The sequence below is a fragment of the Phyllopteryx taeniolatus genome, chromosome 6 (genome assembly GCF_024500385.1).
Source record: "Phyllopteryx taeniolatus isolate TA_2022b chromosome 6, UOR_Ptae_1.2, whole genome shotgun sequence".
Lineage (NCBI taxonomy): Eukaryota > Metazoa > Chordata > Actinopteri > Syngnathiformes > Syngnathidae > Phyllopteryx > Phyllopteryx taeniolatus.
The window spans coordinates 16,242,010-16,368,342 of record NC_084507.1 but is presented as its reverse complement, the minus strand read 5'-3'; the positions used below and the strand labels follow the sequence as shown (position 1 = coordinate 16,368,342).

The 126,333-nt window shown below is 42.0% G+C and overlaps 3 protein-coding genes and 1 long non-coding RNA gene across 7 annotated transcripts; 3 read left to right on the top strand and 1 right to left on the bottom strand.

The window, feature by feature from the left end:
* The first annotated feature begins 5,127 nt into the window (after positions 1–5,127).
* On the top strand, positions 5,128–56,327 carry atp1a3b (ATPase Na+/K+ transporting subunit alpha 3b). 2 transcript variants are annotated; one of them, XM_061777951.1, is made up of 22 exons: positions 5,128–5,627; positions 36,432–36,518; positions 36,994–37,053; positions 38,038–38,241; positions 38,316–38,429; positions 38,515–38,649; positions 38,739–38,856; positions 41,553–41,821; positions 43,047–43,245; positions 44,480–44,724; positions 44,807–44,999; positions 46,955–47,130; positions 47,213–47,349; positions 47,424–47,574; positions 49,518–49,686; positions 49,755–49,909; positions 52,777–52,900; positions 52,992–53,137; positions 53,764–53,894; positions 53,979–54,080; positions 54,321–54,412; positions 55,217–56,327. In XM_061777951.1, the coding sequence occupies exons 1-22, from the start codon at positions 5,622–5,624 to the stop codon at positions 55,243–55,245; spliced, it is 3,042 nt and encodes a 1,013-aa protein (XP_061633935.1). In that variant the 5' UTR covers positions 5,128–5,621; the 3' UTR covers positions 55,246–56,327. The 2 variants fall into 2 exon arrangements, with proteins under 2 accessions (XP_061633935.1, XP_061633934.1); XM_061777950.1 differs by having other exon boundaries at positions 36,393–36,518.
* Positions 56,328–58,849: 2,522 nt separating this feature from the next.
* On the top strand, positions 58,850–62,259 carry LOC133479125 (uncharacterized). The gene is made up of 3 exons (XR_009788840.1): positions 58,850–59,280; positions 59,403–59,514; positions 61,715–62,259. It is a non-coding gene; the product is annotated as an uncharacterized LOC133479125 (long non-coding RNA).
* On the bottom strand, positions 60,357–64,566 carry rabac1 (Rab acceptor 1 (prenylated)). The gene is made up of 6 exons (XM_061775660.1): positions 64,433–64,566; positions 63,855–63,994; positions 63,242–63,454; positions 62,848–62,945; positions 61,725–61,826; positions 60,357–61,641 (listed from the first exon to the last, which is right to left on the bottom strand). Exons 2-6 carry the CDS (start codon positions 63,971–63,973, stop codon positions 61,553–61,555), a joined length of 621 nt encoding a protein of 206 aa, XP_061631644.1. The 5' UTR covers positions 63,974–63,994; positions 64,433–64,566; the 3' UTR covers positions 60,357–61,552.
* A 401-nt stretch (positions 64,567–64,967) lies between these two features.
* On the top strand, positions 64,968–92,108 carry dedd1 (death effector domain-containing 1). 3 transcript variants are annotated; one of them, XM_061775658.1, is made up of 7 exons: positions 64,968–65,071; positions 65,392–65,429; positions 70,797–71,291; positions 72,643–72,771; positions 75,371–75,496; positions 87,311–87,400; positions 89,297–92,108. In XM_061775658.1, the coding sequence occupies exons 3-7, from the start codon at positions 70,832–70,834 to the stop codon at positions 89,692–89,694; spliced, it is 1,203 nt and encodes a 400-aa protein (XP_061631642.1). In that variant the 5' UTR covers positions 64,968–65,071; positions 65,392–65,429; positions 70,797–70,831; the 3' UTR covers positions 89,695–92,108. The 3 variants fall into 3 exon arrangements, with proteins under 3 accessions (XP_061631642.1, XP_061631641.1, XP_061631643.1); XM_061775657.1 differs by having other exon boundaries at positions 64,995–65,267; XM_061775659.1 differs by lacking the exon at positions 87,311–87,400 and having other exon boundaries at positions 64,999–65,267.
* The last annotated feature ends 34,225 nt before the right edge of the window (positions 92,109–126,333 follow it).

Genomic DNA, 126,333 nt, shown 5'->3' with positions numbered 1-126,333 from the left:
ATTTTTTCAACAACAATGAGTGAAAATAGTCATCTTAGATACATTTAAGTAAGCCTGTTTTGTTAGAAAGGTTAAGAAGTTGTTTTCCTTTATGAAGTATTTTAGTCTGGTCCAGCCAGGGTTGGCGTGAGCACAGGCTTTGATTTGATTTCTGGGGCTAGCACGGAATTCTATCAGTTTAATCAATGTTAGCATAATAAATTAAAGATTTTTTAGCGTGTTGAATTAGTGATTGAACTTGATTTTGTGGTGGTGTGTGTTGGTAGTGCGCAATGGTATATATGATAAGGTATCCCAACTAACTTGAACGATGCGATGTTTGATAACTCAAGCAAGATGGCATTTCCTGTAAAGTAGTGATTCTGGAGATGCGAGGATTCCACCTGACAGCGATGACAGTATGGTGTATTTTTTTCAAGAATCTTTAGCTAATTTAGAATGTTTTTTGTTGTTTTAACAAAATACATAAAAGTAGAACAAAGCTAGTGAGTGCTTAAACAATAACATGTGACATGAAACGTGATTTTGTTTGTACATTTACTATATAACTTGATGCAAGAGGGCAAATATTTTGTGTGCAGCAATTTGTCTGTTGGTAATGCCAAGTTATCCATACGGGTATGGTATATACTGTACCAGGGGTATTAAACTATAGGTACTCTGAAGTGATGAGCATACCACAGCGTCAAAATAGGAAACAGCAACCCCACCCCCTACCCCATTCTTCAATTTCTGACTCAGCAGAATAAGCCTCAGACATGGTCATCAGACTTCTGTTGCCGTGGTGACCAAGAATTGGGGGATTTTTTTTTTTCCCCCTCCCACAACTCTTACTCCTCCAGAAAGCATGCGAAGAAATTGATGCAACGAGATGGGATGGATGATGGATGAGGTTATGAAAGGATAGGCAGCGGCAGCTATTTTGCAACGAGATTGGAAATGAGTCCATTAGCGGCAAGTCCCCTTTAAGCATGTCAAACCACAGCAGCGTGTTAGCGCGTCGCTCTGGGGCCTTGTGTGAGAACAGGCTCTGCTTTTCCCTTGGAAATTAGCAGTGCATGGTTGGAGTCTCTATGCACTGCTGTCTCTTCCCCCCCTCACTTGGGAAAGAAACGCAGCGGGGAGGAAACGTGACTCATGGTTGCTGCATAAGGGGCGCCTTCTGCTGATACTGTGGCACGGTTACATAAAATGACGTTCATATCAAATTCGGCACGCTTGGTTGGCGTTTTTTGTTTTTCTCTTTGCATGCGTCAACTTGCGAGATGCAAAATAAGGTGTGCCCAAAAGCTACCTTTGCTGTTGAGCTCTCCTGACAGCATGGGTGGTGAAGATTTGATCGAGGATTTGATCCTATTGTTGGGAAAAAGGACGTTTCATAGGGCAGCATGGTGCTCTAGTACAATGTTTCCCAACTTTATTCAGCCAAGGTACAGTGGCTATAAGTCTACACACCCCCGTTCAAACACCAGCAGAGAACAAGCTAAATCATTGCAGAAACCTTTTCAACCATTAGTATGAACTGTAACCTGTACAACTCAATTTAACGAAATATGTTCAAGAGGGAAGGTAAAAATCGAAGTGGGAAAGGAAAAATTAGATAACGTGGGTGCAGAAGTGTGCACATGCTCATAACTAGGATGTGGCTGTGTTCAGAATTAACAAATCACATTCAAACTCGTGTTAAATGAGAGTCAGCAGACATCTGCCACCATTTAAAGTGTCTCTTGATTACCCCCAAATGTAGTTCAGCTAGACCTTAGCAGGGAGGCGGAGGAGTGTGATCCCCATGTAGTTGGAACACACTCTCCAGTCCCCATTCTTAAAAAGGGGGACCACCACCCCTGTCTGCCAATCCAGAGGCACTGTCCGCGATGTCGATGCGATATTGCAGAGGCGTGTCAACCAGGACAGCCCCACAACATCCAAAGCCTTTAGGAAAGTCGGGTGAATCTCATCCACCTTGCCACCGAGGAGCTTTTTAACCACCTCCGTGACCTCAACCCTAGAGATAGGAGAGCCCGCCTCAGAGACCCCAGACTCTGCTTCCGCATGGGAAGGCGTGTCGGTGGAATTGAGGAGGTCTTCGAAGTATTCTCCCCACCGATTCGCAACTTCCCGAGTCGAGGTCAGCAGCGCGGTGCACTGCTTCCCCCTCCTGAGACACCGGATGGTGTACCAGAATTTACTCAAAGCTGTCCGGAAGTCGTTCTCCATGACCTCACTGAACTCCTCCCATGCCCGTGTTTTTCCCTCAGCGACCACCAAAGCTGCATTCCGCTTGGCCAGCCAGTACCCATCAGCTGCCTCAGGAGAGTCCCACAGGCCAAAAATGCCCGATAGGACTCCTTCCTTAGCTTGATGGCATCCCTTACCGCTGGTGCCCACAAATATGTTCAGGGGATTGGCACCACGACAGGCACCGACCACCTTACAGCCACAGCTCCGGTCGGCCGCCTCAGCTATGGAGGCGTGGAACATGGTCACCTCGGGCTCAATGTCCCCCGCCTCCCCCAGGATGTGAGTGAAATTCTGCCGGAGGTGGGAGTTGAAACTCCATTTGACAAGGGATTCTGCCTGACGTTCCCAGCAGACCCTCACAATACGTTTGGGCCTGCCTGGTCGGACCGGCATCTTCCCCCACCATCGGAGCTAACACACCACCAGGTGGCTATTAGTTGCACGTATGGACAACCTTATGCTTGAACATGGTGTTCATTATGGACAATCCAATAACAGAACACCACTCGCGTCCTCCCAATCACACCCTTCCAGGTTTCACTGTCATTGTCCAGGTACCCATTGAAGTACCCCAGCAGAACAATGGGGTCCCCAGTGGTAGCACTCTTAAGCACCCCCTCCAAGGACTCCAAAAAGGGAGGCTTCTCTGAACTGCTGTTTGTTGCATAGGCACAAAAAACAGTCAGGACCCGTCCCCCCCACCCGAAGGCGGAGGGAGGCTACCATCTCGTCCACTGGGGTGAACCCCTATGTACAGGCGCCGAGACGGTTGGCAATATGTATACCCACAGCTGCTGGGCGCCTCTCACCGTGGGCAACTCCAGAGTGGAAGTGTTCAGCCCCTCTCGAGAGGACTAATACCAGAGCCCAAGCTGTGTGTGGAGGCGAGCCCGACTATATCTAGTTGGAACTTTTCAAAGTCACACACCAGCTCGGGCTCTTTCCCTGCCAGAGAGGTGACATTCCACGTTCCTACAGCCAGGTTCTGTAGCGGGGGATTGGCTCGCCAAGGTCCCTACCTTCGGCCACCACCCAGCTCACACTGCACCCGACCCCTACGGCCCCTCCCACAGGTGGTGAGCCCATAGGAAGTGGTACCCAAGTTACCCTTTTGGGCTGTGCCCGGCCAGGCCCCATGGGTGCCGGCCCGGCCACCAGGTGCTCGCCTTTGAGTTCCACCTCCAGGCCTGGTTCCACAGGGTGACCCGCGTCCGGGCAAGGGAAACTGATGTCCATTTATGTTAATCATCATAAGGATTAATTTGAGCCGTGCTTTGTCTGGTCCCTCACGTAGGTCCTGTTTGCCATCAGTGACCCTGCCAGAGGGATAAAGCCCAAGACAGATTTAGCTCCTAGGATCACTGGGACACACAAACCCCTCCACCACGATAAGGTGACGGCTCAAGGAGGGGCCATTTAACATCAGTTTGAATCTGATTGGTTAATTCTGAACACAGCTACATCCCCCTTATAAGAGGGTGTGCACACACTTGTGTAACCACATTATCTCAGTTTTTGTTTTTAACTTTCACTCTAAAATATTTTATGCAACAATTTACGGTACAGTCTATCATATTTGCATTTGGTTATATGTCCATGTACCACATGTACCACACAGGATAGTATATCAACTGTTGCCTCAACAAGTGAAAACATTGTTATTGTCTTTAAAGACTCACCTTTTTCCCCCAACACTCTGGGCTGTATTGAATCTGCTTGCTTGCCTTTGGCCCAGCAATATATGGGATGGTGTGTCCATTAACTTACTTGCAGGAGACAGGGCCGCCCTCTTTAACCAACTAATTTCAGCGACGCAACAAATAGGGTATGTCAGACATACTATTAAAACACCTGGGACCTGTTTTAAATTATAAATAAAATGCATATGTATCCTTGAATGTCCTTGAGGCAAATCAAAGCTTCCAAGCACTATAGATAGTAACCTAACGAGGTTAACAAGATGTACAACGTTAACAATATTTTAAATTGATAAAAGTACATTTTTTTAAGCTTGGAGTAGACAGCGGTCTGTCTGTTGATGTTTTTAAGGGACTCGAGGCGACGACGCGGATCATTTCGAGTCTTCGATGACGCTAACCGGCATGTTTTTGGGAGGAAGCAGGAGTACCTGCAGAAAACCCACAGAAGCATGGGGAGAACGTGTGAACTTGACACAGGGAGGTCAGAGCACAGATTTGAACTCTCAGCCTCAGAACCTTTGGGCAGATGTGCTAACCGCTGCCGCCGTAGAGATTGCTTAACAAAAATATGAAGGTTAACAAAAAATAAAATGTCCCATCGTTGCATCGTATTCGATTTCATGAATGTATGACGTTATAAAAAGTGGATTGTAGGAAATAGGTTCCTACACTACAGCAATGAATAATTTATACGTAAATGCTGACTCTGCATAGTGAGGCTCTCCTGCTGCTGCTAAAGTGCACTGATGCATCCGTAACGCGCGCGCGCGCGCACGCACGCACACACACGGGCTTAGTGTCTCACCGGTTGACACATGGACATGCCAAATAGAACACAATTGCTGCTTGTCATGCAACAAGAGAAGAAAAACTTAAAAGCTCAACAACTGCAAGTAACCTTTTCTCGTCATGTTTCTACTTAAAACCTTGCGCTGTCTACAAATAGCGGTTCGGCTAGCTGGCCGCTGAATTCTGCAGTAAAGCGGGAGGGGCCAAGCTCGCCCCCAATTCGACGGCGCAAAGACAACGTTGACGCCCATTGGTGGTCAGCGAAAAGACGCTCAGTGTCTCGATTGGACAGCAGACCGAGCACTGGAAAAAAGTGCGTTGCTCATTGGCGACGGTGGTGGTGATGGGTGGGAGGTATGTAAATTAACAAGCCGACTTTTTAGCCATTCGCTCAGGGCGGCGCTTCTTTCACAGGCGGAGTGGTGCGGCGCGAGAGGGGTACTCCGGCAAGCTATTACCGCTGTTACCGGGTCGCGGAGGGATACCAGCGCCCAACAGGGGAGTGGTGGGGCTCGCGAGTTAGTGACGCCGGTCCTTTCAGGCGAGTGTTACATCCCCGCGTGATGCTCCGCTTGAGACCGCGACGTTTCTTTTAAAACAAGGCACGCAAACCGCGACTGGCGTGGTCGTAGACGGTTTTTTTTTCTCGCCAAGCTTAATTCGCGTGAACCAGTTACGGAAGGGCAACCTTTTCGGTGACGCATTCACCTTAAGCCTCTATTGCATTCCCCCTTGAAGACGTGTCGTACCACCATTTTATCTATCTACCCTCCTCCTCCCCTCCCCCCTCTTCCTGTTCACCACAAGACGTTGTAACGCCGTTCCATCTGAGAGGGCACACCTCTCAAACCGTGCATCACCTGCGAAGAGGACAAGAGTGACTGCGCCAACATGGGGGTAAGCATTCGTCAGTCCGCTAACACCCAGACCCCCCTCCCCCCCCCCCTCCGCCCCCAACCCGTATTAACGCTCACCAGAAACGGCCTGAGAAGCGAGGGATAGTCTGCCACACCACCTCCAGACATAAAACCGGGAGGTGGTGAGGAGTGTGTGTGTGTGTGTGTCTGTGTCTGTGTGTGCGTGCGTGCGTGTGTGTGGAGGGGCTTAGAAGTCCAAAAGAAACGCGATGTCATTTCATTTTTTCCCTGAGTGGAAGTCCTACGTATGGCTGAGTGACATTGACTGTAATGCGGAACTCCCTCCAGCCACACTGCGACAAAAGCAATCGAAGCCACCATGATGCTTTCATTCTCATCTTTGCGATTTTCACTCGAGCTTTGTTCCCCTCAAATGGCGGTTTACGGTGTTACTATTATGATTAGCTTTTGCCGACTCACACACACACAAACGGGCGGTTACCATTTAAATGATGGAAAGTGTTGCTCAAAGTCCCAAAGAAGACTAGGGCCCAGTGTCCTCTGTGTGTCTCATCACAGGCCTCACTTTTGCCAGTAACCTTGCCAGCCATTTTAGGTTAGCTTAACAGGGGGGATAGGGTGGGGGAACATGTTTCAGCCATGTTTTTACCCCTTATTTCAAGTAAAAAGAGTGGTGTTAGGAGTACTAGAGGACATGAAAGGCTTTATCGCCATGACCTCCATCTTGTACCCCTTTTTTCCATGCCACCCACACACCCATCACTCAGTCCTGCCCTCCACCCACCCACCTCCTTCTCAAGCCCCACACCGAGCTCACTCAAACCCCATGCTGTTTCATCCCCCGGCACCCCTCGGTGACCCATGCGTCATAATGCGGTTACTGGGAATAAGCGCCTCACCAGCTTATTTCCCCTTTAATTTGTGACATAACAGAGATGTGCTAATCGCCAGAAGTGAATATATTTACCCCCACTACATGCACACATAGTGAGGATTTAAAAAAAAAAAAAAAAAGATGGGTACTGTTAGGCTCGTGTGATTTGCTGAGAAAAACACCACAGGCAAAAAAAAATCAGCCACGGCGTATGTAAATAAACTCAGATGCGAACTATTGCGCAATGTGTGCGTGTGTGTGTGTGTGTGTGGGTGTGTGTGCACCACTGCATCAATTCGGGATGCAGTGCAATGGCGTGACGCTGCACACCAGAAGAGGACAGGCGTCATTGCAGTGACAGCAGGCAGTCGACGGGTCCCCCCCTTGCACGTTGCAGTGTCCCTGCAGAGGGAGGTGATGGGCCGCTGCGTCAAACGGGGGGTTCGTGGGTTTAAAACCGGCTCCTTGTTGGAGTAAAATCCGGTCAAGCAAGGGATAGATGTAGTGGGGAAGAAACAATGGACATTATAGATTAGATTATAGATTAAACATTTAATAGACATTATAGAGGGGAGTATGCATTTCCCCGCATTGGGTGGTGTGGATTTGTGTCATTGGCGAATGTGGTGCGCCAGCTGTCCTTTTCCCAAGGCCATAGGGGGCACATCGCATGCAACGTGCGTTCTGCGTCAAAGCGGGGGCGGGGCCTCGCTTGTGGAAATTCCCAGCACAGAGCCGCGATAGGCCGGAGCGTTCATTTAAGCACGTGTCAAAAAAAAAAAGAAGGGTCAATTCTGCTTTTTTTTCACCGCTGCATGCTGGGAGTGCTTTTCACCTTCACATATCTGACATGGATGTTCGAAGGAGGGCGGTGGGATGGATGGCGAGAGAGGAAGGACACAAGTGCAGGTGTAGCGAGAGGGATTTATACGAGTTGGCTGGGGAGGGGCTGCCCTGCTGTATATCCTGTTACAGGATAATGACCCTTGTGCTCACATTACTATGGCTTTTGTTTCCTCATCGCAGTGCATTGTGGGGGCTGGGTAATCAGGGAGGACAGATGGGATGGGGAAGGGGGTCAGGTGGATGATCTTCATAGGGTTTGGTCTCTGGATGAGGCAGAAATTGTGGATTTAAGTGATGAAGGTAGAAGTGGTGGTATTGCAGCCTTTGACAGAAGGTCATAATGGCTTCAAAAGAATGTTGAGCCCCTCAGCCCCCAGTGAAGAGCGCCACCATGTGCGTTCGTGGAAGTGGGTGCTCGTTTAAGAGATGGATGCGTGCAGCCTCTGCAGAGGCCCATCCCTCGCTTTGGTGCAGAGTGGTGCACGTCCCTCCCTACTGCACCTGCCGCACTGGACCAAACCGATAGGCCAGTGCTGTTCAATTAAAACCTAAATAAAGAGCTTATACAATCTAAAATAAAGCATCCTCAAGTGGCTGAAAATAAGAAAAATACATCCAGTAACCACAGTGAGCAGCATAAATGAGTACGCTACAACAGATTCGTTAGAAAACCTTGAATTTCCTTTCAGAATCAATATTTTATATGGCGCACTGTACTACTAAACTAAATACACCCACGCACAAGAGCCATTGGTTGCAAATGAGAGTTAAGTACAGACCAAAGCTACAGTTTAAATTACAAAACCGTTAGGCACAATTACAGGTGTATGAGTTCATGCCAAGACCTTTACAGGGGTCTACGGTTTACTCCAGAGTTGTAGTACTGTACTGCTGAACTAAATACTCCCACACATGCAAATGAGAGTTGTCAATGTGCGCACACAAAGATATTTGTCATTTAAGACCATGTCTTTTGAGCAAAATTTGGAAGTACAATCGCTAGATGGTGGCAGCGAATACAACTTGTATCACAACAAGCAGTCAAAAGAAAAGCTTCAAGCTGTTTGTCATGTCTAGTTGAAGTTTACTGTCAAACTAAACCTAAAACCAAGAAATTACATGTTGTGTTTAAAACAACAACATAATTTTGCCTTAAAGTCCAGTCCCTAACATCCACTAGCTTAATGCTAACACACAATGCAAAATGCCATAGATGGGCGATCAAATTGCATCATGTTATAAAAATTTAAGTAACAGCTATTTGAACACAAACACTGCAGGAACACATGTAGCAGACAATATAACAATACTCACAGGCATATATTATTTATCCTAAGGAGAAAACGACTTCTGCAGCTTACTAAGTCACATAGTTGTGAAAGTCTTCTTCATTTGTATCTGTTTGTGTAATACTGCTCCCTGGTGGCTAAGCAGCAGACACTAGCAGAGCACAATGTGGCGCTAGACCAGACAAATGGCATTTCCTTTCATTGCAATGGGGAACGCTGATTTGAGATACAAGTGTTTTGAGTTATGTGTGTGGTCAGAACAACTAAACTTGTAAGTCAAGGTACCATTGACACACAAAAGCTACAATTTAGACTGCAAAATTTTCAGTCACAAGAATTTTCACTACTGATGAGTGACTTTATGCTGCACACTGTATACTCTTGTCAATGGAAACAGTGTAAACATTTTGTCAAACTACATTTGTATATACATTACTACATTACTACTACATTTATATCCAATATTTTATATATAAACAACCTGTCCCAAAGCATGTTAGGTGTGAATTTGAGTGTGAATGGTTGTCTATATGTGGCTTGCAATTGGCTGACCAGTCCAAGTTGGTGTACTTGCCCAAAGTCAGCTGGAATAGGCTCCAGATCACCAGCAACCCTAATGAAGACAAGTGCTATAGAAAATGTATGGATGGATAAATAATTTAACCTATATTATTGTTTGCTATTTTACTGTTTTAAAATGTACCATTATCTCAAGGCTTGCCTGGTATGCACCCACATACTCCACTCTCAAAGATGCTCTGAAAAAAACATTGTATTGGCTGTCAAATGTCATGTGGGAGTAGTAACAATACATGAGATTGGTTTACTACTGTACCGCAATGACTGGTAAAGCTGGCAGACAGTATGGGTGGGTTAAAATATAATAAGACTACTGTCAATCCACGTGGGTTAATTTATAAGAATTTATAATCTCATATGCTGTAAATCTGTCCAGGAAGTCTTCAGGGTTTAGATCTGGACCAGAGTCTGCCAATTCATGACTTCTGCAATTTGAGAATGGTCACACAGCTAAGACTACATCCAGGTTCTTTGGACCCTGTGGCATGGCGGTTAGTTAAAGTCAAGGCCCCGTTGTCTCCAAGCCTCTTGAGGGTCTCTGGTCAAACAATATCGCTGCACTTTAGGGCACTGTCCTCTACTGAAAGACAGTCAGCAAAAATAAATACTGCTAGTTTCCATGCTAACAGTGCTCTGTGATAGTTTATGTAATGCTAATTAAATGTAAAGGTCAGCGCTGTCTTGTTTCGCTTTGTAAAGCTTTACTTTACCGTGAGGCATGGAAACAGTGGCTACCTCGAGAACGTGTTAGTAAACCTACGTTGCGTGACAACAAGGACATGACTGATTTGAGGTGTTGGCCTGGAGATGTTTGCATGCTGAATGTTTGAATGTGTTTGAAGACAAGGTGTGTCACAAAGCCTCCCCAAGCGACTAAGGCTTAGCCTATGGAAAGCCATTTGAGCATTTGTTTCTATATCTTTGATATTCATCTTAAGGTCTAGGTACTATTGCGCTCTTTGTCATCACTATAAAGACAATTCAGCACACTTGTAGAACGACTAGGGCACACTAGTAGAACCACTTTCTTTGACTAATAAATTTCTTTTTTACTACAGCCTTTCACTACGTATCACATTTTTGGACAAGAGTAGGACAGCGTTGGCATACTAGCAGGACAACTATATAGGCAGGCATTTTGGTAGTTCTAGTGTAAGATTGCATGCTATACCGGTAGCCGACTAGAAAATTACCGCAATACTTGGCCGTCAAAAACACACTTTTTTTAGTACCTGTAACTCAGTTTGACGGATTGGAACCAATTCAGGAAAATTCATCCATTCATCCATCCATTTTCATTACCGCTTATCCTCACTAGGGTCGCGGGCTGCTGGAGCCCATCCCATCTATCTTCGGGCGGGAGGCGAGGTACACCCTGAACCAGTCGCCAGCCAATCACAGGGCACATAGAAACAAACAACCATTCACACTTACATTCACACCTACGGGCAATTTAGAGTCTTCAATCAACCTACCACGCATGTTTTTGAGATGTGGGAGGAAACTGGAGTGGCCAGAGAAAACCCACCCAGGCACGGGGAGAACATGCAAACTCCACACAGGCGGGGCCGGGTTTTGAACTCCGGTCCCCAGAACTGTGAGGCAGATGTGCTAACCAGTCGCCCACCACGAAAATTCAGTACAGGAAAAAAGTGCTTGCTTCATCCTGTTTGTCTATCAGTTGCAGTGGCCTACAAATTACAAAAATATTAATAAATATAGACTGTCAGTCAAGTTTTGAAACACTTTCTCATGCTACTGAATGCAGAAGTGTCCACAAACTTTTGAGGGGTAATGCACTTTTACTTACCTTTTCGATGAACACTTAGGCCTACTACGCTAATATATTTTAATGTTGGTCATAATAGTGGTACTTGGAGAGCTACAGTGGGTACGGAAAGTATTCACACCCCCTTAAAATTGTCACTCTTTGTGATAATGCAGCCATTTGCTAAAATCATTTAAGTTAATTTCCTGCGGGTTTTCATGTGTCTTGCACTGAGAAGAGGCTTCCGTCGGGCCACTTTGCCACAAAGCCCCAACTGGTGGAGGGCTGCAGTGATGGTTGACTTTCTAGAACTTTCTCCTATCTCTCGACTGCATCTCTGGAGCTCAGCCACAGTGATCTTTGGGTTCTTCTTTACCTCTCTCGCCAAGGCTCTTCTCCCCCGATTGCTCAGTTTGGCCAGACGGCCTGCTCTAGGAAGGGTTCTGGTCGTCCCAAACGTCTTCTATTTAAGGATTATGGAGGCCACTATCCTCTTAGGAACCTTAAGTGCAGCAGAATGTTTTTGTAACCTTGGCCTCAGATCTTTGCTTTGCCACAATTCTGTCTCTGAGCTCTTCAGGTAGTTCCTTTGACCTCATAATTCTCATTTGCTCTGACATCCACTGTGAGCTGTAAGGTCTTATATAGACAGGTGTCTGGCTTTCTTAATCAAGTCCAATCAGTATAATCAAACACAGCTGGACTCCAATGAAGGTGTAGAACCATCTCAAGGATGATCAGAAGAAATGGACAGATGGATGGAAGAAATGTTTGGTATATGATCTCTTTTGACTTGAGTAACGTAACAATAAGATACAACTTTCGGTAATAATTTCCAGACATATATTTTTACAAAACAAAATTTCAACATAGGCCGCCATTGTATTTTCGTCACAGTGCATTCTGGGTAGTGACGCCTGGAGTTTTTAGCAGTAGCCACAAGAGCAGCCCCTGGCAGCGATGAACGATGTTCAGCCATTTCAGTTCGAGCCAGATTGTGATCAGGGAAATGAGGAGAGTGAGGAAGACACAAGAAATGAGGATGAAGATGACGGGTGTGAAGAAACTCGAGTTGTTTATATTCAGTGGTGTATTTGTAGTTACTGCTAAAATGGGCTGATCAAGGTACGTGGCCAGCGCCTCCTGTCTTTTGCGTCTTTTTGCTTGGCTTTCGCTTGTCACTTGCGGCCATTTAGGCTCCTTATGAGGAAAGAATAAAAAGAAAAAAAAATGCGCAGTATGGCATTTTTAACGGTTTCCGCTGACGATAAAACTTGTTCGCAAGTGGTTAGCTTAGCTCTGTAGAGAGCAGCAAGGAACAATTTTACAACAGCCATTCTACGTCATCATTCCCAGAATTCTTTGCGCACGCTAAAACATGGCAGTGACTGTGTCTAAACAAAATTGTTTTTTTACTTACATAAATAAATTATAAATATATACCACTGTATTTCCGTAGTAGAGATCAGTAGTTGTAAAATTAAATGTAAGTGGAACTCGAACGACTCGTGACTCGTACAAATCGGACTTCGACCAAAAAAATCTGAGTAAAAAATGCGTCCAAGTTCGACCAGATTCTCACAGCCCGAACACCCTAGCAAAGCCAAACGCACGTTGAATGGGTAGCCGAGTCAAGCCGAGCGATGCCAAACGCACCCGGGACGGTAGCCGAGACGAGCCACTGCCCATTTCGAGTCAGACAGTCATAGCGTGAACACTCTCATCACATTTGCGAGTGCTTCTCAAGATTATTTTTTTGTTTTTCCAGTACAATTTTCTTAGCCATGGGCCCAAAGAAAGACAGCAGTGCTACCAACAGTAAATAAAAAAGGAAAGTGGTGCGAACCACAGTGGATTTTAGGAAGGAGATCATCGCTAATTATGAAAATGGTGTGCGTGTTACGGATCTTGCTAACCAGTATCGTATGGCTAAGTCGACAATTTCGACTATCCTAAAGAATAAAGATGCAATCAAGGCATCTAGTGTTGCCAAAGGAGTGACTAGCATTACAAAGCATTTTTCTCAAAGAGAAAGAGAAAGCTACTTCAGAGAGAGATCCGGTTGAAGTAAAGAGACAGAGAAGGGAAAAAAGCCCAGGAGGAGAATTACCCAGTCAAATCATGGAGGGTGGCTCCCCTTCTCAAGAATAACCCTTCCTCCTTCCCTCCCTCCACATCCATCCACTTATGCCATCACACCGCAACCAAAAACGTAAATGATACACATTTCAGTTGATTTAAATTTTACAATTATTATGTTTACGATTAATATGCATTTTTTATTGTTTAAATACAGGGTGTACATGTTTTTACATAAATAGGAATTAAAATAGGAATTTACTGTATTTGGAGGTTGGGAACGGATTAAACTCATTTACATTATTTCCTATGGGAAAAAAGGTTCCGGAGGTCGAAAATATCGGACTTCGAACACGTCACAAGAACGAATTATGTTTGAATTCCGAGGTTCCACTGTATTTGTCATTTCAATTGGAGCTCACTTTAAATATATGAGTGTCACAGCAAACGGTGACTACTTACGGCTGTTTCATAGTTCAGTTTTTCTTTTTTAATAAATCTGCAAAACTTTCAACAATTCTTTTTTTTTTTTCTGTCAATATGGGGTGCTGTGTGTACGTTAATGATAAAAAAAAAAAGAACTTAATGATTTTAGCAAATGGCTGCTTAGCACATCTGCCTCACAGTTCTGGGTACAGGGTTTCAGATTCTGGCTCCGCCTGTGGAGTTTGTATGTTCTCCCTGTACCTGGGTGGGTTTTCTCCGGGCACACAGATTTCCTTCCACATCCCCAAAAAATATGCGTGGTAGGTTGAGTGAAGACTAGGATATTTTCCACTTTCTTACTGTCACTTTCTTACTGAGGCTATTAAGAATTGTCCAAACAGTAAGTCAGAGAGGGGGAAAAAAAATAAATACGTGCTGGTTTTCGTTAGGGTTGGGAATCTCTGGCACGTGGCCGATTCGATACATATCTAGATACACAGGTAACGATTCGATTGAAAAACAATATCTTTACTGGCGGAACGATTCAATTCAGTATGGGATCAATATGATTCTCGATTCGATTCGGTGCAGAGAAAATGTGATAGTTAACATTTACACATGTGCTAATCATAAAGAACCTTGACTTGACTTAACCCAATTCTATAAAATAGCATTTGTCGAACCTTATTTTCAAACATGTACAGTAAAAGACCACTTAACCCTGAGCATTGTTGCTGTATGGCACTGTAAAAAAAAAAGTGTGTATATATATATATATATATATATACACACACACACACACACACACACACACACACACACACACACACACACATACATACATACATACATACAGACACGGCATGGTGGACGACTGGTTAGAGCGTCAGCCTCACAGTTCTGAGGACCGGGGTTCAATCCCCGGCCCCGCCTGTGTGGAGTTTGCATGTTCTCCCCGTGCCTGTGTGGGTTTTTTCCGGGCACTCCGGTTTCCTCCCACATCCCAAAAACATGCATTCATTGAAGACTCTAGGCCCGTAGGTGTGACTGTGCGTGCGAATGGTTGTTTGTTTGTATGTGCCCGGCGATTGGCTGGCAACCAGTTCAGAGTGTACCCCGCCTCCTGCCCGATGATAGCTGGGATAGGCTCCAGCACGCCCGCGACCCTAGTGAGGAGAAGCGGCTCAGAAAATGGATGGATATATATATATATATAATTATTATTATTTATTTTTTTTACTACTGAAAAGCTATTTGATGTTGAAATACAACCCCAATTCCAATGAAGTTCGGACGTTGTGTTAAATATAAATACAAACGGAATACAATGATTTGCAAATCATGTTCAACCTATATTTAATTGAATACATTACAAAGACAAGATATTTAATGTTCAAACTGAGAAACTTAATTGTTTTTAGCAAATAATCATGAACTAGAATTTGATGGCTGCAACACGTTCCAAAAAAGATGGGACGTCATGCGTGACATGGGCAAATCTTCAGCTAAGTGATTATCTAAAAGGCAGCAATTTGCTTTTTCTTTGATTTTTATGCCGCCGCAAAAGGCAAATAGGGAAAGTGTAACAATAAACAACAGGAAATAAAATGTAGGAAAAGGTCTTAATGCCAAATACAATATGGGTGATAGAATTAATTAAATTCAATTAATCTAAGAGGAGGGAGACGTGCTAACAACTAGGCTACCTTGCTGTCCAATGCACTTGATTAACTATCAACGAGACAAATTAATTTTACTAGAAAATGCCACACGTTCCTATCCTATCCTAATTACGAATTTGTTAGTGACTGTATAACGGTATTGAAAATGTGTGTTTGTTTGTCCACGTAAAAGTGGGCTAATCCAGTGTATCACTAATCCCAACCGCTAAACCCGCCGCCCCTTCGAGCCCCCCCACTATGTCCCAGAGGGCATGCTCTCCTGCTGCAAGGAACAGCAGATGGCCCGATACCCTTGCAAGGTCACACATCTCTGCACGCATGCAATGACATCACACACGAATGCACGCATACACAGACGCACACACGCACACACACAGAAACTAACAGGATCACCAGATGGAGAAATTCTCTTACACACAGGGCTCTTCACTATCTTTTCCACTAGTAGCACTGGTGCGACCAGCACACGATTTGGTAGCACTGGTGCGACCAGCACACGATTTGGTCGCACCATTTTTTTGAGGAGGTAGAGCATGACCATGGCATGCCACAGTTTCGATTTACAGTGACTCGAGATATGATACTTGCAAAATGTTACTGTGAGCAAGAAGTTTGTCTGTTACTCCTTGTAGCAGACAAACGTCTTCAATTCTTCAATTAAATTTGAAAACAAAACAAAATAGCAAAGACTTTACTTTTATTTGATCATTTGTTCGACTCAGAGGGGCCTGTTTTTATAATGAGGGTTCCTAACTGTCGTAATGAAATTAATGAAATTTACCAAGACTGACGTTTCTTACATACAGGGTACTTAAAAGGTTTGCTTAATCTCGTCAGTGTGTGACATATACATATACAACCACCTGATCTGTAAGTGGCTACACTTTGAGTCATGTAGGTGAAAAAGGTGGCAAATGTGGTCAAAGAGGAATAACAGGTAAAATGGGTTATTTCCCCAAACAGAAGAGGGTTTGGGATGATACTCAATTACTAAAATATTTGATAGCTGCAGTTCCCCCATTACGTTGTCGTATTTTTGTTGTTTTCTAAAACCCTTGCTTCAGGTCCCTGTGCGATTAATCTGCAAAAAAATTGCTCCTCAAAATTAGAAAGTTGCTCCTCAAATGAAAAAATGATTAGCAAAACTGCTCCTTAGAGAAAAAGAAAAATATTTCGAGCCTTGACTACCTCAGTTGAGAAGGCAGATGACTGTGTGGAATTAGATGTCGATTAATCAAAGAATCGTGGAGCACACAACATGGCTAAAGCAAGCTGAGGAACATACAGTAGTATCTAAATACAGACGACGTGACGCCAGCAATGGAAAGTTATTAGTCTCACCCGCATCTCCTGGGCAGGATTATTCTGCTCCATATGACACAGAGTTCGAAAAAGGAGTTATTCAATGAAATGTTCCCATCCTGTTAAAAACACAGTTGTACCTTTACTTGTGAGTGCCCCAATTTAGTATTTACTTGAAGGTAGAAGCCTTCACTTGGTAGATTATTTTAAAAATTTCTTTATTTTTTGCTTTGTGTTGCGAGCCAAAATTTGTGGGACAAGCAAGCATTAGATACGCCCGAGTGAAGTAAGAAAACCAATGGCACAATTAAGGTAACTATAATGCCCTCACATGTGGACAAGGAGAGCCATAGTCGCAGAAGCACATTCAGCCATATACTGAATGGGACAAAGAGTCAAACACAAAATGGGAACTTTCGCAAAAAGCTGCTGTAGGCCACAACTCACACTAGACACTTTGGTAAACAGCCCTTGTATATCGCCAACATGCTCGATTGGCATGTTGTGTTTACCAAACCTGTTCCAATGAGTTGCTTCTTTTCACAACCCCTCAAGCTTATACCAATCTTGGTTTACCTGCTTTTAGTGTTAGTGCCCCTATGTCCTGGAATTCCCTGCAATGTTCTATGAAATTGTCTTCCCTCCCCTCCCTTAGGCATTTTGTCTGCTCTCTGTATTTTATGATTTAGCTAATGTCTTTCGTTTGCTGTCCTAGTTTTTGCTGTTATTGTTTGTTTGCTCATCGTTACTGTAAAAGAAGGCAACCTCAGTGTCCCACAAGCTTAAATACAAGTGATTGATTGATTGAAATGCAACCATCCAAAACACAAATACTACATTACATAGCGTAATTACACTTAATAAAACAAATTTATTTCTTTACATTCTCTTTTATTATGTTTTATTTTGTTTCTATACAATACAGTGCTATTTTCCTTTCCTCAAAAACGTAGCAAACAAATTGTGATGTTTTTTGAGGGACTGGAACGGATTAGTGGCATTTTAATTCATTTCATTGGGGAAAATTGATTTGATAAATGAGTAAATTGAGTTACGACCTTGGTCACTAAACAAACTAAATTTGTAAGTCCGCTGTAATATAAAACAATATTGTAAATTTTCACTCCAATCCAAGGTAGTCAAAGCCCCTATTCTCATTGTGATTAAAGAGAACAAGCGTGCAGTGTGCATGTCACTTGGTCAGTGCATATTGATTTAATTCAAGTAGAAACAAACAAACCACACATAACCACAAACACACGCAAGTGAGGTGCTGTTCCCTTCTCTCCACAGTTACTGTACGTCCTCACTGAGATTCTACATGAAAAGCATCATTCTGTGCACTTCCTGTTTCAGGCATGTTATGCCGCAAAGTTAAAAGTGGAACGAATGCAGTTGTGATGATGATCTCTGTTGATGTCGCTCTTGCGTGCAGTGTAGTGTAGTGAAGTCACTGCCTTGTCTCGGCACATTTCACACAACAGATTTAAAAGTGACGTCTTATCTTTGTCTCTCTTTTGCTCTCTGTGTGTTGCTTTCGCTTTCTGCCGCAATGCGTGCTGCTGCCGCCACAGTCAGTATAGGCGTCACAATGACTCACATCAACTCAAAAATATGCCTCATACAAGCAGGGAATGCAGAATGCAGAATTATTACTTTTCCCGTATCCCATCAGAGGACCCTCGTAGCCGTGGCATCGGTCGCCATGGCTACTCTCACAAAATGTCAGCCTGTGCAAACCGAGCAACAGCAAGACCTGCAGCACTGACTTATTGGTATTTCAAGCCAGTTTTTCAAGTCAACAGGTAATGGGGTTGTGAGTAATTAGCTTAAGGTACCCAGAGAGGCACATGGAGCCATTGCCCTATGTCAGAGCTGTGTGTCTGTCCATATATCTGTTTTCTCTGCAGGACCCTCTGTAATCCCAGGCACAGGTCTCTGTTTCCTCTTTGGAACAACACAGAGCCTCATTACATTATTCAGAGACGTGCACAGCACCTGGACACACACATAGAATTTGATGTCATTCAAAAATACAGTAATACTTTGATTTACGGTGCCTGTACTTGAGCTTTTCGAGGTACGAGCCATCGCTTGGTCAATCTTTTGCTTTGTGTTGCCAGCCAAACTTTGAGTCAAGAGTAGGGTTGCACGATATTGTAAAAAAAAAAATATATATACATTGCCATTTTTTTTAAACCTGCGATATATATTGCAATGTGAAATAATACAGGGTCAGTGTTGGGAAACTTAATTTTCTACACAAACAAGTTCAAAGTTCAGTTCATCGTTCCAAAAATGACCCTGTTCTATTCATAGTTCATTATTCAAAATTTTGAACTAGGTTCACCAGTCCAAAAACAAACTAGTGCTTTTTTTAATTTATTTTTTTTTAACTACATGTTGCTGATGCGTTATTACCCTCAAAATTTCTTCATTGTTGCCGCTCATTCAGTCCACACTAGTAGCCAGCTGCAGCTTTCACGCTACAATCTCAAAAATATGAGGAAAAAGTTGTCCTCGCAGCTCTGGCTGACAATATCAATAAAATAATTTGTCTCTTGTTATATTACAAAACAAAATAAAGGGCGTCTGCCTCACAGTTCTGAGGACAGGGGTTCAATCCCCGGCCCCGCCTGTGTGGAGTTTGAATGTTCTCCCCGTGCCTGCATGGGTTTTCTCCGGGCACTCCGGTTTCCTCCGACATCCCAAAAACATGCATGGTAGGTTAATTAAAGACTCTAAATTGCCCGTAGGTGTGAATGTGAGTGCGAATGGTTGTTTTGTTTATATGTGCCCTGCGATTGCCTGGCAACCAGTTCAGGGTACACTGGCTCAAGCACTCCCGCGACCCTTGTGAGGATAAGCGGCTCAGATAATGGATGGTGGAGGGATGTTATGATAGCCTTTTCTTTATGCTTTGTGTTGAAATGGGGTAGTCTTAGGGAGGGTCATGCCCACCACACACCGAATGATAAGGCCAAACGCGACTGAACTGTTGCATAGTGTGCAGTGTTCTGCAACTAGTTTTCATGAGCGGCTGACCGTTGGCCACTAGTTTTCGTATCACAGGTGTAACAGCTTTATTAATTCGTAAATCTAACAGCTAGGGCTGTCACGATAAAATCTAAATAGAATCGATTATCCTATAGAGATTTCGTCGAGTACTCGAGTAATCGCCCCTCTCCCCCCCCCCAATTTTTTTTTTTTTAAAACTTAAATTCAAAAATATATATATTTTAGCTTCCATTTTATTCTTGTTTATGAGGGCTGGGTTTCTATCATTAACCCCCCCCCCCAAAATAAAAAAAAAACAAAAACTTAAATTCCAAAATGTATTTATTTTTTTTAACTACAAGCTTCCATTTTATTCTTGTTTATGAGGGCTGGACTACTATCATTAAACTGCATATATTGGGATTGAGGGTATGGTATAAACTTTGTGCAAAATTTGAGACAACAAAATCAGCCTTTGCTAAACAGTTAGTATTTGCGATTAACATTAGCCCGCTAGTGATTACTATTTTAGGTTATATTAAAAAAAATAATAATAATTCCGCTAACTACCATTCAGATCACTCATACATCATGTTATATGTACGTTGCATATGTATTAGTGTATTCGTCTTTTTTGGCAATGCTTTTCCACTGCCCCAGCAGTGCGTCCGTCTGCAACAAATGCCCGTGGGGCAAACATGGACACTGGCCATATGGCTCCGGGCTACACTAATCGGTTCTGGGTGGCGCAAATATGCTTTTATTAATACTTTTTATTGCACCGAGGCAAAAATTTTTGCGTCAACCATTTTTTGTGGTTGACTTAGCTGAGTTAGCCAATTTTATTTCACAGGCCAAGTAATGGCTAATCAAAAATGCCATGTTGTATAACATGAGCTTTCACAACAAAATTTGCATTCCGGGTATGAAGCAGGATCCAGCTGGCCACTGCCAAGCCATACCTGTATACACAATATCCACCTCTTGATATACCACTATCACGTCGCAAAATAATATTTAAAACAGCACTTGTCATGGGTGTGTGTTCCGGTTTTTGTCTTCCCCCTGTTTCATACACACCTGCTCCTGAGAGCATCTTCACCACCTGTGCCTCATTCACCCTAATTACCCCTTGCATTTAACCTCGTGTCTCATTCTTTCTCGTCGCCAGTTCGTTGTACTTTGTCGTCGCGTTCCAGCATTCCTTTTTTCCACGTAAAAGACTCACAGTAAGACTAGACCCTGTTCCGATTATCGACCTCGCCTTTTTGCCTCACGTTTTTGGATACTGTTGCCTTTTTTTGGATTGCCTGCCTGTCTACCGACCTGTCTTTTTGGAACTGTCCATTTGTTTTGGAGTCGTGCATTTTTGGGTCCTATCCTCTGTTCCGTTCATGACAGAACAAACTGGCCATTACATGGACCCAGCAGACTCAGACCTGGTGCGCAAAGCCCTTAAAGCGCAGGGTCAACGCCTCTCGAAGCAGGATGAGCAGCTTGCTGCCCTCCACCTTCATCTAGAGGGACTATCAGAACATCAGGACAATATGATGAGACAGGTGGCCTCACAGTTTTAAGTTCTTATGAAAATGATTCAAAAGAAGGAACCAGTTGGCACAACACCCGATACCGCCACGGTACCAACATTTCCATGTGAAGCAGTTACCATGCAGCCACCTCCGCTGCTGTCTGCCCACAGCTCTCTCGACCGGAGAGGTTTTCTGGAGATTCTGGGAACATTAAGATGTTCATCACTCAGTGCGAACTCCACTTTGAGCTGCAAGCAGCTGCCTTCCCCACCGAGCGGGCAAAGATTGCTTTTTTCATTTCCCACCTGACTGGTCGTGCGGAGGCGTGGGGTACTGCTGAATGGAGCCGCAATTCCGCTGGGTGTCATTCGTGGGCTTTTTTCGTAAAGACTATGGAGCAATTTTTTCAGTTTTCTACACCAGATCGTGAGGCAGCTCGCTCCCTTGTCACCTTACAACAAGGCAAGCGCAGGGTGTCAGATTACGCGATTGAGTTTCGCATTCTAGCACCTGAGAGTCAGTGGAATAACAGGGCACTGCTCAATGCATTTTTTTCAAGGACTATCCCCCGCCGTCAAAGATCATTTGGTCCCGCTAGACCTGCCGACCGACTTGGACACTATCATCGCTCTCGCCGTAAACATCGACGAGGCTTTTGGATTGCGAGCTGGACGGAGTTCGGCGCAGGGCTGCGTCACCGCGCACTTGGAGGACGAGCCTCGGTGACCAGCCAAACCAAGGCAGATTGCCTGTTTCCGGTCTCAATCCACTGGCTAGCGTCACCAAGGATGAACCCATGCAACTGGACAGGTTCCGTCTCTCCCCTGTGGAACGTCAACACCGGCTGAGGGAAAGGCGGTGCTTCTACTGCGGGCAGTTAGGTCATTCTGTGAGCAACTGTCACGTCAAAGTTGCCGGTGCCGGTAACAAGGGCACGGGAGAGGTGAGTCTGAATTTCATTAAGGAAGACCCTGCCCGGGTTCTTCCTAAAGTGACACTATGCTCTCCTGATCATGAAATTCATACATCTGTATTAATTGACTCTGGATCTGACGCAAACGTACTCAACTCCCTCCTCGTTAGACGTATGCACCTTAGAACCTTTCAAATAAAACACCTATGCTGCAGATGGCAGTTTTATGGGCAAGATCACTCACCGCACCAAAACACTCACATTGACATTTCCTGATTCTCACTCGGAACGCATTAGTTTTAATGGTTTTGACGCCATGAATCATGACCTTATTTTAGGGAACCAATGGTTGAATTTACATAACCCCCACATTGACTGGTCCTCTGGGCAGGTTATGTCATGGGGCAGCAATTGCGCCCAGAACCGTTTCAAGCCTCCATGTGATGTTCAGGGCTATGTTTCAAATGACAATCCACAGACCCTATCTGGGGATCCTGACTTATCTCAAGTGCCCACCCGTTACCAGGACATTAAAGATGTTTTTTCCAAGTCCAAGGCCAAATCCCTTCCACCCCACAGACCTTATGACTGTCCCGTTGACTTGCTGCCTGGAACCACACCCCCACGAGGGAGGTTATTCTCTCTTTCAGGACCGGAACACTACAGGCTATGAAGGAGTATGTGGATGAATCACTGGCAGCCGGGATTTCTCGGCCATATTCATCCCCTGCGTGAGCCGGATTTTTCTTTGTGGACAAGAAGGACAAGACTCTGCGACCCTGTATCGATTACCGGGGTCTCAACGACATAATGGTGAAAAACAGGTACCCTCTTCCTCTCATCTCCACCGCCTTTGAGTTCCTGGAGGGAGCCAAGGTTTTCACCAAACTAGACTTAAGAAATGCATATCATCTGGTCAGGATAAGGGAGGGGGATGAATGGAAAACAGCATTTAACACACCAGCGGGACATTACGAGTATTTGGTGATGCCTTTTGGACTAACTAACGCTCCAGCTGTGTTCCAGAACTTTGTCAATGATGTCCTGCGTGACATGTTGAATGTGTATGTTTTTGTATATTTGGACGATATTTTGATTTTCGCCCCGGATGAGGAGACTCACATCATTCATGTCCGCTCTGTGTTGTAGCAGTTACTGCGGAATGAACTATATGTCAAGGCTGAGAAATGTGAGTTCCACAAGGCGTCCGTTTCTTTTCTGGGGTTCGTGCTGGCTGCAGTTGAAATCACATTGGACCCTTGCAAAGTTGATGCCGTGACTAATTGGCCCACTCCCACGTCACGCAAAGACGTACAAAGGTTCTTAGGGTTTTCTAATTTCTACAGAAAGTTCATTAGAAATTTCAGTTCTATAGCCTCGCCTTTGCATGATCTTACCTCGCCACACAGACCTTTCGTATGGAACCCGCTTTGTCAGGCAACTTTTCAGAAACTTAAATCAAGCTTTACCTCCGCTCCCATCCTCACTTTGCCAGATCTCAAACAGCAGTTTGTGGTAGAAGTTGATGCTTCTGATGCCGGTATAGGAGCAGTGCTCTCCCAGAAATCTCTCAAGGATGGTAAATTACATCCTTGTGCTTATCTCTCCAAAAAAACTGACCCCAGCCGAGAGAAATTATGATATTGGTGACCGTGAGCTGCTGGCAGTCAAGGTGGCCTTGGTGAGACGCTGCAGGAGGACCTGGGAGCGAGCCCGCCGGATCCTGCTGCGCCAGGGACAGTCCTATAAAACCGCTGCTGACCGTCGGAGAACACCGGCCCCGAACTACAAAGTGGGTCAGCGAGTTTGGCTCTCCACCAAGCATATTCCACTCCGGGTGGATTCCCAGAAGCTCGCTCCCAGGTTCGTTAGGCCCTTCCCCATCACAAAGATCATCAACCCTGTCACCGTGAAGCTTAGGCTCCCAAGGTCGATGCGGGTCCACCCTGCTTTTCACGTCAGCCTGCTCAAGCCAGCCTGGGAGTTCCTTCTGGTCCTGCCGTCTGGGGCCGGCCGTTAAGGGGGGGGGGTACTGTCATGGGTGTGTGTTCCGGTTTTTGTCTTCCCCCTGTTTCATACACACCTGCTCCTGAGAGCATCTTCACCACCTCTGCCTCGTTCACCCTAATTACCCCTTGCATTTAACCTCGTGTCCCATTCTTTCTTTTCGCCAGTTCGTTGTACCTTGTCGTCGCGTTCCAGCATTCGTTGTTTCCACGTCAAAGACTCACAGTAAGACTAGACCCTGTTACGATTATCAACCTCGCCTTTTTGCCTCACGTTTTTGGATACTGTTGCCTTTTTTTTGGATTGCCTGTCTGTGTACCGACATCTGCCCGTATATTAAACCTCTCTTTTTGGAACTGTCCATTTGTTTTGGAGTCGTGCATTTTTGGGTCTTATCCTCTGTTCCGTTCATGACAGAACTACAACTAGGCATGGCATTACAGAGAGACAGAGGCCTTTTGCATACTTGTGGACAAATACTATAATTAGTAAAGAAAGAAACGTAGTTAAACCTTTAAAGGTTTAACCTGTTTCTTAAAGTTTAAATTGTTGTCAATGAAGCCATCCTGTAAGAAGCTAAATGGTCTGGTGAATGGGTCAAATAGAAAACATTACAGTGCAATCAAAAAAATCTGATATGAATGAATAAAGGTAATCTGATATGAATGAATAAAGGTCACATATTTAAAGCCATATGAAGAGACTACGATGGCGGCACAGGTTTAATTGTTCAGACGTCATGTGATAATTTTCGATTAAATGCCGATGGCCTGGCGACATTGGCAATTGGCAAACACTCTCCATGCAACATCGTAGCCATGGAACTTTTTATGTTCCATAAAAACATACTCCTCACTGTAAACCGCATACACTCCTTGAAGTCTCGGCGCCCTTTGCACAATGGTCATTGCACCGGACTATTGCAATATTAGTCATTCGAACTGCTCTAAGTGCTAGAGGACTCTGCATCTTTTTGCACAATTGTCAAAAAAAATAATAATAATAATTTTTAAAACATTTACCGGCATTACCAGATAACTAGCAACCCTTTACTGCTCAGTGACTGGTTTTCTTTCTGTCTCCAAAGTGTTCTCTGTAAATTGACTGTCTGTTGTCGTACTAGAACGGCTCCAACTACCGGAGACAAATTCCTTGTGTGTTTTTGGACATACTTGGAAAATAAAGATGATTCTAATTCTGATTCTGATGTCGGGCCACACCGGTGGGCCGTTTTTGTGCTGTTGTGTGCTTCGATTACAGCAACACCAATCTCTAGACTTATAGTATAGAAGTTCACAATCATTATTAATCTAATAACATGAAAAAAATCTCACCATCAATCCATCCAGCCAACCATTTTCTGAGCCGCTTATCCTCACAAGGGTCACGGGAGTGCTGGAGCCTATCCCAGCTATCTTCGGGCAGGAGGCGGGGTACACCCTGAACTGGTTGCCAGCCAATCGCAGGGCACATATAAACAAACAACCATTCACACTCACATTCATACCTTCAGGCAATTTAGAGTCTTCAATTAACCTACCATGCATGTTTTTGGGAAGTGGGAGGAAACCAGAGTGCCCGGAGAAAACCCACGCAGGCACGGGGAGAACATGCAAACTAGCTAGCTAGTTGTTGCCGATGTGTACGTGGCCAATAAAATTTGAAACAAGCCAGCCAGAAACAAACCAGCCAGCGACAGCATTGTCCTCACAATATCCAGTTTGTTTTTAAAAGTCCGCCTTGAAAATGAATTTTTAATCATGTCCGACATTCTTCCTCTTTCACTCAGTCACCTGCATTAATTATGAATTCCACTTGAGTAGCTCTGATCATCTAATCAGAGGATGGAAAAATGCTGAGATGACTCTGACCTTTCGCAAAGGCAGTGAGTGGTGAATCTGAAATCTGATTGGTTAAAAAAAGAACCAGCCATTACTATTGTGTGTATGTGACATGGGTTAGCATTTACAGCATTGAAGGCCCTAGGCAGATTAAATTGATATGGCAACACATAGAATCTGAAATCTGATTGAACCAAAAAAAAAAAAGTAACCCACAAACGACTGGACATACATTGGAAAGATATTACAGTCACAGGACTCAACATTAGGTACACATTTTTCTGTGATGCCCATTTCAGTCGCATTCAGCCAAGTCACTACGTGTGCGTGTCTGGTGGGCCTTAGTTTAATGGGGAATTTACTCATCTGATTTTAAATGTGCAAATCAGGGAATATGATCATGATCTGAGGTGGTCCGCACTGATCAAACAGTTGACCGACTCCATTCGTGGCAGTTCTGCGAATATCTGCTCAAAACTAAATGAAAAGAGTGACGAGTGGAGTAGCTGTGGTTATAAACACTTACGGAGTAAAACGTGTTTTCACTCGTTGTATAGCTGAGTTGACTGAACTTGGTGCAGAATATCGCGATTCACATGGTATTGGGGTTAGATTTAGGTTTTGGGTTGGAGTTAGGGTTAGGAGTGCCATTTAGGCCTGGTACACACAAGTCTTACGAGTTAGCTGGGTGTGTTTTGTGGGCAGAGAGTCTGGTATGCTTCTGCCTGCGGCCGTCAATGCTGGAGTCCCAAGCGCACACCTGATCACAGGAAGCCACAGTCACTCTCATGTTCTCTTCACACTGTCAAAACAATATCATACACACACACACACACACAGAGTGGAGGGTGACTCCTCACAAAACAACTCATTCTCATGCCATGCACACACACGCATACCATACGTGCATTATGCAATCATTTGGAGTGGGGTCAGTGCAGGTCAGAGGCTGACACAGAGCTAGTGGACAAAGATTGCGGTCACTATCTAATTAGAAGCCGTGGGGGGATAACAAACCACCCACCCACAGTGCCACCTGCTTTGTTTCACTCTTTATCTGGCCCGACTTCTCACCTCCCACTAATGTCTCCTATTGCATGTGTGTTCTCCTGTCTGTCACCAGCCAGCCTCACATTCCACTCACTCTACTATAGCTACTATGTCACACACTTGACTGTAGATGCATCTACCAACTCAAGGTACCATATTTGGCAATTGCAGTGGAACCTCCAGCTCAACCTTTTCTAAGTTGTTGAGTGAATTAATTTGGTCCTCAAACCTCACCATTATAAAACCTTTATTTACTTACTGTACAGTAGCGTGGGGCGATTCATTGAAATTTAATCGTGATTTCAATTTTGACTTCTCATCATAAAAATATTATAATCGAAGAAAAAAACTGTGATTAATGTGCCGAACGGCGCATTCATTATGCATTCATGTTGGGCCAATCTTTGTCAAAGATCTGTTTTCTACTGTATGTCATTCTAATTATATTATCAAAGGAACTATCTATAATTTATCCATTTAGCTGGCAGTCATCTGTAAGGTGTCAGGCAGTAGTTGAACCTTTATCGCACCTGAATAAAAGGTAAAAAGGTCATTCATCCACTTTTTGATTACGTGATAACAGATCTGTATACAAACAAACCAAAAAGATGCAGGTACCTTTCCATTGCATCACTCTGCTCTCCTACCTCCCAAGCAAGGCCTGTCTGGTCTTGCTGAACTCAGAGGTTTGTTCAGGACAGTAATATGTCTCAGGTTTTTTCTGTGCTTTTTTCAAGTGTGCTTGCATATACGTCACACTGCTCTCTCTTCACTTGACATACTCCAACAAAGGATTTGCTTGTTTGGGTCGAGCAACACTTATCGCCAATCGTTTTTTACTTCAAATGTCAACTAAACTAGAAAGACAGGTCTTGTATGTATAGACTAGATTTTACACGAGTGTCCTCACACAGTTTAGCCGGTGAAGCAAGAGGCTAATATTTGTCATGCGTCTAATTCAGCAGGTGTGTGTGTTTTGCCGTGGTTTTGGACGGGGGCCTCAACTATTGTGTCTTTGCATATTACAAGTCTGGATCAGTGTAGAGAAAAAGAGCTAGTTAATACATGCACAACTCATTTGTGGTTAGCCAATTTGCTTTGTAGTTTTATAGGTGTTTTATAGGCACTTATTCCATTCCATGACGCTGGTCTAGCTTAGATTTGGTCGACGTTTAGAACTGCAAATCAATTTTATTTGGAATAAAGTGGTCCCAAATTGTCTGAAAAGAAACATCCATCCATCCATTTTCTGTCCCGCTTATCGTCACTAGGGTCGCGGGTGTGCTGGAGCCTATCCCAGCTATCTTCGGGCGAGAGGCGGGGTAATTTGTATTAACAAACAACCATTCACACTCACATTCACATTTTTTCACAATTGAAAATAGTTATAGGTGTCTTGATAAAACGTCTGACATTCCTCGGTCAAAATACACGAAGGAGTGAGACGTACAGCACACATTTTATCCATTTGTCACACTCCTGTTTAAATCATGCCATTTTGGGGTGTGGGGGGGGTGCAGTTCTGTCTCATGCAAATGCCGAGTATAGCTTACCATGACAACCGAAGCGGAGCTATGGCATGTGACGAAGCGAGCGGCTTCGTGACTTTGTCACTGTATTTATTTAGTAAAAATGTATTTATTTAGTAAGTCAGCCAAAAATCGGGATACTGTCACCTATGAAATGGCAGAACCGCGACACACCCCTTTCAACTCCCAGGCCTCTATGTTTGTAAACTGCACGTGTGCCAGAGCGCAAATGGTGGCTATTTTCATTTTCGTGCAAGCACAAGGCTTGCTGGTGTATTTGCCAATTTGGCAGACGGGCCTGCACCAACATGGGCATACCGACGCAATGAGGGTGTGTCCTTTTACTTCCGCCTGCCTGGTGCATGTAACAGTGTTGGTGACTGAGGTAGTGCTGTCACTATCTTTTTAGAATCAATAGATAATAAAATCGCCCCCCCCCCCCCCCCCCCCCCCCCCCCCCAAAAAAAAATATATATATATATTTTAATTCTTATTTAAGAGGAATGGACCTCAATCCTTTAACTGCATATGTTGGGACTGAGTGTATGTGTATGTAGAAGAGGGAAAATCGATCAGAGCTATTGCACAAACATTGGGCAAAGCCAATACAACAATTTGGAATGTCCTGAAAACGAAACTATCGGTGTACTGAGCAACAGACATTGAACAAGTCGGCCAAAGGTATCAGTAGCAGTTGATGACAGAAACATTGTGAGAGCTTTGAAGAAACACTCAAAGACAACAGTCAGTAACCTCACTGCCAACCGCCACAGGACAGGGCTGAAGGACTTCAAGAGAAGAAATATACAGGTCATATCACAAGATGCAAACCGAAAAAGAATTGGAAGGCCAGATTGGATTTTGCAAAGAAGCACAGAGATGAGCCACAAAAGTTTTGGAACAAAGTTTTATGGTGTGATGAGACCAAGATGAAAGTATGGAGAAAGAAAGGATCTTCTGATGATCCAAAACACACAAGCTCATCTGTGAAGCATGGTGGAGGTAATGTCATCGCTTGGGCTGGAATGGCTGCTTCTGGAACAGACTCACTAGTCTTTATTGATGATGTAATTCATGATGGTAGCAGCAGAATGACTTCTGAATTCTACAAAACTATTTTGTCTGGCAATTTACAGAAAAATGCATCCAAACCAATTGGGAGAAGCTTCATCATGCCACAAGACAATGACTCAAAACACACTGCCAACAAAACAAAGGGCTTCATAAGGGGGGAAAAGTGGAAGGTCCTAGACTGGCCAAGTCAATCACCGGACCTTAAGACAATAGAGCATGCATTTTACCTCCTGAAGAGGAGACTGAAGGGAGAAACCCCCAGAAACAAACAAACAACTGAAAGAGGCTGCAGTAAAAGCCTGGAAAAGCATTTCAAATAAAGAATGCAACAGTCTGGTGAAGTCAATGGGTCGCAGGCTTGATGCAGTTATAGCAAGTAAGGGTTATGCCACCAAATATTAAATGTTATTCACGTTAAGTTAATTTAATGTCTGTTCCAATACTTTTGCTCACTTGAAAAGTGGGTGGTTTCAAACAAAAGGTCCTCTGTCCTGAGTTGTTTAACACATCTAGATGTAAATACCTTGAAATAAAAGCTGGAATTCTGAACCTTTGCCTCATATTCATCTTTTGATCTGAAACCCAAATGTCTTCAGTATACAACAAAAACAAAGGAATTGACCTTGCCATTCCAATACTTTGTCACCACGTAGGCACCTCTACAGCCATGGACATTAATGTACTTGCAAATTCACGCAACGTCATGACCGCCCCTACATGGCCGCCACGTAGGCACGAGATTCGAGCTGCTATTATTTTGTTAATTGTTAGCCAGAGCTGCAAGGAATGCAAAGTTATCAATGTCCTTTCACCATCGTTCCTGTCACGCTGTGTTTTGTGTTTTTGTTTCCACATTAAGGACAAAAATCCTGTTTTTCTTTTAATTCTTCATTTAGAAAAAGAAAAAAAAAGACCAAGCAACAAGTTTTTCCTCATGTTTTTTAAATTGTATGGTGAAAGCTACAGCTGGCTACTTGTGTGGGCCGAATGGGTGGCAACAATGGGGAATGAAATACCAGTATTTTGAGGAATAGCCTCGTAGTAGTGGCAATTTACCAAGTGCATCACCTTATTATCACATTAATGAAGTTGAAGGATCGCAGATCATGGTGGTCTCGACGGAAAATGCAGAGTCCGGCCAGCCTGAGACAGAGACAAAACCAAAACATTTGGAATTTAAGTCCAAGACAAGACCAAGTGTCACGGTTGGTTTTTGGAGGCGAGGAAGGCACAAACGTGGAGGACCCAAGTGCAGGGAAGCAGGGAGGCAAGGCAGGAGTCTCAAATAATTATATTTACTTTCCAAAAAAAAGGGCAAACAAGGAACATGGATAAAGCAAACTAAACAAAGTCCCACAACAGATAACCAAAGTAACAAAGAAACACTTGAATAAACCTAAAACTGGAAACAAAACATGACTGGTAACTAAGACGTGGGACAGACAGAGACAATGACATACCATAACTACAATGAAACAACAAGAACTGAAAGAAACCGGGAAACTAAATACAAACAGATTGACGAGACAACGAGGAGTACCTGGACAAGATACGAGTGGCTGGAGAGAGCAGACTGGTCTAGGTAGAAGGTTGACGAGAACAGGTGGACACAATAACTAAATGAGCACACGACAGGAACAACATGGAACTAAACTAAACACAACCCAAACCAAAACACAGACCATGACACCAAGACCTTCAAAATGTGGTCTAGAGGCCAAGACCATTTTCAAAGTGTTATAACACTAGGTTGAACTTTGATACAGTACCACTGTCTCCAACTTCCGAACTCTTGACCTCATCCTCTGCTCACAAAACCAAAGATTATTGCTGTCAGTGCATGGCACACTTTGAGTAATCAGTCTGTATTGATTGGCCACCAAATGGCGGCTCCAGTCTCAACAAAATACCTCCCTTTCGATGAGGGACCTTTCCATCGACACAGTGCCTTGGTCACACCAATGATAGGCCTTACACATAGCGCAAGATGATAAAGTGCAGCACCGTAAAAAAACACCTTTTATTAATAGGCCGCTCACATCTACTTCAGCAACAGAAGTGAGGGAAGGAGCAAATGAAGCGGCACTGCAGCAAAGCTGGCGGAAAGTGTACTTGTGATGTCTTTGTGTTTGTTGTGTGAGTTAAACTAATTTACGCTGATGAAAGATCCACATGTTCCAATGTGTCCAGGCTGGCCTATTTGATCACAAGTGATCAAACACTTCAGACCTCAAGTGCATGCTTAATGTACCAGGGTGTTGTCTGTGATGATACTACTGTCTGATTAATGCCACTGTCTTTCTCACAGTCTAATAGACACTCATTGTGTAAAGTTGGGTACACACTAGGGCTGAAACCAATGATTATTTTAATAATCAATTAATCTGTGAATGGGCGGCACATTGGATGACTGGTTACCACAACTGCCTCACAGTTTTGAGGACCCAGGTTTAAATCTGACCTACCCTGTGTGGAGTTTAACGCATGTTCTCCCCGTGCCTGCGTGGGTTTTCTCCGAGCACTCCGGTTTCCTCCCACATCCCAAAAACATGCGTGGTAGGTTGATTGAAGACTCTAAATTGCCTGTAGGTGTGTGAATAGTTGTTTGTTTGTGTGTGCCCTGCAATTGCTTGGCGACCAGTTCAGGGTTTACCCCGCCTCTCGCAGAAAAATAGCTGGGATGGGCTCCGGCACGCCCGCGACCCTATTGAGGAAAAGCGGTACAGAAAATGGATGGATGGATGGATGTTCTGATTTCTTTGTTCCGGTCAGAACCGAGCTGCAGCATTCTGAAGGAGCTGCGGCTGTTTAATGCTCTTTTTGGGGAGTCCAGTCAGAAGACCATTACAGTAGTCAAGTCTATTTGAGATAAAAGCATGGATGAGCTTCTGCTGGTCTGCTTGCCACATCCAAGCCTTCACTCTGGATTTGTTCTTCAGATGGTAGAAGGCTGTTTTAGTAATTGATTTGATATGACTGTTGAAAGCCAGATCGCAATCTTATCAGAACACCAAGGTTTCGGACTTGGTCTTTGGTTTTTAAAGAGACTGACTCCAGGTATTTACTAAAAGCAATCCTCTTTTATTTACTGCCCAAAACAATTATCTCAGTTTTGTTGTGGTTTAATTGAAGAAAGTTTAGGCTCATCCAGTTATTTTTTGTTTTAGACGGTGACATAACACCTCAATTGAACTGTAGTCATCTGCAGACACTGCTAGATATAACTGTGTGTCATCTGCATAGCTGTGACAGTCAACATTAAGGTTCTAAAGAATTTGACCCAAGGATAGCATATAGGGCTGAACAGGAGGGGTCCCATAACTGATCCTTGATGGACCCCATAAGTCATTGCCATTCGATGAGATTGAACACTTCCAATGGTTATGAAATTTCTCCTTTCCTCCCGGGTAGGACCTGAACCATTTAAGGACTGTTCCATTTAGTCCTACTCACGTTTCCAACCTGTTCAGCAGTATATTATGATCTACTGTACTCAAAGCCACACTGAGATCTAGGGTCACACTGAGGTCAGTATTCAACCTTACATTATTTAGCACTTTGTCAGACTGTGACTGTGACGTTTGACTGTCATGAGTTTGGAAATCTGATTCAAATGTGTCAAAAAGTCTATTTAAGTTCAAGAAATTGCTTTGTTGATTAAAAATACCTTTCTCGACAATCTTGGCTATGAAAGGGAGATTTGAGATGGGTCTATAGCTTGCCAACATGGATGCATCCAACGTTAATTTTTTAGAAGAGGCTTAATGGCAGCTACTTTAAGCTTTAGGAAACTCGCCTGACTGAAGTGAGCAATTGATTATTTGCTAGCACACACTTTGCAATACTTTTGAAAAAGTCAGATGGTATTGAGTCAAGACAGTTTGTTGATGGTTTCAGCTGCTGAACTGTTTTCTCTACAGTTTTTGGTCAACTGTATCAATTTCTGACATGGTAATAGTTTTCCCAAGGTGACTTCAGATGTAACATAATTTTATAATTTTGCTGATTTCGGCTGATATTTAACCGGAAGGATTGTATTTTTTCACTCATGTAACAAGAAAATTCATTGCAATTATCTGCTGTTAGGAGAAGAAATTGTCTAAATTGCCCATAGGTGTGAGTGTGAATGGTTGTTTGTCTTTATGTGCCCTGCGATTGGCTGGCGACCATTTTAGGGTTTACCCCACCTCTCGACCAGAGTCAGCTGGGATGGGCTCCAGCACACCCACAGCCCAAGTGAGGATAAGCAGTATGGAAAATGGATGGATGTATAATCTGTCGATTTTTATTTTTTATTTATTTATTTTATTATTAATTTTTTTTTATCAATGAATCAGATTTAAAAAAACATTTTGGCTTAAATTTTGAGGATTTTGACAGTTTTAAGTTAAACAATGTCTCTAAACAATCAGTTATCAAACATTATTATCGATTAATTTGATAATCGATTAGTTGTCAATTAATCGATTAATCATTGCACCTCGAGTACACACACATACATTAACCCTAACCCTAAACCCATCCTAATAGACTTTTAAAATGTGAGCGACCACACAAAATGCAAGGACAAAAGTGCACTTAATCTCCACCATCACAGTGCCCAAAGCGCTTTACAAAGCCTAACATTCACCCACACATTCATACACCAATGGGCGACTGGTGCCATGCAAGGCGCTGCGGGGAGCAAACTAGGGTTCAATGTCTTGCCCAAGGACGGATCGACATGCAGACAGTCGTAGCCGGGATTCGAACGAGTTACACTTCGGTCACTGGACGACCTGCTCTACCTACTGATCCACAGCCTACCGTACTCGTTGAACATGCATGTGCCTTTAAGAGGGCCAAGTGAACTGGCGTGTGACATCGGCAAGAGTGTCTGGGCAAGAGCTGTGGCGGACAGCAGCTTCTGAATATAGTCTTTACTGTTCACCCGGCGTTCAAACAATAAACGGTTGAAAAGTGCATCGGCGACTGGTTCTCCTTTCCCACTTGCTAGGACATTCCAGTAAGTATACTGTAATAAAACAAAAAAGATGAAAACTTATCGCTTAATAAACAGGGATGTGCCGATACTGTGCGACTGTACTCAGTACCATACTCAGTATCCATGCAAATGATACATTAAGGCACAGGTGTCAAACTCAAGGCACAGGGGCAAGATCCGGCATTTTTTTGTTTTTTTTTTCATACTTCGTTTCTTGCAATATTAATTTGCTAAATTGATCTGTTCTTTTCATTTAAAAAAATCTGTAGACTATCAAAATTGCAATTTGTTTTCACTTTTTACAGGCATTAAATTATTTTTCACCAAAACCCTTCTTAACATAAATTTAACAGTTGTATCCTTAAATACTTGGTTGTCGCTATTTTCCATGACTTCTGTTCAAATTCAATCTGTTGTTAAAAAAAAGAAACCTCTATCCATCCATTTTCTGTACCGCTTATCCTCACTAGGGTCGCGAGTGTCCTGGCTCCTATCTCACGAAATTCACAATTTCAAGGCGTAATGGCATTATCAAGTATCTATACTTAATTACTCCAATGTTAGTACTTGTACTCGGTCTGTAATATGTGGTATCGGTGCATGTGCATCTTCAATGCTCACATGGGCAATGACAGTGAGACGTGGAAGGGCGTCATTGGGAGGAACGGCCCCCCCCCGATAAGAACCCGAGTGGTGTTCTGTTATTGGACTTCTGTGCTCATCACGGATTGTCCATAACGAACACCATGTTCAAGCATAAGGGTGTCCACGTGTGCACTTTGCACCAGGACACCCTAGGTCGCAGTTCGATGATCGACTTTGTGGTTGTGTCATCGGACAGGTGGTGGTCCCCCTTTTTAAGAAAGGGGACCGGAGGTTGTGTTCCAACTACAGGGGGATCACACTCCTCAGCCTCCCTGGTAAGGTCTATTCAGGGGTGCTGGAGATGAGGGTCAGTCGGGAAGTCGAATCTCAGATTCAGGAGGAGCAGTGTGGTTTTCGTCCTGGCCGTGGAACAGTGGACCAGCTCTACACCCTCGGCAGGGTCTTCGAGGGTGCATGGGAGTTCGCCCAACCGGTCTACATGTGTTTTGTGGACTTGGAGAAGGCGTTCGACCGTGTCCCTGGGGGAGTCCTGTGGGGGGTGCTTCAGGAGTATGGGGTACCGAAATCCCTGATACGGGCTGTTCGGTCCCTGTACAACCGGTGTCAGAGTTTGGTCCGCATTGCCGGCAGTAAGTCGGCATCTGCATTAAAAACGTGGTATAGCGGGGGAACACTAGAAAAAGAAATAGAAGAAGCTCGGCCAAGTATTAGCTTATGTGGTAACTAGATTGCAGTTGCAAACTCTTCTCATTGTCATTCCTATTGTGGTGAGTGACCTGTGATGGTGAATATTGAACAAGTTTAACATTTATGATTGTCGGCCCTGATTGTTTTCCAAGCAGATTGGAGAGGAAATCATCAGGATAATCTTTCAGAGACATCTTAGAATGGAGCAGATTGCTGACTTTGATCACAAGGGAGGGAAAATGTTCACTCTGACTTTAGAAAGCTGCTTCTCAAGGCCTTACAACGGTACATTATGCGCTAGGGATGGGCAGTAAACTAAATTTAATTTCAAATGAATTCAATTTAGATACGTTAGTGATATATATTGAGTAGAATAATGCTGCCTGGATGAGCTCAACTTCCCTTAGGGTTAGGGGTTAGGGTTGTCCTTGTTCAGACAGCAAAGTTGCTGAAACTAAATCAACAGTGCAGCCAAATAGTCCCTTCCATTTCGGCTCATTTGCTTCAAGACACCGTTAATCAACAATAAATTCACTACAAAGGATCATTATGCCCATCTCTATCTATTATGTACTGATGTCGTCAACTCTCCAAACATACCCTTCTATGAGTGATAATATGATCCCACCCACTCCCCGCCCCCAAGACCAAAGGGACACAAGCTGCTATTTTGTACACCTCTAGTTGTAAGGCATGCATAAAACATATGTGTATGTCTGTAGTATGGCCGGTCAGACAGTTACCGCGTTGCCACCACACAGGACAAAGATGACCGATCCCCCAAGAAGAAGAAAGGGGGGGCGACGGGAACCAAGGACATGGATGACCTGAAGAAGGAAGTGCCCATTGTGAGTAATAAAACCTGTTCCTACTAAACTTTCTTTCTTCTGTCCTCAAAGTTAATTAAGTCTGTCACGTCCAACATTGACACTGTGGGAAGAGAATGAAAGTCTTAGTCATACACATTGGGGAAAAAAACAGTATTTCTTTGCTGGTAAGACTTGCTATCGGGAAGTCGCCACTTTGATGCCGCATCGCAGACTCACCTGGCTGCCATGATACGCTTTGTTTCTCAGGTGAACTGCATGCATGGAGTCCATATCTATCTTGAACAAGTCCAAGGGCTTCCTTAAGAGTCCCTGGTTGGAATCAAGAGCAATTCCCTATGTTAATATAGAGGGGAAAAAACATATATACACACACACATATCATAGTTTTCTTTGCATGCACAACCTTTAGGCAAGACAGTTTAAACCTGTGCATGTGTTATCATTTTACTATTTTTTTTTATTTTTTATTTAATTTTTCAATTTTTTTTTTCAGACAGAACACAAGATGTCCGTAGAGGAGGTATGCAGGAAATTCCAGACGGATATTGTCCAGGTAAATTATTTTTGTCACACTTGTCCACTAGATAACGTCATGGTACTTCAGTTTCACAATGATAAATTGTGCAAAACAGTTCCCTTGAGGTTATATTTATTTAAGAATTGCATCTAGGCAATTAGTTAGCCTAAGCGCAAAATTGCCTAATTCATTTTTAAACGTTTTCTGAAAACAAGAAGCAGCACAACAAATTCAGCAAACAGGAAGAGTCAAGCTGCCTCGATTCAACCTTTGTGGATTATCGTGACCTGGAAGACTGAGAAGCTACACAGACATAAAGAAAAAACTATTTTTAGCAACCACATTGGTATTTGTTTATTGTTATCATGACAGTAAGTTAAAATGACTTCGGCAATTATTCATTTAGTCCTTTATTTACTGTAATAAACTCAAAGAAGCGAAAAATGTTACCATTATAATTTTTTTTCCATCAAGAAGAGAGTGCAGTGCACAAGGTTTTCTTAGTGACGTAGCAGCTGCCTCGTGATCCCAAAAATACAGTCAGTGAAAGTGAATGCTCAATGTCGGCTCACTATTTGGCGAGTTTAAGCACAAGGGGGGCATATTGTCAAGTGGTAAGCCTGACAAAAAAGGGAAAAGCAGTCGAGCTAAATGTTGGCTCATTATTTTAGTAGTAATCAGAAATTACTTGGAACCCGTTCCCTTGTGCTTGAACTGTGATGAACAAATAGTGAGCTGACATGACTTTAGAGCAGCAAAAAAAGTTATTTACAGCATTCACCACATTAAAACATTATAAACTGCTAATACACGGCTTAATAATACTTACTTTAATGTAAGGCTTGATTAACTGTCTCCAAGTCATTAATTATTGCCAAATAGTTAGCCAACATAGCAGCTTGTTCTGGTACATTTTCATTACAGTACACATAGTCGAAAGAACCATACCCAATCATTGATGTAAAAAGCAATACTATGCAATATAACTTAGGCTGTCTTTTTGGCTGTGAACCCCTCCAGGGGCTGACCAATGCCAAGGCAGCAGAGTTTCTGCTCAGGGATGGCCCCAACGCACTCACCCCGCCTCCTACCACCCCAGAGTGGGTCAAGTTCTGTCGCCAACTCTTCGGCGGTTTCTCCATCCTGTTGTGGATCGGCGCCATCCTCTGCTTCCTAGCCTACGCCATCCAGGCCGCCACCGAAGACGACCCCGCCGGAGACAACGTGAGTTGCGCGTTACATGACATCTACTGTCTCTCATCTCCTCATAGCCTAACATCTGTGATTTGTTTGTGTAGTTGTACCTAGGTATCGTGCTCACAGCCGTCGTCGTCATTACCGGTTGCTTCTCGTATTTCCAAGAAGCCAAGAGCTCCAAAATCATGGAGTCTTTCAAGAACATGGTGCCCCAGGTAATGTCCCACAAGTCATTATTGTAGTTGTTATTTTTTGTCTTAACGAGAGATTCATAATGTATTTTTCAACTATTCATTACAGCAAGCACTGGTGATCCGAGAGGGCGAGAAGGTACAGATTAATGCAGAAGAAGTGGTGGGCGGAGATCTGATCGAAGTGAAGGGAGGAGACAGGATCCCCGCCGACATCCGAGTGGTATCAGCACATGGCTGCAAGGTAGAGACACACAGCTTTTGGACTGCAGCGATGTCGTAAAACAAGACTGAACAAACTCAGAATGTTCTTTACCTCTTTCACCTAAACAGGTGGATAACTCCTCCCTAACAGGCGAATCAGAGCCTCAGAGCAGGTCACCCGACTGTACCCATGACAACCCCTTGGAGACCCGAAATGTGGCCTTCTTCTCCACCAACTGCGTGGAAGGTTTGTTGGTGGTTGTCAATCATGTTACGTAGCATACTTTTTCAAAAAACGGATACCAGGGTCCTGTTTTTGCCCATTTAACAGTTCAGCTTAGAGAATTGCATGGCGGGGTGCATCAAATGCTGTCACTAGCCACATAGGGCACAAAGGCCATGGGTTCCTCACCTCTGTTCTAAAATGAGACTTTGTACTTGTATTCTGTGAATAAATGTAGTTACTTGTTTACTTAGACCAGAGAGGGGCTGGTCTAACTTTTGCTAACAGATTTGCCAGGTCAATTATAGATGAGGTGAAAAACAAAAACATTTTAAATGTGCTTGTAAAATTATTTCTTTTAATAATAAAATAATAATTAATGCACATTTTAATGTATTTCTGATTACTTGGATTATAATTATAATCAAATATAATTGATATCATTATAATTGACCAATTATTTAACAAAATATAAACCAATGGTTTATTTTACCATTGTTTTCCATTTTATGTAAAATAGATTGTTTTAATAATAAGATAATTCAAGGTCAATTTTAATTTGATTATTTCAAATGTATTTATAGTTATTTTTTTAAATTAAGAAATACAATTATTTATTTTATGAGCATATGTATGTTTTATTATTTACAATTTAACTGTCAAATAATCTAATGAGATAAAGTGACTCGAAAATAACCTGGCGACACTGACTGCTTTTGTAAACTAGCTCCTCGTTTGCAAAAATCGTTCTGCACAATAGTGACATTGGTGACATAAGAGTGTAAATGAAATCTCCAAAACATCAACTTCAGCTTTCATGACCCTGACTCCATCTGTCTCTAAGGTATATCTCAGGCAGATAAAGTGGTATTGGTGTTGTAGTATCAGAGCATTTTTCCGAGTACAAGTGCTGACGTACAGCATGGACACCAGTACCGATACTGGTATCAGTATCGCTGCATCCCTACCCTATCGGAAGCAACAGTGAACACCAGCATTATATATATTCGTAGATAAAAACAAAAAAATGGAAACATACAGTTTATGAAATAGTTTTTCACCAAGTAAGTGAGTGAGTGTGTGTCCTCTGCCTGCTCACCTGCATTTACTGTAGCAGTGGGGATGGAGTTTCTGAACCGATTGCTCCCGATAGGGGTCAATCTGTACCACAAGGCGAAAGCTGTAACTCGCTGTAAAGTAGCCTTTAAATGATCAGGATTTTTGGGGCCGATCAGCGAGTTTAAAAAAACGATCACCGATCCGATCACAAGATGGAGCAATGTGTCTATTTAAAAGACTTTTTCATTTACTGCATATACTTGTGTACTGTATACTAAGTATCTTCTCTAGTCCAGTGATTCCCAACCAGTGTGCCGTGGCACATTAGTCTGCCATGACCAATCTTCAGGTGTGCCGTAGGAAATTATAACATTTTACTTAACTGCTCAAAAAATTATTCATTTACAAGAAATAATATATCTTTGTTCCTCTATTTATGCCAGTGAGGCATAGTGACAGACAGAACAAATAAATGCTCTTCTATTAGATGGCAGGAAGTATATACAGTAATTAAAGTGTATCTACTTTTTGTGACATTTTTGTTTATTGGTGTGCCGTGAGATTTTCCAATTGTGAAATATGTGCCTTCGCTCCATAAAGGTTGGAAATTACTGCTCAAGTCAGGTCATGTATTCTGATCAGACTGGTCAAACCAACATTACAACATGACAGATATAATGGAAGCTAACTTACTGTAGTTGAATTACTTTATTAGAATTAAATTACTTCACACACCCCGAAAACTTTAGAGCATGATTCAACAGAACGCCAGCATCTTTACGCACAACTGTTAGTGCTAGCACTAGCTTGTAAGGCTACATAACGTTATGTTGCCTGCTTGCGAGCGGTATCGTATTAAAAGTACGTGAACATACCTCAAGCAAGCCTTAAATGAATGTAATCTCCCAAGCACCGGTGACCACCGGCACATGTTTTTCCCCATTTTGTTTTTATCATACATGCGTCGCAATGTCGTCACCAGGGTAACGAGTGTATCCGGTTGCGTTTGAGTTGACAAGATAAAGCCCAGTGATCGTAAAAGATGGGACGTGGTGGTATCGGAATACAAGATTTTATTGCAGTAGTCTGACATAGTGCAATCGTGAAAGACCAAATTTGTCTTGTAGTCTGATCCACGTATTACATGTTGTCTGTCTCAGACGTGTTGTCGTCCCACACCGCCGACATGTTTTTTTAAAAAATCACTTGGTTGTCAGATATTTACAGTACTACGTCAAAAGACAAAGCTAAACATAAACTAGCTTTTGCATTCAAATATACTGTACACGATGGCGACGTGGAGTAAATGTCTTTTGCGGAGCCGATCAATGACATCATTGATCAGATCGGCGAATTATGTCATAAAAACTGATCAGCATAAAATGCTAATTATCTGCCGATACCGATCAGGCTGATCAGATCGGTTTAAAGTCTACTGTAAAGGTGATGGATGCTGTCAGAAAGGATGGCCTTGGTCTTCTGACATTGCATTCTGCTCTATTCCTGTCATATTACTGCACATATTTACTATTTTAAAACAGGTTTATTTGGCTTTATGCTGGTATGGCCATACCAACAAATCAAGCACAAAGTTAAAACGGGCTTGTAAACGTAAGACTTACGTATAATAACCGTGTACTCTGCTCCTCTGCCAAAACCAGGCACAGCGCGTGGCATCGTTATCTGCACTGGAGACCGCACAGTCATGGGTCGCATCGCTACCCTGACCTCCGGCCTGGAGACGGGCAAGACCCCCATCGCCAAGGAGATTGAGCACTTCATCCAAATCATTACCGGCGTGGCCGTCTTCTTGGGTGTCACCTTCTTCGTCCTGGCCCTCATCCTGGGCTACTCTTGGCTGGAGGCTGTCATCTTCCTCATCGGTATCATTGTCGCCAACGTGCCTGAAGGCCTGCTGGCCACTGTCACTGTGAGTGCATTTAAGTCTGCTTTGATATGCATAAGAGACCATTTTAACTAGGGTTGGACATCGTTTGAATTTGAGCGATTCTGGTCCTGATTCCGGTTCTTCATTTTCATTCCAAACGATTCTAGATTCAGATTCTTTTCGGGGGCTGGGTCAAAAAAGTTTGCATGGATTAAAGGGTGTCCAAATTATGAACATCTGTTTTCTTAGCACCCTGCAGCATAGACTAAAATAAACATTTGACTTGGGGTTCTTTATAACCAGTATCGATATCAAACCTATGAACTAAAAGTCACTGTGTGTGGAAAAGTTAACTATAGCGTTGTTAAAATAGTTAATTGCGACTGTTCTATCACATCAAATGGATTATGTGTGTAAATTTTAACATGACTTCCTGTTTTAAGCATGTAGCCTTTTTTTTTTTTTTTTTTGACGGGTAAGCACCATAACTCAGCATTTTGGCATGAAAAGTAACTTCACATGACACCGGTGAATTTTGAAAACAAAAGTAAACCTAGATGGCAAGAAAAAGAGTAATGAATGGAACGAAATACTATAAAACGTTGATTCCTTTACCTACCCACCGATGAGGCACAAGGTTAGTGTTTGTGATACTGTGTGACAACGTTTATGTGAATTTTGTCCCAAATCATTGTGATGTAAAGTTGCTACTTTGACCTTTGGTGACGTTTTAGCTCAATGTTAAGCTTATTTTTTCTGTCATCGGCTCTTAACGTTGGTTTGAAAACTAAAATAAACGCTAAAAAACATCAGTGCAAAAGTGCAACCCACCGTTTAAATTAGCTGCCTCAATGCTGGCAGACGTATTTTATTGTTTCACTCACCCAATTTGACTTGACTGAAGTTCCGCGTGGTGCAGGCTTAGGCTCTGAGCAGGAGGGAGCGCATCAGACTTCTACACATGGTGAAAGCCTCCTTTGCACAATATAATCTTATTCCAAGCGTAGCACTGAGGCGATTTGTCATTTATTTTAACAAAGTTAAGGCACACTATTGTTCGCTGCCGCCGTTAGGCACAAGCACTTCTTCGTGCGCGTTCTTCTTTGTTGGTTTTCACGACTTTCTTCTTCGGAGTCGGCGGACTGTAGGCATTGAAACTGAATTTTTAAATTTTAATGATTCCGGGAGAACTGGAACGTTAGTCCCGGTTCCAATAGGTTTTTGATTCTCGATGCCCAAACCTAATTTTAAAATGCTATGTGTCCAGGTCTGTCTGACCCTGACTGCCAAGCGGATGGCGAAGAAGAACTGCCTGGTGAAGAACTTGGAGGCTGTGGAGACACTAGGATCCACCTCCACCATCTGCTCCGACAAGACAGGCACACTGACCCAGAACAGGATGACCGTGGCTCATATGTGGTTCGACAACCAGATCCATGAGGCTGACACCACAGAGGACCAGTCTGGTGAGTGAGGAGACTGTGGTTACAGATGCAAATGTGCAATTACGCTGGTCAACTTTAAACCCGGCAACTTTAAACCTGGCTGGCAACCAGTTCCGGGTGGACCCCGCCTCCTGCCTGCAGTTAGCTGGGATATGCTTCAGCATACATATGACCCTAGTGAGGATCAACAGTGTAGAAAATGGATGGATGGAAACTTTCAATCCAAAATTTCCCATTGGGATCAATTATATCTGGAATAACTCATTCCAGTGTCTACTGACACAAAATCAACTCTACAGACAATGTGTAAAGTAGCATTTAACGATTATTAATTGTCATAAAAGTACAGTAAATTTAAAAATCTACACACTCCTGGCTAGTCAAACATCTGAACTTTATTTGGGGTTAATCAGAGGTAGAAATGGTGGCAGTTGTGTGCTGACTCCCACTAACATGAGTTTGAATTTGAGTGGTTAATTCCTAACACACTTGTGCCATTACATTATCTCAGTTGTTTACTTTTACTTCCCCTCAAAAATATATTTCATTTTTTTCTCGGGTTGTACAGGTTATAGGTCACGTTAATTGTAAAAAAAAAAGTTTTGGAATTAGTTATCTTGTTCTTTTTGTTTTAAATTACAAAAACATGGCATTTGATCAGGGGTGTGCAGACTTTTCAGTGTTCCGGTATAAGGATACTTTACAATTTTGTTAAAAAAACAGTTCTCATTTTAAACATTAACTGTCACAAGTGTTAAATGAAATCAATTACTGATGTACTCTAAAATTTTGAAACTGTCCCCCCCAAAAAATAAATCCAACCAATTTATATGAGGTATTTATGTATTGGACTTTATTCAAGATTGTGGTAAGTTAAAAATGAAATCTATATTTTTTTTTAGTCAAAGCAACTGTCCGGACAAAAAGGTTTTAACAATTTTTTTTTATAAAAAAAAAGCGTTTTGTCTACTTTTGATTCCTAGGTGACTTGTTTTTTTTTGCTGCTTTTTGGTGTTAGAATTAATTCATTTTTTTTTTATTTATTATTCCAAGCATCAGAAAGTCAATACACTTTAAAAATATATTAATATTTTAAAAAATCATACATCCATCCATTTTCTATAGCACTTTCTTTATCCCAGGTGACTTTTCGCGAGAGGCGGGGGACACCCTGAACTGGTTGCTAGCGAATCTCAGGGCACATATAACAAAAACCATTCTCACTCACGTAGTAATTTCTTTTCTCTCCCTCCAGGCGCGTCATTTGACAAAAGCTCAGTGACATGGCAATCACTGGCCCGCGTCGCCGCTCTGTGCAACCGTGCTCAGTTCAAGGCGGGACAGGACTCTGTGGCCATCCTCAAGCGCGACGTGGCAGGCGACGCCTCCGAGTCGGCCCTGCTCAAGTGCATCGAGCTGTCCTGCGGCTCGGTCAGGATGATGCGGGAGAGGAACAAGAAGGTGGCCGAGATCCCCTTCAACTCCACCAACAAATACCAAGTAAGTCATGACTAAAGACAGTAGGTCCACACTTAAAAGTAAGCCTCTCATCAAAACGGTCCCTTCTGTTATTGTGGTTTAGCTCTCCGTGCACGAGACGGAGGACCCCAACGACAACCGCTATTTGCTGGTGATGAAGGGAGCCCCCGAGAGGATCCTGGATCGCTGCTCCACCATCCTGATGCAGGGTAAAGAGCAGCCCATGGATGAGGAGATGAAAGAGGCCTTCCAAAACGCCTACATGGAGCTGGGAGGACTGGGAGAGAGAGTGTTGGGTAAGGATGTAGACCGGGAATGATGCTTCACTGTTTATTTCATCCACTCATAGTCAGATAAAGATAACGTTAACCATATTTGTGATCCTCTCGCACGGCCTTGTTTTGAGCTATATACATTTTCTAAAAAGGCATAAAAATGTTTTCCAATGATCTATCGTATAGATTGTGGTAATCGAGTAACATTTGGTGAAGATATGTCCGTTTAAAGATCGGAAGTGGAGTTTCCGCGTTAGCCAAGCAACAACGTTTTGTTTACACTACGAGGGACTGTATTACCGCCTCTTGCTGGTTCATACGTGTAATGACATACATTTGAATTCAATCCACAGCTGCAGAGAACCCCAAGCTTTCTATTGATAGCAGACATGATGTGGTTTTCCTTGTTTTGCGCACGGCAGCAGCCGATGCATGTCGTTGATTTCTTGTCGTTGTCAGTCTTTTCTCATGGAGATTTCGCTGTACCCTCTCAATAAAAGCATTTCCCCCCCCCGAGGCATTAAGGCAAAAAATTTGCATGAATTCCAACTGGGGAGTGAACTTTACTTATTTTTCTGGTGTTTGAATCACATCTGAAAATCGATCTTTTTCACGTAGTCAATACTTTATGGCATATATGTCAAACTCGGGCCCGGGGGCCAAATTTGGCACACGATGTAATTATATTTAGCCCGCAAGACCATATCAAATGTGTATTAGAGTTGGCCCGCCAGTTTATAGCACATGCGCCACTAATATTACAAATCCCAGAATGCTTTGCTAGTGTGTTGGCCCATCAGTCTAGACCGGCGAGCGCCCCTTCCGTTTCTGTTGCAGTCGTTAGCAACTATGCTACCAGTCTCCTCGAGCAAATGTATACTTCCCAAAAATGGCCAAACGAAAGATGGAAAACGGTTAACTTCCAAGACAGGTGGGAGGCAGATTGTCTGTTCACTAAAGTAAAGGACAGACCTGTTTGTCATGTGCAGAGCAATGTGGCTGTAACAAAGACTATAACATAATTGAATTCATGTTTTTTTTAATGCCCTTTATCAACTCCTAGGTAGGGACTGTTAATAGTTTGAAGTTAGCATTTTTATTGAAGGACAATCCTATTGTTTTGGATTGTTTTGTTGTTGGCCTTTGAAAAAAGATTTACATCAAAAAGTTGGAGATAGATATATAGAAGATGGAGAGACAAGAATTCATGTTATCTATTTAAATACAAATACCACTGATGTCTTTTATCGCAAATTTGATTTCTCGTGTTTATAATATTAAAGTTTGTTTATTCCAGATTCACTGTTGAAGCAAAATTTAAGTTTGTTGTCATATGATAAACTTTAATGCTACATTTCTGGAGAGAAGGGAAACATGCACATCGCAGTGATTTTTCATTAAAATTGAGTTTGGCCCGGGACGTTGTCCCAATTATTTATTTTGGCCCACCGTGAATTGGAGTTTGACACCCCTGCTTTATGGGCTCTAGCTCAAAACACGGCTGTGCAACTTCCGATCGGTTGGGAAGTAGTTTTGTGATGTCCAGGAACCTTTGGGGTAGGGTCTGTGGCGCTGAACATATCTGATTGGAACCTCATCACTGTAATTACAGTAACTACAAGTACAAAGACTGGAAATCTAGTTTACTTTATGACATTTTCCTCTCGTTCAAAAGACAGCAGTTTAATGAGAACTTACCTTACCGATGAAACATTTAGGGGAAAGCGTTCCCCCACAAATTGCAAAAATCTGCATTTTGTGGCCACCTGAACCAAAGTTTTATAATTGTCTGGAAATGCCACAAGATGGCAGCAAAGCACTTCTTTTTTTGTTGGGCAGGACTTGGGACTGACTGCAGTAAATGAGTTCATAATCATTTGCATTATGCAGCATTTTAACAGTCTTTTTGTAAGTAAATTCCTCAGAAATCTATTTATACAGTTTTTAATGACTGTACCATTCTCTTTACCCTGCAGGTTTTTGCCACGTAATGTTGCCAGAGGACCAGTACCCAAAGGGCTTCGCCTTCGACACGGATGACGTCAACTTCCAGACGGACAACCTTTGCTTCGTTGGCCTCATGTCCATGATTGACCCTCCCCGCGCAGCTGTGCCTGACGCCGTGGGCAAGTGTCGATCTGCCGGGATCAAGGTAGAGCCTCTTCAGAACAACCAGACTCTCCTTCCTCGGTCACACAAGTTGCTTGATAGCATCTTGCTCTTTATTATTTTAGGTCATTATGGTCACTGGAGATCATCCAATCACAGCCAAGGCCATCGCCAAGGGAGTGGGCATCATCTCTGAAGGCAACGAGACGGTGGAGGACATCGCCGCTCGTCTCAACATCCCCGTCAGCCAAGTCAACCCCAGGTAAGTCTCTCCTTTGCAAACACTCCATTAAGGTATTTGAAAGACCCTTAACACTGCTTCTCTCTTTTTGTTAGGGATGCCAAGGCTTGCGTTATCCATGGCACTGACCTGAAGGATCTCTCTCAAGATCAGATGGACGACATCTTGAGGAACCACACTGAGATTGTCTTTGCCAGAACCTCCCCTCAGCAGAAACTGATCATTGTAGAGGGCTGCCAGAGACAGGTATATTTTATTGCACATGCATATTTCATTTGCACAATGCACAGGTGGTAAAACAACAAACAACAAAAACGAAAGAGTTATATAGTCTCAGTGCCACTTTTCGTTCTCATGATTCTTATAGTAGAGTCTTTCTACAGCAGCAGCGGGAGCTTCAATTTCTTAAAATAAAATGTAATTTTTCTCCATGGTAAGCAGGAGTTATCGGCACTCCTTAAAATCAAAATTGCGTCGTTCATGCGCCATTGGTGCGCACTAAGCCATTTAATCCCTCTTTCGGAAATAAATAATACTATATCAAATTGCGCCCCTGTCCAAAAATGGATAAATGATGTAATCTGGTAGAAAACGACAACAAAAAATGTGTTGAGTCTGTAATGAAATACATTTTACCCAAATTCTATGATTCAAAACAGTAAATGACAAGGAATTTAAAAATGTAGTTCCAATGGGTTTCAAAAGGATACATTTTATAGAAACAGTTTATTAATACATATATTTAAAGAGCTGAAGTTGGAAATTACAAAATCAGACAGAAATCCCCACCGTTGGGAATGAAACTTCATATGCATTAACAAAAGCTTAAAAGGTTCAAGAAAAGGAAACAAAGTCGACACAAATGGCCAGCTGTAGAGTCCAGAGGGTTAATTAATCACTGCCGTTGACAGCTGTTGAATTCAAATATCCATGTTAACATGGAGGCCTGGCGATGAATGAGTTAATTAATTATAGGGTTATGTGATAAATCTTGCCCACTCGACATCCATTGCAGCCTGTTCATCCAGGAAGGGGGATCCCTCCGTCTGTGGTCCCTTCTCAAGTATTCTTCTTTTTTTTCTCCAAATAGGGTTTTGAATTTTTCCTTGCCCGATTGATGGGTTTAGATCAGGGGATGTCCTTGATCTTTGTCAACTGTAGGCAGCTTGAGAATCCATCCATCCATTTTCTGAACCGCTTATCTCACTACGGTCGCAGGTGTGGTGGCGCCTATCCCAGCTGCCTTCGGGCGAGAGGCGGGGTACACCCTGAACTGGTCGCCAGCCAATCGCAGGGCACATAAACAAACAACCATTCGCACTCACATTCACACCTTTGGGCAATTTAAAGTCTTCAATTAACCTACCGTGCATGTTTTGGGAATGTGGAGGGCAAACAGAGTACTCTGAGAAAACCCACACTGGCTGGGAAGAATATGCAAACTCCACACAGGAAGGCTGGATTTCAACCCAGGACCTCAAAACTGTGAGGCGGAAGTGATAACCAGTCGGTCATTGTGCCGCTCCACCTTAGAGAATACCTTGTGATTAACAGCCTAAATAAATTTGACTGGCGGCACGGTGCACAACTGGTTAGCATATCTGCCTCACAGTTCTGAGGACTGTGGTTCAAATCCCAGCCCCGCCTGTGTGGAGTTTGCATGTTCTCCCCGTGCCTGCGTGGGTTTTCTCCGGATACTCCGGTTTCCTCCCACAGCCCAGAAACATGCATGGTAGATTGGTTGAAGACTCTATATTCCCCGTAGGTGTGAATGTGAGTGCGAATGGTTGTTTGTTTGCATGTGCCCTGCGATTGGCTGGCAACCATTTCAACCTCCTGCCCTATGATAGCTGGGATAAGCTCCAGCACGCCCGCGACCCTAGTGAGGAGAAGCGGCTCAGAAAATGGATGGATGGATGGTGTGAATGTGAGTGCGAATGGTTGTTTGTTTACATGTGGCCTGCGATTGGCTGCCGACCAGTTCAGGGTGTACCCCACCTCTCACGCGAAGATAGCTGGGATAGGCTCCAACATGCCTGCGACCCTTGTGAGGAGAAGTGGTACAGAAAATGGATGGATGGATCAATTTGACTTGATCTGACTTCCTGCAGTACCTTAAAAGGCCAACAGATGGCGCTAGTGGCCTATTGAATAAGCCCTCCTCACTACATCTCTCTGTGCTCTCCCAGGGTGCCATTGTGGCTGTGACAGGCGACGGCGTGAACGACTCTCCTGCCCTGAAGAAGGCCGACATCGGCGTCGCCATGGGAATCTCCGGCTCAGACGTGTCCAAACAAGCCGCAGACATGATCTTGCTGGATGACAACTTCGCCTCCATCGTCACTGGAGTGGAAGAAGGTGTCCGTCAGAATTCAGCATCAGTCATTTCCTCATGTACTTAATTATTGCTACTATTACATTTTCAGGTCGCTTGATCTTTGATAACCTGAAGAAGTCCATCGCCTACACGTTGACCAGCAACATTCCAGAGATCACGCCCTTCCTCCTGTTCATCATCGTCAACATCCCCCTGCCACTGGGCACCATCACCATCCTTTGCATTGACCTGGGAACTGACATGGTGAGCACCCACTGCCTTTTACCACAAATGAACTAGACTTTACACCAATCTGATCGGCTTGATCAGTATCAGCCAATAATTAGCATTTTATGCTGATCGGCTTTAATGTCATAATTCGCCGATGATCAGCTCCGCAAAAGACATTTGCTACCCGTCGGCATCGTGTACAGTATATTTTACTCCAAAAGCTAGTTTATATTTAGCCTTGTCCTGTGTCTTTTGATGTACTACTGTAAATATCTGACCGCCAATAAATATATATTTATTAAAATAACGTCGGCGGTGTGGGACAGACAACATATAATTCCTGGATCAGACTTCAAGACAAATTGGGTCTTTCACATTTGCACATTCAATTAATACTTTTTGTACTGTATATACTATAGTTTATTTAGCTTTTATATTGCTGTTATTATTTGTAGCACCATGGGCCCTTGAGTACCGTAATTTCATATAATTTCATGCTACGCATACTGAAGAATTGACAATAAGAAGTACCTTGTCAGACTACTGCAATAAAATCTTGTATTACGATACCACCGCATACCGTCTTTTACGATCACTGGGCTTTATCTTGTCAAGTCAAACGCGATACACTCGTTACCATGGCGGCGACGACAACAACAATGGATCGCGTCGTGTATAATATAAGAACAAAATGGGGGGGAAACGTGTGCTGGTGGTCACCGCTGCTCGGGAGAGGACTTTAATTTCAAGGAATGCTTGAGGTATGTTCACGTACTTTTAATACAATACCGCTCGCAAGCAGGCAACAAAAATTATGTAGCCTAGCGAGCTAGTGCTAGCACTAACGGTTGTACGTAAACATGCCGTCGTTATGTCGAATTATGCTCTAAAGTTTCGGTGTGTATGTGTGAAGTGATTTTATTACAATAAAGTAATTTAATTACAGTAAGTTAGCACCCATTATTTCTGTCATGTGGTAATGTTGGTTTGACCTGAATAGAGAATACTTTTGAAGATACTCAGTATACAGTACACAAGTATATACAGTAAATGAATGAGTCATTTCAATAGACACATTGCGCCGTCTTTTGATCGGTTATCGTTTTTTTAAACTCGCTGATCGGCACCAAAAATCCTGATCGTGTAAAGCCTAAATTGAACTTCCATTAGGACTTTCAAAATGGAATTTCCCATTGACATCAATTAGATTTGGATGAATTAGTGCCAGAGTTTGAAGGTACTGTAAGTACACTTCATCTAACCATAATGCCATCTACCCATCCATTTTCTGTACCGCTTATCTTATTAGGGTCGCGTGTGACCTGGAGCCTATCCCAGCTGACTTTGGGTGAGAGGCGGGGTACACACTGAAGTGGTTGCCAGCAAATCACGGGGCACATATGGACAAACAACCATTCACATTCACATTTACACCTACTGACATTTTAGTCTTCAATTAACCTAACATGTATGTTTTTGGAATGTGGGAAGAAGCCGGAGTACCCAGAGAAAACCCCAAATGCCATAATGATAAAAACGTTCCGAACAATATCTAAAATTCCAAATACGTTTCAACAAAGAAATTCAAAAATTTTAACAAGAAAATGCAATGACTGGGGAAAAAATATTAAATGAAACATATAGGGCTATAGCTAACGATTGCTGTCGATAATTCTTTTTTTGATTGAGGGATGAATCGGCGAAAAACCATTTTTTAAGTTCTATCCTTTTATTCAAAAATAGGACAATATTTCAAATTGATTGACTGTGTACAAAATGCACAAACAAAAAGTGATTATGATTCAGTTACCGGTTTGGTGGATAACATTTCAGAAAATAGGAAAAAATGTTGATCAGTGTTTTCCAAAGTAAAAGCAGATGTTTGCAAATGTAAAAGCAGATGTTTGCAAATGTCTTATTTTGATTGAGCGCAAAGATAATCAGTCTGCTTTCATGGAGGACTACAAAAATCTGGGAATATTTATTGTTGAGAGGCTGAAATTCCGAGGATTTGGACTATTTTGAGTTAAACAAGTTCTCTAAACGATTAATCAATTACCACAATAGTTGTCGTTTAATTAATTGTTGCACCTCTAGAAAAAAGGCAAAATGATTTGATGACAAATATGAAATGAAAATATGTAACTTAAAAAAAAATCACGGTTCAGTACCTTGGTTTTAAGGTTTTTGTTTGGTTTTCATTCTGTACAGTAAGAGAACATAATGCAAAACACTGCTGAAGTTTTGCTTATAAAGGAAGAGAGAGAATGACTTTGTAAATGAAACATGAACAACTCAAATGATTTCTTTTTAGGGAAGTGCAACTTCAATAACAGTTTGTCTTTTGTTTGTTTACCGACTAGGCATGGTGCTAGAACGCAAGTCAGTGTCCCTTACCTGTGAGAACAAAATAAATATAAATAAAATAAAATGAAATAAAAATAATAAATAAAATAAAATAAAAATACTTCTTTCAAAGTCAAAGAGAAAGCAAGACACACAACGAGAGTGAATCTTGATGTTCATCCCACTTCCAATTGATTCTCGATACTTGATGCCCAACCCTACACGTGGAAATGAAAAAACTGATTCATAATATTGTTGAAATGACGACAATTGTTAAGAAATTTCAGATTGCTCATATGATTTGCAACAAGAATTGCAATAAGATACTGATGAATAAATGTGGGAATTTCAAAATGTACCTAACCCTAACCCTCATTATTTGCACCCAAAAAATTAAACATTTGGAATTGTTGTTATTTATAATTTATTAGGCCAATTATACTGGTCTGTCCCACTTCAGATCCAATTGGTGTGAATGTGGCCCATCAACTAAAATGTATGTATTTCCGAACTAATTACCTACTCTGTCAGGCTAACTGCTAATGTGCTCCCAGGTGCCCGCTATCTCGCTGGCCTACGAAGCGGCGGAGAGCGACATCATGAAGCGTCAGCCCAGGAACCCATTCAGGGACAAGTTGGTGAATGAGCGCCTCATCAGCATCGCCTACGGACAAATTGGTGGGTCGAGCCCCTTTCGCACGCATTTAGCAGGTTCTCTGTGTGAAAGAGTGAGCATGAGCGCGCCTTGTTTTGTTTGTGTTTTCCTCAGGTATGATCCAGGCCCTGGGCGGCTTCTTCGCCTACTTTGTCATCTTGGCAGAAAATGGCTTCCTGCCCAGTCGACTGGTGGGCATTCGCCTGGACTGGGACGACCGCGCCTGCAACGACTTAGAGGACAGCTACGGACAACAATGGGTACAAAGTCTTCTTGAGAAGTAAACGTGGCACCATATGAACATTTCATATCAGCATTATGAACAAATTGCCAAAATAAATACATCAGGGATTTGTTTAAAGGACTGTCACAAGTACATTAGGTACACTTGCACAATCGATTGAGGGCCAGTGCAATAATGCTTTAAGAAATTACACACCAAATATCGGACTGAAATGCAATATTAGAATTAAAAAAATACACCAACACTGAGAGGGGCACGGTGGACGACATCTGTCTCACAGTACTGAGGACCCGGGTTCAAATGTGACCTGGAGCCTATCCCAGCTGACTTTGGGCGAGAGGCGGGGTACACCCTGAACTGGTCGGTAGCAAATCGCAGGCCATATACAAACAAACAACCATTCACACCTATGGGCAATTTAGAGTCTTCAATTAATCTAGCATGCATGTTTTCTATAATGAAAACAATACGGCCGTCACCTGGGCCATGTTTGTTAGCGTTGCAGTGTTTGGTCCTCTTCTTTTTCCTTTGTCGTCTTCCTCCATGTAGCACGTAAAGTGTTCCATCCATGCTCTTATGTGAACGTGTCAGGTGTGTGGACGTGGTGGCTTTTGCTGACTCGCTTCCCGCGTTTGCCCTCAGACGTACGAGCAGAGGAAGATTGTGGAGTTCACGTGCCACACGGCCTTCTTCGTCAGTATCGTGGTGGTGCAGTGGGCCGACGTTATCATCTGCAAGACCAGACGCAACTCCGTCTTCCAGCAGGGCATGAAGTCAGTAGACTACAGTAGAGTACAGTACGCCTGTACATGGTGGGTTCCTCTTTAAAACTGTCCTCTCACCATTGATCCCACCAGGAACAAGATCTTGATCTTTGGCCTGTTTGAAGAGACGGCCCTGGCTGCCTTCCTGTCCTACTGCCCGGGCATGGATGTGGCCCTCAGGATGTATCCTCTCAAGTGAGAGTTTGCTATTCTCTTTCCTCACCAGTCAGCCACTGAGATCACTTGAGCCACTAATGACTAGAGCGAAGCTATAAAACTTGAAGTCACTCTCCTGCAAAATGACAACAATGCAGTTAGAAGTTCTCAGTGGCTCAATTGGCTCAACCTTTACAAGGTGGACATGACGTGTGGCTTACTTTATGACTCGGCTGTTGCCATGTAAATGATAAGCTTGTGTATGTGTGTTGTGTGCAGGCCTTCCTGGTGGTTCTGCGCATTCCCTTACAGTTTCCTCATCTTCGTTTATGATGAAATTCGAAAGCTCCTCATCCGCCGGAACCCTGGAGGTCAGTTTTATTTTACAGTATAATCAGGTTACATTTGAAACTTTATTTTGTGTAGTGTACTTTTAACTTACTATTTATTTTTTTACCATTTATAAAATATATTTTTTAATGTTGTTTTCATGTGTATTTCACTTTTTCATTTTTGGGATGTCATGTACTTTTGTAGTCAATTTCATTTTATAAATGTATTTTTTTACATTGAAAAAAAATATCTTTTATATTACTTGTATTTTGATAATTATTTTTAATTCATATTTTACTCATGTTATTAAATGTTTTAGTCTATATTTCATTTTTTTTTCATAGTTTAATTTTCTACTTAAATTTGTACTTACATTTTTCACTTTATTTTTATTCTATTTGTATTTATTTTGATTTTATTTTGACTTAGTTTTTTTACTGTTTTTTATTTTACTTCTTTGAAAGAAGTCTTTCACCATTTTTTTTATTTAATTTTTAATTTATTTGTATTGTTTTAGTTGTTTATGACATTTTTTTTTTTTTAAATTTTGTATAATTGGTACTTATTGTATTTATAGATTTTTGATTGTTTTTATTTTAATTTCCATTTTGTTTTTTCGCCTATTATTCTATTCTTTTAATTTCAATAGTTAAGTCACTTTAAAAAAATATATATATATAATTTTGATACTAAATTATTCACTCATTTTTCCATTTATTGTTTACTTTATTTTTTAGTGTAATTTATTTATTTTTTTATTTTTTTTTTTTTTATTTGATTGTGAGTCGAGCCAGCTGGTGGAGAAATAACAGCAAAACATGTCCTTGTTTCCTGTCGTGCAGGTTGGGTGGAGAAGGAGACGTATTATTGATCGTCGGAGAGCATCTTGTTGCTCATCACCCTCGCCCCTCTCCCCCTTCCAAACCCCCTCCCCCTCCCCTTCATCCCTCATCTTCTTCAATTTACCGTCCCTCCTACTCCCCCCTTTGCCTCCCGCTCCCCCATTCAAGACAAAAAAAGAAACGCTTCGAAGCAATTTTCATCCCAACTGCCCCAAAGATTCAAAACAGCAAAATCACCTTTACAACTTTCTACATCCACTCCCTCCCCCACACTCTCTCCCTCTCCCCCCTTCACCGTTTCTTCCCATATGATAGTCTTTGCATGTGTTCTTTCACTGCTGTGTACATAAACCCGTATAATAATAATAATATCTACCAAACGGCAGCTGCATATTGTCTTATGTAGATTCCAAGGAGCCGACTCGGCTGAAAAAGGGCCACCCTGCTGCCCCCACCCAAACCTCACCCGCCCTTTCCCCATCCCCTCCATCCCCCCCTCACACACACAAATAGCCATCACACTGACTGACTCCCACCTGCACCACAGTGTTGTTGTTGTCTTTCTTTCTTTTAAGATGTCAGGTCGGGGGACTGATTTACAGATTTTTTGGGGATTTTTTTTTTTTTAACGGTGGTGTGGGGGGCACACCAAGGCATCCCACATCCCCCCTCTGGTATCTCTCCCCCCAACTGTTTTGTCTCGTTTGTGTACACTGTGTGACAGCATTGTTGTTATTACTGACACCCCCCCTTACATCAACAATCTTTCTGTGTGCTCTAGGAACTCTATATAATTCTATACTGAATTTAAAATGACACCCATACAATAAGGGAAAAAATATATATATAAGAAGAAAAGAAGCCGTTTTTTCCCAGTTCTTTTGGGCCCCGTTCTGTTTCAAAATGGACACCACTCGAGTAAGTGTGTGGGCTTCATGATGTGTGAGGATGATGATGGTCCACGTGTGTGTGCATGTATGCGTCTCAGGCTGGCGGCTTCAAGGTTGACGTTCAAGACAATTAAGAGAATACAAACAAAGTGTACTAGTAAGAACGCGTGTCAAATAAAGGAAAGCAACACCAATAAAACATCTAGAAACATTTAATACAACCTCCTCCTGACTGCGGCTCTTTCTTTGTCATTTTATATTTGTACCATCCATCCATCCATCCATTTTCTGAGCCGCTTCTCCTCAGTAGGGTCGCGGGCGTGCTGGAGCCTATCCCAGCTGTCATCGGGCAGGAGGCGGGGTACACCCTGAACTGGTTGCCAGCCAATCGCAGGGCACATACAAACAAACAACCATTCGCACTCACAGTCCCACCTTCGGGCAATTTAGAGTCCCCAATTCATGCATGTTTTTGGGATGTGGGAGCAAACCGGAGTACCCGGAGAAAACGGAGAACATGCAAACTCCACACAGGCGGGGCCGGGGATTGAACCCCAGTCCTCAGAACTGTGAGGCTGACGCTCGAACCAGTCGGCCACGGTGCCGACTTTATATTTTTACATTTAAAAAAAAGTATTATTTAATAAGGAACTATTGACTAGTGAATGGGAGAAGTCACACGGCTCTGCTATTTACAAAAATAACTTTTTATGTTTGTGTTGAACTAATAAAATTGTGTTGAACTGGTTGTCATAAAATAATGTAATATAAAAATGTGCATTTCAGTTATTATTCAAGGAAAGATGCTGATATATAAAATGTTTTTTGTTAAATAACTCAACTGGTTCTACACTGGTTTACAAAATAAACTACAATATTATTCAAAATTATATTAAAACAATATTTGATATGTATTAACAAATTTAAAAAACAATTGTAAATATAAAGAAATTATTTGATATCAATATCCTCAACCCAATCTATGACATTTATAAAGTATGCAGTATTTCATAATGCACTTTAAAAATATTAACTAAATTATTTGAGAATAAACACATTTACAGTATTTAATAATACATTTTAAGATGCACTTAAATGCACTTTTTATGAATTTATCAATCAATTGTAACAAATATTTTTGTGAACATGAACACAGCCTAATAAAAAATGATCTTTTTATGTAACCTGGTGTTATACCACCGTTGACCTTAGTAATTTTTACAGTAGCTGCTATTAGCGCTGCATGCTGGCAGTGACCTCAATTCAACTCACTTCCCAATAAGCAGCACTTTGGCAAATTGTGAACAATTTAAATAAAAAGAGGCTTCAAGCTAATATTGACCAGTTAAAGTTAACGATCAAACTAAACATAAAACAAAGGAATTTTGCATTGTGTATTTAAAAACGCCACATATCTTGGCCTTAAAGCCCGCTAGCATAATGCTAACCCATGTGTTAAATTGAGTGGCATGAGACAGCTTGAAGGCTCTTTTATGAAGAATTGTTCACTATTTGCCAAATTGCTGCTTGTTGGGAAGTAGGCTGAGTTCACATAGAGTGCTCCTCTCTCCAAATTTTGCAGGCAAGTCACAGTAAAAAATAAAAAAATAAAATAGGTCAAACGGCAGCTCATAATACACAAACAAATTATGAGCTGTCATGAAACCAATTCAAAAGTCACGCTACCAATGTAGATGAAATCATGCCAATGTCGACTGTGACGTTTCAAGCCCTTTTTGAAAGATGTGACGAGGATGGGCTGCCATCGAGTGTGACTTCCAACACTGGATCGTGCATCACGTTTGCGTTTGGCCTAGCATAATTGAGCAAAGGCTCACATGATTCAAATCAACCCTACCGCTAATCCCACTGACGTTTAAAGATGAGAACATTTGACAAGCATCCAAACACCCCTTGTGTCTCACTGCAGTGCGACTACACTCACCCCCACACGCCCCACCTGCCTCTCCCCCTCCCACACCATCCACCACACTCCATTTAATAGAATATCGATCGCTCGCCTTTGCTGCAGTGTACAAACCAGTGTGTGTGTGACACACACACACGGAGGGAGGGGGGCGGGGCCTTCAAGGTCATCACCATGGTAACCTGAGCGAGTTGGTCCTCTGAAAGCACGGGTCACTCGGGTCGTAAGACGGGTGGTGGTTGTGGCACATTTGGAGTCAAGAGCTATAGATGGAAGATATGAGAAAATATCCCTTTCCCACTGCAAACATGGAGAAAATGACAACTAGAGAAGAAGAGAAAACAAAACTCACATACCACCGCAACACATCATTTTTGCTATAGAAAATTCCACTTCATTATTGTGGTGTGGCGTATTATCCAGAGGCTGTTTCGGACATTCATTAGGTGCGTGTTTGTGTAAAATTTCAAGTTAATCACACATTACTGTGCTTTGGTAGTCAGTGGTTCTAGGTGGACATCTATGGATGCGAGGTATTTTTTTGTACAGCACATAGACTGGCATGACTCCACGTGCGTGTGTGTGTGTTGTGGGTTGGACGGGGGAGTGGGTAGAAAATAAATGACAGAAGAAAACACGAGGTCCTAGTTGCTAGGATAACTACAACATTCTGGAGAAATCGTGAATGTTTGCCATCATTCTTGTCATGGAAAATAAATTATGATTTTTTATTTTTTATTTTTTTTTAAATCATCAGGCAGCTAAGCATGGTTGAACTGCGTTTCTTTTTAAAGGCGAACCTGTGTGAGAAATTTCATGTCCATCAGACTTTGGAAATGGGATGTCAAACTTTTGGCCCTTAATATGCCCCTATATGCCAGATTGCTTAGAAAAGTAATAGCACACTCCATGTCATCAGGGTTGAAGTTTCACTCAATTTTCATGTTTATGTACTGTATGTTAGTGATGGTTTGAACATAACTGGTGCGTCAGCACTGTGCCGAGTGCACAAGCGTGAAACCCCGTATTGGTGCGTGTATCGCTTTAAGAAAACATTTACAAAAATCATGTGACCAATACAGGAAGCGTGTCGGTTGGAAGTGCCGCGCCAAACTGTGTTTGTAAGGAAACAAACTGTGTCGACACGTTGCTGATTTGTTGGATGGAGTTTTGCTTGCCCTCACCTTGTTCCACTGACTTCATGGATCAGTCCAAGAAGAAATTTGGATCTTTTGACGCCAAATAAGGTAAATCTTTTTCCCCTTTGGGCATTGTTTACTGTTAGTTTTTTAATTAAATATGTTTGTACTCTTTTCTAGTAAGAGCTTTGAATTGTTTTCAGATAAATGAACTTTTTCTTTAATTGTAGGTGACGTGTCAGCTCTGCTCCACAAAGCTATCTTACACTTCATCAATGCTGAGGCATTATAGAGCTCGGCATGGCGATGAAGAATTGGCAGATACTCGTGTGAGTACCCCAGGTATGTTGAAATTATCACACAAAAATGTACTTTTCAAAAATAGTTTATTACACCCAAAAGGCTTTGTGTGCCTCTGTAATATTGTTTGTAAAAATTAGTCCTTAAAAAAAAAAAAAAAACATTTCCTTTTGGCTTGCAGTTCCTAACAAGCAAGCAGTGGATGAGGCCATGGTCTTCAAAGACTGTCAGCCACTCACTATTGTTAAAAATGAGGGATTCAGGGAGCTCCTGAAATTTAGCAACTCGCACTTAAATTTGTATGATCACCATCTTCATCTGTACCCTGTGAAAGAGTTTTTTCTAAGGCAGGGGAACTGGTGTCGAAGAGGAGAAATCGCCTTGGAGCAAAGACACTTCAAAGACTTTTTGTTCCTCAATAAAAATGAATCAATTTTTAGTCTTTTATTTTGTATGATTGATCACTTAAATTAACAAATTTCCATACATTAAAATTGTTCACTGAATTTTATCTGACAAATTTGCTATATTTTAGATACCAACTCATTTTAGCATTTACACAAACAAGGTTTTAAGCAAATTTTAAACTCTTCTCAAAAACAACTCAGCAGTAGTATTGTAAGTAAATGAGTAATTATACAATGATGAGATTATATGTTAAGTAAAGGACTAGCGATTAAATATTTCACAGGCTGATGTTGGGTTTGCAGCATGTAAACTTTTCCATCTTATTTTCATTTATTTTACCTGCAATGATTTTAGAACCACTGCAGGGGTCGCTATTCAGTGACCAACACAGTGTCGACACACTCCTTGAGCTATAATCATCCCATCACTACTGTATGTAGTGGTTCAGGAAGAGAACAGGAAAATCCACAATAATCTGAGAAGAAAAAAAATCTTTATATATATTTTTTTTTTTGGTCATATTGCCAGAACTTTATGACAAAGCTGAATTGACCCAAGAAAAATATCAAATGTTGAATATGTAACACAGTATTGGGATGATTACTTTGGAAATGTAGTTGGTTACAATTACAAGTTATCCTGTTGAAAATGTGATAGCAGTGTAACAATTTCAATTACTTTCTCAAAGTAATAACGAATTACACTCGATTAGAATGATTACTTTTCTTAAGTTTGAATGAATGCGGAAAGAGGACTCTTGGATTTGTCCTCTAAAAAAGTGGATTAAAACCAGAGATCCTTATTTTCAAATTAGTCATATATTTGTTCTTTACACAAATAATAAACTGATAAGAAAAGATGATGAAAAGCAAATCAATGATAAAATATGTTTGTTGCATTATCTGCACAGCATGTGGAAAACATGATACTATGTTGATCTAATGACAAATGTGCACAATTAAGATAGCGCTTCATATGACAACCAAAAAAAGCGATGGCATTACTGTTCCACAAAAAAGTCAAAAAATGGACTTTGGTCTTTTAACTATATATTGTGAGTCTAATCTGATGTAACCTTTTCAAAATTTCAGATAAACTAATAGATTGCACCACAAGGTAGTGCGTCGAGGTCATATTTCATAAACAATGTTGTGTTTGAGACTACAGCAATGGCACATGACCAGAACGGGGCCAATCACAAGCGTCAGCTTTAGAAAGAGGAAGTTAAATCCAAGCTTGTGCAGCAAATGTAACTCAAATTGTTATAAGAGAAATTTCAAAAAGCAATTATAATTGACACATTTTCTGCCAGTAATGTAATGCATTACAATGACATAAATTTTGTAATTAAATGTCACTTTGTTACAAGTTATTCATTACCCAACACTGATAACATGACAGCATATAGCCCAAATGGTTTAGAATTGCACAAGCTCAACGAGAATAGCAAAAAAATGATTGTGCAGGATCAATATAGAATTGAATGTGGTCAAAGCTTTTAAATTGCACTTTTGTAGGTTTCAGAGTTGAATCAATACAATACAATAACATAAGAGGCGTCAGTGTATAAAATAAGTCAAATTTGCCATTCCGTGATCATGTGCTTGAATACACCACATTATTTCAATTATACATCTGTAACAGGTACGTATTGCAAGCAAGTTAGTGTGTATCACACAGGCTCCATGAGCAGCTCCTCCATGTCAGAGCTTTCCAGTTCTCGGAATGCGGCGTGACTGCCAATCACGAACAAAGTCGCTCCTAAGTGGGGGAGAAAGAAAACGGATAGATTATATTTGCTATATTACTGTACTATATTTATTTTTCAATATAGGTTGACTCACCCAGAACCCAAAAGACGGCGGCTCCTGCTCCAGCCAACCAGAAGATGGGTAAGGAGATGGCTCCAGCCAGACTCATCTGGTGTGGCATAGTCAGCTCCTTGCCTGTAAAAAAATAAAATACTAAAGATTCAACGCAAAATAGTACAAAAAAATATGCATATACAGTGGTGCCTTGATTTATGAGTTTAATGCATTCTGTGACCACTCTCGAAACTCAAAATTTATTACAAATCCTCTTCCCCTACTGAAATTAATGCAAATAGCATTAATCTGTTCCAGCCCCCCAAAAACACCAAACAAATTTTTTTGCAATGTGTTTAATAATAATGAAAATGGCAACCTACAGTATTGTACTTTACAGTACATAATTCAAAAGAATGTAAAGAATAAACTAGTTTGTGCATCATGATAATTCAGTGGGCATTGTGCTGATCCTTCTGGTGGCAATATAATACTTGCATAGGCATAAACCAAAAAAGACTGAAGCTTAGTAAACTGCAGAGGAGGAATAAATGTATGCCTGTGAGTGTTGTTATATTGTCTGTCTACATTTTGTTTGCATAATAGCCAAAGTAATTTTTAACCGTCGATTATGCAAGTCATTTTTAACTTACTACCACAATATCAATTGAAGAAAAAAAACTATGTGCTTGCTAAAAATCGTGTTTTTTTTCTTTGTCTGTAAATTTTCAGTCATCCAGGTCACAACAATTGATTAATTCTTAAGATTGAGTCAAGGCAATTGGACTCTTCTTGATTATTTCATTTCTTGTAGTTTTGTTTTTCTTGTTGTCCAAAAACGATTTCAAATGACCTTTTTATTATTATGCTTTTCGGCTAATGGCGTGTTAGCATTTAGCTAATGGACTTTTGGTAGACAAAGTTGTTTTTTTGCTAAATACACAACATGTTATGCTCTTTGTTGTATGTTTTATTTTACACTAAACTTCAAGTGGCAGTGGCAATTTTTGAAGAATGTGCCTAACTGCTGCTTGTGGTGAAATTAGCTGCCGCCATCTCGCGCTCATAACTCACATTATTGTTCGCAACTCAAGACAACAACAAAAAATAACGTCAGCCGAGGTACCACAGTACATCATAAGCAGATGCAATGTGTACTTACCAAGGATCATCAGCTTGGACTCCAGTGATTTAAGGTGGATGATGTAGAAGGCACCGACGAACACAGCCAAAGCAATCAGTAACATCGGCGAGCTGATTCTAAAGACAAATGAAAGAATAAATGATAACCACCACCACCTTGCACAACAGAAATAAACACAACAAAATTACATTTAAAAAGTTAAGACCAAGCTCAGTCGCAGATGGGATAATAGAAATAAACTGAACGACTGGAAGTGACCCAGAGTCAAAAAAAAAAGTACATGGCATGAATAGGCCTACTGAAATGAATGAGATTGTTCCTCCTCGTTATTCATGATTTCCGTCACCTGTTTGCACAATAGAAATAAAAGGCAGGCCGAGAAAATTACGCGTGCCGTTATTACAGCGCTTACATGCAGTAGAGGATGAGTCCGAGGAAGATGAAGGTGTAGTTGCTGTTGTACGTGTCCATGTTCTTCACCACACGCTGGCACATCTCGCCGAAGTTGCGCGGTTTGGAGAACTTGCGCTGGTCGGCGAAACTGGCCCACGGCCGGATGGACGCGCGCCGCCGGTCCAGCCACTCTTTGGCCACGCTGGCTGAAAAGCCTTTGGGGAAGCCCAGCCTGGAACGCGGGACATTATGGAACATTTATTTTGGTGTACAAATACTGTGATACCTTGTCTTTCGAATTGAAATCGTTCCACGACGAAGCTCGTGAGTCAACATACTTGTATATCAAATCAATTTTCCTCATTGATCTGTTGCAGCACCCGAAAACCAGTGCCATTTTTAATAAAGAAAATTAGCACTGTCTTGTATAAAATCTTATCATTTTTAGGGTTACTTTGGAGTGGAAGTCATGAAAAAAAAAATGTGGCACACTTTTGCGAGCCGCAAAAAAAAAAAAAAAAAAAAAAAAAAAAAAAGGATCACGCAAGGCCAAACGGGGATTCTTTGAGATTGACACTTATGCAGTACAATTAATAATCAAGCATTTAAGGTGATGATAATATATGTCTTACTTGGCGAGGATTGCAGCTGTACCGCCCGTGCCCGTCGGATGAGCATCCTCAGCACCGAAAACATCCCCAGCTTTGCTCTCCATGTCCACCTGACAGTTCTCACCCTTTGGAACTTGCATCTAACAAGTCTTATTTAAGGCCTAAAAGGAGGAATGAGTAACAAGAGACAAGATCTGCATCCCAAAAAAAAAAAGTGACTTTGCAAAGATGGTAATGCTCAGTTTGACGCTGTCTGAAAATGTAAGTTTCGGGTCAGCATATTGTCAAATTGTGCTTGCAGTTGGCGAAGAGTGGCACAAGCGGATTTCTTTTTTTTCCTCCAATATGAGTCAACCACGGGCGAGGCAACACCGACACGTCACAAATCAACATTTAAAGTCACAATACAGTCGTCAAATGACTGCACGGTACGCGTTTCGAACACTTGTAGCATTACTAAGCTAGCTCCGTTGGTTTAAATACGGCTATGGCTCATGAGACGACAGCGCCACACGCGTCAATTTCGCTAGAGTTTCACCCTAAAAAAATAGACCAAAAGCGTGCTTTAAATGAGTTATTTATCACAAAAGAACACTTACACAATCGAAGTGGTCCGTGCTGCCTCCGGGTGTTGACGGAAGTGACGCGTGTTTTTTTTTTTCCACATGCAAGTTGGCAAACCTCTCAACACAACCACCGTTAATACCAGATCTGAGATCAGCTAGTATGGTGTTACTTCCGCTTAATTGCGATAATGCGGCGATAATAAAATATGACACCAGACCGGCAATATAGAAAAGCTGAAACAATGCTTTTCAAATCACCGACCTGAAATCAGTTATGGCGTTTTTCTTTGGATTTACTGTAAGGGAGACATGAAATAAAACTCATCTTCGTCTCATCTTAAGCATAGTTCAAATAACCGACTTGAGATCAGCTGTTTGTTAGACCCTCATTTTTGTACTTTGACAAGACGATGAATAAAAATCTGATACCAGATCAGCAACATTGTTGCGAGGTCTCTGAGCACGCCTCTCCGGCGGAAAAAACCTATTTCAATAACCGACCCGAGATCAGCTACCGCTTCCTCTCCCCGCCTTAACTGTTGGGAGACAGTGAAAAAAAAGCTGACACTAAACCAGCGAATAGATGCGACGGGTCTCACGATAACTCGAGCTGTGATTGGCCAGTTTCTTAACGTTAGTGTTCGTCCAGGAAGTTGGCAGGCATATAACCAGGTTGGTTAGTTGTTTTGCTCCACTGTCTACGTAAATATCGCCTTTTAAACGTAATGGCAGTTTAATGTATACAGCTCCGTGAGCCATAAACCTTTAACTTATCGCATCAAGCTCCTTCTAATGAAGTCGCGTTCAGCGCGACGCTAGCTTTCACCAGTATCATTATCCCGTGCAAGTGGAACTCAAGCTACGCTCTGTAAGCATAACATTGAGATATGTACTCGATAAATGTTGAGTTGTTAGTCATTTCTGGTGTACGAGTGAGAAAACGTACGACAGTCAAAAATTTATTCATGTGAATGTTTTTGTGTCACTCACAGGTGACATTTGGTGTCATTTGTCAACGCTGGGAATTCCGGTAAGGTGTATTTTTGTTACTTTTTAAAATTTTATTTTATGACTTTTTTTTTTTTTTTTAAGCATTGGCTGATGTCGCAATTTTTGCTAGTCGGTTTACTACCGCTCTCTGCAGACCATGACTTGTTCTGCAAGATGCTACGACAACAAATATCAGGAAACAGCTTTGCTATATTTGGGGTTAATCAGACACTTTAAATGGTGGCAGGTGTGTACTGACTACTGACAATCTAATGTGATTGGTTAATTCTGAACTCAGCCGCATCTATAGTTGTAAGAGGGTGCAAGCATTATCTCAGTTGTTTATTTTAGCTTCCCCGTCCAAAATATTTATTTTTTTCAATTGAGTTGTACAGTTAATTCTTTTAGGAAGTTAAACCGCTGATCAGATGGTGGTGGCTAGCTGCTCAACCTAAGGTACAGCTACATACCCAGCTAGAGATTGATAAGCTTTTTGCGATATACAGTAATTCCATGCGTATTCGCAGGTCAATATTCACAAATTCCCCTATTGACGTTTTTTTTTTCCCCCTTCTCTGTGGAATCTTTTACTAGCTCAGGGATCTCGTTTGATGTGCATCCCGCATCCCTGATGCACAAAAATAATGAGCGACGCAAAAAGTTTTGCGAATGAGCGTCCGCTGACACACAACATTGCTTATCTATGTGTGTGCAAGGCTCCAATTAAGCAGTCTCGCATCGCAGTTTGCAGGTCACAATTTGCATTTTGCGCATCAATAAAACATATTAGAGCAAAACTGCAAATCGGGTTTACTGCGGAGAGGGTTGCGAAGACGGAAGCAGGCAGTGGCGTATGTGACACAACGTGCTTATGTCACCGACGCGTGTACACGGAAGTGAAGCATTCGATTGATGTGCGGGCAGACAGTGGTTGTAAAATGCGACGCTGAATTGAGAAGAGAGAGAGGAAAAAGGCAAAAGGCGAAAAAGTGTGGCACCATTTCATAGTGAAATGCAAGGCGAGCACCCATTCGTTCTAACACAGACCTTTCTCTCTGCCCATTATGACGCCGTCACCCGGGAGACAGAAGTTAACATGACGCAAATAAATGAGCTTAACGTTAGTCTACTTTACTAACATATCGATAATGCTGCGGGATGCGGAGTGTCTCTTTTAATTATGAGTACTAACGAAAGTGTGGCTTTTTTTTTTTTCTTTGGTCTGTCACCTTTTTTTTTTTTGGCTTCATTTACTGTATATACTTGTGTACTCTATACTGAGTATCTTCAAAAATATTCTCTCGTCAGGTCAAACCAACATTACAACGTGACAGAAATAATGGGTGCTAACTTACTCTAATTAAATTACTTTATTGTAATTAAATTACTTCACACACACCGAAACCTTCGAACCTGTTTACGTACAACCATTGGTGCTTGCAAGGCTTGCGAGGCTACATAACGTTTTGTTGGCTGCTTGTGAGTATTAAGAGTACGTGAACATACCTCAAGCAGTCCTTGAACGAACGTCTTCTCCCGCGCACCGGTGACCACCACCACCACCACACGTTTTCCCCCATTTGTTCTTTTTTGACCAACACGATACACACACACGATCCATTGTTGTTATCGTAGCCGTGGTAACGAATGTATCCAGTCGAGTTTGATTTGACAAAGCCCAGTGATCGTAAATAACTTCAAAAGACACGTGACAAGGCTTAAAACAAACTAGCTTTTGCATTCAAATGTACTCTATACAACGGTGACGCGGAGTAAATGTCTTTTGCGGCGCCGATGATCGGATCGACAAATTGTGACATTAAAGCCAATCAGCATAAAATGCTAATTATTGGCCCTTACCGATCAAGCCGATCAGATCGGTGTAAAGTCTAATAAAACATGAAGAACAGTAGGGCAGATTTATCGTTTCATAAATACAATGGACGCGACTTTTTTTTCCGTACTTGATAAATTTTCATTGTTGCAGTAACACCCGGCGCACCGCTCACGACACAGCGAGCCGGTGGCCCAACAGCTTTTTCTTTGTAGATGCAAACAACTGGGACATTTTAGGGAAAGTTAACTAGCCGTAAGTATTCAGACCCTTTGCTCAGTATTGAGTAGAAGCTTTTGAGCTATAATAAAGCCATGAGTCTTTTTGGGAATGATGCAACAAGTTTTTCACACCTGGATTTGGGGATCATCTGTCATTCCTCCTTGCAGATCCTCTCCAGTTCTGTCAGGTTGGATGGTGAACGTTGGTGGGCAGCCATTTTCAGGTCTTTCGAGAGATGCTCAATTGGGTTTTAGTCAGGGCTCTTACTGGGCCATTCAAGAACAGTCATGGAGTTGAAACTTTAACATTTAATTTCTATCTTGGTCTCATCAGACCAGCGAATCATATTTTCCACCATCTTGGAGTCCTTCTGGTTTTTTTTTTTTAGCAAACTCCATGCGGGCTTTCATGTCTTGCCCTGAGGAGACGCTTCCGTCGAGCTACTCTGCCATAAAGCCCCGACAGGTGGAGGGCTGCATTGATGGTTGACTTTCTAGAACTTTCTCCAATCTCCTGACTGCATCTCTGGAGCTCAGCCACAGTGATCTTTGGGTTCTTCTTTACCTCTCTCACCAAGTGTCTTCTCCACCAATTGCTCAGTCTGGCCAGCTCTAGGAGGGGTTCTGATCGTCCCAAACGTCTTACATCTCAGGATTATGGAGGCCACTGTGCTCGTAGAAATGTTTTTGTAACCTTGGCCAGAGCTGTGCCTTGCCACAAGTCTGTCTCTGAGGTCTTCAGGCAGTTCCTTTGACGTCATAATTATCATTTGCTCTGACATGCACTGTGAACTGAAAGGTCTTGTATAGACGGACGAGTGTGTGGCTTTCCTAATCAGTATAATCAAACACAGCTGGACTCCAATGAAGGTGTAGAACCATCTCAAGGATGATCAGAAGAAATGGACAGCAGCAGAGTTAAATATGAGTGTCACAGCAAAGGGTCTGAATACTTATGGCTGTGTGATATATATAATCAGCAAAAATTTCAACAGTTAAGTTTTTTTTTTTTTTTTTTTTTTTTCCAGTCAATATGGAGTGCTGTGTGTACATTAATGAAGGAAAAAATGAACTTAAATGATTTTAACAAATGGCTGCAATATAACAGAGTGAAAAATTTAAGGGGGTCTGAAACCCTTCCGTACCCACTGTAAACTCACAATATATTGAGCAAGAGCAATGGATAACACAAAAATATTGTACAAACAGTATAAAAGATTAAAGATATGCGTAACATGCGTAATGTATAGTGGGGCAAAAAAGTATTTAGTCAGCCACCAATTGTGAAAGTTCTCCCACTTAAAAAGATAAGGCCCGTAATTTTCATCATAGGTATACCTCACTGAGGAGAGACAAAATGAGGGGGGGAAAAATCCAGAAAATCACATTCTGATTTTTAAATAATTTATGAGCAAATTATGGTGGAAAATAAGAATTTGGTGACCTACAAACAAGCAAGATTTCTGGCTCTCACAGACCTGTAACGTCTTCTTTAAGAGGCTCCTCTGTCCTCCATTCGTTACCTGTATTAATGGCACCTGTTTGAACTCGTTATCAGTACAAAAAATACCTGTCCACAACCTCAAACAGTCACACTCCAAACTCCACTATGGCCAAGACCAAAGAGCTGTCAAAGGACACCAGAAACAAAATTGTAGACCTGGGGCGCCACGAAAGATCTCACCCCGTGGGGTCAAAATGAGAGAAAAAGAACAGTGAGCAAAAATCCCAGAACCACACAGGGGGGGACCTAGTGAATGACCTGCAGAGAGCTGGGAGGAAAGTAACAAAGGCTACCATCGGTAACACACTACGCTGCCAGGCACTCAAATCCTGCAGTGCCAGATGTGTCCCCCTGCTTAAGCCAGTACACGTCCAGGCCCATCTGAAGTTTGCTGGAGAGCATTTGGATGATCCAGAAGAGGATTGGGAGAATGTCATATGGTCAGATGAAACAAAAATAGAACTTTTTGGTAAAAACTCAACTTGTTGTGTCTGGAGGAAAAAGAATGCTGAGTTGCATCCAAAGAACACCATACCTACTGTGAAGCATGGGGGTGGAAACATCATGCTTTGGGGCTGTTTTTCTGCAAAGGGACCAGGACGACTGATCCGTGTAAAGGAAAGAATGAATGGGGCCTGTATCGTGAGATTTTGAGTGAAAACCTCCTTCCATCAGCAAGGGCATTGAAGATGAAACGTGGCTGGGTCTTTCAGCATGACAATTATCCCAAACACACGGCCTGGGCAACGAAGGAGTGGCTTCGTAAGAAGCATTTCAAGGTCCTGGAGTGGCCTAGCCAGTCTCAAGATCTCAACCCTGTAGAAACGTTTGGGAGGGAGTTGAAAGTCTGAGTTGCCCAGCAACAGCCCCAAAACATCACTGCGCTAGAGATCTGTATGAAGGAATGGGCCAAAATATCAGCAACCGTGTGTGAAAACATTGTGAAGACTTACAGAAAACGTTTGACCTCTGTCATTGCCAACAAAGGGTATATAACAAAGTATTGAGATCAACTTTTGTTAGTGACCAAATACTTATTTTCCACCATCATTTGCTAATATTCTTTAAAAACCAGACAGTGATTTTCTGGATTTTCTTTCTTTTTCTCAGCATTTTGTTTCTCATAGGTGTGGTATACCAAAGATGAAAATTACAGGCATGTCTCATCTTTTTAAGTGGGAGAACTTGCACAATTGGTGGCTGACTAAATACTTTTTTTGCCCCACTGTCGGGGGACCGTGAAGCAAGAACCGCAATGTCGCGGATGATTACCACAAGATGCTGCCTAAGGTGTCTCTAAACAGGATTTGGTTTCAAGGAAGTATGTTGAAGTGATATACATCTCGCCTGAGAGACAAGCTCTGTACGTCAGGGAGGAGCTATTTGTAGCCTGGGTTGTTCGTGGAAATTACTGAAAGTCTTCAATTGCACTCCGGGTGCATTTTTCCCAAATCAAATCATCTGTAAGCCGTTTATTTTTAAGGGTAAGGTTGTAAACGGGGTTTCAAAATTATGTCAAACTGTTTTGGGATCGTCGTTTCTGGTATATTTATGATTTAACTATTAAAGGCATTTCTAACAAAAAATTAGTGGGGGGTGTCAATTATTCATAGTTTTTCATTATTCGCGGTCGGGCTTGGTCCCTATTTCCCACAAATACTAGTGTAAGTGGTAATGTAGAAAATGAATGGATGCATTACTTGAGTCCATTGGCAAGCTTGTGCACTGTGGTTTTTACCATAAACCAACCACTAGCTACTGGTGTCAAATGCTCCAAACAGGGCATTGTCTATATAAAGTTGGGTTTTTGTTGTTGTTATATTTCCCCTCCTAATTCTCTTAACACAGGTTATAAAGTATAAAGGGGGCTGGATGACGTCGCCATGGCCGGCTCTGTGCTGAAACAGTCACTTTACTGGGATGAAACAGAGTGCCTCAGTTTTTATGGGATGCTGTCCCTCCATGAGGTCTTTGAAGTCGTCGGCTCTCAGCTGACGGACACTGACGTCGACGTGCTCTCCTTCCTCGTGAGTGAAACCTGCGCCTCTGTTCACCCCTTGGACCCAGCCAGCTGGACGGTGCAACCCAACGAGGAAGACCCGCCCGACGCTGGCGAGGCCCCGAGTCCCAAGCTACTGGTGGCATGGAGGCGCTTGCAGTCACGAGGCTCCCCACAGCCCACGGTTGCCTGGTGCAAGCCCAGGAATGGCCTGGAGTTGCTGCTGGAACTGGAGAGACGAGGGTACATCAGTGAAGGCAACCTGGATCCGCTTCTGAAGCTCCTCAGAGTCCTCACCCGACACGACCTTCTGCCTCTTGTGTCCCACAAGAAGAGGAGAACGGGTGAGTGCTTAATTCTAATAGCACCACCAAAAATACAGTAAGGATGGGGACTGAGCTCTGCTGCGAATAACAAAAAAAATATGCCCTGGTAACAATCCTGCCAATTTAAATGAGTAAAAACCTTGTCATGAATATAAAACGACGCTTCAAAATCGTGAAAAATCAAGCCATTCCCCGTCTCACATGCTGTGTGTGTCCTCCGCACTCATGGCCTACAGTGAGGCGGTATTAATCAGCCATGCCAGCTAGGGCTGTATGATTAGTCGAATTTTAATCATGATCACGATTTGGCTGCCATAATTCAATTAACATGATCGTCGACCATATTTAAAATGTAGGCTCTGCTGCATATCTAATAAATCACTTTCTCGAGCAGTAATCGGCTAACCGCCAGGGGGTGAACGTGTGGTTAGGGTTGCATTAAGCTGCCTAAATAACAAGCGAGCGCACCCTACAGAGTCATAGCGAGAGGGGGGGGGGGGGGGGGGGGGGCGGGGGGAATGGCTTACAGATTTGATTTAAGAAAAATGCAACTGGAGTGCTTGTGTACATGCGCATGTGGGGAAGACTCGCAAAGCCATCTCAAAGTCGAGTACACTTCCACATACAATTTAAACCAGATATTTACATTCACTTTATATGAACTTTACTTTTTCAGTGTTCATACAGAACTGTCATGTTTTTTTACTTTTGTAATCCATATGCACAAATTTTTTTATTATTATTGTTGTGCATATTTTTATTTTCAGATTTTTCTTTTACAGTATTGCTTAAGAATTAAATGTTAAAGTTTCAACAAGTACTCTATTTGTATTTCTACTCACTGAGTCAATCAATATCGAATCGAATCCTGAGGTTCTTAACACTACCCAGCCCTAACTAATATTAAACAATGTTGGGTATATTACAGTTTTAGAAAGTGAAAATAGTGGCATTTAAAACAAAATAAAAAGGACTATTAAGTCAAAAAAAGCGTTTGCACAGGGCGAAACAAATGAGTTGCATCGCACCCTGAATCATAAACATGGACAGACATTCTCAAGGACAGCACAGTTGTGATTAAAAATACCTTCACCACGTGGCATGAGATTATCTTTAATACTGCACAGGGAAATTGTTGTCAACATTTGGTAAAACTCCACACTTCTATTTACCTGAGAGATGCATCAGGGTAGGTGCTGTTGTTTTGATTAGCAACAGAGTCCAAATGGACTCACTAGTTAACTAGATAATGTATGTGTGTGAACAATTCTGTCAAATGGATTTATTTGAGGGAGGTGTTGATTTATTGTCTCAGACTGTGTTTTCCCACCTGTTGTAATAATCCTCATTTATGTTCATGACATTGCAGTGTCTCCAGAAAGGACTGGCAAGAAATACGGGGTAGAACACAGCCAGTTGTCATACACATCTGGCCTGAGGACCTCCTATACACAAGCAGAAATGCCTCTTCCTTCCCTCACGTACCGTGTGAGAACAGGTATGACTTCTCCCGCAAAGGTAGAATTAACCTTCCAGGAACCCAATAGGCTTACCTACGCATATTTACAGTACATTGTCATCATAACCTGTTATTATGCTGCAATTATGTGACTGTTCTGTGGGGAAGTGAGGAGCAACAACAGTCCACACCAAACATTAATTCAGTGTGTACAATGAACCCCAGTTTATCACGAGGGATATGTTCTAGACCCACCTGTGATAGGTGAACATCCACAATGTAGAGAGACCATATAAAAAAACTTTTTTTGATAGTTTTTCCCCTCCTACACACTTTAAACACTTAAACTCATGAAAACATGAATTTTAAAGTATTTCCTCACTCACAATTCTCCAAATAAGAGGCGATGTGTGCTTGTTTCAAGCTGTTCATTCATTCATCTTCCATCCCGCTAGGGTCGCGGGCGTGCTGGAGCCTATCCCAGCTATCTTCGGGCGAGAGGCGGGGTACACCAGACAATGGCAGGGCACATAGAAACGAACAACCATTCGCACTCACATTCACACCTACGGGCAATTTAGAGTCTTCAAGTAACCTACCCTGCATGTTTTGGGGATGTGGGAGGAAACCGGAGAACCTGGAGAAAACACACACAGGCACGGGGAGAAGATGCAAACTCCACACAGGATTTGAACCCCGGTCCTCAGAACTGTGAGGCGGATGTGCTAACCAGTCGTCCACCGTGTCGCCTCACGCTGTTCATTTGTTTGCCACTTCTGTAGTTTACTGTGCAACTACAGGGAATCAAAAATTGTATGTTCAAACACTAAAATGTTCAACCAAACCATATAATTTAACCTATCAAAAGTCTGCTAGCCTGGTACTAACACATACAGTAACGCCAGATGCCACAGAAATGAGCATAGATGTTACGGTAATTAAAAACCTTCCAACAGTAAAATAGTCCATCCTAAGTCAATCTGCTGTAGTGAATGATTCCTCTCTCAACCAGTAGAAAATGTTGTAAGCACCTGATAATGCATGAAAAACAAGTCATATACCATGAAACCTGTGTACAGGTGAGGCCAAATATAGAGTTGCACGCCTTCAGTGTAGTACCACATTGTACTGCAACATGCTGGGCAGCACTGAGATGCAGCGTAATTAACAGCAAGAAGAAGATGGCCCTTCAGTGTAATACAATACTACTTTTTTGCCATTTTAATATTGATTTTGCTCAGTGAATATTGTAGAATAATGCCACACTTTGCATGGCCCCAGACAGTGATGCTAGCGACGAATCAGAACGCAAAGGTGATTGCAGTCAATGTAGGGAACTTTTACTGTATACATTTCACAAACATCTTTTATAAAACCAATAGAACAAAGTAGTGCAAATTGCAATAATTTAAATTTTGCTTCCAGTTCAAGTCCAGGTACATTACACAAACTCCAAGTTGCTCTTTAAAGAAAATGTAAAGCAATTGTAACTTTCATTAGACAATTTGCATTTAATATGGGCTTTATGGCATAGTCACATTTAAGTAAGTAGTAAAACAAAGTGAATTGAACAGCATGCAAAGGCAACTTGCAAAATAAAAACAAAAAGGTGTGCAACTTACATTAGTTAAAGCCCAGGTACATTGACATGTTTTCAAGTACATCTAAAATTACAGCTCATATTGCATTTTGGTCTAAAGTGGTGCCTTGAGATACAAGTTTAATTCTATGACCACGCTTGTTACTCAAAACACTTGTATCTCAAATCATCTTTCTCCATTGAAATGAATGGAAGTGCCCTTACTTCATTCCAGCTTCCCAAAAAACACAACATAAATGTAATGTATTTTTTAACTAGCAAAGTAGGGCACTATATTGTAATTTATAAAAACGTATAGTGTAATTAAATAGAATCCCAAAAAGCAAAAGTTTTTTGCTTAAATTTAGTGGGCCGCACCTTCTGATGTGTGCCCTGGCCACCTGGGGCCAGTGTAATCCACACATGCAAATACACTGTACATAGAGATTTCTCGGCTCCTCAGTAATCCGCAGTAGTATTAGTCATTATTCGCAGAGTATAAAGAATATATGCTCCTGCGTGTTGGTATATTTTCTGTTGTCATGTTACTCTACTGTTTGCATTGAAATATCTGTTGCTTAAAGATTATAACAGCAATACACCGATGCTATTTGTCCTTTTATAGCATTTCCCATTGTGTTAACATTAAGCCAGCGGACTGAAGGCAAGGTTTTTTGTTTTTGTTTTTTTTAATACACAATGTGTAATTTTTTTTTGTTTAATTTGACAGTAAAGTTCAACTAGGAGTGTTATTAACACATTCATTGCCATTGACGGCTTTAGAAGTCAAATATCCATGTTAACTGGGAAGGCTGGCAGTGATTAAACAGCTTGAATCCTCTTCTTTGAAGAATTGTGCGCAATCTGCCAAACTGCTGCTTGTTGTGAAGTGAGTTCACTGCCACAATAGAGCGTACGTATCTCAAATTTTTGCTTGCAAGTCAAAGCATAAAACCATCTGAATGGCGGCTTGTATCTCGAAAACTTGTCGCTAAGGGTCCCAATGCCTTTGTCCTCATCATGACACTATGTTAACTGATTTAATTCGTACTCTCTCAGGGTCTGATCCAATTGTGCGTGGACCGTCCATGAGGAAGCGAAGAAGGAAGAGGGGGAATGGCTGGAGTCGCAAGCCTAAGAAGGCCAAAAGGCTGCCACTAGCACTGCCACAGAAAGCATCCTGCAGTAAGAACAGCATGTTCCTTCACAAATAATAGCCACTCTTCTAGATGATCATGTGTTGCTTCCTAAAATCATGCGACCCACTTTCTCGGAAACAAAATTCCCTGCTTTATTTATTTACTTATTTTTTGCTTTTTCCATGCTCTGTCCTCACTTTGTTTTGCTGCTGCTATGATGAAGCATATCAAAATTTCTTTAACACACAATGCTTCTAAGGTACAGGACGCTTAAACACATTCGTTAAGTGTTGCTTTTTAACCCTTCATGATTTGGCATGCGTCCAAAGCAGGTTGAAACTTGGATGTACACTATGATTTAACATTCAAATGGAACCCATCATTTGAATGTTATAGTTGAGGGATTCTTCCAGCCAACTGTCAATATTCTTGAAACTGCAATGAACTTCAGAGTTTGACAGTGCTAAAGGGTCCATTTTGAGCTCCCAGTCCAGTCTAAAAGACCAGCTTTAAAATCTGCAGGAAAACCCTGGGGCCCTTTCCAGTATGTTTTCCAGTTGAGCTCTCTGCACCTAAATCCACGTTTACATCTTGAACAAATATAATCTAACTCTCAAATGTGTTGCCATGCTACACTGGAAATACTAATACTATTTTAAAATTGAATTATCATGTTAATTTACCCTGTAGTTCAGTATAATCATCTGTTCTGCATGTCATTTAACTCCACAAAAATCTACTTGGATTAGGGATGGGCATACTAATTGATTGTTAAGGATGCCGTCAAACAGTTGATGATTAATCATGTGTTGAAGCATAAAGGAGGGATAATGTAGTGCAATGGTTGAGTGCAACCAGGACTCCACACTAGGGATGAAACGGTTTCCAGATAAACCGTGATAAAATTGAAGGTATGCTATCTGTGATTTTTGTCGTCGTGACAATACAGAGTAACAGTGATAAGTTTGGTCATACTAATTGGGATATGAAATTTCATACTGTTTCATTTCAGTTCCACAATATGGCACAATTCTTTTGGGCTACTTCATTCCTCGTAATACAATACTGACATGGAAATAGGAGTTCAGAAAATTTAAAGAGTGTAATATATAAAAAAAACAAACTATTAATGGATTGTGAGTGTTCCCCATGGCGATGAAGAAAATGTAACCCAATGCCCATCCCTAGTTTGAATCTATCCGGCTTCATCTAAACGTGTACAGTGCGGTGAAAAAGTATTGGCCCCTGTCTCAAATACCTATATTTTTGCACATTTTCCCCACTTTGTTTAAGATCATCAACAAAAATGTAAATATCAGCAAAATATAACCCAATTGAACTTAAAATGCTGTTTTTAAATGATTTCATTTATTGGAAAAAAAAAAAACAAGGACCAGCACAATCATTCCAATCATCACAGTGTGTGTTAAAGGCTCTAGTGACTCCCTGTCCCTGTGTTAAAAAGTAATTACCACCTTGTGAAATCCTGAATGAATTGTGGCTAATCACAGTTGTTGGTTAATTTTCACTGATCATACCCAAGCCTGATTACCTCCAGACCTGCCGAATCAAGAAATCACTTAAACAAAATCTGTCCCGACAAAATCAAGTCGAACAAAAGATCTAAAAAAGCTGCAACAAAATGACATGATCCAAAGACATTCCAGAAAAGTCAAGAAATAAAGTAATTGACATGTACCAGTCTGGAAAGGGTTACAAAAGCCATTTCTAAAGCGTTAGGATTCCAGCGAACCACTGGGAGAGCCATTATCCTCACATGGAGAAAATATGGAACAGTGGTGAACCTTCCCAGGAGTGTATGGCCTACAAGGATTAATGCAAGAGAATAGCAATGACTCATCCAGGAGGTCACAAAGGAACACAGGACAACTTCTAAAGAACTGAAGGCTTCCCTTGCCTCAGTTAAGGTCAGTGTTCATGACACAACAATAAGGAAGAGACTGGGCAAAAATGGCGAAAACCACTGCTGACCAGAAAGAACATAAAGGCTTGTCTTACTGCAAAAAATCATCTGAATGATTGATTCCCAAGACTTTTGGGAGAATATTATATGGACGGACGAGATGAAAGTTGAGCTTTTTGGAACGTGTGTCTTGTTACATCTGGCATAAATGTAGCACAGCAATTCAGAAAAAGAACATCATGCCAACAGTCAAACTTGGTGGTAGTGTCATGGTCTTGGGCTACTTTTGTCCTTCAGGACCTGGACAGCTTGCTGTGATTGATTCGAACCTTGAATTCTGCTCTTTGACAGAAAATCCTGAAGGAGAATGTTCAGCCATCAGTTTGTGACCTCAAGCTGAAGCGCACTTGGCTTCTGCGGCAGGATAATGATCAAAACACACCAGCAAGACAACTTCTGAACAAAATGAAGGTTTTGGCGTGGCCTAGTCAAAGTCCAGACTTGACTCCGATTGAAATGCAGTGGCATGTCCTTAAAAAGGCTGTTCATTCTCGAAAGCCCTCCATTTTTGCTGAATTTAAACAATTCTACAAGGAAGAGTGAGCCAAAATATCTCCACAGAGATGTGACAGAATAATTGCAAGTTATAGAAAACGCTTGATTTCAGTTGTTGCTGCAGAGGCTGGCCCAACCAGTTATTCGGTTTAGGGGGGCCATTACTTTTTCACACAGGGCCAGGTAACCTTAAATAATTGACTTTTTTATTTTCTTAATCAATGAAATAATCATTTAAAAATAGCATTTTAAGTTCACTCGGGTTACATTTGTCTGCTATTTATGTTTGTTTGATGATCTTAAACATTAAAGTGGGGAAACTATGCAAAAATATAAGAATTTAAGAAGGGGGCCAATACTTTTTCACAGCACTGTATTTAATGTCTGCTCTTCATCCCACTCTTTCCCCCTTCACCTTTTCTTCCATGTTCAGCCGCCGCAGTCGATCATAGCGGTAGGTTGCCTCCTGCTCACTTTTGTCACCATCAAAAAAGTAAAGATATGGAGCTCGTGCCACACTCTTTGGACAGATTTTTCATTTTGGAGTCAACAAGCTGCAAAGCTAAAAACGTGGCTTTTTAATAAATGTAAGTCATGGCTGACTTATTAATGTTAACAAGAGCTCCCAAATGGATTCCTACCAACCTGACAAGCAGCTCATCAATATTTGTTGTAGACAGACGGGGTAAAAAAACGGGGGCATTACCAAACAAGGACCAGCACAATCATTCCAATCATCACAGTGCGTGTTAAAGGCTCTAGTGACTCCCTGAAGTATGGTACACACAAAAAGATGTTTGAAATTGTGAGAGACCCTCTGCCCCACACAACAGTATGTTCACCTTATTTTAGTGTATGGTAAACCGTCATTAGTCAATATTTGGTGTTGCATGACTTCAGATTTTTTTCAAGTCAACACTAATGCAATGAATATAGAGTCAATTACTTGATGTCGACTAGTCACTGATGACGTCATTGATATTTTTTTCAGTATGAGGAGGAAATGTGTTGCAATAATCTGTATTCTCTGACAATGGACAGCTCTTACACAGAGAACATCCACGTTAGAACACAGGAGCATGGACATGGCTCGCACGCTTTCATGTCATGGTATTTCCAGCCAGAAAGAGAACTTCTCTCGCTCAGGTGTGCTCGCCCTTGGAACAGCCAGGTAACGTTTGCACAGCTTGGCCAAATGGGGGAAACTTGTTCTCGTTGTGGGCCCACCACAGCAGCGGGTTTTGCTTGGTGGTCATTTGCATTGTTTGCAAATAATCACGGACCTCTCAATGTGAAGTGGAGCCATAGTGAAGGCTTCCCCTTTCTGTACCAATTGTGAAATGAATAGTCTCCTTAAAACCAAGGTATGTACCAAACTGCACTTTTGTGCTTACCTTTACACCCATCGACTTAACATACAGGATAATCTTTAGCGACATCACATAATTGGACATTTGCTGACTGCTAGGGTATCTGGCTCAAAATTGGCCAGATAATCTTTGTGTGTGTACCCTGCTTTGTTTTGTAATAGAAAATTCAGCGCAACGAAAAAAGCTTCCTGTTAAAACATCTTCCAACTCTTTTATTCGCCTCGTGATGCAACCTTCCTTCAGCTTCATCCGCACACAAGCCGACTGTAATAGCCCAAATATTTTCAAAGAAAAATAAAGGAGCACTGTTATCATCAACATCCTTTTTCTGCAAAGCTGCTCTATAACCAGAATTTAACTCCTCGTTAACCTCACAGACTTGAACTGTGTCTGAAAGTTTGCTTTGTCAATTTCCACCATTTCCCATCTCGATATTCATCTTATGACAAAAGCCTGATGCGTTTTGGTCCAAGCTTCTTGCCAGGGCATGAGTGATAATCCTATGACTGTGAACATGTTGCTGCTGCTGTCTTGACTGCGCATTTGATTCCAGCAGGTTTGCTCAAGATTGTGGCTCATTAGTGCTGAGGCACAAAGGATGATGGACTCAGGGAGGCAGACTGAGGAACAAAACAAAACAAAACAAAACAAAAAACAGTCCATGTGCATGGCAGTCATGCGCGGTCTCTCAAGTGTGGGCCCATGCCGAAGGTAAAAGAGGGTCTCCCTCTGTGGTGACACAGGGACGCTTGTTTGTCATGACATAGCTGCTCATTCCCCAACCCCTTTTGCTTTGGAATGTCCTTTACGCATTAATCCTGCTGATTGTTGGTTTCAGCTTGTCCACAATAAGCCTTGAATAAATCCAACCCTTTAGTTTTCAGGGAAACTCTGAAAATCATTTTATTATTCACATGTAATTAGTAGATTATGGAATTCCTTCCTACTAGTAGGTTTCTTATTAAACTGAGTAGTCAACACACCTTGTACACACACAGTATTTCCTCGCATCGTGGCTAGAGGTATTTACAGTGGGTAAGGAAAGTATTCAGACCTCCTTAAATTGTTCACTGTTGTATTGCAGCCATTTGCTAGAAAGACATTTTCTCCCCCCTGACTAAAACCCAATTGAGCATCTCTGGAAAGACCTGAAAATGGCTGCCCACCAACTGGAGAGGATCTGCAAGGAGGAATGGCAGAGGATCCCCAAATCCAGGTGTGAAAAACTTGTTGAATCATTCCCAAAATGACTCATGGCTGTATTAGCTCAAAAGGGTGCTTCTACTACATACTGAGCAAAGGGTCTGAATACTTATTGCTGTGTGATATTTCAGTTTTTCTTTTTTAATCTGCAAAAATGTCAACAATTCGTTTTTTTTCTGTCAATATGGGGTGCTGTGTGTACATTGAGGGGGTGGCGGGGGGGAGCCTTGAATTATTTTAGCAAATGGCTTCAATATAACAAAGAGTGAAAAATTTAAAATGCTTTCCATACCCACTGTATTTACTCAACTGCAGAAGACAACAGGAATCTACTATCTACTAAAGGCCTCTTTATACTCCCTCGCTCACGCGGCCGACAACACCCGCATTGCATCACGTGACCGACGAATTGGCCCGCGCGGCCCCTCTGCGCAGCTTGACGCGCACACGGCAAAAATTGATGCTGAACGTAGAACGCCGCGGAGATCATCTCTCATGATTGGTCCATTTTAGTCACATGCTGTGATGACATACTCAGTATGCGCCTTGGTTCTACATACCATCTACGCCGCCGCCTTCTCGATCGATTTTGCACCATAATTAAACATATCATCTGGTCATCTAGGTCCATTTGTTCTAGCAGACACTATTCCAGGGTCGCCATTGTTGCTTTGTTCCTTGTTACTGAAAGGAAAGTAAAAACGTCCACCGGAATTGGCCATAAAATGCAGAGGAAACTCCACTCTGTGGAGTCCTAGCCACTACCAGCCGTAGCGCCACCCCCAACTTGGAGGTGAACTGCAGTACATTTTCAAAACTACGTGCGCGGGTTGCGCTCGAGTATAAAGGCAAACTACGTGCGGGACAGCCGCAGTGACGTCAGCGTGGTCACTGCCCGTGCGGGTATAAAGAAGCCTTAAGATGTTTGAGGGCTGAGCCTTTAATTGTAATGCTTTTTTAATTAAAGACCCTGTAAAGTGAATTCAGAGATTTGTTTCTAAATAAAAATCTTGTCTTTGAAGATAATTGCTGAAAACATACAAAGACTAAGAATTTTGTAGTACTCATTTGTGAAGATAGAGCATTAAACTGTGTTTCACCATTTCAGTTTTCCAATTTTCTTTTTTATATTTATATATATATTTGGTGTGGCTGAAACGGCGCCCAGTGACACACTTGAGCATCTGGCATGACTCCCCTCTATTAAAGGGGTACATAAGAACCTTCGTTTGCATCAGTTTGTTCGTTTGTGAGTTACCTGGTTATTGTTGGCCCATTTCTACCACTGCAGCTTGCAGTTAGCTACCTAGTGACGCCTACACCCATAAAATGCATCTACCCTGGATGCTACAACAGAACAGCTCTTTGTATTTATTTATATTCCTAAGCAAGGAAGCGATCTCCTCCGCGGACAAGCCTACTGCTTGGCCGCCAGCCAAGAGAAACCCCAGTTAGCTTACAAGCTAGCTGGTGGCTAGGGCCTATCGTTGCGCCGTGGAAAGCCCTGCGACGACCTGGTTGGGGTACATTCCAGCCACCGGAAGCTTTATGCGGACACATACCTTTACGGCTTAAACAGGTAGGGATGTTTAGGCATAAGAAAAAAGATAAAATATTCTCCATTTTTCAAATAGTAGAAATGGTTCTTGAATTAGCAGTTGAACAGGGTATTGTTTCAGTGCATTGAGCGGACACGCTCACAGCATTTGATTGACGATAACATTTTGAAACCTCATTTTATATACTTGACAATTTTTTTTTTTTAATCATTCAAATTGGGCACGGTTGTTAATGCCACTTCTCTCTGGTGTGTCAAATTTAGATGACATTTATTTTCACTTTACAGCGTCTTTAAATAGTAATAGCTGCCAGGAACACAATCTTAGAGACTGTTTGCGTGCCTTGGTATGTGCTCCTGTTTTCATGAGCAACTGCGTTAAAATGTGCTGAACGATTGTGTCTGAGAACTAAGGTAATTACCAGCTTTTTCATTTCGTGACGAGTTAAAAATAGTTGTCCATTTTTGAGAGAGTTTCATTTAGACATGGGTTTTATTAGAGTGGCGGTCACTATTTTAGGGAATACGGTATTTGAAAGGAACTCATTTCCTTTCAGCTAACCAAAGTAATGTTTTGAATTCAAGCTATTGAATGAAAGTGTAATAGACTGATACTACAGGGCGGAAACCAGTAAGTAGTTTGGGTCAATTTGCTGCCTACAAAGGCTGCATCTGATATCCAAACGGCAAGTCAAAGTATATAGTTTTGTAAATCTGAATAACACTCACCGCAGTCTATATCTTAATTCTAAATTGATGCAGACAAGACGACAAACATGGATATAGATTAGGGATGTCGTGAAAACATTTTTTTTTTTTTTAAATTGGATAATTTTTTTAATTGGATAAAACTAGCCATTAATGTTCAACTACAAGGTACCTCTATTATGTTGCTTTCTGACCTGAACTACATCTTAATTAGAAGTCCAATTTTCTAATTAAGCTGTAGTTATTCTTTTGATAGGTGTTATTTAGTGAGGACTGTAATATCAAAGAATGTCAATTAAACTGTTTAACCTTTACGCCAGCAGGAAGTTCGGAGAATTATCCAACAACTATCTGGCCTTAAATTCGCTGGTCTCGGAAAAGACTTCTCCTGCTCGATTGTACACTCGAAGGTTAAAGTATGTGAACCCTTTGGAATTTTTAAAATTTCTGCATAATTGGTCATAAAATGTAGTCTGATCTTCATCTCAATCACAACAATAAAAAGTCTGCTTAAACTAACGCCACACAAACAATCGTTTTCATAACATGTACACATTCACAGCACAGGGAGAAAAAAGTAAGTGAGCCATCCATCCGTTCTCTGCACCGCTTATTCTGTTCAGGGTTGACTCAGACTCACATTCACACCGTCACGGAGTGTGAACTGTACACACGCTGCCTGCACCTAAATCAGGTGACTGTACCGCTACACATCATCAGTGACTAGATTAAGTGAGCCCTTGGATTTAATAACTGGTTGACCCTTCGCTTGGCAGCAAGTAAACATTTTTATAGTTGCAGATCAGGATGGATTTTGGACCATTAGTCTTTACGGAACTGCTGTTGTTAAGCAAGATTCCTGGGATGTCTGGTGTGAATAGCTCTCTTGAGGTCATGCCACAGCATCTCGATCAGGTTGAGGTCAGGACTCTGACTGGGCCAATGCAGAACATGTATTTTCTTCTTTAGCCATTCTATTCTTGGTTTGCTTGTGTTTTTTGGATCATGGTCTTGTTGCGACACCAATCCTCTTGAGTTTTAACTGTTGGACCATTGATGATAGCAAGCCGCCCAGGCCTTGAGGTAGCAAAGCACCATGCCATGATGCCCCCTCCACCAATCGTCACAGTTGGGATAAGGTTTTGATGTTGGTGTGCTGTGGCAATTTTCTTCCACAGGTGGCATTGTGAGCTCCTCCCAGAAAATTCAACTTTAGTTTCACCAGTCCACAAAATATTGTAGTACTGTGGAACATCCCAGTGCTCTTTAGCAAACTTCAAACATGCAACAATGTTTGTTTTAGACTGTAATGACTTCCTCCTTTGTGTTTTCCCATCAACCCATTAATATTCAATGTTATTCATGTCAACAGAGATGTTGGCATGTGCCAGTGATATCTGGAAGTCTACAGCTGACAGTGTTTTTTGTAACCTCATTGTGCGCTGTGCTCTTGGAGTCATCTTTTCAGGAGGGCCACTTCTTGGAAGAGAAGGAACAGTCCTGAACTTTCCATTTAAAGACAATTTGTCTAACCATGGACTGATGAACATCAAAACCTTGAGGGCTACTTTTACCTTTTCCAGCTTAGTAAAAAAATTCTTAACCGTAGGTCTTCTAAGAGCTCTTTTGAGCAAGGCATGGTAAACATCAGGCAATGCTTGACGAGACAATTGTAAACTGGTGTGTGTTTAGCAGCTTTAGGCCACAAATTTTGTGGATTGGACTCCAGGTAGGCTCACACCTGACTATGAATTAGGTTGTGGAGAACCTGCAGCCGAGAGGTTCAGTTACTTTTTCCTCCCTATCCTGTGAATGCTTATTTTCAATAAAAATATGAAAACACAACTGTTTGTGTGATAATAGTTGAATCAGACTGTTTGTTAATTCTTGTGATTTAGATGAGGATCAGACCACAACCAATTTATGCAGAAATGTAAGAAATTCCAAAGGGTTCACATACTTTTTCCTCCCATTTGTATGTTTTTGTGATGCTAAATTGTGCTTGTGACTGCCATGACTCCTTCAAATGGACGTTGTCTCTAACATCACCCATTGTCTTAGGTGCCAACCTTAGGTACGCCTGTCCAATGCCATCCAATATAAGAGCATTAATGTTTAATGCCTGATTATTGTGCTACAAAACCACCCAGTCGACACATGTCCAACCCACTTGTCTCTGTCTCTCTCTCCTTTCTGTGTTCGCAGTTCTAAACAGACCAACAAAACTGTATCCTCACACACAGTCAGAGGGAGAACGCTTAATGCTCAAAACTGCGCAAAGCAGGACGCAGAGAGTTTCTTTTTGTCTTTTGACTCTCTTGGTCAGTCATTGAGCAGAAATGAGGATCGATTAAGTTGATGTTCTGCGGGCCAAGCGACTCCTTGTAAATGGGTACTTGAACTGAAAATGTCCTCTATGTATGAAGTATAAAGCGATCTGGTGTAACGAGCCAAAAGTGGAACCCTTAACATTTCTTTATTCATAATTTTTCTTTGATGTCCACATGGTCGCCATCTTGTCACTGTGAATCAGTAAACTAGGCTTTCTCTGCATATGCTCCCAAGAAGTGAAGGGTGGAAGATATCTTATGTGCCAATAACGTAAAAACCTCTTTTTACCAAATGGCATTCACAAATGTGTGTGTCAGATCTGCTAGTGAGTACTATGGTGTTTAAAATATCTAAAGCAACACTGATGTTGTGTCCTAGTAAATCATTCTATTACATATTCAGAGGAACCTTTAAAGTCAATTTCCCTGCCGTTGCACAAATTTCAAAATGTGGGGGGCAGCTCTTTAAATTTTAAATTTCAAAGATCTTTAACTCTGCGTACATTCTGCTTTTTCTTTGTTTTTGCTCTTTTTGTATTTTGCTTATTTATAAAGAGCAGCTGTTAGAATGGAACTTCTGTGAAGTACGCCTGTGTTGACGTGCGTTAAGTGTCAAAGATATTTTTTCCCCCATGTTTTGCTATTGACAGTGATTGAGTTATTTTTACACTTAAATGTGACCGATAAAGTTGACGCAGCAATTAATCAACACTTGAATTACATTTTTAAAACGTTACTTAAAACATTTGGTTTTGTTTAATGACAGTTTGACTCTACAATTGATTATGGGTCATCAAACCAAATCGGTGCCATCTGTGTTCCCAGGAAATAAAATGTACAATTGCATGATAAACTGTAAAAATACCTTTTTTTTTTTTTTTTATTTTTATTTTATTTTATTTTTTTTAATATAAATTAAGCGGCGTCCTGCCCATAAATTTGGTTGCATATTTCATAAATACAATTTAAAAGATAAGGTAAAACTACCTTGAACACTGGAAAATGGCATTTGTCCAGCCATGCTTCCAAAAATGAGAATTTATAATTATTTTTATAGGTACAAGTTCTTGTTGAATCACTTTATTGTGCTTAGTGTCAACATTTTATTAGCATAAATGCAATGGGGCTATATTTCTTGTATTTGTTGAAAGTTGCCAGAGATATAGGCCAATAGACAATTTGATATCATTTCAATATGTGCATGTATTACCAGATTTAGAGTTACAACAAGCAAATGGCACCGATTCGGTGGAATGGCCCTTAATTCCAATGGCAAAAGTGGTCGACACCGTCCTGGAATGGATTGTGTTTGACTTTAGAGGTTCCATTGTACTGTGCATTTTAGTGTTAACCTCATAATGCATCCATAGGTTTTCATGATGTTGTCTTCTATGGTGTGTTCAAGTAGACATTAAATGAATCACTTTGAAAGTGGGTGCACTCTTTTATAACATTCTTTTGTCCTAACAACATTTTATCCAGGTCTTCCTAAAACCCTCACATCCTTAGGGGTGGCACTTACGGTAAAACACTTCCTTCTTATTGTTTTTATGACTATTTTACCTGTAAACGTGATGTTTAGTTTGTGTAACAACTCATTTAAAATCGCTCGTAGGTAGTTTTAACATTTGTTGCTACCTGTGCCTCCAATCCTTCACAACGGTAAACCTTAACCAGATCAAATGGTAATGAATACTGAAAATGCAGTATGAAAACTATGTAACTGAATGTATCTCAATGCAAAGTTCCTGTCATGTTTTGTAGGAAACATCCTACCCGCATTCTGATTAATTACACTGTGAGCACACTGAATTTGTTCCCCCCCCCGTCAGTCGAGCTAAAGCTCTCGTTAAAACACGTTGCTCTTTAGCAAATGTTATGAGATGCGAGAATCAATGCCTTAATTGAACATTTGCCTTTCTAATGTTGGCATTTTGCAAACTTGGCCCCACTACAGCTCCCTGCAGCCCAATGCAGACAAATACCACTTGTGTTGACTTTGAACTTTCAATAGGAGAAGAATGATTAACTGGACTCAATTAAAGATGTTTCTCCTCCCAAGCATTTGAATATGTTGTAAAATTTTTCACTGTAATAAGTGTAGAGGATGGCATATTCATGAGTTATGATTCTGGTGGAAAAAGATTCCATCAGTACTGTTGTTCCACACTAAAGAGAGCTTTTGAGGGGGCTAGATGAGTTTCTGTTGCAGCCAAAGTCGTCAAGCAGCCGGTTTCCACTTCCCAGTTCTGGAATAGTGACACGGGGGGACGCTCTCTCAGCGGTGCTCGTGCTCAGTACAGTATGTATCCTCTGATCTTCCTCGCTGTGCTGTTGCATGACCGCCAATCCTGTTACAGCAAATTCATCGTTTAACACTTGAGCCGGAACCAAAAAATAAAGCACAGACTTCCTGGGCGTCACAGCTTCCATTGGGAATTTTGCTGAATGTGCAGCTGACACAATGTACAAGTCAACCGGTTCCATGGCAGCGGTATTTATCATTCCCAATTCACTAAAATGGCCACTTTTCTCTACCTGAGCATCATTTTTTGGGGGTTCTTGGCAACGTTTGTGCTGCTTTTAGCAAAAGCTCAATCAAGAATGACAATGTGTACGTTCCAGTCCAGTTAGTGCTCGCCTTACTCGGCCACAAGCTCCTTTTTGAGAAACTGCTCTTCAGTCCCTTTTATGTGATTGGTGGTGTGTGATTCATCAATTAAGGCATCAGTTTTTCACTGCACGTTACCTACTTGGCTCTGCTCTCTCTTGACGCTTACCCACTTTGAAAATCAGGTACAATTTGCGGGAGCCAGCCGGGGTTGCGTATGGATGCGAACCACAGGATGTTAAATTTAACACTCACTTCTCCCACCCCGTTGTGTTGAAATCAATTGTTACCTGCCCCACAAGTAGTGCACATTATATTGTACACTGCCGTTCAAAGGTTTTAGAACGCTCCAGCTTTTTTTTTTTTAAATTGAAATTTATGCGGTTAAACTACTCATTTTACTCTGAAATAAACTATTCAATTTACAATTTATAATGCTCACTTCACCCATCCTGTTCTGTTGAAAGCAATTCTTAGATTTTATTGTCCAAGCTCCAATGGGAGCTTTTCTGTGTTTTGAGTGAATGCGCAACCGGAAAAGTTCTGGGTCCTGTCTCTTTATGACTGAGATGTGCCAGTTTAATGACGGCTGTGAAAGAGTCTATGGAAATGCCCAAAATAAACACAGTGTCTGTGTCTTATGCCACGGTAACTATTTTTCTGCAGCAGCCTGTTTTTTGTTAGTTTTTTTCTGCCATAGGTGTCCTCGTGGCTAAAGTCAAATCAGGTTTATTTGTATACCCCTTAATCACAAAAGAGTCTCAAATGGCTTCATAGGCCCACGGTTGACAAAGATGGACAACATCACCTGATCTAAACCCCCCAATCGAGCAAGTGCTGTACAATGTTAAGACCGCATAAGAGAATTTAAAGAGATGGAAGTGGTTCTACCTCAAGACCTAGCTTGGTCGGTCAAAGCAGAATCCTCCTCACCAACATCTTGGGAGAAGTGGTCCACGTCAGATCTTGTCCCGGTTGGTCGGTGCAGAATCCATAAAGCAATAGCCTCAGACTCTGTCATCGCCACTTAGCCCCATCTGCGAGCAGGAGAAGCGGCAGTAAAACAGGCCTACGTGTACTTTGACTAAAGGTCAAAGTGTAAAAATAAGTTTTAAGTCGCGATTTAAAAATGTCTTCTGAGGTAGCAGCTCTAATGTACGCGTGTAGGGCCTTCCAGAATAGTGGAGCCCAAATACAAAATGGCCTCGAGCCTGCAGACTTCTCTCAAGCTCTCTGAGTCATTAAAAGACCAGCATGTTGCAAACGAAGGCCTCTGGCTCAAATGTCTCCTTTGCCCAGTCACATAATTCTCCATAGTTGTTTTTTGGTAGCATGGTGATACGGTGTGTTTTTCGCAGGGTCTGGTCTTCATACATTGTGAGAAAAGCTGAGCCAAGCCAAGCTGGTACCGTGCAGTGTAAAATCTCCATTAGTATGACATTTTTGACTGTTTTCCCTATTTTTCTTCCCCCTTGTTTTCTAATCCTAACATTTCCCCCTTTCCATGTTTTCCCCCCTCCCCCTATTCCCTTCCCTATGCTATCCCTATCACTGGATGTGTACTCTCCCACCATCACCCACTCTCAGATGTCCGCCTGAGGGTCCGGGCCGAATACCTGGAGCACGAGTCTGCGCTGCGTAACGGCGTGTCATCGGATAAACGGCAGCCTCTGGAGCGCCAGTTTGAGCTCTTCAGCCAGGCCGACTCGCTGCTGCACGCCCGAGACCTGGGCGCCATCATGTGCGACATCAAGTTCACCGAGCTGGCTAACTTGGAAGCCTTCTGGGTAGACTACCTGAGCGGGGCGCTGCTGGAGGCCCTCAAGGGGGTCTTCATCACCGAATCTCTGAGGGTGGCGGCCGGCTCCGAGGGCGTCCGGCTACTCATCAGTGTGGACCAGGATGACTACGAGGAAGGCCGGCGGGTCTTGAGGGCCGGAAGTATGCTGTTGTCATCTACTGGTGGGCACAAAAACAATCACTGAGGGATGTAGGTGGACTTAATGCTATGAGATTGCACTTGGTAGGTTTTTTTCTTTCGTTTAATACCTCAAGTGGCCACAGAATGGCAGCAAGCACCGCTCGTTTATGGCATGCCTTGAACCTTGGATTTTTAGTTGAGACAATGAATACTTTTGAGTTATGTTTGAATTCACGTCAAGGTGCTACTTTATGGGACAGCAGAATGAAAGATGACATGTTGGGACGAGGCAGAGCTGGACCAACAGAGAACACGGTGGTAAGCCCCACATAAATATGTCATAATTTAAACAAATTCAGTTGGTGTTTCACATGTGCTACTTATTAATTCAAAATGTTTGTCAAGAGGGTGAAAGTCCTAACAAATTCATAAGCAAGACATTTTTGTTATTCACGTTTGTGACGAAGAAAAATATTGATTGCCCGGTCTCTGGAGAATTTCGCTCTTGTTTCCTTGCGTCGCAGTCTCATTTCATTTCTCAATTTGTCTTTTTAATTGTAATACTTTTGAAGTGGAAAACTGATGCTAGCACAAGAAATCTTCGGGACCCAACTCTGGAGAACTTTGCCCTTAGCTCAGGTTGCCTACATCACAGTCTCCATTATGCTATAGCACTCAGTTTTCGTACGGTCTACAGTCACCTTTCGGGTAAAATTTGTAGAATTAGAAGCAGAAAAACCAAGGCCACTATAATGGGGGAAAAAGTTATTTTTGCATCCTAACTGTTGGACTTTATCTCTGGACGTTGCGGTGTCATACTCCAGTCTCCACTTTGCTTTCTTGTTACCCAAAGTCTCCTTACGGCTGAGGTTTGTCTCCCTACTGTAGAAAATCGAGATAAATAGAAAAAAACAATTGTATTTGCTTTTTGACGCTTGAGAAGCTCGTCCTTAGCTCTGCTCAGCGTAACTATCCATAGTCTCTAATTTGCTGTAGCACTCTGTTTGCATGCTGTCCTCAGTTTCCTCACAGGTGAAATTTTGTCAACGTGTACTATAATATGTTCGAAGTGGAAAACCGAGGCAAGTAGAGAAGGCAAATAGTGATCTTTGGTGAACCTCTCCCACACAAAGTGCCCTCTTAAGATAAGCAGACGAATCCCGGATTGTCCTAAGAAGATAACCTTGCAGTTTGTGATTGCTCTGGTCAGTGGTCAGCAGTAGATGACATCAGTGATTAGCTTCCAGCTTCAGCAGACTGTGGACAAGTCATCACAGCAGCCGGGATGATAATTCAAGATGTGTGGATGTGTGTGTGGCTTCTAGTGCTTCCCTCAGCAAGTAAAACTGGTACAGGACATAACAGTGTCGGTCAATACAAGGGATGTTCGGGAGATCAAAATCCAAAGCGCGCACATCCGGGCTGCAATCATCCCCAATTGAGTGTCTTTGACGGAGTGCTGTCTGGTCACCCTGCTGGAACTAATGCCAGGACTTCACTCGAAAAAGACGATCAATAAGCCCCCTTGCTCTTATATAAAAACCACTACAAAAAGTACACTGGGCTGGTCTGAAGGGCTGTACTCTGCAGGCCCCGAAAAAAAGAGCTTTTGGTTTGTTTCTTTAGTAAATGATAAAATACTTTGAACTTTGTGTTTAAAAAAAAAAAAAAAAAAAAAAAAGTGTCAATTATTTTGTGGTTAACTATATTAGGAAACCAATATATTATGGGTGAATACTAAAGAAAATAAAATAAAGGTGTGATTGCCCTAAAGCTGTTTACGTGTGGTCTTATTAAAAGTTTAAAAAGCCATAGAGTAATACCCAGCTATAGCGCAGGGGGAATAGAGACAGGGTCCTGCTGTGATTCTGCGAATACCAAAAAGAGTAATTGAGTAGTAATATTGTACTCAAGTAAGAGTACTGTTGCTTAAGAATAATACTGTATGACAAGTAAAAGTAATCCTCCAAATTACTTACGAGTAAGAAACTACTCTGGGGGGGGGGGGAACTACGGTACTCAAGCACTGAGTAATTTATGATTTTTTTTTTTTAATCAGAGCATGAATGTCAAATAAAATAACCAAGTAATATATGAATGTGCAAATGCAGATATTGCTGAACAATATCACTTAATCTAAAACATAAACTTAAATAACAAATTAAGGCAAATTTGGCTTCAAGAAATGGTCTTATACTATTGTTTCCACTTGTTTAAACAGCACAATACTGTAGGCTCACCAGGCAGATTACAAAAACAGGAACAAGGCTGCTGAGGATATAAAAAGGTATACACGCGCCTTTTCAAATGCCAGGTTTTTGAGTTGTAAAAGAATTTTGACCAAGATAAATCATTTTTAAAAAAATTCCACCATTGTGACCTAGAATTTGTACAACTCGAATGATTTATTTGTGTATCTTTTTGAGAGGGGAGGTGAAAATAAACAACTGCAATAAACTTTAATTTGATTGACTTGGACTTGACGTTTAACTTGCTGTCTTCTGGCCAGCTCACCATTGCAAAAGAGATGGCCTGTTGTAACTGGCCCTTTACCTAGTTAAATAAAGTTTAAATTCAAACAAATCTGGTTGCACAAGGATGCACTCACTTTTATAACTGATCACATTCAAACTCATGTTCAATGAGAGTCCACACACACCTGCCACCATTTAAATGTTAAGTGAAAAAAAACAACATGCATAGGGCCTTACAGAAACATTTGGTTTATCCACTCAAATAACTGAATGAAAAAGCGGTTTCCTGACGAGATTCATTTGTAGTGTGTGTGTTTGTCCGAGAGGGAGAACAAGTTACTTGTGGCCATAAAATAGTGTTAATGTAGCCATATGCACAGCCGCCAAAACAGCAAAAACATTTGCAACTTACTGCAAGGTGCTTTCTCAAGTTAGAAGTGGGCTGAAACACCCAACGGTGGGCAGTGACAAAACTACCCTGCATGTTAAAGCTGTTGTTTTTCATAGGCAGTAATGTAAACACGAGTTGCGCGCGGCTATCACAACTCACTTTGATTGGCCTGCTCAGCCCAATAGAAGACTGTGTGCGGACATGTGACTTTTTTGTGTCGTTTGATTGGTGAGTTTGAGTCAAACATCACAGTGCTAATGGTGGATTGGAGCAACGACGCCCGATGCTAAAGTCGAAAATGAAAGTCTAAAAATAGATTGCGCACGCAATTATTGATAAATGAAAGTAGCGAACATGTAGATTATTGTAAAGGAGTAGAAGTACCATTTCTTCTTAACATAAATACTCTCGAAAAATACTCTAGCACTGCCTCCAAGGACTCCAAAAGGGTGGGTAATCTGAACTGCTGTTTGGTGCATAAGCACAAAACAACAATCAGGACACACCCTCCCCCACCCGAAGCCGGAGGGAGGCTACCCTCTCGTCCACCGACGTGAACAGGCGCCAAGCCACGGGGCAATAATAATACACACACCTGCTCGGGGCGGCACGGTGAGTGACTGGATAGAGCGTCTACCTCACAGTTATGAGGACTGGGGTTCAATCCCCGGTCCCGCCTGTGTGGAGTTTGCATGTTCTCCCCGTGCCTGCGTGAGTTTTCTTCGGGCACTCCGGTTTCCTCCCACATCCCAAAAACATGCATTAATTGGAGACTCTAATCTGCCCGTAGGTGTGAATGTGAGTGCGCATGGTTGTTTGTTAATGTGTGCCCTGCGATTGACTGGCAACCAGTTCAGGGTGTATCCCGCCTCCTGCCCGATGATAGCTGGGATAGGCTCCGGCAATCCCGCGACCCTTGTGAGGATAAGCGGCTCAGAAAATGGAAGGATTGATGGATGGCCACCTCCAGAGTGGAAGAGAATCCAATGAGAGGACTGGTACCAGAGCCCAAGCTGTGTATGGAGGCGAGCCCGACTATGTCTCGTCGGAACATCTCGACCTCACACACACACACACACACACTCTGCCTTCTTCCCTGTCAGAGAAGTGACGTTCCAGATCCCTAGAGCCAGCTTCTGTACCTGGGGATCATACTGCTAAGTTCCCTGCCTTCGGCCACTGCCCAGTTCACACTGCACCTGACCCCTTTGGGCCCTTCCATAGATGGTGAGCCCATGGGACGGGGGACCCACGTTACAGTTTCGGGTGCAGACCCTGCCACCAGGCACTCGCCTTCGAGCCCCACCTCCAGGCCTGGCTCCTGAGGGGTGACCCGCGCCCTGGCAAGGTAAAACGTGATTCCATCAATTTACTCATCATAGCCATTCTTTGGCTGGTCCCTCATCTAGGACCTGTTTGCCATGGGTGACCCTGCCAGGGGCATAAAACTCCAGACAACAAGCTCCTACTGGAACACACAAACCCCTCCACCATGATAAGGTGACGGCTCAAGGAGGGGTGTTACTTTTTTTTTTTTTTTTCTGTAATTTCTCATGTATAATGCGCACCCCCAAAGTTGACCTCAAAATTCTGGAAAACCCTTCTACTTATATATAATGCATTTTTACAATGCATGATTTTTTTTCCAAAGAATTATTCTGAAGTTAAGCACTTTATTTGAACATGTAATGCTTTTTTTTTTTTTTATTTACTTTCTCTTATCTTGAAATTCACAGCCTTACTTTTATTTAGTACATGAGAAAACACACAGTTGATCTCGTATGTTTGATTACCAGGCAGAATTTGTAAGATGGGTATAATTCTTTAAAGCAAACATGAAGGGCTAGGTGAAACACATTTAATTTTATTTTAATGGGATTCAAATTAAACTGCCAAGCATTTCAGAAAAGCATTATCATTAAACAAAATGGAACCATAAAGAAATGAATGATGGTTGTTGTTCAGTCATATTTAAAATATATATATTTCACAAATTCTGCCAGGGTATCTAAACTTATGAGCACAACTGTACATACAGTGTATGCAGTCATACGTACCCCTGTCATATTGCAATGAATGTTTAGGCTACACCTTTTTCATAACCTCTAAGTGGCGGTGACATTGGAATAGAAGTATACAGCTTTTTCATAGCATCTAGATGGCATACATTGATAAAATGTGAAAGTTTTCATTTTCCCCTATACCTATGTCTAATGCGCACGATTGACTTGACAATTTTTTTCTGAAAAAAATGTGCATTATACACGAGAAATTACGGTACACATTAAGAATATAGTTTTACTGACGTGTTAAGCGTGCAGTGCATTGTGGGTTAATTATTCATACCGAAGTGCGTGGTCAGAAATCATCTTGGAGGTAAGGACTGACTCACTGAAGGACTTAGAATACTTCGCTTGAATAATATTTACAATGAAAATTGAGAGCTTTTAATGTCGTCTGATGTCTGGACTGCTCATGAGCTGGTTTAACGTGCTGCACTGCTGATGATAAGTGCTTCTACCCCCTTCAATCACACACAGCTTTGCGAGTTAAACAGCTGCGTAAACTTGACACCGGGAACAAAAAAAGTTCTCTCGCTCTTATCATCAGAATTACAATGGTGGGAGCAAGTGTGTGTGTGTGTGTGGGCACACTCGTGTGTGTTGTTGGGGGGCGGTATTAGGAAAAGCTATCAACAACTCTGTAATGCAAATTATACTTACAAATATAAACACCACACTTTTGTTTTTGCTCCCATTTTTCATGAGCTGGACTCAAAGATCTAAAACTTTTTCTACATACACAAAAGGCCATTTCCCTCAAATATTGTTCACAAATCTGTGTTCGTGAGCATTTCTCTTTTGTCGAGACAATCCATCCCACCTCACAGGTGTGGCATATCAAGATGCTCATTAGACGGCATGGTTATTGCACAGGTGTGCCACAATAAAAGGCCACTCTGAAATGTGCAGTTTTGCTTTATTGTGGGGGTTTTGAAACCAAGTAATCAGTAAAGTAACAATGACTTTTAAGCTCAAGTAATCAGTAAAGTCACTAGGTTACTTTTTCAAGGTAACTGTGGCAACACAGGTGAATATTGTGAGTTTTCGTGACTCCACAATCTCCAATCTGGGCCAAAGTGCTGTGTGTGTGTGAAGAAGGTACCATCCTGAGATTTACATTCAACTGGATGGATGTGGCATATCCCTTGGGTCTGGTCTTACCCCCACCCCAAGTTGGACAAGGGGAACCAAACCTCAGGGAAAATACCTGACAGAACTGTTTCTACCCTGTTCAAAGTATTTGACGGTTTTTATTTTATAATTCGTGATCTTTTTTTGGCGGCCAGCCAAAGTGCCCCAAGCCCGCCTTGGGCAATTGTAGCGGTTTCAAAGCCTCGCTCTGCACGGTGCCCCTTCTTAAAGGCTGCGAAGCCCTTCTGGAGAACGAACCTCTCTGTCTGTGAAGACTGCATCACTATCCAGGCATTCTGTCATGTTCCTCTTCTTGGAATAATGTCTCCCTCTAGGATGACCCCGTTGCCGCTTGTCTGAGAAACGGGGGTGGTTATGTTGAAAAGTCTTGGCATGTTATACTGCAAGTTCAGCCCTCCCAGACTTACAGTGAGGCAAAAAAGTATTTAGTCGGCCACCAATTGTGCAAGTTCTCCCACTTAAAAAGAGGAGAGAGGTCTGTCATTTTCATCATAGGTATACCTCACCTGTGAGAAACAAAATGAGATAAAATCCAGAAAAATAACTTTTTTTTTAATTATTATTAAGAATTTATTAGCAAATTAAGGTGGAAAATAAGTATTTGGTCCCCTACAAACAAGAAAGATTTCTGGCTCTCACAGACCTGTAACTTCTTTAAGGTGCTCCTCTGTCCTCCACTCGTTACCTCTATTAATGGCACCTGTTTGAACTCGTTATCAGTGTAAAAGACACCTGTCCACAACCTCAAACTGTCACACTCCAAACTACACGATGGCCAAGACCAAAGAGCTGTCTAAGGACACGAAACAAAATTGTAGACCTGCACCAGGCTGAGAAGACTGAATCTGCAATAGGTAAGCAGCTTGGTGTGATTAAATCAACTGTGGGCGCAATTATTAGAAAATTGAAGACATACAAGACCACTAATATTCTCCCTCGATCTGGGGCTCCACGCAAGATCTCACCCCGTGGGGTCAAAATGATCACAAGAACGGTGAGCAAAAATCCCAGAACCTCACGGGGAGACCTAGTGAATGAGCTGCAGAGAGCTGGAACCAAGGTAACAAAGGCTACCATCAGTAACACACTACACCGCCAGGGACTCAACTCCTGCAATGCCAGACGTGTCGCCCTGCTTAAGCTAGTACATGTCCAGGCCCGTCTGAAGTTTGCTAGAGAGCATTTGGATGATCCAGAAGAGGATTGGGAGAATGTCATATGGTCAGATGAAAACAAAATGGAACTTTTGGGTAAAAACTCAACTTGTGTCTGGAGGAAAAAGAATGCACAGTTGCATCCAGAGAACACCATACCTACTGTGAAGGATGGGGGTGGAAACATGTTTTGGGGCTTTTTTTCTGCAAAGAGACCAGGACGACTGAGCCGTGTAAAGGAAAGAGTGAATGGGGCCATGTATCATGAGATTTTGAGTGAAAATCTCCTTCCATCAGCAAGGGCATTGAAGATGAAACGTGGCTGGGTCTTTCAGCATGACAATTATCCCAAACACACGGCCTGGGCAACGAAGGAGTGGCTTCGTAAGAAGCATTTCAAGGTCCTGGAGTGGCCTAGCCAGTCTCAAGATCTCAACCCTGTAGAAACGTTTGGGAGGGAGTTGAAAGTCTGAGTTGCCCAGCGACAGCCCCAAAACATCACTGCTCTAAAGGAGATCTGCATGGAGGAATGGGCCAAAATACCAGCAACAGTGTGTGGAAAACCTTGTGAAGACTTACAGAAAACATTTGACCTCTGTCATTGCCAACAAAGGGTATATAACAAAGTATTGAGATGAACTTTTGTTAGTGACCAAATACTTATTTTTCTCCATCATTTGCTAAATAAATAAATTTTCTAGATTTTATTTTTTTATTTTTTATTTTTTTCTCTCCTCATTTTGTCTCATACCTGTGATGAAAATTACAGGCCTAATTTTTTTAAGTGGGAGAACTTGCACAATTGGTGGCTGACTAAATACTTTTATGCCCTGCTGTATATATGGTTCACGTGACTATTACAGACCTGTGCTGTCTGCATCCAGCTGCAGGGCCTCTGAAGCCAAGTGAGACTTCAGCTAATCTGGTGAGACTTTACCTCATCCCACCACAGTGGGCTCAAAGTGAACAATAAGGTCTTTCACGTGAAGAAAGTCACCACACAGGCAAAAAAAATAGTGATCCTTTCACAGAACATTCATCACCATTTCCGTCAATGGGGAGTACACAGTTTGTCTAACTTTTACTGTAAAGTTCTTGCTACATGTGATCAGATCATCTAAAGTGGTACCTTAAGATCCAGGTGACTAAGTTTTTGAAGATATAAACCGTCTTTCGGACAATTTTGACTAACTTGCAAAGCAAAAATTTGAGACAAGAGCCCTGTATGCTGGCAATGAACTCAACTCCTTTACTGTAACAGCAAGTGGCAAGTATCAACATTCTGCTTGACCTAACAGCCAAGCAAGACAAGTAAAACAACAACAAAAAATAAGTAGCAGTTTGACAGACGGTGAACAATTCTGGAAAAAAGGCTTCAAGCTGTTCATTGCCACTCCCAGTTGAGTTACTGTCAAACTAAACCTAAAACAAAGACAATTACACATCTATTTAAAACAACCATGGGGCGCCAAAAGAAAGTCAGCTTAGCTTAATGCTAAGAAACAATGCAAACTACCATAGATGATGCTAACAAATGGCATCTGTGTCTCGGTGGTATAACCCTTTAAGCCAAGGATATTTGAACACACTGTGGAGAAACGGATGTACACAGACAATATAACAATACTCAGAGGCGTATTTTCTTTATCCTGTGCGAAAACAGACTTACTACAGCATATTGAGCTCACTTGTGACCGTCTCCATGTATATCTGGATGTCTGCATTATAATGGGTGGCACGGTGGAGGAATAATTAGCACATCCACCTCACAGTTTAGCGGTTGTGGGTTTAAATCGGAGCGCAGTCCTTCCTGTGTGGAGTTTGCATGCTATCCCCGTGACTTTGTAGGTTTTCGTCGGGTACTCCGGCTTCCTCCCACATTCCAAAAATATGCATAGTAGGTTAATTGAAGACTCTAAATTGTCCTTAGGTGTGAATGTGAATGTTTGTTTGTCTGTACAGTGGCTGAAATAAGTATTAAATGCGTTACAGTGGGCCAATCACCTGCTCCCGTAAAAATAACTACAGATTACTGAAACCGCAATTGAGACCTAATGTGCCTCATGGCATTGAGCCCTCGAATTAATTTGCTGAAAAGCAGCCGCACACCATCATGTTCCCACCTCCGAACTTCACTGTTGGTATGGTGTTTTTTGGGTGATGTGCGGTGCCATTTCTCCTCCAAACGTGGTGTGCATTATGGCATAACAGTTCAATTTTGCTCTCATCCGACCAGACTATATTCTCCCAGTATTTAACTTGTTGTTCAGCAAACTTTAAACGAGCTTTGACAGGCCTTTTTTTTCTCCAGCAAAGGGGTCTTGTGTGGTGAGCGTGCATACAGGCCATGGCAGCGGAGTACATTACTCACCGTTTTCCTTGTGACAACAGTACCTGCTGCCAGGTCCTTGGCTGCTTCTGATTATTCTTTGCACTCCTCTGTCAGAAATCTTGCGAGGAGCACCTGATCGAGGCAAATTTATGGTGGCATGATTGGCTTTCCACTTTCGTATTATGGCCCCGACCGTGCTCACTGGAACGTTCAGAAGCTTAGATATGCGCCTGTAACCAATGCCATCGTTATGTTTTGCAACAATTAGTTTGCGATGGTCTTGAGAGACCTCTATGCTCTTACCCATCATGAGATGTGTGTTGACTCACACCTTGGCAATGAGACCTTTTTGTAGGCCATCAATTAGGACTGGACCAGCTGATATTCATTTGCACTGACAAGGGGCTGGATTGCTGTTTGATTATTGATCGATTTTAGGTGTTGTCTTGGCTTTCCATGCCTTTTTGCACCTCCCTTTCTTTGTGTTACAACTTTTTCCCTGTGTCATTTCATATTATTACACACAACTTAATTTCTGAGCTAATTTGTTCTACTTCCTTTGTATGTATGGATTACTTGGGTTGTTCCCAACATCTGGTGCAGATTTCATGTCAATGGCACCTTTGGAAATATATTTAGTGAGAAAACCGGTGAGGTGTTAAATACTTATTTCAACTGCTGTATGTGCCCTGCATTTGGCTGGCAACCAGTTCATGGTGTACCACGCCGCTCGGCCAAAGTCAGCTGGGATAGGCTCCGGTTTACCCTTGACCGAAGTGTGGCTCATTGGTACGGATGGATCGGTTTTACTGCCCCCAGGTGGCCAAAGGGCGCACACCATAAAAACCTGCACAGTAACTAATCAAAATTAGTAACTTATTTGTTTTGATATTCTCTTTGTGTTACTGAATGATTTTCTGAAATACAATAATATAAAGTGCTATATTTTCCTGATTTAAAATGCAGTAAAAAAAAATTTAGGAGGCTACAATGGCATTTCCATTCATTTCGATGGAAAAAGAGCTCAGGGAACGAATAAAACTTCTATCTCAAGGCACCACAGTATATTAGTGCAGCAGCATGTTTGAACCCTCTGTTTCAAGTAACCGTAAACAATTGTACATTTGGGATCACGCGGCGGCTCATGTTTAGCAGCTGCCGTGTGATGGATGAATTCATCACCAGTCTGCTTCACCGACACCCCCACAACGTAGAAGAGCCATCTTTGACCTTGGAGGAGGGACACCACCATTTTCCCCACTTGAGCTTGTGCTGACCTCCCGGAATCCACCATTAACGCCCCCCCCCCCCCCCCCCCCCCCCCCCCCCCACACACACACACACACCCTCTTCCCATTTCTACCCCTCCCTCCTCCCTATGCAGCAGTAGCGGGCCATGCATTTGTTACCTGAGCCTTAGGGGAAGCTTGCAATGTTAAAAACTGCGAGCAAGATTTGATTGTAGCGTCACTTCAATAGTCGTCTCCCCCCCCACCCCCTCGAATCACTGATCAAAGCCACGCCCCTCATTAACAGACACCAACACGATTGTCAAACGCGTAATGACGTGATTACGAGTGTGTGGAATTGAGCAGAGCAGCGCTAGCACTACTAAGCTAGCATTAGCACTGTAAACAAGCCAATGTTTGCCACAGCTGTCGCATTGGTAGCGTGGCTTATTCGTCATGGAGTGTTACTGTAACACAGTTTGAAGTTTTATTCTTTGAAATGTGCAATCAATTAAAAATCTCCACAAATCGAATTAGAGGGGGAAAGTACATGATGGGGCCAGTGAGGGTTGATTTTTCTCACAGACCATTTTGCTCATACACTACTCTCCAGAATGCCCTACCCACGGAAATTAGCGGCGCTACCTCTGTAGAAATGTTTCAATCCCGACATAAGACTTATTTCTACACATAGATATGAGGTAGATACGACACGCACCGTTTTTGACCCGTATGCTTACGGTGACGCTAAACTTGGACGATCAAAGTCGTCAGCGCATTCCGTGTTTGCGGATAGCAAGAAAACCACAAGACGAAGAATGCCGGTTTATTGTGTTGCGTACAATGCCGTCAAATTAACCAGCTGCGAGTAATCTTTCACAGGTAAAAATATTTTTGGGGTCTTTTTTCCCCAAATATGTATTGACAGCATACACTTTGGCATGGAGGTAAACCTCAAGATAATTGGTTGAGAAATGAGCAAGTTACAACTTAATCAATGTCCATGCATTGCCTTTGAAGGGAACGTAGACCTCCCCAACATGGCCGCCACTTACGCACGTCGGGTAGCCGGGCTGCTACAGCGTTCATGTGTATGTTTCTAAACGCTTGCATTTGGTTAAAGCACACCTAGTATGCAACTAGTCTCTTTCATTGCCTCACTCCCTGGTGTGGGTTTTGGCCCATTTTTCTGCTGCTTCTCCTCTTCTCCTGCTCGGAATGCATCCTGCGTCGCCTGACCGGGGCAGCGGTCCTGAGGAGGAGGACCACTGCCCGAGGAGTCTACCTGCGGTGCTTCATTTCATTAAATGGACTCTCGTTTCATAGCATCGTATCATGTGATGTTGCCTGCTCGGCCTCCACTGCAGCCTGGTCATCCTGGATCACTCCATCTGTGATCCCTTTTCAAGATTTCTTCTTTTTATTTATTTCTTTTTTTTTTTTACCACAAAATGGGTTATCTTGGAGTTCTTCCCCCATGACCGTGTGGAAGGTCTCGACCACAGGATCACGATGATTTTTGTCATGTGGACCTGTGAAGCCTTTTGAGATTCTTTTGTGATTAAGAGCTATATGCAGTAAATAAACTTGACAATTTCGTGGAACAAATATCTGAATTTAGGTTGTACTGTAAATATAGGTCGGCTCTTCTGATGGTGTTTAGGCCGGCAGAGAAGGCCTTGCTGACCCTGACCTCCCACCTCCGCTCTAGAACTGTTCGGCGAGCGTGACGCCTGCATGCTCCATCTCCATCCAGGTCAAGATTTCCAGAGGAGGTCAGAGAAGCTGTTGCTATGACGCTCTTGTCAAAACACACAGGGAATAAACTTGAGTGTATTACGTGAAACATTTCTATTACACACACACACAAACACACTTTGCTTTATTGCCCTAAAACACCATCAGGGGTGTTTTCGAGTGTGCAAATTGCATCGCGCTACAAAAAGCTAATGCCTTGTGGCCGGCCGTAAGGCTGAGCACTGGTCGTCCTTCCACTTGATTCCGCTGTCCGCAGGTGTTCCTGTCACCTCCTAGATTGGATGGAGACGCCAGCCATCTTGCAGCGTCTCGGGCGCCCAAATCAGCGCGCTATTGAAACGTGTCATCTAAAGCTGATAGACACTATAGGACCCACCGGGACCCGCATTATTGTTTGTATAACCTGCAGGGCATGGTGCTTCTCGCTGATGGGCTCCCACGCTGCCGCTGCTTAGTGACAAGGCTCCGTTGAAAGATATCATGTAGTACAGATGTAATGTCTTGCAACAGTGTGCAATATGGCGACCTACAGTGACTTAATTATTCTACCTGGCTCAGGTTGCGTATCGCTGCGCAAAAGAAAATCTTTATGGAGGCGTTGAATAGAAAATCACTGATCCACTCAGACTCAGATGTACGCAAGTAACTTCTGTATAAATTGTACTTGTCGGAATAGTTTTATTGCAGCATACTTTTTACTTGTCTCTTTGTTGAGGTGAAACGCTACTTTTATATCGCTACATTCGGCTCGTTACTTGTTTGTGTATGTCATCTTTGCTTTGAAAGCCTATTGCGCTGTTTCATTAATCTAAACAAAGATATTTTAAGAGTAGATGTGCGACATTGATCGACAACTAATCGATTATCAAATTAGTCGACAACTATTCATAATCAATTAATCGTTTAGAAATCTCGTTTACCCCCAAATTGTTCAAATCCTCTGAGGTTCAGCCTTTAAACAGTAACTATTTTGTGATTTATGTATTCCTCAATGAAAGCAGAGTGTTATCTTTGTGTTGAATCAAAATAAGACATTTGCCAAACATCTTTTTCTACTTTTTTGTTTTGCCTATTTTCGGACCAAACCGCTCACTGAATCATAATCCATTTACGTTTGCGCATTTTCTGCACTGTTAATTTGAAATAATGTCCTGCTTTTTAATAAAGGGATGGACAGTTTCTGTTTTTTTTTTTTTATCCAATTCATCAATTTATTGATAAAATAATTGACAGATTAATCGTTAGTTTCAGCCCTAAGACCTTTACAATGTATGTTGTTTTATTGTTGTATAGTTAAATGATATTGTGGGGCAATATCTGATGTTGCACATTCCTTTTTCATATTTCTTCTGCCGCCTCTTCTTTATCGTGTGTACTTCCACGTGTCTACTGCAGGGGACGCCAACGAGCCTCCCCGCCCCAGGCGGATGATCCACGCTGGCTTTGTGACGTCACAAACATCCAAAAGGTCTTTTCTTATGTGTATCCCCCTTCCCCCCCTCCATCTCACCTTCCCTCTCACGCCGCTTTTCTTTCCTCTTTCTGCTTTTCAGCGCCACAGCCACTGGGTTGCCATGACAACCGCTGAGCGAGCCCAGGGATGAGGATGAGAGATGGGGAAAGAATGGAGGAGGGGGGTATAAAGGGATGGGGAGTTACCACTAGCCCCCCTCCCCCCTTCTCCTGGACACCCCCCCCCCCCCCCTCTCACCTTATTGCTGAGCCCCCTATCCCAACCAACATCAAGACCCCCCCCTATGCTGCCTCCCCATCACCCATGTACCCCATCTTCCATCCCCACTGTTGTCCAGACAAGCTGGCTCGCGTGGTGTGGATGGAGACGTTCGCCGATGGAAGCACTGGTAATGTCCTTTTTTTATATTTAAAAAGCTCCAAAACAAAAGGAAAAAAAATGGCTGCGAGGCAGTGGGAGTGGGTTGGGGGAGGGGGGCGTCTCCTTTTATATTTGAATACACCTTTATTGCAGTCCACTTCCACGCGGGACCAGTTGAAGGTACAAGCACGTTGTTTGGGTGTTACATTGATTCGAAAATAGTTGGCAACCTCACTCGGAATCTGCGTGGACCAGTGTCACGCGTGCACCTGTAACGCCCACCTCATTACTGGACACGTGACAGTGGAGTCGTTGCGTGATTTTGCACTCCACGCATCTCTTCTCGCGTGATGGGGTGCATGCGTGCGTGGTCGATATTGCCTCGCAGTTGCAGAACTAGTGATGGTGTCCCACAATAACACGGCGTCCACGTCGAGGGGATGCGGTGGAGGGGAAATCGATGGACACACTGAGTTAATTATGGGAAAATCAATTAAAAGGAGGAGGGAGATCCGCCCGGGCTTTATATATAAAGAGGCCGGGCATGACGCTCTCTCTCCCCGGCAGAGGCGAGGAGGAGAGCGGGCCGGGATGTGCGAACCTCCGAGCCCCCGGTGCTCGGAGAGCTCCGAGCCCAGGGATGGTGGCTCGGTGGCCGGCCGCCCCGCGCCCTGGCTCCCGGTGTGCTGAATGGATGATCGCACAATGCAATTTCTGCCCAGCATGTTGTGTCTGATTGTAGAATCATATTTATATTAAGTATTTGGGGTTGATTATTATTATTTTTTTTAAAATTTGTATTTATTGTAGGACTTTTTGAGTAACACTGCAGGTCCCACTGAAAGAGTGAGTGCATGGGACCCTCAGTGGAGTGTCATATGCATATTTTTGTACAACCCTTGTAGTGCAATTAACTGTGTGTGTGTAATTATGCAAGGTATTACTAAGGTATTAATAATAACATATGTGTTCAATAGTTGCACAGAAGGAGGAGGGGAAAAAACAGTCCCGTTGTAGTACACCTGCACCGTCCTGGATCATCAATTTCTACATTTAGAAACATAATAATGCTCATTTTAGTGGTATTAATCGACAAAGATCCTTTATTTGTGGTTTTGTCCCATTGAAGGTGTGAATGGGGCACCTCGTGGAGTCAACCTTGTAGTGTAAATAAGTGTGTGTTATAAATGTGGTTATGTGTGTGTGTGTTTTATGCGTTTTAATAAGCACAATTATGTAAGGTATAAATAACGACATATTAAATAATGACGTTAAATAAGTGGAAAGAAAAAGGCGAAATCAAAGGAGCACACCCGTCATTAAGTACACATGCACCATCCAGTCATGGACAATTATAAAGCACATTTTAATCATATTAAGTGGCACGTGCTTCTTCTTGCGGTTTTGCTGTACTCTCTAATATTTTCTGTACAATTTCGAGCCAGGTGAGAGGGACAACATATTAGAAACAAGTTTTCGATATGACGTAGTGCATAATAATGAACTTTTTTATTTCAATGCCACCAAATTGAGCGTTTGTTAAGACTGCTTTTGGTTTGGGTCGGATTCGAATTTGCAGGTGTACCTAATGAAGTGGCCGGCGAGTGTGTGTTAGCAATTGTATGAAATAATCTGCATCATTAAGCAATTTTTTATTTTTTTTTTAAACCTGGTTAAAAAAATACCCATAGAATCGGATTAAAACTCACTAATATTGCCAAAATGGAACAGTAATTGTTTTATTTAAAACACGCCCGTTGCACAGAATATTTAAAAGAAGCCCAAAATGGAGGATCTATTAATCCATTTGGTTATTTCGCCATTCAAATTAAGAGTAAATATATAAATGTATTCAATTTTTGCATAATTATTAAATATATTTTTGGGGGAGTTAAAAAAAACCAAACTGTTCCACACTCTTTAAAACATTTACATGCACGATTTACGTGTATAAAAATCCATTGCAAGGTCTTGCCCAGGTTTTCAAGCACACCTTTCGTACCATTAAATTTCACCACTGATTTAAAATTTCAAACTTACATATTTTGTAAGGATAAAATATGTCAACTCTCGTTTGCATAAACGTTTAGTTTAATTACATGAATTTGCACATTTTTAGTGCAACTTTGATGCACTATTATGTGTGAAATTAAAATGCAATGTATTGCAAATATTAACATGCACATAGCATTGTAATGTCACTAAATTTTTTTACGTTCACTTGTATATGCAACTAATTTAAAGTTACAACGCTATTACCTATAAAATAACGGAATTTTACACATATTATCCAAAATTAATGCATTTTATTCATTTGGGAAATACGCAGTTAAGCAAAACTTTTAATTGTCGTCATTTTTCTCGAGGGGCAAGTGTAAAACGGTAAAATAAAAACACGCATTTTGTGACGTGCAACGTTTGCACGTTGTGTTTAAAAACATACTTATCTAAGTATAAAACACTGTGAGGTGATGTTATTTGTTGACCACCTTAGAAACGACACTTTATGTGAGATTGTTGGATTTTGCTCGGATTTAGTTTTTATTAAAATAATAATAATAATATTGCTGCTGGACACGTCACACACACGCGCACTCTCGTTTTGCACGTGGCACTTATATAAACCCTCGCGTTCTGTAAGTCATTTCGCACACTTTTTTTGTATTATTATTATTGAAACACAATATCGGAGAACAAAATGAATCCATTTTCTGTGCACGACGACCCCCACCTCCCAAATGTCACCCCCCCCCCCCAACACACTCTCCCTGGCCCTCCGCACAATGCGGTAATGACCTGTAGGGTTCAAAGGTCGCTCGGCCAGTTTGTCAATTAATGCGGAGAGATTGCGATTGCACGTTGCGTCCTTGCGTGTGCGTGCGCGCGCCTGTGTGAAGAGGTGGGCCAGCAGTGACCGCCAGAATATATCGGTGGTCTATGGCAAAAACACACCAATCAAAAGATTAGGCACACCTGCACACACGCATGTGTATGACCTCATAAAACCTGAAGGCACTAATCAAGTCATTTAAATTTGGACGGTCAGCTATTTATGTAATTATTATTATTATTTTGTTTGTTTGGGTGATTCCAGTTTGTATCATACTGAGAGCTGTTCCGAATATTGAGCTTTTATGAAATATTTATAAGCTATCAAATATTTATCTAGCTTCTTTGAGCAAAAGAGTCCAAATGTAGTGTGCGAACTCAAACTATAATTGACATTTTGTTAAATGTATAAATAAAACAGTGTGTGTGTGTCTGTGTGTGTATACTGTAGGCATATACATATTGTTTAACGTTATTCTCAAAATGTATTCAAATGAATGCCTCCTCTTTTATAGACACCTGCAGTTGTGTAAAAAAAGGCCCCACTCTAACGTAATTATTTATTGGTGGAACAAAAAGATATACATCTATATATAATATTGTTTACAGTTGTTCTGAAAATGCAACCAAAGGCCTCCTTCCCCTTTAATAGCCACTTTAAAACTAGTACGACACCTGGTAGACTCAAATAAATTCAGTACATACACCTTGGCCACTATATGAAAATAGGGTATATAGTTATTATTATCATCATTATTAGATTTATCCCCCCCCCCCCCCCCCCCCCCCCTCCCACCAATAAACACCTTTTGACTCATAGACACCTGATACTTTCTGCATTTGAGTAAAGAAATACCCTCCCCAGCTACTATATCTGGAAAGACTGTATATATTATTTAATATTCCTAGAAAAACCCATTTGTACAACTAAAAGATCTCCCCCCCCCCCCGCCCCCCCTCCAATAATCACTTTATATCTCAGAAACCTGGTACACTGTGCAAGTGAGTAAATTAATGCTCTCTCACCACTATTTGTCAAAACACCATATTATTCAATATTATTATAAAATGCACAACTTAAAGGCCTCCCCATAATAATAATCATAATAATAATAATAATAATACTATAATGAGGCACGGTGTTGAGTGGTTAGCACATCTGCCTCACAGTTCTGAGGACCGGGGTTCAATCCCCGGCCCCGCCTGTGTGGAGTTTGCATGTTCTCCCCGTGCCTGCGTGGGTTTTCTCCGGGCACTCCGGTTTCCTCCCACATCCCCAAAACATGCATGAAAGGTTAATTGAAGTCTCTAAATTGCCCGTAGGTGTGAATGGTTGTTAGCTTATATGTGCCCTGCGATTGGCTGGAGACCAGTTCAGGGTGTGCCCCGCCTCTCACCTAAAAGATAGCTGGGATAGGCTCCAGCACGCCTGCGATGTGAGTGAGGATAAGCGGTATGGAAGATGGATGGATAATGATAATAATAATTTAGATAGTGTACATATAAACACCTAACTAATAGATGTCCTAACCCCTCTGCAACGACTTTATGAGGAAATACACTATATTTGTGTGTGTGTGTGTGTGTGTGTGTGCGTGTATGTATGTTTAGTGGCGATTGAATAGAGTCCACAATCAATTCCCGACCGTAGCCGTATTGATTAGTTGATAAATGGTGCTCGGATCAATGCTCGGCAAAGATGGCTGCGGGTGACTGTGAGCCAAAATGGCGGCGACGGCAGCGGTCAAGTCGGTGGTGTTCGTGCGGCGGCGATGGCCGCGGTCAGGGCTTCAATAAGCCACGCCGGCGACGTGATAAATTGATCAAAAACGGCCATGGCACACGGCCATTATGGGAGAGTGTCTGCCGCCTTTTGTGCTCGGAATACATCAAGGCCTGGGGGGGGGTCAGAGGTCGGGCTTCATCCCAGACTGATGACCCCGCAGACGGGAGGACCGTTTGGGGTCCACAAGCCGCCGTCAAAGTGGGGGAGGGAAGAGGAGAAAAGAGCAATGATGAAGGTTAAATTGGAAAGTAATACAAGATGTGCAGTGGCGGAGCTTGAAGTCAACGTTGTTACGGACAAATTCTTCTGATTAAAGTCGATAAAGGCCCGATTGACGGTTATCGCTCGAAGAGTCTCCTGAGCGATTATCCTGTGGTGTGTGTGACGTGTTAAGAGTGATGAATTTTTGTCCTCCATGACCTGCTCGAATCATCAAATGGAATACACACATACCGATAATTGGGCTGAATTTGAGCATTTCCCCGCCCTTGCGTTTAAAGCCAGCAAAGGCCACATTATTGGATCTCTTTCAAGATTATCCTAATTGATTATCTTGTTGGCGGCACGGTGAGCGACTGGTTACAGCATCTGCCTCACAGTTCTGAGGGCCGGGGTTCAATCCCCGTCCCCGCCTGTGTGGAGTTTGCATGTTCTCCCCGTGCCTGCGTGAGTTTTCTCCGGGCACTCCGATTTCCTCCCACATCCCAAAAACATGCATCGTAGGTTAATCGAACACTCTAAATTGCCCGTAGGTGTGAATGTGAGTGCGAATGGTTGTTTGTTTGTATGTGCCCTGCGATTGGCTGGCGACCAGTTCAGTGTGTACCCCGCCTCTCGCCCGAAGATAGCTGGGATAAGCTCCAGCACGCCCGCAACACTCGTGGGGATAAGCGGTACAGAAAATGGATGGATGGATTATCTTGGGTTGTGCTACGAGTATTTTTTTTCCCCCTCACCGATGTTGATAATGGTTAAATTTGGGTAGAAAAATACCGATAATCTGGCCTAATTTGACCAACATTGTTGGATGTCTCTAAAAAATTATCCTGAGCGATTATCCCGTGATTTGGGGTGTGTTGAAAGAGATTTTGCTTTTTACCGATCGTCTTTGAATAATGGTTGAGGACTTGGTGAAGCAGCATGTGGCTCATCGCCCGAGCTTGTTTTTGTAATCATCGTTCTGAGTCACCGTCAACAATCAGATTGTTTGTCTTCGTGTTTAGTATATGTGTGACAGCAGTTAGCTTTCTTGTCGGAAGTTTTACGCTGTGTTTGCCCCGGACAATTTCTAGTACAAACTAAAAATAATTTTTTGCGATACAGTACGAGACACTCGCTCTGCCTATTTTTTGTCTTGAGTTGCTGGCAACAATTTGAGATATGGGGCAGCAGATAGTGCACAATTCTTTTAAAAAAGGCTTCAAGCTGTTTATCGCCACTCCTACTTGACGTTTACTTTAAAACTAAGCATAAAACAAAGAGAATTATACGTTGTGTATTTAACGAAACCATCACTTATGAATGGCCGCAAGCTTAATGCTAGCACACAATACAAAACACCATAGATGGGCTGTTGCATTGATGTTGCGGTGTTATGACCCTGTAAGAAACGGATATATAAACACAAACGGTGCTGTAACACATGTAGACAGACAATATAACAATAATCACAGGCATATTCTTGATCCTCGGCAAAAAAAAACAAAGCAATCATATTAGTGCATCTTATTGAGTCACTTAGTTGTTGTGAAACTCTGATTATTATGAATGTCTGTATTATAATGGCCCATGGTGAAGGAGCACAATGTCAATGGGCATTGAAGCATAACATCACAATGGACAAACTGTTTAAAGGATCTCTGTGAACATTATGATTATTATTATTCCATAGTTCGGAACTTAAAAGTGATGTCTGCAGAAAAAAAATCCTGCCCAAAGTAGATTCTGTAGTAATGCTAGGATTGTTTTCCGATGACTTATTTGATTTTCAGCCAGATTTTGGCCCGCTCCCATTTAGGTCCAAACCTGCGTGATCCTGCTTACGTCAGCGACGGATGATGAGAACATCCATTTGAAGCTAGTACATGTTCTGTGGTGTAATTATCGCCTATTTTCAGATTCTGAATGTTTGTTTTAAACAATAATGAGTGGAAATAGCGATGTTAGATGCTTTTCAGTAGGCTTGTTTTGTTCAAATCGACGGCTGTAATGCTTCTTTGCAGAAGCAAGGCGGCATTCATTTCCGCCTATATATGCGGGTTTTGTCAGCTCAATGTTGTATTGATTGCATCGCTCACCTTGGAAAAAAAAGAGTTTGGGAAGATGACGTAACACAGGCGTTTGCTTTTGTGAAGTACTGAAGGCTTTTTGTATGGTCGGTGGCGTCGTGTAATCGCGGGGAGCTTTGACGGCACGGCTGGCTGGCACCATGTTAAAACCGTTTTAGTCAATGACACCGTAATAAATGAGGGATATTTTAGCTTATAAAACTAGCGATTGAGTATAATTTTTGAAGTGTGCAGCTGTTGTGTTCATGTGAGAATGCAACGGTATATACTGTAATAGCAATTTAAAGAAAGCAGCGTTTGAAAACTCAAGCAAGATGTTATTTTGATTGTTTCATGTGTTTCATTGCTTCATTTCCTTTTGCTAGCACACTGTATGTCCGCTAATACTACTACTAACTTCCCCTCACTTTCATCATAGCTTTGAATTAATTCCTGATCCCATCCAACAACCCCGCCGTCCAGATTAGCAAACGTGCTATCTAGCCTTTGCACACCCACAACCTTTCACACGTCCTATCCACCTTCTAATTCCAAAGCGTGTGTGTGTGTGTGTGTGGTTCAGAGACTGTTACACGATGACTCACAATACGCACACAAGCGGTCACATCATAACCTAATGCAAGGCTGGTGTCAATATGGACTGTATATATATATATATATATATATATATATGAGGTTTTTTTTCTAAGGATTTAACACAATTGATGTAGTAATTGTACAAATGAAGTTTTTTTTTTTTTTTTTTTTTTTTGTCGTGCATGATATAATGTATAAATAATGTTAAGGTTATTGCGTTTAAAAAGTAGGATTATTTTTGTATGCATCGTCATGTTTTTACATTTATGGGTCTATTACAAAGGTACATTAATTTGTGCCATGCTGAATAATAACAACAATAATAATAATAATAAATTGTTACTAGATTCCTTTGCAATTATTGTTCGTAGTAATTTATCAGTAACATTAAATGATGTACAATCTGTCCCATGCCTCCTTATTATCAGCAGAAAAATAACTTAAAAAAAAAGGAAAATCTTTCACTGATTGATTCCTCTTAAATGTTATTGTTAAAAATTGCCAACTCAGTCCTCAGGTTTTTAATAATCTCATGAAATAAAAAAAATACAATATTGTTAATTATTGTAACATTCCTCTCAATTATTGAATCTCCCTTGAGAGTCCCACTAGTTACTAGATACTAGTTGCCTGTTATTGCTTACGGGAGTGACTCAGCTTCATGGTTCCCCTCTGCGTTATTGATCATGTCTACCTGCTTTTCGCCTATACATTATTATTATTATTATTTTTTTTTTTTTGTTCCTTTCCGCGCCCGGCAGCGTATGAACTCTTAATTCTCGCTGCTGTTCTAGTGCTTTGAACAAGACAATTGCAGAACCATTTTAGCCACCCACCACCATCATCACCACCAAGCCCCCCCCCCCCCAGGCTGCAGGGGGCGCGGGATGGATGGGTGGACGGCCTGCATGCAGTGACCAGCTGCCCACCTGCGGGTGTCAGCAGAGAGCAGCGGGATGCTCTTAAATCCATTAGGTTACATCCTGTCTTTTCTTTCAGCTGTGTCACGTAGAGTTGGGAGGAAGGACAAAAACCCATCTTTTCTTCTCTTTTTCAGTTCACTGCTCGAGTTTTGTGTCTTGTGCGCTTGCCTTCTCCAGCCAGCCCACCTCTCACTTTGTCACCCAACCGCCGCAGCACGTCTAATCCTCATCCTTTTTTAGGCCACACTCACTGCTTTATCCCAAATCACTTTTTGTGTGCACTTGTACCCCTCTCACTTCCTCCGACTCCTCCTTTCTACTGTCTATCTCCTCCAACACGCCACCTCTCAACACAACTCCTCCACGCCTTCTGCACCTCCATCTCTCTCTCTTTTTAATGGTCACTCCTGCACTCAATTTATTTATTTGATTAAAAGCAAAGCACTAATCAACATAATATTCTGGAGAGAGCAGGTTTATGTTATTGTTTTTGTGATAATCATTAATTTTCATATTATTATTATCAGTAGTAGTATTAAACAAATTAAAAGAAAAACCCAAACACCCTTGTTTTATTTGATTCTATTTTATTGTATTAAACAATGCTGCATCAAGAAGCACTAGTCAACATATTCTGAAAGTGTAGTTGGTTGTTGATTAAAAATAATAATAATGATAAATGAACATCACTTTTTGCTATCCTTTTATCCATTTATTTGTTAGGGTATAATTATTCTCATAAGGCTGTACATTGTTTTATGATGAATTAAAAAAAAAATGACTCAAAGAAAATGTGTATAATTTTTGCTGGTCCTTTTTAAATTATTTAATGATTTAAAATTATGATATATTTTTAATATGGAGGTAGGTTGTCCAAAAGCATCCATCCATCCATTTCCAACACCGCGTATCCTGGTTAGGGTCGCGGGGCGCTGGAGCCTATCCCAGCTATCTTCAGGCGAGAGGCTGGGTACCCCTTCGATCGCTCCCTAGCCAATCGCAGGGCACATTGAAACAAACAATCTTTCACACCTACGAGCAATTTAGAGTCGTTAATTATCCTACCATGCATGTTTTGGGAATGTGGGAGGAAACCACACAGGCACGGGGAGAACATGCAAACTCCACACAGGTTAGGCTGGACTTGAAACCTGGTCCTCAGAACTGTGAGGCGGATGTGCTAACCACTCATGCGCCTGTCCCCCAAAAATGTTTGAAAAAGGTTTTTGTCTTTTTGTTACTTTATGCATACAAATGTTTTAATTATTCATTTAAATTTTTTGTAATTATAATTAAATGTTTTGATATTATTAATACAATTTATAATTTTGCTCAAATACATAATTTTAATATAATCATATTTTAATAATATTTTAATAATTTAATATTTCAGGTTTTTGTACACAAATACCCATTGAGACTGGTTTATTTATTTATTGTAATTACTATGATTTCTCATATTTTCATTTATTCATCATTGTTACAATTTCATATTTTCACTTACACAAATATGGTATGCATATATGTTTGTAGACAAATATTAATAACTCAGGAAAAACATGCCTTTAATTTTGTTTTATATTTATTTAGCACATGACTTGTATATCCCACTTTTTAATTTTTTACAATTTATTTCATTATTAGAAAATACATTTAATAGGGACAGAGGATAATTCATAAAATAAATAAATTCATCAAATAAAATACATGAATTGCAAAGTGTAAATGAAACAGGAGCTTAACAATTGAAACACTTTTGATAATTCTGGTCAACACGCCCGACTGCAGTAATGTGTTCATAAGTGCTTGGCGCAGCGTCATTTGTCACAAGTGCAGTGTTTTCATCCATCCCCTTTGCACCTGCTGGTTATGTCCCCCCCCCCCCCCCCTTTCCTCTTCCATCTAAAGCAAGCTCACACTGTTTCCTTTTTGTGTGTGTGTATGTGTGTTTTTCTTTATTCTTTTGGCCACTGCAGCCATTTTGTGGGATGTGATCAATTTTCTGTGATTTTCCGCCCGTCATTGTGAGGTGCCACTGATGCCACATTGCTCCGCGTTAATTTTTTCCCCCTCCTCTCCTCTGTGCGGCTTAAGGAGGAATATGATTTAGACTTTTCCCCCTTCTTTTTATCAATTCTCTTGTTCATTACAGTGGGGGGACTTTCTTCGTTGTGCCAGATCAGGGCTCTAATTTCAGGCGCGCCTTGTGACAAACGACGTGTCCTCGCCTCCTCAGCGGCTCCTATTATTCCCCGTATCAAGAGAGCTGCAAAATAGGATATGTTTTCTTAATCTGCCAATAGTCGCGTGGCCTTGAAAGACTTCATTTCAGCTGAGCCGTGAAAGGGCTCAAAAAAGGAGGAGAATTTGGGGGGTGGGGAAGCATCAATATGGCTGAGCGGGATAAGAGGGAAAGAGCCATATTCCGAGGCTGTATCATATTGCCGCCGTATCCTCCCTATTTGTGCAGATATTGGGTTTGGAGGGGCGAGAAATCGGTCCAATAGGAAGGTTATATGGAACCGATGCGTCCCAACTTAGGCCGCAAAGTCCATTCTTTAACTTTTCCATCATCTCCATCAGGAGACACGAGGTGTGGCTTACGAGCCGACATGTAGAGTTGAAGCGTGACTCATTGCGGGGGTCCACCGTGGAAATGAAGTGCGTGAAGCCGAGGCGGAAAAAAGACAGCCCCAAATCCACTCCACTTCACTACTTCCCTGCGTCCATTTTGGAGATCGGACATGCTACGATGTGCATGTAAACAAAACACATGAATGGGACACCGCACGGCTTTGGTGCGTGCCAATGTGGATTTAAAGGCTGTTTGTCTATGCACCTTCACACCCTGAGTTGTTGTACCGGCGTTTTTACAGCCGGTTCACCACGCTTGTGGAGTCTGTTGTGCTATTTCCACCATGTTTATGGAGTGTGTTGCTGCTTGTCCGCCGTATTTGCGGGGTATGTTGTTGTGGTATCTCCGTCAATGTTTGTGGAACATCTTTGACATAATGTCCACCATCTTTGTGAAGTGTGTTGCAGTATCTCCACCATGTTTCTGTAGTGTGTCGTGACATGTTTGTTAATTGTGGCACGTCCGCCATCTTTGTGGAGTGTGTTGCGTTATCTCCATCATGTTTGTGGAGAGTCTTGTAGCTCACCCAGCATGTTTGTGGAGTATGTTGCAGAATGTCTTCCATATTTGTGCAATGTCTTGCTGTATTTCTGCCATGTTTGTCGTGGCATGTACATCATGTTTCCACTGTTTTCCACCGTTTTTGGGGAGTACAGTCATCCCTCACTATATTGTGGTTCACTGATTTTTGATGTATATATATGCCACACCTTGACAGCCGGTCGGTGAAAAAAAATGCTCACTGTAAACCGGTCCGTGGTGCAAAAAAGGTCGGGGACCACTGCAATACAGTACAGTACAGTTGCTCAACTGCAGGTCTCAGGTAATGTAAACATCGTTAGCTAATTGAATATAGCCTACGATTGCTAGTTAGAACAAATTGTAATCCATAACATGTGGTATGGCTAGGGATGGGAACTGATCAAATCTTTCCGATTCCAGTTCCATCATAAAAAGCATTCTTACCTGCCGGTAGCCTCAACTGACACTATAAACCACAGTGGCTAATGCTATAGCCAGTAATTAGTTAACCTACAGTACGTACTCATGCGTTCACTTCCACATAACTCAACAGAGCAGAGCAACCTTCTAAAGAATACACACATTCACAATCATATTTACTATGGTGTAGAATGTGTGGATTGCAACCCCAAGTGGCCAAAAACCATACCTGCACCCCACATGCATATATTGTATTAGTTGTTGGTGGTGAAGTATATGTATGCATGAAACCTTCAAACGTATATAAATAATACCATAAATACAGATTTCGTCTTTTGCGGGGCTGGTCTGGAATGTAACCTTTGTGATAACGAAGGATGACTGTATCTCGTTGCGCTATCTTAGCCATTCTTTGTCGAGTGTTTTTACAGTGTGTCTACTATGCCTGTGGAGTGAGTTATAGCTGGAGTGAGCATGTTTGTCGTGTTTTTTTTTTTTTTTACTGTGCATCAAAGTCCCAAAGAAGAAGCTTTGGACTTTTTGTGCATGCCAATGGGATTTAAAAGCTATTTGTCTATGCAGCTTTACTCACTGAGTTTAGTACATGGATGGCTTTGTGGCTGCACTACTGCACTGTGTAACTGTCAGACCACAAGACTCCCATTTTCAGGCCTTTCATTTTTTTTTTTTTCGTTACACAAGGGGGGGAAATATGAGGAAGAACAAACCCAACCTAAGAAAAGTCAAACATGAGAGAGAGACGGGAGGGTACGGGGGGGAACAGAGGAAGTAGAGAAAACAAGAGAGCTTTCAAAAGTGTGGGATGAAAGCTATAGTCAGGCTGTTATTTCGGAGGAATCATCGCTGTTGTGCACCTCCTCTTACGAAGCAGCTACATCTTATGTTATCTTCCCGAGGAGGCACCAAGAGGTCTTTTTTCTTGACACTTTCAAAAAAAATAAAAAATAAAAAAATAAAAATATCTCTTTTTGACTACACTGAGAAGATGCACACTCGAATAAAAGAAGACTGATTTTCCTGTTGTGGAAATTTAAGTGGGGTACACAAATAGCACTAATCAGGACATTTGAGCATTTTCCCTCCCATGTGATCAAAGTCAGCAAGGTATCAGATGTCGCTAAAAGATTATCCTGAGCGATTATCCTGTGGTGTGGGGTGTGTTAAGAGTGATTGTTTTCATCCCCGATCTGCTCGGAAAATGTTCAAGGCTGAAAATCCTAAAGTGGATACGCACTTACCAATACTCGGCACAAATTTGAGCGTTTTCCATGCTCTTGCTATCAAAGTCAGCAGAGGTCTTATTCTTGGATGTCTTTGGGAGATTATCCTGTGGTGTTTTGTGTGTAAAAGAGATTTCTCCTGCCTAAACTACACCATGGATACAGGGGGATACACACATACCACAAATTGGGCCAAATTTGAGCATTTTTTCCCCATCGTGATAAAAGTCAGCAGAGGCCCGATTCTCACGTTTCTGAAAGATTATACTATGTGATTATCCTCGGGTGAGGGGTGTGTTGAGAGCGTTTTTTTCCCCTCCCCAATCTAGACAATAGCTAAAGACGGAGATAAACAAAAGAATGGCGACAAACTCAGGTTATATAGTGGAGCACAGAGTCCAACCCAAACAAGGTGAAGCATCATTTAGCTGTTTTGCTGCACACAAATGGAAAAAGCTCCCAACAGAAGTGAAGTCAGCCCCAGGTGTCAATGTTTTTAAATTCAGGATTGAGTACCATTTAATTCATTTTAGTATGCTGTCTTTTTATTGTAAATGTGTTCTGCTCTTTGTGTCCACTATGTTTGTTGCTTCTTACTGCTTTTCCGCCATGTTTGTGGCATGTACTGCAACATGGCCACCGTGTTTGTAGTCTTTTTACTGGCTGCCATGTTTATGGAATTTCATGTTGGGTTAGTCACCATATATATACTGTAGATTACAGTAGTACTTTGTACTTTGAAGATTTAAGTCCCAACGCTACTTGGATGCACCGTTGCTCGAGTGAAGTGAAAAAAAGAAATGCCCGATTGTGTGGGCAAGAAGAGCCACAGTTACCGATGCACTTTCTGCTGTTTAGTGAACAGGACAGAGTCAAACTCACAAATACAAAATGTGAACACTCACAAGGAGGTGCTGTCCGCCACAAAACTCAGGCCCGGACGATCACACCCAGACTAACCGGCCTTCCCGAATCCAGCTCCTGATGTCACTCACTAGGCCACACCCCTTAAAGACACACATCCAACACGCAAATACTACAGTACGCACAGTAATTACACTTCATAAAACCAGATTATTTCATTACATTTTCTTTAGTTATGTTTTCAAACAATACAGTTTCTTTATCTAAATTTGTTGTCTGGAACGGATTGATGGCATTTCCATTCATTTCAATGGGGAAAATTGATTTGATATGAGGAAATTGAGTTGTGTTGTGAGTGGAGTAACTCAAGGCACCACTATATCTAACACCATGTTTGAGAAATGTGTTATAGTATTTCCGATTTCTTTGTGGCACGTTTGTTGCATGTGATACTACTAGTCGGCCAGGTTCGTGGAATGTACTAAACCAGGCGGCCATATTTGTGGTGTTTTTGCTGTGCGTTAAACTCCCACATGCAAGAAGAGTCAAATCCTTTCTCCTTTTTTGCTATGTTTGCTAACTGTCTGGCGCATCCCCTGGTATCCTGGCAAGCCAGATGTTTGTATCGGAATGTGTGTGTGTCTGTGTGTGCGCGCGCGTTTAACACGTGTCCTTCGTATCAATAGGTTAATAGCCCAGATGCCAGTTTCAGTGACTGGCTGATTAGTTGTGTGTTCACTAATCCACACTGGGGCGGGGAACTATTGGCTTTGCCATTGATTTTTAGCGTGGTGAGCAGGCAGAAGATAGAGAGAGGGGAGATCTATTGATTGACCCCAAATTAGCCCCCCACCCCCACACACACATTTTCAACAGCACCCACCTACCAGCCAATCAATGATGTTGTTTCTTTCCAGCTCTCAGCTGCAGCGTCCTCATTGGTTGTTGATGAACATCACATCTAATCGGGAGGTAAAAATGATTCATTTTGATGGAATTTCGGGATTGCTTATACTGTAAATCTTAGTAATGATGTCATAGGTAAGGGTAGTAACGTTTTTACTACCAGGGGCAATTTCAGCTTATATAGCAATATGATGCAACAATCCAACAAAAACTTATCACAGCAGTGGTGTTGGCTCATTATATGGCAAGTTCAAGCAACTGCTGTAATGAGTGTCTCTCATTCACGAGCTTTATGATCAACTGTAAGGAATATCAAGAATGATGATGTAAAGTTAAGCATTAAGTAATTCACGTGGCGGTCAAATTTTCACCTAAAGTCACCGGAAGTAATTTTGTTGAATGCGTATCTTTTAGCTGGAAAGGACACACAGTGAAATCAATTGAGAAGCTCTAGATTGGCTCGGCTACGGAAGCTGGCTCTAGGGACGTGGAATGTCACTTCTGTGGCAGGGAAGGATCCCGAGTTGGTGTGTGAGGTCGAGAAGTTCCGACTAGATACAGTCGGGCTCGCCTCCACACACGGCTTGGGCTCTGGTACCAGTCCTCTTGAGAGGGTTTGGACTCTCTTCCACTCTGTCCTCGGAAGTGTGGGGTACCGAACCCGCTGATACGGGCTGTTCGGTCCCTGTATGACTGGAGTCAGAGTTTGGTCCGCATTGTTGGCAGTAATTCGGACTTGTTTCTGGTGAGCGTTGGACTCCGCCAAGGCTGCCCTTTGTCACCGATTCTGTTCATAACCTTTATGGACAGAATTTCTAGGCGCAGCCGAGGCGTAGAGGGGGTCCGGTTTGGTGGCCTCGGTATTGCATCTCTGCTTTTTGCAGATGATGTGGTTCTGTGGGCTTAATCAAGCCATGATTTCCATCTCTCACTGGAGCAGTTCGCAGCAGAGTGTGAAGCGGCTGGGATGAGAATCAGCATCTCCAAATCTGAGACCATGGTCCTCAGTCGGACAAGGGTGGAGTGCCCTTTCCGGGTCAGGGATGAGATCCTGCCCCAAGTGGAGGAATTCAAGTGTCTTGGGGTCTTGTTCACGAGTGAGGGAAGAATGGAACGGAAGATCGACAGGCGGATCGGTGCAGCGTCTGCAGTGATGTGGACTTCGTATCGGTCCGTTGTGGTGAATAAGGAGCTAAGCCCAAAGGCGAAGCTCTGAATTTACCGGTCGATCTACGTTCCTACCCTCACCTATGGTCACGAGCTGTGGGTCGTGACCGAAAGAACAAGATCCCGGATACAAGCAGCCAAAATGAGTTTCCGCCGCAGGGTGTCCGGGCTCTCCCTTGGAGAGAGGCTGAGAAGCTTGGTCATCCGGGAAGGGCTCAGAGTAGAGCCGCTGCTCCTCCACATCGAGAGGAGCCAGATTAGGTGGCTTGGGCATTAGATTAGGATGCCTCCTGGACGCCTCCCTTGTGAGGTGTTTCGGGCACGTCCCACCGGGAGGAGACCCCGGGGACGACCCAGGACGCGCTGGAGAGACTACATCCTTCGGCTGGCCTGGGAACGCCTCGGGATCCCCCCGGAAGAGCTGGATGAAGTGGCTGGGGAGAGGGTAGTCTGGGCGTCCCTGCTGAAGCTACTGCCCCCGCGACCCGACCCGGATAAGCGGTAGAGAATGGATGGATGGAAGAATATGTATTAAATATTATGTTGTTATCATTATTATGATTCATTTTGGAAAGGGAATTTTTCTTTATTTACTTTTAGCTAGGATTATAAATTGTGGACGGGTAAATGTTTTTTTTTAATGATTTTCTATTTTTTTAATTTGAACATGATATTTTTTTGTGATACGTATGTTAACAGTTTGAATTTTGGTCATGATTAAAAAGTTTTATTTTTATTATTTTGATATATTACTACATTTTGGGCTGTTAAACCTTTTTCATAGAAGTTTCAGAATTAGAATTAAAACAAAATCTGTTACATTTCATTTTGGACTGTTAAACATTATTCTTATTATTTTTTTTGTGTGTAAATATTTTCTTGTTATGATTAAACCTTTTAACCGTTAAAATATTTGTTCTTAAATTTTGCTTGTAATTCTTTTTAGCGCTGTAACGAGTCTACATTTGGAGCTAAATTGTATATAACCAGTAATAAAATGAGTAGAGGCAAATGTGTGCTCACTATTTGGCAAATGTTACGCTGATTTGATGATTCCACCAGTTTAATAAATACATTTCCAGTATCAATTTCTAAAGCCTTAACAAGGGTGCCCTTATTGGAAAGTGGCGATGATCTTTTTTCCTGATCACATTATTCCGGGATGACCGTCCCGGCATTCCTCCTTCATCTTTACCCCCTTCCGCTACCACCAATCCGTCTAAGATGGGGAGCTTTCCCCTGCTGAGCCCTTCCTTCCCATACATCACTCCATCTCATCCCTCTCCCGCCTCCCATATTCCTGCTGCCTTCAGGCTCAGCCTCTCTCTTTCTTTCTCTCTGCTCTCTCCCTCCTCCTCTTCTTTTTCTCTCCCTGTGGTGTTTCTGCGAGGTTGTTAAACATTTTTCTTGCCTCTTAATTGTTTTGACTGGTCCGATTGGCATCCCGATTAGGCTCATTGATTTCCTGGCGCTAAGTGCATTGATTTTTAAATTTCTTATTGATTCCCCGCTCTAAATCACCTGCACTCTCACTCACAGTCTTGCTGTTTTGCTGTGGTGCGCGCACACACACACACGCACACACACACACACGGAGGGAAAAAGAGCTGAGGGAAGACCGCAGCGAAAAGTGAAGACGGAGGGAAGGATGGTGTCACGAAAATGCACCGAAATGTCAAACTGTGGCCATAACAGCTTTATTAACCATACAGGCAGTGGTTTAAGTCCCATTTTAACATGCTTAACTGTCATACAAGTGGGAAAAGTAGTGAACCACTTCCAGAGGTGGCAAAAGTATTCACATGCTGTCTTTAAGTAGAATTGCAGATACTTGGTTACAAAATGACGTTGGTTAAAGCAGAAGTACAGAGGTACCTCGGCTTCTGAGTGACCCAACTTAGGAGTTTTTCAAGATATGAACCGTCTCTCTGCCATTTTTTTTTTGCTTTTACTGGTAAGCAAAAATTCGAGATACAAGCGCTAGATACTAACCGCAAACTTCACAACAAGCAGCAGTTGAGCAGATAGTGAACAATTGTTCAAAAAGGAGGCCAAGTGCTTGCTTTAAACTGTTTATTCCCACTCCCAGTTAAATTATACTGTAATGCTAACACACAATGCAAAATGCCATAGACGTGCTAAAAACACGAGCATCAATGTTGCGGTGTTATAACCCTTGAGCAATGGATATTTGAATGCAAACAGTGCAGCGACACATGTAGATAATATAAAAAATTCTCACAGGCATATATTCTTTATCCTCAGCGAAAAACGACTAATATCACTGCAGTTTACAGAGCAGTTGTGACTGTCTTCTTTGTTTGTCTGTATGTATGTATTATACTGCCCCCTGGTGGCTAAGGTTTGCACACTAAAAGGAGCTGCACAATAAATTAATCGTGATGTACCAACTTTTTAAGTCTTTACGTTCCATTCATCCATCCATTTTCGGTACCACTTCTCCTCACTAGGGTCGCAAGCATGCTGGAGCCTATCCCAGCTATCTTCGGGCGAGAGGCAGGGTACACCCTGAACTGGTCACCAGCCAATCGCAGGGCACCTATATTATATTATTACTGTATGTTTTTTTTTTAAATGTACAACAGTGTAGAGTGCTATTTTCCCAATGAAAAACATGTACAATTATTTTGTTGTCGTTTTATTTGGGGGTTAGAATGGATTAATGGCATTTCCATTCATTTCAATGGGGAAAGATGGATTGAGATACAAGTGTTTTGAGTAATGAGCAAGGTCACAAAATGAATTCAACTCGTAAGTCAAGGCACCATTGTATCAAATGAGTCGAAGTTGAGTGCAAGTAGGAAAGTACGTACCTGTTTCAATCTCCCTCTTGAACACTGTTACTCCTGTTCCATAAAAATGTAAGGCATGTACAGTTTCAGGATTCCCACCATTCCCACAATTTTCCTTGACTGAACACACCCAGGTAAATCTAAACTCCTTTGCAGTAGACAAGGGTCAAATTTGACCCAGGACAGCTTCAACTGGATCACTTTGCAAAAAGTCATCATATTTCAGGGTGAAAGAATTCCGTTTATTGCTGTCAAATGTCAACATGTGTCAAATATGACCCGAAATCAGGAAAAAGTACACAATTTAAACACAAAGTTTTACTGTCAATTACATACAAGACCTGTTTTGAACAGAAAATATGAACGTAACAAATGAGCTGATTCACGGTTGAATCACTACTCTGTATTACATGTAAAACATGTATTGTGACATATGGTATACAAGTTATTCAATAGTGTACAGTTATTTCCAGGAATCAGTCCGGGCACATTTTCAACATGTCTGCTGGCAAAAGCTACAGATTTGGGAGGATTGCGGGGGCAGATCAATAATTGAGTAATTATGAGCGGGATCAGTGGGGGGCCGTGGGGTGGGGTGGTGGTAGTGGGGGCAGCCGGCAATGTCTCCATGTTGATGGAGCGTTGTGTTCATGTGTGCGGCCCTGCAATGAGTCACTTTATGGCTGAAGTCAGCTTTATGAGGGATGGACAGATATTGGAAATGTCAGAGATGGAATGCACTGTTTTGTCTTTGCCTTGTTATTTCGCATGCTGTGTGTGTGTGTGTGTGTCTGTATGTGTATGTGTATGTATGTATGTATGTGTGTGTTGCCTTATGACTGTGTTAGGTATGGAGACCCGCTGGACTCCAAGTCTTACATGCCCACTGGTGTTTCTCTGAAGGTTGTGGGCCTAATTGGCTGTATCCTCCTTTGTGTGTGCGTGCGGTATGTAGGTATGTGTGTGTGTGCAAGCGTGTGTGTGTGTGTTTCCATGCATGCATGAGCACCATCATAAAGTGTTGCTGTGTGAGCTAAACTGGGCATGAACCAGCAAACTTTTGTATCATATACAGTGGTGCCTTGACAACTCATTGTAATATTTTACTTTATATATAAAAATACAAAAGAGTAATAACATAATTAAATAGAATATAAAACATTAAACAGTTTGTGCATCATGATTTAATGCCGCAACGCAATTCAGTGTGCTACTTCTTTTGGTGTGCCTGCCTTGGCCAGCGGAGGCAGAAGTCATGCAGACACAAACAAAGAAGACTATAGCTCTTCTTTCTACTACTACTCAGTAAGTTGCTGTGATATTGCTTCAAGGGTTGTAAAGTTCCCACTATTGACACTAACCATTAGCCTGTCAAAGGGATTTTCCATTGTACAGCAGCCCGTGACCCTAGTGAGGATAAGCGGTAAGGGAAATGGATGGATGGATGTTAGCATTACGATAGCTGGGGCCATTCTTAAGGCAACGTAGTATGGTTGTTTTAAATATAAAACGCGTAATTCTCTTTGTTTTATGTTTAGTTTGACAGTAAACGTCGAGGATTAAACATCTTGAAGCCTCTTTTTTTTTTTTTTTTTTTTTTTTTTTATAAATTCAACGTTCACTATTTGCCAAACTGCTGCTCATTGTGAAGTGACTTGAATGGAGTTTACCACCACCATACAGCACTCTTAATCTCAAGTTTATACTACGTCAAAGCTCATAAATCGCCCGAATGCAACTCGTATGTAGAAAGACTCGTAAATTGGGTCACTCATCTCAAGACACCACTGTATACAATATATTTGTACATACCATATTTCCTCAAATAGTGGCCGGTTGCCCTCAAATAAAATGATTGCTTCCCTACCACTGTTCCAAGACAATCGGGTGTGCCACGCAGAAGCTGCAGTCAGCCACAGCTCATGCCCAGACACTCACATGCGGACTCGCCAACGCCACGCGCCACCCCACAAGGCTCCGCCTCTTAAAGGCACATACCTAACACAGAGACAATACAATATTCACAGTATTGTATGTACATTTTATGCCTGCAATAGTTTTTTTCCCCTGTTCAAATACGTTCAGACACTGTTCTAAAAGTGTATTTTAACAAGTTTAAATGTGTTTAAAGCACAGGAAGGGTAAAACTAAAAATTAATCTTATATGGTCTCTCTATATTGCCAATTTTCACCTATTGCGTAATAATCGGTGGTTCGATGTATGTAGTATGTGCACCTCCATACGCTACAATCACAATAATCAACAAAGCAAGCATCAACATCTTATGTGCTCTACACTTCTTCTATTGGCTGTCATCGGATTGTGCAGGTGTACCTAATGATCCGTTAGTTTATGTTATGCAAGCGTCATAAATGTGTGTATGCGTTGGCGAGACCTTTCTTTTAAGTGTCGGGACCTACATTTTCATCCCACGTGACTAAATTGCACTAACCTTTTCCCCCAAAGTCTTTTGCCGTCATTGTGTGGCCACTGTGCAGCCGAGCGGTCCCCCTGTCACAATACGCGAACGGGTCCGTAATGGACCGTGCATCAAGTGTCCGTGCATTGCCATTACAAAATATAGGACGCTACTGTGTCTACAGCTACTTAAAATGAGTGCTGTTAAATGGCCCTGCAGATGAGAAGAAGGCCCGTTGGCTTTTCAATACCTCCTACTTCTTCTCTTTCAGACCGTTACTGAGATGCACTAGCCTTGCGCGTACTAGAGCGATTGTTGCTGACCTTAGCTCTGGTGCCTACGCTCGCTGTAACATGCTTGGCATGATAACGGTCGTGATAACGGATACGGTGGACCGCCGCTATTCGTGTGGGCTAGGGACTGAATAGCGAAGTTCTGCGAATAATTGACACTCCCCTAAAAGTAATTAGAATTGTAATTAATAGTGAACCATAAATATACCACAAACTATCATCCCAAAACACTTCAATGGCATTTAAAACTCTTACAAACATCATCAAATGTCATTATAGTACACAACTCACAGCCAAGCACGCAGATACGGTGGTGACTTGAGATACGAGTTTAATTCTGTCCGTGAACACGCTCGTAACAAAAATACCCATATCTCAAATCATCTTTTCACCTTGAAATAAATGGAAATGCCATAAATCTCATCCAGCCTCCCCCAAAAAACACCCCCAAATTTTTTTTGTAACGTGTTTCTAATAAGGACAATAGTACTTTATACAAACATAGTGTTATAACATAATTAACTAGAATGTAATGAACTCAACAGTTTTTGCATCATAATTGATTCATTGTTGCTCCTGGTGTGTGCGCTTGACCAGCGGGGTGGTCATAATACACTCACACAGAAGACGGTC

Excerpts from the sequence above, each read along its gene's own strand:
- atp1a3b (XM_061777950.1), top strand. Across the intron at positions 38,650-38,738 it reads TATCAGCACATGGCTGCAAG|GTGGATAACTCCTCCCTAAC; the intron begins GTAGAGACACAC and ends TCACCTAAACAG. Across the intron at positions 44,725-44,806 it reads ACTCCACCAACAAATACCAA|CTCTCCGTGCACGAGACGGA; the intron begins GTAAGTCATGAC and ends ATTGTGGTTTAG.
- rabac1 (XM_061775660.1), bottom strand. The coding sequence starts at position 63,973 with ATGCAAGTTCCAAAGGGTGAGAACTGTCAGGTGGACATGGAGAGCAAA. Across the intron at positions 62,946-63,241 it reads GGACTCATCCTCTACTGCAT|AATCAGCTCGCCGATGTTAC; the intron begins GTAAGCGCTGTA and ends ATTTGTCTTTAG. Across the intron at positions 61,642-61,724 it reads CGCCGTCTTTTGGGTTCTGG|GAGCGACTTTGTTCGTGATT; the intron begins GTGAGTCAACCT and ends TCCCCCACTTAG.
- dedd1 (XM_061775658.1), top strand. The coding sequence starts at position 70,832 with ATGGCCGGCTCTGTGCTGAAACAGTCACTTTACTGGGATGAAACAGAG. Across the intron at positions 71,292-72,642 it reads CCACAAGAAGAGGAGAACGG|TGTCTCCAGAAAGGACTGGC; the intron begins GTGAGTGCTTAA and ends ATGACATTGCAG. Across the intron at positions 72,772-75,370 it reads CACGTACCGTGTGAGAACAG|GGTCTGATCCAATTGTGCGT; the intron begins GTATGACTTCTC and ends GTACTCTCTCAG.